At 41.8% G+C, this 144,179-nt stretch overlaps 1 protein-coding gene across 1 annotated transcript; it reads left to right on the top strand.

The window, feature by feature from the left end:
- The first annotated feature begins 45,628 nt into the window (after positions 1 to 45,628).
- On the top strand, positions 45,629 to 102,737 carry LOC126088414 (uncharacterized). The gene is made up of 3 exons (XM_049906554.1): positions 45,629 to 45,841; positions 45,886 to 45,940; positions 101,176 to 102,737. The coding sequence occupies exons 1-3, from the start codon at positions 45,629 to 45,631 to the stop codon at positions 101,490 to 101,492; spliced, it is 585 nt and encodes a 194-aa protein (XP_049762511.1). The 3' UTR covers positions 101,493 to 102,737.
- The last annotated feature ends 41,442 nt before the right edge of the window (positions 102,738 to 144,179 follow it).

Genomic DNA, 144,179 nt, shown 5'->3' with positions numbered 1-144,179 from the left:
TGCACTCATGGCGTGGCCTCCTCGCTCTCCTATTTTGAATTCCATACGTAACGTCAGCATCCACTAACCAGTCTCCAAGACTTGAGCGCAACACTTCAGGAAGAGTGGGCGTTATTGCCTCAACATGCGACCCGTGATACCGTCTAGGCGAGAGCTGAAAACGTTAACCAGTTGCCGGAATGTGCGTGTAAATCCTTTAAGTTGGAAAAAACCAAGAACATTTTTGTCTACCGTTAGGCGTGTCGCAGCTGTTTACGTTCTGTATTCTTTACATTGTTTCTTCTTCACTGTCACCTGTTCATACTGTTTTGTCGCAAAATTTCCGTTAGTTGTTTTAATTTTAGACACCCCCCGCTACCCCCCCACCCCCCACCCCCACCCCCGCGCGCACACACACACAATTTGGACGTTTCCGACAGGAACCTGAGAAAACTGCGACCGGGTTTGAGACTTTCACACATTACAAATGACGGAAGTTACTGTTCATTAAGAAAAGGAAAAAACTATGATTTATTTTACACATGTGAAGATTGCTAAGCACAGTTCTTCGAAAAACAATTTGTCATAACGTCCGATTTATGTCCGATTTACTAACTCTAATATAATTTCTTAACAATTTATACGCTAGCAATTTAAGTTCTTGCAAGTGATTCTTCGTATAAGATAGAATCTTTATATTCATTTAATCAAGGCAAGAGTTCTTCAGTTCACTTGTTTATATATATAATGCAGCGTCACCGCACTGACAGTAGTGGAATGTTTACATTTTCTCTCTTTTTCTAACAATAAGCGTTAAGGTTCATGAAACGGCGAACTGTATGAATGGCTGGATGTTTTTGTGGTCGATGGACGCTAAGAAGAGATGCAAGCGACAATGTCAGCTGCGTTAGGACCCACCTAAGTGACCAGTTTCCTAACAGAAATGTCGTCGACCGAAACGGAAGGGGGAAAGTGTCTGGTTATTTCTCCTGCAACTTAGCGTAGCCTTCGGTAGTTTAGCAATATCAAAGAACATTCTTTCTTATGATGCAAGTATTCACCTTTACACAAATAGACGTAACAAAGTATAAATTAGATGTGTCCGATGGATTCGTGTTTGGAATGGTGGGGGGGTGGGGGGTGGGGGAGGGGATCTTTTCGTCTTTCATCTGCAAAGCATCACGGATTGTCGAATACATGGTGATGTAACTACTAAACCTTGTAATAAACGAGTTCACAGATTGTAAATCACTTTTGTAATTGATGTCCACAGCATACACTGTGCGAGTGTCTCTGCCTGACATGTTTTATATTGTATCAGATCTGCAGTTCGAATAAAAAAAATGACGGCATGCTCAGTAGTTACAGTGATTATTAGGTCGGCCGGTTTGTCCCTGTTGCGCACAGAGCATATGAGTTCATAGTCTGTGTGTGTGTGTGTGTGTGTGTGTGTGTGAAAGTGTGCGAAAAGGCATCCTATCCCAAACATGCAAAACTTCATCGTCTTGCGGAAGTATAACAGATTGCTGACACCATCGCAGGTAAGTGCAAATTTTTTCGTTGAGCTTGTGTCGGCGCTTGGTGCATATCAACTCGCCATGACACAGTGCTGGTTTAATTGTGCGACAACTGTCCATGAGATCTGTCCATTGTTGTCCTATGTCTTCATTGTGTACTTGCTACCAAAGAAACTTTTCAGAATCCAAGTATCACAGTTCACCGGCATATATTATTTACATTTCGTGCCTTGAGTCATCCCCATGGATCTCAAGTGTTTTTCATAAATCAGAGGTAGGTGACATTTTTATAAAACAAATGTGTATGTCCATTTTGTTGGAAACGTGTCCATACTTCATTACAGAAATAAGTTCATAATCATCAAAACGCTTTTCTTTCTAAGACTCTGGCCTGACTTCATATAATCCCGCGTTGTGAAAGAACCACATTTTGTGCAAACCACTACCATGTTGTCAATTTATAGGACAAAAATCAATCTTTGCGTAGAGTCTTCAACCAAACCCACTTGCGGTACTCGGCAAAACAAAGAGTAAGAATAAAAAAAAAAAAAATGCTCAAATCTGAGCAGAACGCGTATTTAGAGTTCGCGAGGAGCTACGATCAATGTACTCAAACTTAATTAAATGTTTAATGTTAATCTTTTTATGGCTTCGAACGCAGTGAAAATTTAACCCATCCAAATATGTAAATATCTTCCTTTCCCTCACTAAAACATAAGCAAACTAATCTTCCTTGACACAGTGTTATTTCACTTACATCAGATAACTGAATTGGTAGAATTTCTCGCCTAGTTCATGAGTCAATGTATCTACGTTGCTGATCACCACGACATGTAGATTCTGTTTTTTTATAGGGGACACTGTATTCATGCTGAAACCAATGTGCTCTTTGGGCTTAAATTTATGGTAACGTATGTCAGTAAGTGTTAGAATGACATAGGCAGTGCGGTACCCAGCAGTTTATTCGACATATATGCCTAGAAAGTGAGAATAAACTTCCCCTAGAATTACTGGTATAGACTTTTCCCTGTTATATATGTTCAAGTACTAATAGTAATAATCTCATAGTATTCTCTCAGGCCATACAGGTACTTCGCTTTTTATGTCTGGAAAAGTTTCTACTGATCAGTTCAGGTACACACCTCTCATAACATAGATAAGACTAACCTTTCAAGTAAATAGCTTTTAATATCTTAGTTTTGATGGCTTTAGGATACGCCAGGAGGTAACTCCCTTCACACAGAATCTTGACTATTTTGTAACACCGCATTTACAATAGCTACTATTTACAATTTGTTTTGCAAAGAAGCGACGACTTCAGGCGTCTTAAAAGAATACTTTCTCCTATCCTTCTAAAAGCCATACTCCATCATAGCACGTCTTTCTCACGTCTCTTTGCTCGATGAATGTGGTTAAGTCACTGCTTACTTTTTCTTCCCAGGAATGTTCGTCCCTCTGAAGATGATGAAGCGGATCTATCAATTCATTCTTTTCTTTCGTCCTGTGTATTAGTGCCGCTGGAGTGGATTTTATGGTGTACAGTGCCAAATTATATACAATCTGTTCAAATAAATCTAAATCTTCCATTCATCGTCTCTGAAGAATGAGGATATGTTCATATAAAACTGTTAAATTCATGGAAAATTCATGTTTTAGGATTGCTCTCTGGGTGAAAACGTGATAGTACCATTTATTTAATTTCAAATTCATGTAGAAATCTTTTCCATGCTCAACAAGTGAACTTCTATGCGTTTTCTGACAATAAGGCGGCAAGCTTGTCAACTTTAGGCACGTAACCGTTTACAGTTCTTTTAATAATTGGGTCTGATGCACTAGACTTTGTAGCATATAAATAAATGTACACTCTAAGAAAAAAATGCGACGCACCACGAAGAAATTATCCGAATGAGGCAGAAGTCGGTAGGTGTGATCGGCATGTACGGACAGACAGACGTCTACAGTTTCAGAATAACTGGAAGATTTATTTAAGAGAAAGAGCTTCGTTAATTGAGCGAATCAATAACATGTTGGTCCACTTTTTGTCCTTATGTAAGCAATTATTTGGCTTAGTATTGACTGACAGATTTGAAGGATGTCCTCCTGAAGTATATCGCGTCAATTTCTGTAAAACTGATGATTCAGATCGTCAAACTCCCAATCTGATTGGAAGGCCCCAACCATAATTCTCCAGGCGTTCTCAATTGGACATAGATCTAGCGACCTCACTGGGCAAGCTTGAGTTTTGCAACCCCGAAGATGAACTGTAGAAATCCTCGTCATGTGTCGACAAGAATTATGTTGCTCACATTTAAACCCAGGATGGCTTGTCGCGAAGGGCATCTGAACGCGACGCAGTAAATCGTCGATGTATTACTGCAAAGGAATCAGGAGTGACCACCAAATGAAATACAATGGCACCCCAGACCTTCATTGCTAGTTGTCAGACCATATGGAGGGTGACAGACTGATATCCTACTGCTGGCCAGGGCGTCCACCGATACATTATCGGCTGCAATCATGAGTCTGTTAGAAGTGGATCCATCACTGAAGACAATTCTATTCCAGTAAGTGAGATTTCAGGCTGAGTGGGTACAATACCACTGCAAAAAGACTTGAGGTACAAAAGTCAATGGTAGTCGCCACAAGCTCAACTCCCTTTCATTGAGCGGCCTAGTAATGGTCCTTGTGATCTCTGAAGAACATAAGATCTATGATATTAAATGGAGACAAAATGTCCTTTGGTATCAACTGAAATTGTTTGTAGCAGTTTTGTTGCAACATACGAAATAATTCTGTATGGCAGAATTTGTGTGTGGGTTTTGCTTACCGACGTATGAGACTTGTTTTAAGAAGCTGATGCATACGTCTTCTCATGCTGGAAAGCTAACAGTACATAGTGCTTTATCTTCCACATTTAACCGCAGCCTAGTGCCCCCACATATGGTGAACGTACCAAATAGAGCGATTCTCATATCTGGCTGAAATACGAACACACAATGTGTCAGAACATACATCAAATCTACAGAATAGAAATGCATTATGGACTTTGTGATGTTTTTTAGCTTTTCTATACAATCTTGTGAAATTTGTATTTTAATTTTACACCAGTGCTGATGAGCATTTTGTACATCGACCATGTTTATTCACATATGTAAATTATCAGTAATTTCTGTCCTTCTTTAGTAACACGTGGTAGCTCTATATGTTCTGTGTACTGTGATAAACAATGTGATAGGCGGGACAGAGCGTCTGATTCTATATTTTCTTTCCCTGAAATGTGTAAGATCTGAAAGCGCTACTCTTGTATAAACAGTGACCAATGCGCTAAGTGTGCGTGGAATAGTTTACGTGACGTAAGATACTTTAACATCTGATTATCACAGAAGACCTTGATTGTTTCCATAAATACAGTAGTATATTTTCAACATTCACAATACCAAGGTAGGAGGGTACTTTGTGCCTATCTTTCCAAAATATTGTAATCTAGTCACTTATCTATTTTAAAATTTTGAAAAGACTCTAATGTATTCCTCTACCAGATTCCATAATTTTTTTCTAATTTTTCAGTTAAACTTAACCCAAAAATTTAAGCCTAATTACTAGACATAACTTTCCACAATGAATGTTTATCCAGTATTTTCAGGTGCAGAACCTTACTTACACAACATTGTCTCTTTAAAAAGTTTGTTGTGAGTAAAGGTGAACAGCAATTAATGGATTTTGCATTTTTTTTAAATTTTATATTAGGTTGGGCATAAAGTACTCTCCCAATTGATGTTACACATTACTGAAAATGTGCTGATGTTGCTAAAAGTATCCTAAAAGATATTGTCTTGTTCTGGACTCCACTAATACATTAGTACCTCTTTAAAATGTATGTGCTTAATATTAGTCAACACTGAATTTAGTTTTTTTAACTTTTTTGGGGTAGGCACAAAGAATTCCCCCACTTGGTAATGAGCATTGGTATTGCACATTACTGCTAGTGTTTCCAACTCGGTGGCACACTAGGATCGATTACAGTCTGACAATGTGCAGCTCGCAAAGCCTGTAACACAAATATCTTGCTTACCATCTTCGACATGAATTGAAATAGACATGCTCTCAAACCAGAGATTAAGGTGTCAATCATGATACAAAAATCTTCAGTCATATCTAGATGATGCAAAATAACAAAGCCACTTGTCCATACCCCTGCTGCATTTTATTTGATAAGTTCAAGTTGGTGCTACTCAAAATCTGATTAAGGATGAAACGCTTGAAAAATAAGCCCTGCGCAATAAATGCCTTGAACTGTTTCTTATTTCTAAAATAACAAAATTCTTTATAGCAGTGATTTTACCTGAGTGGTGTTCTCCACATGGAACAAATCATGCCACCCAAAAATTTAACCTTGTACCTTTTGTAGATTTGCTGTGACTTCTGCTTCTGAAAATATGATTAAAGTTCTATCCTCTTTCCTTTTGCTCAGGCCCTAAGACTGTAATCCATGGCAGTAATAAATACACATCAACTGACGTTTAACCTGTATGGTAATATAGGAAACTAATAACTTCTTTTTCCAAAGATAAAAGCTTTGTTTTCTGGATTTCTTGGAAAGCGGAAAAACCTGATGATGCAGGACTGTGACAATTAATCTGCCATGTAACAAACGATTTGCATAATCATATTAATGATAATCTTACTCCGTAACAAGACAATTAGACTTCAGGCATGACTGGCGAGTATGTAAATGACATTCGGCTGTGCACTGATGCCACGCGATTGTCACATCACGAAACCGACCACTTCTAACGGCTTAACGTTCTTGAAAACAGATGATTCGCCGATTTTATCATACACAATATTAGTATATTGTCTGGAGTATGTTTATGTCTTTCACTTCATCTCGTAAACGAAATCCTCCGCGATATTTGTCCTATCAACTATAATCCTTCCACAGCAATACCATTCCACATCAGGGCTGCCCTTTTCGTCTTTTCTCTCCATCTTTCGATGCCCAACAAGTGAAATTCAATACGTTGTCTGACAGTAAGGCGGCAGGCTTGTCAACTGTAGCCATTTAATTGTTTACAATACTTATAATAATTGGATATTATGCAGTAGACTTTGTAGTATATAATTTAATATACACTCTAAGAAAAAAAGGCGACGCACCAGGAAGAAATTATCCGAATGGGACGAAAATCGATAGATGTGGTGTACATGTATAGACAAATAACTGATTGCAGTATCAGAGAATTAAATGATTGATCTTGGAAGCACAATAAGCGAAGACTTGAGATGTAACCAGGAGGTGAAAACTGGAATTGACATAGTGAAGGAGGTATTCAACAGAAAGAGGAGACTGTTTTGTGGCGAATTAGATAACGGTCTAAGGAAAAGGCTTGGCAAATGTTTTGTCTGTGGTGTGGCACTATATGCGGCAGGAACACGGACGCTGAGACGAGAGGATGAAAAGAAGTTAGAAGCATTTGAGATGTGGATGTGGAGGAGAATGGAGAGAATAATCTGGATGGAAAGAGTGGGTAATAAGAGTATTGCATAGGGTTAGTGAGAGAAGATGTCTGCTGAAGGTTATAAGAGAAAGGAAAAAGAACTTGTTGGGACATTAATTGAGGAGGGAGTGCTTGCTAGCAGGTGCTTTGGAAGGATTAGTTTGTGGGAGAAGACTGAGAGGAAGAAGGATATACAAGATGACAGACGACATAAAGGAAAGGGAAAATTATGCGGACCTGAAGACAATGTCAGAAGACAGCACAGCCTCGAGGACTACCATCTGAAAATCTGCCTTTTGGCAGAATACTGATGTTGAATGATCTATTCAAGTGGAAGAGCTTCACAAATTAAGCAAGTCAATAACTCATTGGTTCACCATTGGTTCTTATGCAAGCAGTTGATCAGCTTGGCATTGACTGGTAGATTTGTTGGATGTTCTCTTGATGGATGTCGTGCCAAATTCTGTCCAATTGGAGCGTTAGATCGTCAAAATCCCGAAGCGGTTGGAGGGTCCTTCTCATAATGCTCCAAACGTTCTCAATTGAGGAGAGATCCGGCGACCTTGGCAAAATTAAGACAAGCAGTAGAAACTCCAATCGCGTGCGGCCCATCATTACGTTGCCGAAATGTAAGCCTAGGATGGCTTGCCATGAAGGGCAACAAAACGGTGCGTAGAAAATCGTAGACGTATCGCTGCGCTTTAAGGGTGCTGCGGGTAACAGCCAAAGGGGTCCTGCTACCAAAAGAAATAGCATCCCACACCATCATTCCAGACTGTCAGGTATTATGGCAGGAGACAGTCTGGTTCGTAACCCATCTCTGCGTCCCCGGACACGTCTTCGCTGGTCAGCAGGTCTCAGTTCGAAACGAGACACATCATTGCTTAAGTGAGATTCCTGACCGAATGAGCCCAAAACCACTGCAAAGTGGCCTGTTGGTGTAGAGAGGTGAATGGTTGAAGGCGCAAGGGGCGACGCCCGCTTATTAACCTTTCTGTGAGTCGCTGTTAATGGTCCTTCCGGTTGCTGAGGCACCAGTTGCACGTCGGATGGATGATAATGATGAATCCGGGGCTCTGAGTGCCTCTCTGACGATTTCTTGATCCTCACATTCTGTCGTCTGTCTAGGCCGACTGCTTCCCTCTTGATGCTGTGTTCGGCCATAGTTCTAACATTCCTGTCGTCATCGTCTAAAATAATAGCATCGCTCCTTTCAAAATGTCGAGTGATTCGCCAATCACTCCAACTTCCTTCTTTGAGCCCAACTACAAGTGTTCTTTCAAATGCTGACATCTGCATATATTGTTCACATGAGTGTCTGCGTGGCATAGTTACTGTCCAGCTGAGTATATGGAATGACATTCGCTAAGGTTGTATGCCCTGGTATCGGTATGTCCCCTGTTTACTGTCCTCGTTAGCTGCACAGTGATATTGCGCTGTGGCGTTACACATTCATCCATTTTAGTTTATTACCGTTAATATGGGTATAATGGAGAGCATCAAGTCGACTATCTATTCTGTGAAGTATTCCAAGACCAAGACAAGATTTCCAGCTCGGGAGTGCCACACAGTCATGGCCACTGCGTGGACGTATTTTGGGTCGAAATGGGTAACTTGCGGCCTGTATACTCTTACTGGACTGACATTCGCTAAGGACAATACCGACTGGTCGGAAAGTATCATGTTCCATGAGCCAGGATTGACATTGTCCCCAGAGAAAGGTAATTGAGTGTCGATGATCAACATGGGGCTTCTCCTTGATGAACGCAAGTTTGTTAAGTAGTCCTGCCTCTCTAAGCTGACGAGGGCCATATCCACCAACCCAGCAAACGCCGTAGTACGTTTCAGTTCACCGTGTTTAAAAACGAAATTTGGTATGACATGTTGAGAGGTAAATTGTTCCGGACAGGTATTGTTACACGTCAATTTCCACTTCCCACACGCTTAAGGCATTCTCTACCGTCTTGAAAACGTTTAGTCCGCCGACGAGCAGTTAGCTCTGGAACGCCATACTGTGTCCTTCAGCGACGTTGACGATAAGGCGTGGCGCATGAATAACATGACTCGACAGACTCGACTGAAAGCGCTGTGGCGCATGTCTATGATCTTGCTCATTTACTGTCATTGGCTATTATAGAACTAAAGGTGCATTTGCGGACGTAATTCACTGCGACTGACTGCCAGGCCCCTGTCTATCAATGAAACTGTGTGAATAATTCTCATGTATTATGTCAAAGAGAGGTAGTAAATTAAAGATATTAGCTCGAGTGAGATCATTCTCCCTCAGAAGTGAGTCTCACTGATTTATAGACAAAGCTCCACAGTAGAATGTCCCTTATGGCACAAAAAAAGTTGGCATGGATTCGAACACGAAACTGTTTACATATGAAGTCTGCACCTTGTTTATTTTTTATTTATATATTTTAACAACAGTTAATTCTGGAGAACCAGTGGAAAACTATCATACTATCATACTACCTGACAAACATGAAACTGGCGGTATTGATTATGTCATCTATACAGGTCTTATATTATTACTGCATTACTTACGTTACAATTACATATTAATTCTACTTCTTAGATGCATTAAATGCATAGATTATTTCACTCTTATCTTAAATGAAACTTTCTCTACGTTTAACTTTTATTCATTGACTAGCAATTACAAAATATAGATAACTAAGGAAATAATTTTTTTAAGTATACAGTATAATAGAATAACCCAAAACACATTTAATTTATAAAGGGAGAAGGAGAAACATTCTAAAATGTTCCTTATGTGCAAAAACAAATCGGCCTCCGCTCGTTTAGAAGATGCTAGTTGACGATGACGGAAAAAATCGCAACACCAAAAAGTAGTTAATGCAGATTAATGAATATGTCTGTGTAGGTAAATTATTGTAGTGATTAACATTACAAGAGAAAAGTCATTGCAAGTTTGAAAGACTGGCACATTAGTAATCGGTGTAGCCGTCAGTATGTTGACAGCAAGCACGCAGTCATGCATGCACTGTATTGGACAAGTGCCGGATTTCAGTTCATCGAATGGAGTTCCACGCCTGTTGTCCTTGATCAGTCAATACAGGGAGAGCTAATGATGTTTGTGGAAACATTGTAGCTGTCATCCGATTTAGTCCCATATGTGCTCGATTGGAGACAAAGCTTTTGATTGAACAGGCCAAGGCAATAAGTCAGCACTCTGGACAGCATGTTTCGTTACAACAGAGGGACGTGGACGAGCGTTATCCTGTTGGAAAGCACCCCATGAAGTGCTGTTCATGAATAGCAGCAACACAAGTCGCATAACTAGACTGACACACAAATTTGCAATCGGGGTGAGTGGGATAACGACTAGAGTTCTCCTGCTCTCATACGAAATCACTTCTGAGGTGTAAGTCCAATGTCTGTAGCACACAGTCAGGTTGGTTGAAGGCCCTCAACTGGCCTGCTTCCAATCAACATATGTCCATCACTGGCCCCGAGACAGAATCAGCGTCCGTCAGAAAATACAACAGACCTCCACCTTGCCCTCCAATGAACTCCTGATTGCAACCACTCGGGTCGCAAATGGTGGTGGTTTGGGGTTAGTGGAATGCACGTTACTGGGCGTCTGGCTCGGAACTGTCCTTGAAGTAATCGATTCGTAACCGTTCATTGTGTCACTGTGGTGCAAACTGCTGCTCAAATTTCTACTACAGATGCAGCACAATGCGCCAGAACAGCACGCCGAGCACGAAGGTCTTCTCTCACGGTAGTATCACGTGGCCGGGCGTGTCGATCGTTGCCAGCAGTCACGTACAGTGGTTACATTTCTGCAGTATCACAGAAGGAACATCCAGTTTCCCGTAGCCCATTACACAACCTCTTTCAAACTAAGAGAGGTGTTGATAATGGCCTCTTTGTCGCCTTAAAGGCATTCTCCTCTAACACCAACTCACCACTTCCAACCTCAAAGGTAACTAACGCAAACAACCGTTAAAACGATTATTTACAGCAAGCGTAATCTACCGAGTGATCGAAAAGTCAGTATAAATTTGAAAACTGAATAAATCACGGAATAATGTAGATAGAGGTACAAATTGACACACATGCTTGCAATGCCATGGGGTTTTATTAGAACCAAAGAAATACAAAAGTTCAACAAATGTCCGACAGACGGCGCTTCATCTGATCAGAATAGCAATAATTAGCATAACAAAGTAAGACAAAGCAAAGATGATGTTCTCTACAGGAAATGCTCAATATGTCCACCATAATTCCTCTACAATAGCTGTAGTCGAGGAATAAGGTTGTGAACAGCACTGTAAAGCGTGTCCGGTGTTATGGTAGGCATTGGCGTCGGATGTTGTCTTTCAGCATCCCTAGAGATGTCGGTCGATCACCATACACTTGCGACTTCAGGTGACCCCAAAGCCAATAATCGCACGGACTGAGGTCTGGGGGCCTGGGAGGCCAAGCATAACGAAAGTGGCGGCTGAGCACACGATCATCACCAAACGACGCGCGCAAGAGATCTTTCACGCGTCTAGCAATATGGGGTGGAGCGCCATCCTGCATAAACATCGTACGTTGCGGCAGATGTTTATCAGCCAGGCTGTGGATGATGCGATTCTGTAACATATCGGCGTACCTCTCACCCGTCACAGTAGCAGTTACAAAACCAGAACCACGCATTTCCTCGAAGAAAAAAGGCCCGATAACGGTAGATGTTGTAAATCCAACACATACCGTGACTTTCTCGTCGTGCAATGGAGTTTCCACGACAGTTCTAGGATTTTCGGTAGCCCAAATTCTGCAGTTGTGGGCGTTGACAGACCCTCGGAGCGTGAAATGAGCTTCGTCGGTCCACAACACGTTACTCAACCAATCGTCATCTTCCGCCATCTTTTGAAACGCCCACACCGCAAATGCCCTCCGCTTCACTAAATCGCCAGGTAACAGTTCACGATGCCGATGGCTTTTGTACGGATAGAATCGGAGGGTACGCCTGAGTGCCAGCCAAACAGCAGTGTATGGAATGCCGGTGCGACGTGCGACTGCACGAGCGCTGACTTCCCGAGCATAGACGAACCCGCTACAGTCTCCATTTCTTGCTGAACTGTCTCAGCAGCATTACGCCTTGTGCTCGGTCGGCCACCACGGGGTCTATCGTCTAAACAACCCGTGGCTTCGAACTTCGAAATCATTCTCGCCACAGCTGCATTTGTCAACGGACCTTCACCCGTTCGAATCGCCTTCCTATGGCGATAGGATCGTAACGCTGAACTAGCACATTCCCCATTCTGATAATACAGCTTCACTAAAAGCGCCTTTTCAGGTAACGTCAACATGATGCGACTACTGGCGCATCTGATTCTCTCTTTTTTTTTTCCTTTATTGAGTTTCGATTCCCCCTAAAGGGGGCGGGCTGGCAGCAGCTTAGTACGCCACTCATCAGCCTACAGAATTTGTTTTAAAAAGAGGAAAATAATAAAATTACTTTTGAATGCATTACGGGAACAGCAGTGATCAATGTCTTGTAAATAATTACTATTAAAAACAGTCTTGATCACGATTTATTTAACAAGGTGACCGGTTTCGACCACTACTGTGGTCATCTTCAGACCATTGAGTAGGAACCCCTTTCTGTGATTCTCCAACAGAAAGGGGTTCCTACTCAATGGTCTGAAGATGACCACAGTAGTGGTCGAAACCGGTCACCTTGTTAAATAAATCGTGATCAAGACTGTTTTTAATAGTAATTATTTAAAATAATAAAAAATAAGTTGGCGATAAAATCGGTGACTTAAAGGTAAAATTGCAGAACATACTGGAGCTCAAAACATAAAAACACAGGGTGGATGATGCTAATAAAATACACAGGAAGCAGAAAAAATAAGAGACAAACAATTAAAAAATACGGCGACAGTCTGGTTTCTGTTCGCAAGAGATATAAAATGCACACCCAGCGACAGCATGATTTCTGTTCGCAACACTGTGGAAAGACGCACAACGCTGAACACTCAATTAAACACTGCACTAAAAAAATGGCACAAATATGATATACCACACCCGAGAGCAGGTGGGGGGAAACTGGTCAGATGACGGGAAAAAGGGGGGGGGGAACGAGAGGAAAAGTGAAGGGGGAGGGGGGAAAGGAGCCAATTGAAGATGAGGATACATAAAAGGGGGGGGGGTGCTGAGCAGACGGGCCAGGGATTGGGGAAGGCAGAGGAGGGGAGTCTAAAAGGACGCGGGGGTGGGGGGAGAAAGGAGATAGGGAGAGGGTAGGTAGGGAGAAAACACAGGATGGAAGGGGGGAGGAAGAGGGAGCCCAGGGAAAGGACGGAGGAAAGGAGGGGGTGAGGATCAGAGTTGATAGGAAGGATAAATGGAGGGAGAGAGGGCAATATCCGGGAGGGGGAGTTGATGGAATCCGCCTTGGGCAAGGAGATGTAGGGTGTAGAGATGGAGAGTGGGGGGGACACAACGGTGAAGACGTGGCAGGGGGCGGGGATCAGAGAGGAGAGGAGCAACCAGGGGGTGAGGGGGTTCAAGACGGCGGGAGGTGTAGAGGATGCGGATATGTTCGAGGAATAGGAGTATATGGGGGAAAGGAATGAGATCATAGAGGATCCGCGTGGGGGATGATTCTCTCTCTCATTACAGCTCCTTTTATACTCGATTGTCATGCGCAGTCACTGATTATTAAGTTTTCAAATTTATACTGACTTTTTGATCGCCCGGTACAGCCTCACAGTGGTGCTATTAGCGCCACTTTTAAGCGACTGACGCAAAATTTGATCAGACATCATCTTTCAGGTGTAGAAACACACCTACCAGCTTTATGTCACACAACCCCCTCTTTGTTTTGCGAATTTTTTTTTTTGCTATCAGCGTATTTAGAGATTCAATACAGTTGGTTCTGAAGTCTGAATTTTCAGTAACTATGCACATTGTAAAACAGTCACTGCAACATTCCAAATACACAATTCGGATGGTATGTTTTAAGCAAATTTAGAGCAGCCCCGCCTGAGTTCCACGAATTCAGACCCATAAAAGTGCTCCCGGCAAACTACGCGTCCCTCCTGCTGCCCAAATAAAATTTCACGGTGACGGGCGGCGAGGAGGGGGAGTTCAGTCGGAGGGAAGCCGTGCGAGGAATGCAGTCGGATGGGTTTTATACAAAAAGAGCAACTGGCCGTGAGAGGCGGCAGAGCGTAATCGCGCATCGCACGCTGCTCTGCGCTGAGTGCTGGCCGCGCCGACAGCTGCGGCTGGGGCTGATGGCGCGGAGGGAAGGGCAGAGCCGGCCGCGAGTGTCCGCAGCGGTGGGCGGCTGTGAAGGGCTGCAGCCGGCCGCCAGGAGCGGCTCCCGCGCCGGAACACACTTAACGCAGCACCTGCGCGCTCCTCATTAAGACACACTCGAGTGCTGCGCTTTGTCACAGCTCTCTTTACTGGAGACAGCTACGTTTAGAAAGTATTCGACCTACCACAGAGGTTGCACGTGCGTGGCAGAAACGCCATGCTGTTTGATAGGTTTGCCGAAAAGTAAATGGAGCGCTGCGATCTTTTAGGATGTACATAGTGATTATAATTAAACTTTCAAAACGCTGTACAAATAACACCACTGCTCAGAATGACGTCAAATTGCAACGGAATATTATCGGAGAAGAGAAAAACAGATGGCAGAAGTAAAAAGAATAATGTGAAAATTGATCAATAATAGTGCTGTATGTGTCAGAATACGTAAATGAAAACATCTGGCCGGCCGCGGTGGCCGTGCGGTTCTAGGCGCTACAGTCCGGAACCGCGGAACTGCTACGGTCGCAGTTTCGAATCCTGCCTCGGGCATGGATGTGTGTGATGTCCTTAGGTTAGTTAGGTTCAAGTAGTTCTAAGTTCTAGGGTACTTATGACCTAAGATGTTGCGTCCCATAGTGCTCAAAGACATTTGAACCAATTTGAACCATTTTTGAAAACACCTGTCATGTGCACTACCCACTGTAGTCGGTATAAACACGCCGGGTGCACGGCTTTTACTCCTTTCGCGTCTGCGATGTTCGCCATGACTCTCAATGGAGGATCGCGCTTTGCTAGTAAAGCTGTTTTACAAGAGTGATGATTGTGCACACGTCGCTCTGCAGAAGTTCCGGACACTGAAGGGTTTGAAAACAGGCGATGGTCTGATTACTACTGTGGGTATAGAGAAAATGATTCCGAAATTCGAAAAGACGGGTTCTTTTGGTGAGCAACCTGGTAGAAGGAGAAAACGAATTGATTCGACGTCAGTGGTAGCAGTGGCCACAGCAGTGTAGGAGGAGACGGGTGGTGGTGTACAAACGTGTCGTGCACGGAGAATTGCCCGAACATTGAACATCCCCTTGGGCACAGTGCGTAAAATCCTGCGGAAGATCCTTCTTTGCTATCCATTAAAAATTACCCATGTGCACGAATTGCTTCCTGTTGACCGCTTATAAAACACTAATACGACCTATTCTTGAGTACGGCTCGAGCGTTTGGGATCCTTATCAGGTCGGATTGAGGGAGGACATAGAATAAATTCAGAGGTGGGCTGCTAGATTTGTTACTGGTAGGTTTGATCATCACGCGAGAATTACGGAAATGCTTCAGGAACTCGGGTGGGAGTCTCTGGAGGAAAGGAGGCGTTCTTTTCGTGAATCGCTACTGAGGAAATTTAGAGAACCAGCATTTGAGGCTGACTGCAATACAATTTTACTGCCGCCAACTTATATTTCGCGGAAAGACTACAAAGATAAGATAAGAGAGTTTAGGGCTCGTACAGAGGCATATATGCAGTCGTTTTACCCTCGTTCTGTTTGGGAGTGGAACAGGGAGAGATGATGCTAGTTGTGGTACGAGGTACCCTCCGCCACGCACGGTATGGTGGATTGCGGAGTATGTATGTAGATGTAGATGTAAATGTAGACCTGCCAGTAAGAGAGACCTTTGCTTTAGAATTTCTTGCTCGTGTGGAAGTGGACAATGACTGGTCGTGGAAGATTTTGTGGACAGACGAAGCCCACTTCCATCTGATAGGATATGTCAGTACACAGAAAATCCACACGCAGATCAACCAGTACCACTTCATCCTGAAAAGATCTCTGTGTGGTGCGGGTTTACGACGTCATTTATCATGGGGCCATACTTTTTCGAAGATACAGGTGCTTCCGGTTCTGTTACTTGTACAGCCACTGGTAAGCGCTTTGAGTGTCTTTTGCGTAACCACTTCATTCCAGGTCTCCAACAACGTGGATGTGTGGATGGGGTCATATTTACGTAAGATGGCGCACCTCCGCCCTTTGCAAATCCAGCTAAGCAGCTACTGAAGCGCCACTTCGGAAATGCTACAATTATCAGCCACCATTCCCTACAGCCTGGCCGTCCCGATCACCTGACCTTCCGTGTGACTTCTTGCTGTGGGACTATCTGAAAGGTGTTGTGTTCAGTGTGCCGATGTCCGCCCCCGGTAGCTGAGTAGCCAGTGCGACACCTGTCAATCCTAAGAGCCAGGTTCGATTCCCGGCTAGGTCGGAGATTTTCTCTGTTCAAGGACTGGTTGTTGTTGGGTTGGGGTTTTTGTGGGGGAGGAGACCAGACAGCGAGGTCATCGGTCTCGTCGGATTAGGGGAGGACGGGGAAGGAAGTTGGCCGTGCCCGTTCAAAGGAACCGTCCCGGCATTTGCCTGGAGCGATTTACGGAAATCACGGAAAACCTAAATCAGAATGGCCGGACGTGGGATTGAACCGTCGTCCTCCCGAATGCGAGTCCAGTGTTCTAACCACTGCGCCACGTGCTCGGTACTGGTTGTTGTGTTGTCTTAATCATCATCATTTTATCCCCATCGACGCGCAAGTCGCCGAAGTGGCGTCAAATCGAAAAACTAGCACCTGGCAAAAGGTCGACCGACGGGAGGCACTAGTCACACGACACTTACTTACTTAGTATTCCGATTACAAACTTAGCTACACTGAAAACACACATTGCGCAACAGATTCAGTGCGTCACTCGGGAAACACTTCGGTTAGTTGTGGAATTTGCTGTTTCCCGATTTCAACTTGTTGTGGACAGCTTATTGAACATGTTTTGTGCCAATCACACGGAAATTAATAATCCGATTTGATTTTTATTGATAATTTTATGCGGTTTTCGGCCGCAGGACAATTAAAAACCGGTTTTTCGCATACCATGTGATATGACCTTGTCGTGGTGGATGGGCTTACTTAACCAACAGTATCACGCCTGTACACCAATGCACACTGAGTAGTACAGTTTGTTTAAGGTCAAACGTACACCTTAGGCATTTCTGTGTGATTCATTTGTCATTCGTAGTCGACCACTATTAAATTATGATGCTTACAGCGCCATCTATTCCTACATTTTGTAACTATTTGTTTTTCTTCTGCCATGCGTTTTCCCCCTTCTCCGATAATATTCTGTTGCAATTTGACGTCATTCTAACCAGTGGTGTTATTTCTACAGCGGCTTGAATGTTTAACTTCAATCATAATAACCCTGTATGTTTACTACATTTGTGTGCAACACTTAAAGGTCGAAAGTAATCTTCGCATTGTGTGTCACTGACAACCAACATAGCTCGATGAGACTTGGACCACACAATGAAAGAACGGCTGCAGTGTAATACAGAAGGTAACTGAAAGAAATAAACAATGAGACCTACAGAAGTCACACTGTTACTCAAAGACAATACTTACACTAATGTCATCACGATTCATGATGGTTCCTGGACATTAGAAATCGCGCGAAATGTTTTTTAATACGATCTGTGATCACCGCAGACGTCCGTATATCCTCGATAACTCTCTCCCATAGAGGCCAAAAAGTTGATTAGGAGGTATTGTGGTTGGACATTCCATTCCCACGGCAGTGCGTCTGAAATCTGCTGGATGGTCTTTAGTGCATGTGCACTTACTGCAGCACACCTGTCCACTGCGATTCAATTCGGGCTAAAGGGCAGACCAGTTCACTTGCCGAAAATGCTCTCGTTCTAAGTGCTCCACCACCTGCACTGTCCGACGCGGTCGCGCACTGTCATCCATTAAAACGAAGCCAGTGTCGAATGCACCGCTGAAATTGGAAGTTTGTGGTAAGTTCCTGTGGGACCAAACTGGTGAAGTCGGTCCCTAGGCTTACACACTACTTAACCTACCTTAAATTTACCCGAGAGAAGACTCGAACCACCGACGGGGGAAACCGCGTGAGCTGTGGCAGGGTGCCTCTGACAGCGCTGCTACCCCGCGCGGCGCACCGCTGAAGAAACCCACATGGGGAAGGAGCACACTGTAACAATAACTTTGACTGGAGAGTGTACCATGTTCAGAGATTTGAGGCCATTACACCCACGCAACAGCATGCTTCCGCACATGATAACACAGGGAGCTACCAAATCAGTTCTGTACAATTTTGGACGTTCCTTCATTTGTCGAGACACAGGAACACGTAATGCACCCAGAGGAATCACCCTATTAAGAACCATGCACCGCTTTTGTAACGTCCAGGGAACGATGATGAATCTCGCAGAATGCAGTGTCATTATTTAATTTCGTTCGTCTTATTAGATATTCCGGGAAAGCCTGCAACTGTCTCATTCATGTTTTCAATATACAGCAGGCAGGCAGGAATATACAGCAGCTGCTCATAAAGCATACTACACTCCTGGAAATTGAAATACGAACACCGTGAATTCATTGTCCCAGGAAGGGGAAACTTTATTGACACATTCCTGGGGTCAGATACATCACATGATCACACTGACAGAACCACAGGCACATAGACACAGGCAACAGAGCATGCACAATGTCGGCACTAGTACAGTGTATATCCACCTTTCGCAGCAATGCAGGCTGCTATACCCCCATGGAGACGATCGTAGAGATGCTGGATGTAGTCCTGTGGAAAGGCTTGTCATGCCATTTCCACCTGGCGCCTCAGTTGGACCAGCGTTCGTGCTGGACGTGCAGACCGCGTGAGACGACGCTTCATCCAGTCCCAAACATGCTCAATGGGGAACAGATCCGGAGATCTTGCTGGCCAGGGTAGTTGACTTACACCTTCTAGAGCACGTTGGGTGGCACGGGACACATGCGGACGTGCATTGTCCTGTTGGAACAGCAAGTTTCCTTGCCGGTCTAGGAATGGTAGAACGATGGGTTCGATGACGGTTTGGATGTACCGTGCACTATTCAGTGTCCCCTCGACGATCACCAGTGGTGTACGGCCAGTGTAGGAGATCGCTCCCCACACCATGACGCCGGGTGTTGGCCCTGTGTGCCTCGGTCGTATGCAGTCCTGATTGTGGCGCTCACCTGCCGGCGCCAAACACGCATACGACCATCATTGGCACCAAGGCAGAAGCGACTCTCATCGCTGAAGACGACACGTCTCCATTCGTCCCTCCATTCACGCCTGTCGCGACACCACTGGAGGCGGGCTGCACGATGTTGGGGCGTGAGCGGAAGACGGCCTAACGGTGTGCGGGACCGTAGCCCAGCTTCATGGAGACGGTTGCGAATGGTCCTCGCCGATACCCCAGGAGCAACAGTGTCCCTAATTTGCTGGGAAGTGGCGGTGCGGTCCCCTACGGCACTGCGTAGGATCCTACGGTCTTGGCGTGCATCCGTGCGTCGCTGCGGTCCGGTCCCAGGTCGACGGGCACGTGCACCTTCCGCCGACCACTGGCGACAACATCGATGTACTGTGGAGACCTCACGCCCCACGTGTTGAGCAATTCGGCGGTACGTTCACCCGGCCTCCCGCAAGCCCACTATACGCCCTCGCTCAAAGTCCGTCAACTGCACATACGGTTCACGTCCACGCTGTCGCGGCATGCTACCAGTGTTAAAGACTGCGATGGAGCTCCGTATGCCACGGCAAACTGGCTGACACTGACGGCGGCGGTGCACAAATGCTGCGCAGCTAGCGCCATTCGACGGCCAACACCGCGGTTCCTGGTGTGTCCGCTGTGCCGTGCGTGTGATCATTGCTTGTACAGCCCTCTCGCAGTGTCCGGAGCAAGTATGGTGGGTCTGACACACCGGTGTCACTGTGTTCTTTTTTCCATTTCCAGGAGTGTATACTACAAAACATATGCAGATGATACCTCAATTTTTCTCGAAGATGACACCGAAGACACCAATAACATAATAAATTTGTTTAATAAGCTGCACAAGAAAATAAATGTCGCAGCTGAAGACCAAAAAGCAATAGCGTTAATTTTCTAGACTTGTGCCGACAAAACACAACAGGCACAGTTTCAAGATACACAGGAAGGAGACAACATAGTCCCTGCCACATCATGTCACACACACGTACACAACAAAAGCTGCATACAAAACGCAGATACACAGAACAAAATCCCAATGAACAAAGAGGACAGGGAGAAAGAATTAGACATTATTATGCAAATTGCATCGACCAATGACTTCCCCAGTTCAGTGATACACAGTATGCAGAGACAAATGACAATAAACAAAGAAATTCCTTGTTCTTTGTAAGGAACCAATATTGCAATCAAATGTATGGCTAGCATACCTTACATACCCTTTTCCCAAAAAATACCAAACCTACTTAGGTCACGTAAAGTGGAAAGTAGCTTTCTCCATAAAAATGGGAAGTGCAACAGCAACTAGTCCACACCTTAATCAATAAAAAAAAGGATAAGTTCTCAGACTCAGGAACATGCAAAGTAAGGGCAGGAATTTTCAAACTGGATACTTTGTGTACCATAATATCTTTGTAACATGCTTTGCAAACAAGCAGTGTAAATGAACATTTGCGAGTGTGTGATATTCTGTATTATGGAGGAGGCACAATACCTATAAGTAAAAAAAATATAGTTTCTAACATTAGATTTTGGAAACCTAAAAAATTCATTTTATCCTAGTTTCCGACTGCAGCTGAACTTCGAAAAGACGCAAGAGAGGCAGAAAATTACACATGCAGACATCATACATATTGATCTAAGAACATGCACAAATGCACTTGAAAACGAGAATAAATTCTCGAGCCACGTTGGGATAGCCAGCAAAAAGTAAGTGATGATGATGATGATGATGAAGATGTTTGGTTTGTGGGGCGCTCAACAGCGTGGTTATCAGCGCCCGTACAATTTCCCAACCTTTGCTCAGTCAAAAAAAAAAAAAAAAAAAAAAAAAAAAAAAGTAACTGGTGCATTTCTTATTATTTAAATCACGAAGTGTAATTATTCTCTTTGACTAAAAGTGTCATATGTATTCGTCTCTTTGCGTGTATCTTTCACTTAAGTCCTGCACTATATTGTAGAATTTCTTTCTATGTATGATCCAAGTTCCATCGAGATATGTTGCTCGGCAATGGCACATCAAGCGGAAGTTCCTGTCATCTTTAATTTTTGCACACTTCTGTAACTTGTTTATGGTGAACGTAAAATGTGTTAACACATGGGTAGTATAATTTAGTTCACTCAGGTGACAAAAGTCATGGGATAGTAATATACACGTATATAGACGGCGATGGTACATAACGTGTAAAAGGGCAGCGCATTGGTGGAAGTGTCATTTGCACTCAGGTGATTCATGTGGAAACGATTCCGAAATGATTATGGCCGTACGACGGAAATTAGCAGGCTTTGAACGCGAAATGGTAGTTGAAGGCAGTCGCACTGGACATTCCATTCCGGAAATTGTTAGGGAATTCAGTACTTCGAGATCCACTGCATCAAGAGAGTGCCGAGAATATCAAATTTCAGGAATTACCTCCCATCACGGGCAACGCAGTGGCCAACGGCTTTTGCGTGGAGGCCCCAGTGCTGTTACAAGCACCACTGCGTGAAATAACCGTAGGAATCAATGTGCGACCTACGACAAATGTATCCGTTACGACAGTGCAGCGAAATATGGCGTTAGTGGGCTATGGAAGCAGAAGATCGATGCGAGTGCCTTTGCTAAAAACATGATATCGCCTGCAGCGACTCGCCTGTAACCATGTCAGTTGGACCCTAGATGACTGGAAAACAGTGATCTGGTCAGATGAGTCCCGATGTCGGAAGGCAGGGCCCATAAGGCACTGTGCATGCTGGTGGTGGCTCCATAGCGTGGTCTTCTAGAACAACTTTACCGATCATTGACTCGAAATGGTTATGTTCGGTTGCCTGGAGACAATTTTAATCCATCCATGGGTTTCATGTCCGCAAACAACGACGGAATATTTGTGGATGACAGTCCTCCGTGTCAACGTGCCACACTTGTTCTCGATTGGTTTGAAGAACATTCTAGACAGTTCGAGAGATTCATTTGGCCACCCAGGTCGTGCGACATGAATCCTATTGAATATTTATAGGACATAAGCAAGAGGTCAGTTAGTACACAAAATCCTGTACCGGCAACGCTTTTGCACTTATGAAAAGCTATAAAGGCAGCATTTCAGAGGACTTGCAACTACTTGTTGAGTCCACACCACTTGGATCTGCAGCACTACACAGGGCAAAAGGAGGTCCGACACGATATTAGAAGTATCTCTCGAATTTAGTCACCTCAGTGTATAATTATTTGCACGTTCCAAGGATCATAGCTCCAAGCTCCCACTACGATGTGAAACACATCATTTATATCATTTTTTCCAATGTGAAGCACTGCTCAATAAAAGATATGACAACGAACTTACCATCTGTAATGACAATGAAACAGTCAAATAATCCTAATAAACCTACGACGTGCAACGTATGCACAAGTGCAGTCATGTCAGTGTTCACAGCACTGTTAGTGCGTAAGCCTAGGTTCGAGTTTATCATCATTCGTAATGTCTATGTACGGATCCCAATACAGTCGCCTTTCAGGTGCCCCAGTTTGAACACGTGGAATTTCTGTGTGCGGTTATATTGAAAAGCTTTGAGGCGTTCAAGCCCTGGTCATAGTGTCGATGAAGTTGGGGAATTCAATGTGAATGATTACCCATGCATTCGCTACACACCTGGGATTATTTAGTATGTGCGGCTATCGAGACGTCCTGAAGGCTCTCTTCGCATGAACGTGGGCAAGCGGAACCCGTGTTGTGTTTGTCCTCAACTGTAGATCAGCAATTTGGACCCTCTGCACTCTGCTATAAATTTTTCACGTATTCATTCATAATAAGTCGGACTATAGAAACCACTGGTTTCCGAAAGTTTATTTATTAGGATTATTTTTTGTTTCATCCCTAGTATCAACGGAAATATTGAAGCAAGCACGTTTTTCTATCCAGAAATCTCTGTGGTTTTTGGTTCAAAGGATACGGGGATCTTCGAATCTTTTACCCTTTCTTGCTCTAGCTCGAGTGAATATTCTGGTTCTTGTCCAATCACAGGAACACAGATTTCCATTGATTTTACTACAATTATGCATCTTCGACACCCGATTGGTTGTGGTCAGCCTGATGAAGAATGGCATAATTTGCAGCAGAAATCAAAGTGCTTCACATATCACGTCTTTGTAAATCTAAAGAACCCACGAAGCAAGTCTAATGGAAAAAGTATTTCATTTTTCTTACTTTTTACCTTCCCATCATTGAGGATATGGCCTATCGTTATCTCGTTGGTCAGAGATGAAGTCAGTCGCACAAGAACGGATGCAGAAATTAATGGACGTTCCATTGTAGACAAATTATTGTTTCCCTTTTTCACGGTAATTAGATCGAACAATTTTGTCACGCAGTTGTCAATTAATTTTTCATTAGATTTTCCATTATGTGTTGGATAATCTGTACCATAAGCTCGAACAATACTGAAGATCATGTACAGCTGAGCATAGTATTTAGATGAATCTCTGTGTTCTTGTTGGGAAGATTTTGGTTAATTAGTCTTCTCAGTCACTGGGAAAGAGTAAAACTTGTAGCTCTTGATCTTATTCATTTAATAAGGATAAAGTACAATAAAGCCATTTCTAAAGGTCGTGTCACGCTAACTCCAATGAAGTCAATCAAATTATCATTGTCATTAGTGATAGTTTTTTCTGATTCATAAATTTTTTTGAGAACTGGTATACATAAAAGATAATGTGGTTCATAAGTTAGTGGTCCGCCAAATTCAGCATTAGGCATGAATGAAGTAATTATATATATATATATATATATATTTATATATATATATATATACTCCTGGAAATTGAAATAAGAACACCGTCAATTCATTGTCCCAGGAAGGGGAAACTTTATTGACACATTCCTGGGGTCAGATACATCACATTATCACACTGACAGAACCACAGGGACATAGACACAGGCAACAGAGCATGCACAATGTCAGCACTAGTACAGTGTATATCCACCTTTCGCAGCAATGCAGGCTGCTATTCTCCCATGGAGACGATCGTAGAGATGATGGATGTAGTCCTGTGGAACGGCTTGTCATGCCATTTCCACCTGGCGCCTCAGTTGGACCAGCATTCGTGCTGGACGTGCAGACCGCGTGAGACGACGCTTCATCCAGTCCCAAACATGCTCAATGGGGGACAGATCCGGAGATCTTGCTGGCCAGGGTAGTTGACTTACACCTTCTAGAGCACGTTGGGTGGCACGGGATACATGCGGACGTGCATTGTCCTGTTGGAACAGCAAGTTCCCTTGCCGGTCTAGGAATGGTAGAACGACGGGTTCGATGACGGTTTGGATGTACCGTGCACTATTCAGTGTCCCCTCGACGATCACCAGTGGTGTACGGCCAGTGTAGGAGATCGCTCCCCACACCATGAGGCCGGGTGTTGGCCCTGTGTGCCTCGGTCGTATGCAGTCCTGATTGTGGCGCTCACCTGCACGGCGCCAAACACGCATACGACCATCATTGGCACCAAGGCAGAAGCGACTCTCATCGCTGAAGACGACACGTCTCCATTCGTCCCTCCATTCACGCCTGTCACGACACCACTGGAGGCGGGCTGCACGATGTTGGGGCGTGAGCGGAAGACGGCCTAACGGTGTGCGGGACCGTAGCCCAGCTTCATGGAGACGGTTCCGAATGGTCCTCGCCGATACCCCAGGAGCAACAGTGTCCCTAATTTGCTGGGAAGTGGCGGTGCGGTCCCCTACGGCACTGCGTAGGATCCTACGGTCTTGGCGTGCATCCGTGCGTCGCTGCGGTCCGATCCCAGGTCGACGGACCCGTGCACCTTTCGCCGACCACTGGCGACAACATCGATGTACTGTGGAGACCTCACGCCCCACGTGTTGAGCAATTCGGCGGTACGTCCACCCGGCCTCCCGCATGCCCACTATACGCCCTCGCTCAAAGTCCGTCAACTGCACATACGGTTCACGTCCACGCTGTCGCGGCATGCTACCAGTGTTAAAGACTGCGATGGAGCTCCGTATGCCACGGAAACTGGCTGACACTGACGGCGGCGGTGCACAAATGCTGCGCAGCTAGCGCCATTCGACGGCCAACACCGCGGTTCCTGGTGTGTCCGCTGTGCCGTGCGTGTGATCATTGCTTGTACAGCCCTCTCGCAGTGTCCGGAGCAAGTATGGTGGATCTGACACACCGGTGTCAATGTGTTCTTTTTTCCATTTCCAGGAGTGTATATATATATATATATATATATATATATATATATATATATATTATCATCAGGTAAATTAAAACTTACATTAATTACCTCGAATAGAATAATTTTAGGAACGTCATTAGCAACAGTTTTTCAATAAAATCTCTGTTTCAAATTCCCACTGCTTTAATGTAAATATTTTGCTTTTCTAAATGAATATATTTTCTCAACCTTTCCAAACTATATTGACCAATAGGAATTTGCATCGTTTCTCCTTCCTAATACAATTTATTTCTTTTGCAAAAATGGTTCAGTTGGCTCTAAGCACTATGGGACTTAACATCTGAGGTCATCAGTCCCCTAGACTTAGAACTACTTAAACCTAACCAATCTGAGGACATCACACACATCCATGCCCGAGGCAGGATTCGAACATGCGACCGTAGAAGCAGCGCGATTCCGGACTGAAGCGCCTAGAAACGCTCGACCACAGTTGCCGGCTATTTCTTTTTAATGTAATACTTGGAGTAAGAAATGTTGTATAAAAACCAACTAGTCCATTACTATACCTGTCGCGTATAGGTACGGTCAATCATTTCTTTTTTGTTTTTTTGTTTTTGAGGTTAATGCTTCTAGCGCTGGTATCAACGGAGATATTGAAGCAAGTACGTTTTTGGAACAGTATCCTTTTTATAACTGCATTCCATAACTCTTGAGAAAACAGAGTGATACTGCGTTTGTTACTATTGGCGTTCAAACCTGTCGTTAAAAAATTCAAGAAATGTCCTAGAATTTGAGAGCACGCTGGCCGAAACCGGCATTAGCGGTGCAAACACCGTCAAGCAGAGCTTTCGTGCTACTCTGTGTCAAAATGTCTACACATTTGCCTATTTACTTGTCTGCACTGCAGGCCGCTTTCATCAATAGGCGTTGTGTGCAAACATACACAGCAACGAGGAGAACTTCGATACACTATTTTTATATGATGAATGTAAAATCAACGCCTTAAAAACGAGAAGATGGTGTTGGGCTGTCTATCCGTATCGCTGAAGTCCGAAGTGCCAGACAACTGCACGAAATGTTAAGACGCTAGTGCGGACAGGCTGCTTGAACGTCAAAAAGAGGGCAAGAAAGTAGACTGTAGCTGACAGAGAACACGAAGAAGCTGTTCTGGCTACGACGCTAATGAATCTGCACAGTGGTGCGAGACATGTTTCCAAGGAACGTGGAATCAGCCCGACGAGTGTCACTCGCGTCCTGCATCGACAGAATTTCCACCGCTTTCATCTGTCACAACGTCACGTACTCGACGACCTAGATTTCGAACGTCGCGCAGAATTTTGGCGGTTTTTCATTCAGGAACTGAGAGACCACCCTACGTTTTCTCATCGTGTGCTCTTTACCGATGAAGCAGTGTTTACTAACCACGATAATGTAAATTTGCGTAGCATGCACTAGTGGGCAGCCGAAAATCCGCACTGTCTTTGTCGGGTATAGCATCAACGGCCGCGGAGTCCAAACATATGGTGTGGCATCATAGGAAATTACATTGTGGGACCTATCTTTATTTCAGACTTACTACATGGAGATTCACACGCACTCTTTGTGACGAACACGCTGCCGGTTCTTTTAGAAGATGTACCACTTGATATTCGACAGTATCCGTGGCTGCAACACGATGTTTGTCCAGCTCACTCGTCCCTTGCTGCAAGGCAAATATTGAATGAGAACTTTCCTGGACATTGAAGAGAACGAGATTCTATCGTTAATAGCTTGTGAGATCACCCTATTTGACACCTCTTGATTTCTTTCTTTGCGGAGTAGTCGAAGATGCAGTCTACGACGATGCCCAAAATACGCCATACGATATGTGTCGTCCAAACGCCAGTGAGTCCTCTATCATACCACCCAACGTAATTACATCTGTTCATCCTTCTTTAGAACGGCGATTGAAAATGTGCCTTTCAGTCCACGGTACACAGTTTGAAAACATTCTTAAATAATGGATACAGTTACTTTTCTAGAGGAGAACATAATGTTATGTGATTTAGATGGTTTCCAAATCATTTTTTGTTCCATTTACATGTTTACGAAATTACATTGCAATGTCAAATAAATCGACAGCAAGTGTTGCACGTAGCTGGTAACACTGTCATTACGCGCTAACGTTCGGCATGAAACGACGTTTCGTTAAGAAGAATATTTATTTTGAGGTGTACAGGTGGTTACCAAAGTATGCTAAGGAAATGTTTAGTTCAGCAAACGTATACCATATTATATAATTTAGAGCAATGTAGATAGACAGTTGTCCGGCAGCATGTATTTTACCTCTAAGAAGCACACAGCCTCGTATAGAAAGGATACGTCAAATCTTCCTTCTAACATTAAGATATTTAATATTGTAGTTGCTTTTTGCAATGCATAAGGCCTCTTCCTTTGTTGATTTCTCTTTATCAGCTCACATAAACCTGGGAGGATAATGCACGTCGGTCGTAAGTTGGTTCAAGGGAAAATAAAGCCTTATTCTCGTAGCGCAGGCCTACCTTACGGTTTACAACTACGCAGCCTGGTCCGAGAAGCCTGCTTGGCAGTGTTTGCACCGCAAGTGCCGTTTCCTGCTATCGTGCTCACACCTAGTACGACTTTTCTGGAATTTTTAAGACATATTTCAACGGCAACTTTAACAAACGCTATATCACTGTAAATGTCTTCTCAAGTGTTGTCGAATGAAGTTATAAAAGTATACGGCTCCATTTTTAAAGAAAACGTACTTCCTTCAATAACTCAGTTGATAGCAGCGCTAAAAACATTAACCAAACAAAAAAAGTACGTACCCCTCGACGTTCTAACATTTTTCTAACACGGCGTTTCGATACGCGTAATCATTCACGAAATAAAAGGGTTGTTACGTCTTACGTGAGTCACTGAGGTTAGAAACAGTCTGAGAAGCTTGCAAGGGTGCTGCAGGGGAGGGTGTGATGATAAATAATTGTTAGTAAGAAAATTCTATACGTTGTGCCGTTTTCGAGTTATTTGGCACTGAAGTTACTCAGTCAGTTCGTCGCGGGTGCAAATTCATGCACTTGCACCCACTAAAATGCGGCAATGCAGGGATATCTCTGGGTCTATGAGTTACCAGTGGTTCAAATGCTCATAAGCAGATAAAATTTGCCTTTTTCGGAAGTGATAAAGATGAGGTAGGTGAGGAAAAACTAGGGTTCAGTCTATTTAACTTCATATCATTCTAATTCTTTATTTTTATTTATCGTTTTGATTTTATAATGAATATGTTATATTGTTCTGTTGCTAGATTAAATCTGCTTTCTTTCTTTCTCTCTCTCTCTCTCTCTCTCTCTCTCTCTCTCTCTTTCTCTCTTTCTCTCTTGGTTTTTCTTTAATTTTTTGGGAGAGTATACTAAAATTGTATTTATGAGTATGTTATTATCTTTAATTTTTTGGTGGTGATTTTTATGTTTGTTCAGTTGAGGAAACCAAAAGAAGAACAAATTTTACGATACTGGCTCTCGGGCAGACTACTTGAATATGATTATATATCTTACGATTATTTGATGTAAGGCACTCACGGTCTCAGTATCCAGCGCCTCCTTACGCAGTGATAATGTAATAAAAGTGCAATCGTTTTCCTTTTTTACTTTAATTACTTTTTTTCTGTGAAAATATCTTTATAAAAATGAAACGCCTTATAATATGCAATTCCTAAAACGAACAACACCAAACAGGGAATGACACAACCACTCTCAGGCTCAAATACACTGTGACGTGTTTGCCGTCGCTGCATGATATCGCATAATCTTTTCAAAAAGTGAATGAAGTAAAATACCGTGTTAAATTTGGAATGAAACGTTTTGTTAAAATATCTCTTTTATGTTCGTTAAAAGCCACCGCTAAATTTTCTCAGGGTACTATCGCCAGAAATTTCATACATATTCCAACGGAAAGACATCCGCCTTACTCACAATGGGTAAAAAAATCTTTCTTTAATGTTACGCGATAAACAAATTAAATATAATACTAAATTAGTTATTTATTTTTCTCTGTGAGGCTTGATGCTCCAGAATAGCTGCCTATGTGCAATGGCAGAGTATACAACTGAAATAATTGTTTTTAATAAAACTGTACCTCTGGCCTACGAAAAGAAATGAAAAATATTGCAAGACACCGTTCTGCATTTACTTAGATTATTGTCTTTAATACTTTTTACAATTAAATGATTATTAAAATAGTTTTATCATTTTTAACACCAATGGCGTCACTGCAACAATGGACATACACAAAATGGCCAGGGCAACATTTAATTATTACGTAAATGGTAATTATGAGTCAGAGAAGGTACTTTTTGCTACTAAAAACAAACACATACTACCAAGCTATTTGCATATATATTTAACAAAAATTATCGTGATACTACATATAAGTAAAATAATCATTTACAGACCGTGGTCTATATGCGAGCGTCAGATACGACATCAGAACCAACCAGACACAGGAGACGAAGAAGAAGACAAGAGCGTGAAACAAAGACATCTTTTTCTTATATACTACGATACAGAGGTAATAGTAATTACAATTCTATGAGCACATATAGCGGCTCCATTGTAGTTATATATCGAAAAGTTGATTTACATTACTTTTTTAAAGAAGCGACGTTATAGAAGGTTTAGAGAACCTACTAAATGCAATGAACAGTCTAATGAGTACAGAATGTGGATTGAGGCTAAATCGAAAGATGAAATAATGAGAGGTAGCAGAAATAAGAACACTGAGAAACTTAACTTTATGATAAGGAAGAAGACGAAGTTAGCAAATTCTGTTGTCTAGGGAGACAAATAACCCATGACGGACGGTGCAAGTAAGACATAAAAAGCAGTTAGCACTGTAAAACAGGGCGTTCCTTTGCAAGAGAAGTCGGTTAGTATTAAACATTGGCCTCAGTATGAGGAAGAAATTTCTGAGGCTGTACATCTGGAGCACAGCATTGTACCGTAGTGAAACATGCACTACGAGAAAACAGGAAAAACAGATAATCGAAGCATTAGAGATTTGTTGTTACGGAAGGCCTGTTATTCCCACTCCAGTACAGTTTTCCTCCTCCTCTCAAATTCTTCTCACCTTTTCCCTTCCACGCAAGGAATGACGAGCTTCTTCGCAAACCAGTGAGGAAAAGAATGCATGGAACACTGAAAAGAAGAAGCGAGAAGATGGAAGGACATACTTTAAGACATCAGGGAATAACTTGCATGGTACCAGAGGAAGTTGTAGAGAGCAAAAACTATGGAGGAAGAAAGAGATTGGAATACATCATTAAGCAAATAAATGAAGATATCTGTTGCAAGAGCTGCGCTGACATAATGAGATTGGCACAAGAGCTCAGAGTTCGAACGAGGATGAAATTCGACTTGACGGTAATGTAGGTGTCCTTCCAGACGTGAGCAAGTATTGCTGTAGAATTCCTCCCAATCGCATTGCACCTACAGATCTTAATCTCGTAGTTTCCTAAATACTCGAGGCTACTGACGACCTAGTAGCCAGCAGTTTAACTCGAAAGTTTGCCACACTTACAATTTCGAATATTGTGTCACTTTCGAAATCTATTTTATTTTGGCTAGTTTAGGTGTAGGGAATACGTGTGATGGTGTCCACCCAACCCTAAGTCACATAACGAACAGCTATTAGTCAGGGTCGTTTATTTGCTCAACCTTCTAAAGCAGTAATCAATTCCTTTCTCGATTGAGGTGTTCTGTTTGAGTGAACTGAGCGTGCGATTCCTTAGTATCTCAGAAAACAGATAAGAGGCACACATGGGAAAATTTGAATTCACACCGATAGGAAAGCGACTTTTCATAGTAAACGCAGCATACTCGAATATTCTATATCCGAATCCCGCTACAGCTACTGCCGGGTCTTGGTGCTGACGAGTCCTCTCCATTTGGCTCGGTCCTCCCACCACTTTTCTTCCTCCACTTGCTGCCAGGTCACACCTCTCCTTTCTACAGATACTCTCACTCCCATTTTCCACCCTGTTCTTGGGCACCCTCTAGGTCTTTTCCCATCCATCTTTAGTTCTTCCATAATTTTGGGGAGTCTCTGCCCATGCAACCTCTTAATATCTTTCTTTCAATTTCTTCTCTCATACTTTCTTGTTTGAGGTCCTTTCTAATCTCTACATGCCTTACTCTGTCCATTCTTGTTTTTCCCTTAACTGCTCTGAGAAATTTCATTTCACCTGCTTGTAGTCTGTTCCAGACCCTTTCTGTCATTGTCCATGTTTCTCCACCATAGGTGACAATAGGGATGTAATAATTCTTATACATAAGGAGTTTTGCTCTTTCTGAAACTTCATTATTCCAAATCAGGTGTTTTATTGTTTGGTAGAAATTGCCTCCCTTCTGTAACCTCCTATTAATTTCGTTAGTTATTCTTCCATTGTTAGATATTTCACTCCCTAGATAAGTGAAACTTTCTACCACTTTGAGGGGTTCTCCATTCAAGGTAATATTTCCGTTGATTCCTTTCTATCTTCCAAATACCATTACTTCACTCTTATCTTTATTTTTAATCTATACCTTTTCATTATTTACTTCCACGCATCAATCTGCAACTGTACATCTACCTCTTTATCACCCCATATTACCATATCATCTGCAAAAATCATATTTTTGTCTTTTTCTTTTACTATATCTTTAACTGCCCTATTCATTCCCTCCATCACAACATTAAAAAGTGCAGGAGATAGAATATTTCCTTGCTTAAGTCCTTGTCTTATTTCGAAGTATTCAGATGTCCCCAATGGTGTTCTAATTCTACAATTGTGTCCTCTGTACATTGTCTTTATAACATTAATGTATCCATCTTCATCTTCTATATCTATCTTCTTCATTTATTCCCAGAGTCTTTCCCTGTCAACTGAGTCATATGCCTTTTTAATGTCTATAAAAACCATTATCACTCTTTTGTTATACTCCCAACTTTTTTCCATCAGTTGACGGATAGAAAATATCAGGTCGATCATGCTTCTTCCTTTCCTAAGCCCATCCTGTTCTTCACTCAGCTCCTTTTCTATCTTTTCACTTCTTCGATTTAGTACAATTCTTTCAAAAATATTGGCTGTATGACTCATAAGGGTTATTCCTCTGTAGTTTTTACAAAGTCTTTTATTGCCTTTCTTGAAGATGGTAACAATGTTTCCTGTTCTCCAGTCGTGAGGTATTGTACTATTTCTCCACACACTTGATAGTACTCTATACAGCCACTGCATCCCACTGGACCTGTTGCTCTTATCATGTCCACTGACACTTCATCAGATCCTGGGGCTTCCCCCGATTCACCTTCTTCACAGCTTTTTCCATTTCTCCACGTATAATTTGTCCTAACTCTGCTTCCCAACTTCTCTCAATTTCTCCATTATTTGTTGTTTCCTCATGTACCTACTCCTCAGCGTTTAACGGCTTCTTAAAATGTTCTTTCCAGAGATCTTTTATATTCCCTGGAACTTCAATAATGGTACCGTCCTCTGTTTCAATCTTTACTGGTACTTCAGAAGCCTTCCTTTTATTTTTCATCATTTTATAGAACATTTTCTTATTGCTCTTCACATCTTCTTCAAGTTTTTTTGTAAACTCTTCCCATGCCTTTTTCTTTGCTGTTTCCACTATTTCTTTGCACTTCTTCTTTTCCTCTATATATCTTTTATGGTCTTCGTCATTTTTAGTTTTCCACCATTTTCTCCATGCTCCATTTTTTCTTCTAACTGCTTGGATTGTGGTATCATCCCACCAATTTGTCTGTCTTATTTTTTCCTTTCCAGATGTTCTGCCACATACGTTTTGTGCTGCTTCGACTAAAGTGTCTTTGAATAAACTCCATTCTTTTTCTACATCACAGAAAACTTCTTTTGGAAATTTTTGTGTGATTAATCCTCTGTACTTCTTAGCACATTCACTCTCCTTCAGTTTCCAATCCCGTATCCTCATCACTTTCTTATGTTTTCTATTTTTCACACACTGATTCAATTTCCATTGTCCCACCAGTAATATATGGTCTCCACCTGCACTCACACTTGGAATTACCTTCACATTTGTTACTTTCTCTCCCCATCCCCTATCTACTAGAATATAATCAATTACACTCTCGGTTCATCCATCCCAACTGTATCTGGTGATAACATGACTTTCTCTCTTCATAAACCAGCTGTTTGCTATTTTCATTTCATTCCTATGGCACAAATCCAGGAGTCTTTCCCCTTCTTCATTTCTGCCTCCATATCCAAAACATCCCAATACTTGCTCAAATCCCTTTCTGTCTTTGTCTACCTGTGCATTAAAATCTCCCATCACTATATTAGCACTCTCTATATGGTTTTCTAACACATTTTCAAAGTCCATCTTCTCTTCTTCGCTACATCCCACTTGAAGTGCATAAATCTGGATTACTTTTAGTGTTCCTTTTTGGAATCTCAGGTTTAAGATTATGATCCTGTCTGATATATATCTCAAATTTTCAATACAGCTTTGTACATTCTTATTCACCATCACTGCCACACTATTTCTTCCAGGCCTGTTATTCCCACTCCAGTACAGTTTTCCTCCTCCTCTGAAATTCTTCTCACCTTTTCCCTTCCACTTTGTTTCGCTTAATCCCAATATATCTAACTTCCTCTCTGTTAGTATATCTATCATTTCTTCAATTTTTCCATTGAGGGTTAATATATTAAGGGTGCCAATATTTAGGTTATTTTTTTAGTCCAGTTGGTTTCATCTTCTTGTACTGATGAATATCATCAGGTCTCCCATCATTTGCACCAGTACTTGAAGAAGCAGTGGGGTAAAATCCTGAGTGGTTCATTCTGAGGCTCGTCTGTGTTTTAAAAGCAATATATGAAGACTTTCCTACTGGCTTACTAGGCCTAACGCAAGAAAGGATTTTCTGTTGGGGTTGTCTACCTTAGCCTTAGGAGTTTCTCCTCCACCACAAGGCAGTGGTTCTCTTCTCATTTAAACCCCAGAAAAGAGGGTTGCCTCATCAGCCAGCTACGCCGTTCCGAAGTCTTCCATCTCCGCCGTTGCTACCATTAAGGCCTTCACCCGTAACCCTGGGCATGGGTTCCGTGCTATACCCCACGGGATTGTGTCCCTGCCTGAACTCAGCCATCCTAGCACTCCGGCCTACTGAAGTGTAGGATGCCCATCCCCGCAACGTGGACGCGCCAGAGAGGAATTACCCCAGTGGAGGAATAGGGAAGGGCACCCTACCTCCCTGGAGCTGGGTTAATGATTGTGTATGGTTCCACAGTCAAAGGGCCATACTCGAATATTCCGGAGGTAAAATAGTCCCCCATTCGGATCTGCGGGCGGTGACTACTCAGGAACCGGCCGGAGTGGCCGAGGGTTCTAGGCGCTTCAGTCTGGAACCACGCCACCGCTACTGTCGCAGGTTCGAATCCTGCCTCGGGCATGGGTGTGTGTGATGTCCTTAGGTTAGTTAGGTTTAAGTAGTTCTAAGTTCTAGGGGACTGATGACCTCCGATGTTAAGTCCGATAGTGCTCATAGCCATTTGAACCATTTTGACTACTGAGGAAGACATTGTTATCAGGAGAAACAAAGCTGGTGTTCTATGGATCGGAGGGTATAATGTCAGATTCCATAATCGGGAAGGTCAGTTAGAAAATTTAAAAAAGGAAATGGATAGATATAGTAGGAATCAGTGTAGTTCGGTGGCAGGAGGAACAGGACTTCTGGTCAGGTGAATACAGGGTTGTAAATACAAAATCAAATAGGGGTAATTCAGGAGCAGGTTTAATAACAGATAAAAAGGTTTAATAACAGATAAAAAGCCGGCAAGCTACTACGAACAGCATAGTGAACGCATCATGGTAGCCATGATAGACACGAAGCCCACGCCTACCACAGTAATACAAGTTTACATACCAAGTAGCTCCGCAGATGATGAAAAGATTGAGGAAATGGAAGATGTGAAACAAGAAATTATTACGATATTGAAAGGAGATGAAAATATAATAGTCATGGGGAAAGTAGTAGGAAAAGGAAGAGATGGAGAAGTAATATGTGAATACGGACTGGGGGTAAGGAATGAAAGAGGTAGCCGCCTGGTAGAATTTTGCACAGCTCTAACATCATGAAAGAAGGATGTCTACGTGGAAGAGGCCTGGAGACACTTGAAGGTTTCAGATAGATTAGATAATGGTAAGACAGAGGTTTAGGAACCAGATTTTAAATTGTAAGACATTTCCAGTGGCAGATGTGGACTCTCACGTCAGTTTATTGGATATGAATTGTAGATTAAAACTGAAGAAACTGCAAAAAGGTGGGAATTTAAGGAGATGGGACCTGGACAAACTGAAAGAACCAGAGATCTCTCTACGAGAGATTCAGATAGGGCATAAGGAAATGATTGACAAGAACAGGGGAAAGAATTACAGTAGAAGAAGAATGGAGAGTTTTGAGAGTTGCAATAGTGAAAACAGAAGAGGATAAAGTAGGTAAAATTACGAGGACTAGTAGAAATCCTTGGTTAACACAAGAGATATTGAACAAAAAAAAACCTATAACAGTCACTGGCGTAAAGATGATGTCCTTCAAAAAGTTTTATATGACTGTGAAACCCAGCTGCAACAAGTATAAATGGAATTTAATTGATGAAAGGAGAAAATATAAAAATTCAGTAAATGGCATAGGCGAAAAGGAATATAAACTTCTCAAAAATTAGATCGACGGGAAGTGGAAATTGGCTGAGCAGGAATGGCTGGAGAACAAATGTAAGGATGTAAAGGCATATATCACCGGGGGTAACATAGATACTGCCTCCAGCGAAATCAGAGACACCTTTGGAGAAAAGTGAACCACCTGCATGAATATAAAGATGTCAGATGTAAAACAAATCTAAGCAAAGAAGGGAAATCAAAAAGGTGGAAGCGCTAAATAGAGGGTCTCCACCAGGGCGATGTACTTGACGGCAATACTATGGAAATGGAAGAGGACGTACGAGAAGAAGATTAAATGGGAGATATGATACTGCGTAAAGAATTAGACACAGCACTGAAAGACCTGAGTCGAAACAAGGTCCCGTGAGTAGACAGCATTCCATTAGAACTACTGATAACCTCGGGAGTGCCAACCATGACAAAACTCTACCACCTGGTGAGCAAGATGTATGAGACAGGCGAAACAACCACAGACTTCAGAAAGAAAATAATAATTGCAATCCCAAAGAAAGCAGGTGTTGGCAGGTGTGAAAATTACCAAACTGTCAGTTTAATAAGTCACAACTGTGAAATACTAACAGGAATTCTATACAAACAAATGGAAAAACTGGTAGATCAGTTTGAATTCTGTAGGAATGTGGGAACACGTGAGGCAATACTGACCCTCCGACTATCTTAGAAGATAGATTAAGGAAAGATAAACCTACGTTTCTAGCATTTGTGGAGACAGAGAAAGCTTTCGACAATGTTGACTGGAATATTCTGTTTCAAATTCTGAAGGTGGCAGGGGTAAATACAGGGAAAGAAAGCCTATTTACAATTTGTACATGTTGTGGATTGGCAAGACAGCCAACCCACTATGACAGGAAGCCGAAAGGCACGCGTTTTAGCTCACGCAGGCTGGCGTGAGGTCTGGAACAGTTAAAGGAATTGAGACTAGTAAAAAAAGTACGTAGCTGCTGGAATACTTAACTTTAATCCATAATTCGTGAACATCGCTCTTGACGGTACATGTTTTACAGCATCAATAGTAACTGGTAATGGCGCCTTGCTAGGTCGTAGCAAATGACGTAGCTGAAGGCTATGCTAACTATCGTCTCGGCAAATGAGAGCGTAATTTGTCAGTGAACCATCGCTAGCAGAGTCGGCTGTACAACTGGGGCGAGTGCTAGGAAGTCTCTCTAGACCTCCGTGTGGCGGCGCTCGGTCTGCAATCACTGGTAGTGGCGACACGCGGGTCCGACGTATATTAACGGACCGCGGCCGATTTAAAGGCTACCACCTAGCAAGTGTGGTGTCTGGCGGTGACACCACAGTAGAGAAACCTTATATAAGTCGAAGGGCATGGAAGGGAAACAGTGGTTGGGAAGGGAGCGAGACAGCCTATCCCCGATGTCATTCAATCTGTATATTGGGCAATCAGTAAAGGAAACAGAACAAAAATTAGATTAGGGATTAAAATCCATAGACAAGAAAGTAGAACAAGAAATTTGAGGTTAGACGATGACATTGTAATTCTGTCAGACAGCAAAGAACCTGGGAAAGCGGTTGAAAAGTGTCTCGAAAGGAGGATATAAGATGAACATCAACAAAAACAAAACGCGGATAATGGAATGTAGTCGACTTAAATCAGACGATGCAGAGAGAATTAGATTAGAAAATTGGACACTTAATGTAGTAGATGAATTTTGCTATTTGCGGAGCAAAATAACTAAACGTAGACTGGCAATGGCAAGGAAAGCGTTCCTGAAGAAGAGAAATTTGTTAACATCGAGTATAGATTTAAGTATCAGGAAGTCTTTTCTGAAAGTAGTTGTATGGAGTGTAGCCATGTATGGAAGTGAAACACAGACGATAAATAGTTTGGACAAGAAGAGATTAGAGGCTTTCGAAATGTGGTGCTACAGAAGAATGCTGAAGATTGGATGGACAGATCACGTAGCTAATGAGGAGATACTGAATAGAATTGGGGAGAAGAGGAATTTGTGGCACAACTTGACTAGAAGAAGGGATCAGTTTGTAGGACACGTCTGAGGCAGCAAGGCATCACCAATTTAGTTCTGAAGGGAAGCGTGGGGGGGTAAAAATCGTAGAGGGAGACCAAGAGGGGAATTCACTAAGCAGATTCAGAAGGATGTATGTTGCAGTAGCTACTCGTGGATGAAGAAGCTTGTACAGGATAGAGTAGCATGGAGAGCTGCATGAAAGAAGTCCGTTAACTGAAAACCGTTACAACAACAACTCGAATAATAAATTGAAAATACATAGAAGCTACCATGTCGTAAATTTCGTCTCACACTGAAGTTTTTTGGCCTCAACCTCATATAATCTGTATTTTAAATGATTTTTCCTTTCGCCGTATGAAAATGAATACTGGTTTCGCTTAAAATCGCTGACGGGACGCAGGTGCTGGGATTGCAACCGTAATTTATTCAGCGAGTCCGAGTGCACAGGATTTACGCTGAGCACACTTGATTGGATTACAGTTAACACTGGCCGCTAGATAAAATGTATTCCTCACAGTGCGCATTTCGCATTCTCTCTGCACTTGCAGCGCGGACAGCGGGACGACTATTGTTCGTGTTTGAACATTTGGGAGGCTGTACATTCACGTCTGATTGCGCCGCACTTTTGCCGGTGCCGTAAATTGCACACAATTAGTCAATATACCGCACCGAGTCTAAACCGGTGTCACTGTAATCCGACATGTCGCCAACACGATTAAGTAGCCTGAATGAAGTGGATAAAGCTGGGTAGATACTCTGCGGCACTATTACCAAATGAGGCGATTTCTTCGAAAACAAGCGTTAAATATTTGCATTCACTAGCTTTGGACATGGGTCTGTTTACAACGAACAGGACTACACGATTCACGATTAAACTGGCGCTTACCACATACATTTTGATTACTCTTTGTGCAAGACCATGCCGGATTTAAAATAAAATACGGGGAAAGAAAGAAGGCAGTGTTTTTGTCACATGAATGTCAGTTGTGGACTCTCCTCCTCTGTTTTTAGTGTGCTGAGGACCAACTATTATCACCCGCAGTTTGATCACAGTCCACGACAAACAGTCGCGAAACTCTACAATACAAAAAGTGCAACCTTTTGACAGCTGCAGCCTAGAGCTCCAAGCGACTGGCATGCAATAACAAAAGAAATGCGCGATATCATAGGAGAAACTGCTATTTCTAGAGCTGTTACTTCCAAATTTTCCATTCACTAAATGTGGCGGATAGTTTTACAATACGAATAGAAAAATGTAATTAAACTCATACTCCATATCATTCTAATGTCAACATATAATAATCAAATTTAAGTGCAATGTAGTTTACAGAATATGCCTCGCAGTAGCCGAGTCGTAATCGTATCATGCAAAGTACCTTAAAACGAGAACTGAATTGTGACCTGACGTGTTTAATTGGAGAGGAATTGATTACGAATATATGCGCGTGCTTGGCACATATTTTCTTATCCCCTTCGCGCTTCTGCTACGCTGCTGCTATGGTCGCAGGTTCGAATCCTCCCTCGGACATGGATGTGTGTGATGTCCTTAGGTTGGTTAGGTTTAAGTAGTTCTAAGTTCTAGGGAGGTGATGAGCTCAGATATTAAGTCCCATAGTCCTCAGAACCACTTGAACCATTGTTTTGTTGTTATAAAAGACCTATGGCCTGGCCTTTGGTTCTATGCCTTGTGTGTATCTATCATCTCAATCTATTGCACTTCGTTGAATCAAAGCGTATATGTCGCTCTTAGACTTTCCGTAATGTATAACTGTCACGCTTTCTTCTTATTTATGTGCATATCTCAGCTTACAACTAGCATATATTCCATCACATTTAACACAAAACCAAATACCTATTTACTTTCGTCTATCGCTGATGTATCGTCGATGAAACGTCCTGGGCTTATTTTCTGTCCTTGACAAACAAGTCTTTTAATTCCCTCATTCCATTTTCAGTAAACAAAGAAACATCAGTGCTAACAATGATTTTATCTCACACATTTCCTGGTTTTGACTCACACATTACAACAGTATCATCTATAAGGAAATTACACGAAGTAACTAGAGAAAATTTATGTTTTTATTTTGGGTCATCAGTCGTCTGTTTGGTGTGAAGTGGCTCGCCGCTAAACCTTTCATTAGCCACTGTCTTCATCTCAGAGAAGCATGTACAATCAAAGGCACCATTCAAGTCTCTGCATCTACGGTCCCCTTTAGGACCACTGCAGTTCATCCGCGATGTCTTAACTCATGATCTGTTACCACGTCTCTTCTTCTAGATGTTAACTTCCACACTTTCCTTTCTCCGTCGGTCCTGCGGAGAACCTTGGAAAGATTCAGGCACCAAGGCCGCTACGATGAAAATTTAAAAATGCAGCAAATGAAGCAGGCGAAATGGAATACAAGATCTGAATTGAAACAAGGCCCTGAGAGGACGACATTACGTCGGAACTACTGATAGCCTTGGGGGAGCCAATCATGACAAACTCTTCCATCTGGTATGAAAGATATGTGAGACAGGCGAGATACTCTCGGACGTCAAGAAGAATGTGGTAATTCCAATTCCAAAGCAAGCATTTGCCGTCAGGTGTGAAAGTTACTGAATGATCAGTAAGTCTTGGCCGCAACATAATAACACGAATTCCTTTCAAAAGAATGGAAAAACTGGTAGAAACGGACCTCGGGGAAGACCAGTTTGGATTCTGGAGGAATGAACGAACACGCGAGGCAACACTGACCGTTAGACTCAGTTTAGAAGATACGTTAAGGAAGGAAAATCTACATTTATAGCATTAGCAGACTTAGAGAAAGGTTTTGAGAATGTTTACTGGAATTCTCCCTTTGAAATTCTGAAGGTAAAAGGGATAAAATACAGGAAGTGAAAGGCTGTTTACAACTTATACATAAACGAGACGGCAGTAGTATGAGTAGAGGGGTATGAAAGAGAAGCAATGGTTGAAAATGGAGTGAGACAGGGTTGTAGCCTTTACCCAATGTTATTCAATCTGCACACTGAGAAGGCCATAAAGGAAATGAAAAAAAAAAATTGACTACGAATTAAAGGTGAGGGTGAAGATACAAAAACTTTGAGGTTTGCCGATGACATAATAATTGTGCTAGACATAACAAAAGACTTAGAAAAGCAGTTGAACAGGATGGACAGTATTTTGAAAAGAGGATATAAGATGAACATCAACAAAAGCAAAACAAGGATAATGGCATGCAGTCGAATTGAATCAGGTGATGTAAACGGAACCACACTAGGAAATCAGACGCTTATTGCAGAAGTTTTGTTGTCTAAGTAACAAAATAAATGATGACCGCCGAAGTAGAGAGGCTATAAAATGTAGACTGGCAATGGCAAGAAGTAGAGAAATCTGTTAACATCGAATATAGATATGCGTGTTAGGAAGTCTTTTCTGAAGGTATTTGTCTGCAGTGTAGCCATATATGGAAGTGAAACATGGACGATAAACAGTTTAGATACAAAGATGATAGAAGCTTTAGCAATGTGATGCTACAGAAGAATTCTGAAGATCAGATTGATCGATCTCGTATAACGAGGAAGTAGTGAATAGAATTGGGAAGACAAGAAATGTATGACACAACTTGACAAAAAGAAGGAATCGGTTGAGAGCATACATTCCGAGACACCAAGGAATGACCAGTTTAATACTGGAGGGCAGTGGAGGGGTAAAAATTATAGAGGGAGACCAAGAGATGAACTTTCAGTAGTCATTCAGAGATGAAAAGGTTCGCACAGGATAGAGTAGCATAAGACAGCTGCATCAAACCAGTCTTTGGACTGAAGACCACAGCAGCAGCAACGATCCATCTATCTCTGCTGGACCCAAGTTCACAGGTGATATGGGCTTGCCCCCTCGGCTAAGCAGTGGAAGTGAAGTTTTGCTTTAGGAAAGTAAAATGTACTGAAGATTCACCTAACAATGCGGTTGAAGCAACAGACATATATATTTAAAAAAACAATTGCAATGTTAAATGACATCGCCGAAGTATATAACATTTTATAGTGACCCACGTTTTTGCCGAGACGCATTAACTACAAGTACCCTAGGGTCTGTACTATAGCTCCGTCGATTACTGTAGGTGCTCAGTTGTGGAATGGCCAAGTGGAACACAAAAAGGAATAAGAAGAACTACTAAAGGGTGCCCATAGGGGTCGATTTGTGGGCCAATATTTTGAGATTCACTTTTCGAATTTCTCGTCTGCAAACTAGAAGGAGACGATCGAATCATTGAGGTGGAGGCCTCTGCTGATGACGTCTTGAATGTGGTGTCGGCGACTCTACAGCTGAATTAAAGGAACTGGTGACTGGGGCACTCCCCAGATGTGGTGATGGTATGTAGACAACAAATTAACCATAGCTTCACACCAACCACTAACACACTCCTTAAATTTCAACTTTCAGTAAGTAAAAATCCTACACATAAATCATAAAACATCTCCATCACCAAGGAAATAGTCACACGATACCTTGGAGTTGATGTGGAAGAAAAGCGTAACATCACACAACACATTCAGACAATCAAACCCATAGCAACCAACAGTATGCAAAAAATTGCCTGCATCTCCATAGACAACTACAAGCTCTGCTGTATGCGATGAGGTCCTCTCACGACGCGATTTTCAGCAAGTGCTTAGCTGCACAGACTTCGTTGTGCACGAAAGAGACAAATCCTGTTACGTGCATACAGGGCACTACGCCAACCAGTACTACTGATCTTAGAAATCCACATAATAGATATTACGGTAATCTGCCGTGCAGCCAGTTACTGGTTACGCCAAGGCGATTTGACAAAAATTCAAAAAATCATTAGCCGAAGCGTAACAACTAAGGTCAGCTCCTTAACAGGAACAATACTGAAATTGTCCGAAGAGCCCACCATCTTTTTCCAGGCACACTGTTTTTAACTGTGACATCTATAATGAAATTGGGAAACCAACAGACACTAACCAACAACTATGCAAACTTTTGAGACTCTACAGATGAAGACAGTAATTGACAATATTGCTAGCACTGTTTACTAGCATGAATAAGATAAACTACAAAATCCCTGCCATCCTACACAGTGTCACGATATAAGCGTGAATATGATTAACAAGATGCTAGCGAGTGCAGCTATTGTTCTGAATGCGAGTGTTGCGTTACAGAATGTGCATGTGTTACCAAAACAATTCTGATGTCTTTCTTAGACCGCTTCGACACACTTTGAACCGCCTAAGAAACTGGTATAAGCATGTGTATTTAAATACAGAGAGATGTAAAGAGGCAGAAACGGCGCTGCGGTCAGCAACGCCTATATAAGACAAGTATCTGACGCGGTACTTAAATCGCTTACTGCTGTTACAAGGGCAGATTATCAATATTTAACTGAGTTTGAAGGTGGTGTTACAGTCGGCGCACGAGCAATGGGACATAGCATCTCCGAGGTAGCGATGATGTGGGATTTTCCCACAGGATCATTCCACGAGCGTACCGTGAATATTAAGAATCCGGTAAAACATCGGATCTCCGACGTCGCTGCGTGTCTAACTAGTATTCATTCTTCTTTTTAAGTTGCATTATCTCTACTTTTAGTTAGTACTGATGCACATAGTCTCTCAACTACACTACTGGCCATTAAAATTACTACAGACGCGAAATTTAACCGACAGGAAGAAAATGCTGTGATATGCAAATGATTAGCTTTCCAGAGCATTCACACAAAATTGGCGTCGGTGGCGATACCTACAACGTGCTGGCATGAGGAAAGTTTCCTACCGATTTATCATACACAAACAGCAACTGACCGGCGTTGCCTGGTGAAACGTTGTTGTGATGCCTCGTGTAAGGAGGAGAAGCGAGTTCCATCACGATTCCAACTTTGATAAAGGTCGGATTGAAGCCTATCGCGATTACGGTTTATTGTATCACGACATTGCTGCTCGCGTTGGTCGAGATCCAATGACTGTTAGCAGAATATGCAATCGGTGAGTTCATGAGGGTAATACGGAACGCCGTGCTGGATCCCAATAGCCTCGTATCACTAGAAGTCGAGATGACAGGCATCTTATCAGCATGGCTGTAACGGATTGTGCAGTCACGTCTCGAACCCTGAGTCAACAGATAGGGACGTTTGCAAGACAACAACCATCTGCACGAACAGTTCGACGAAGTTTCCAGCAGCATGGACTATCAGCTCGGAGACCATGGCTGCGGTTACCCTTGACACTGCATCACAGACAGGAGCGCCTGCGTCATTTTTTCGGATGAATCCAGGTTCCGTTTACAGCATCATGATGGTCGCATCCGTGTTTGGCGACATCGTGGTGAACGCACATTGGAAGCGTGTATTCGTCATCGCCATACTGGCGTATCACCCGGCGTGACGGTATGGGGTGCCATTGGTTACACGTCTCGGTCACCTCTTGTTCGCATTGACGACACTTTGAACAGTGGACGTTACATTTCAGATGTGTTACGACCTGTGGCTCTACCCTTCATTCGATCGCTGTGAAACCCTACATTTCAGTAGGATAATGCACGACCGCATGTTGCAGGTCTTCTACGGGCCTTTCTGGATACAGAAAATGTTCGACTGATGCCCTGTCCAGCACATTTTACAGATCTCTCACCAATTGAAAACGTGTGGTCAGTGGTAGCCGAGCAACCGGCTCGTCACAATACGCCAGTCACTACTCTTGATGAAGTGTGGTGTCGTGTTGAAGGTGCGTGGGCAGCTGTGCCTGTACAGCTCTGTTTGACTCAATGCCCAGGCGTATCGAGGCCGTTATTACGGCCAGAGGTGGTTGTTCTGGGTACTGAATTCTCAGGATCTATGCACCCAAATTGCGTGAAAATATAATCACATGTCAGTTCCAGTATATTTGTCCAATTAATACCCGTTTATCATCTGCATTTCTTCTTGGTGTAGCAGTTTTAATGGCCAGTAGTGTACATTACAAATACACATAATTTTTTCTTTTTGCTTTTAATTAATCATTATTAACATAATTAAGATCATCATTACTACTGTTGTTATTATTCCATGTCGAATGACATGGTTATTTCCCCTGGTGCCATTGGCTTGTGTAGCATTGGTGCGGCTGGAGGGCACTGCAGGCTGGTTTCTAAAGATTCGTCGGTAGAATGATCCTTTTACGCAAGCCGAGGAGAAGTTGGCTAAACTTGACGCCCACCGTTCAGCACCTGGCGGTACGCAGCAAATTCGTGCCGTAGTCCCCAACCCCGCATTCGGTTGCCGGCGTGGTGCGCATGCGCGGGTGGCAGTCTGCGACGACAGATGCCGCTCGCGTCGCGGCCGCCTCGCCCGACGCCCAGGGCGCCGGCAGCCTGCAGAGCCGCGAGGGTCGCCATGGAGTGCGGAGGAGGCGGCGGCGGCGGCGGCGGCGGCGGGCGGCAGCAGCTGGTGGAGGGCGCGGCGCAGCGCCTGGAGCACATCGTGCGCGCCGCGGAGGCGTCGGTGGGCGCGGGCGACGTGGCGCGGCTGGCCGGCACCGCGCAGCTGGTCGGCGGCCGGGTGGGCGCCGGCGTCGCGGCGCTGCTGCTGCCGCTGGCCACGCTGCTCGTGCTGGTCGTGTCGGCGCTCTACTGCGCCCTCTGCTACACCAGCGGCGAGGTCGTGGCGCGCATACAGGCCGTGGCCGAGGGCCACTGCGGAGACGTCGTAAGTAGCGCGCCTCCCAATCAAAGCCTCCTAACTTCTGGTCGTTAAATTTTAGACTAGCAGAAACACTTTCTTAAAAAAGGTATGAAGTGACACAGAAAATGTGTATCTACGTAGTAGAAGCCTAATTACCGAGAGACATTAATCCACACACTTTCAAATCTTTGACGATGAAGTTGCTGGTTACTGTAGTCACGTGGTTTCCACAGACAGACGGAGTTACATAGTTTTCATTGCCTACCAACGACTTATTTGGCTTCTATTTGTGGCATTTTATTCATACAATATACTGCAAGCAGTAACACCATGCATGATAAACGGTTATTTTTCGAAAGCTGGCAATTTGCGAGCAATATTAAAATACTACATCATTCATTTTCATACCTGGTAAACCACGTTTTAGTAACGTATTCCCGGAAGGTTACATCAGTATTAGATGTGATGTTCTCGTCTATTTTTTTCTGTCTGTCTTTCCCGCTGTCGCATTTATTGTGCCTCATTCATCACATAAAAATTCACACATACACGGTGCATCATCCACAGTGTTTATTTTCATCTTTGTGTTATGTTATGACTTAACATTAATAAACACAGTGAATAATGCACTGTGTAGATATCAATCTCTGCCTGATAAAAGAAAGCCGGCTGGAGTGGCCGAGCGGTTCTAGGCGCTACAGTCTGGAACCGCGCGACCGCCGCGGTTGCAGGTTCGAATGCCTCGGGCATGGATGTGTGTGATGTCATTAGGTTAGTTAGGTTTAAGTAGTTCTAAGTTCTAAGGGACTGATGACCTCACAAGTTAAGTCCCATAGTGCCCAGAGCCTAATAAAGGAGACACATCCTTCGACTACAGAATAACGCACGTCGAATACAGATGCAATCTCCCAGGGCGCTTGAAAATGGGAATGCATCCTTAAACTCGCTGTGCTACACGTGTAATTGGTACAGTATTTTATTTTTCATATCATAATAAAAAAGAACAATTTTTTGTTACTATCCCCTGGTAATAAACAGCTGATTTTCTCTTGCCTACTTAACCCATTAGAGTAGGTGAATGCTCGGTAATAATTATGTGATTAAATATTTATTTACCCTATGTTTCATTTTTTGCGTGCTGAACTGCATACTGCAATTTAAGGTATAAATATTTTACACATTTAATTAATATATTCTTACACTGCTTTCTTCAAGTCGAATCATTAGTGTCACCTCCGTCAGACGGGTCTGTGGTCAGACACTCCATGAACCCATTTCCTGGAAAGATATATGTCATTTATCTGCATCTAAATCCCTTAAATATAGACACACATATGAACGTAAACGCTATTCTTTGTGATAAGTGTGGCTGTATTTCAAAGAACAATGTATCGTGACTTTCAATATGCAATCTTATTTTCTGGATACAGCTGTCTAGATCGTTAAATATGTTTTTCTTTCTAAAATCGTTTCGCCTGCTGACATCATCAGATGAAAACTTAGAACTTGTAAAACTAGTTTCAGTATCAGTACTCATAAAATCTATCATACTGATACTGACACCAACTTGCTTTACAAGTTCCAAGTTTCCATCTTCTGTTGGAAGAAGTTGGAACGACGTTAAAAATAAAAATATAATATATAACTGCAGGCTCACTCAGGAAATTTATTTCTTTTAAGAATATGGAATATAAGTTGTAAACGAGAATCCTGAAGTCTGTTGGTCTCTATACTTTCAGAGTCTAAGATTGCATTATAATTTATTTCACTTGTCTTAAAACTATTTTAAGGAGATTTTAAAATTTCCTTACTGTGGTACTTTATGAGGTATTATTCCCTGTACATGTGTAATGAGATTAAATATCTCCATACAAGTAGTACAGATAAGACGCACAATGTTCTAGATATTAAAAAATATTAAGAAACTGAGTCTTCAAAGGTCACACACAACAGTAAGTACCTTTTGTAAACATGATTCAACCTGTAGTTTAATCAAACTATATTATGACTGTTTCCCAAAAACATTTGCCGATTATTTTTTAAGTTTAGGAATATTCATCTAAAGTTTACTGTTTTCAACTTATTTCAGGCTGAATTAACAAAATATGGAACATCAAGAAAAACAGATGATTTCTGTTACGAATATTTTTTGTCACTGTACTCATACCAATAAAATTGTGCGTGTGTGTGTGTGTGTGTGTGTGTGTGTGTGTGTGTGTGTGTGTGAATGGGTGGGTGGGTGGTTTGATGGGTGAGTGGGCGGATGTATTTTTGACACGCTTTGTCCGACCCATGTTGGACTCCATCAGAGATAGGTATAGTCCTATGTAAATATGAAGGCTAGGAAATAAGCCCACCAAGCCATAAGTACGTTTAAAAAATATTCCCAGTCAGTGGAAATATTTACAACCGACTACGGAATTCCGTAAGACGAGCACACAGAAATAAACAGCGCAACGTCAACATACCTCGCACCGCCGTCCTCCGATGTGCTGACCAACGACGCTACAACTGAGTAGCAACTTCGCACGATACCCCATCACACCAGCCAAGTATCTGGACGAACTTTCAACGAACGGAGTACCTTATATGCCGAGGCACTGGTCCCACCAGGTCTTCACATCCCTAGTTCATCGTAACACCACCCTTTGGATCAACTAACTTCAGCCTTCCCACCATCCACTCAGACTCACAGCTGTGATCAAAGAATGAAACTCGTCTAGCTTGAAGGGGGAAACCAGATGGCGCTAAGGTTGGCCCGCTAGATGGCGTTGCCATACGTCAAACGGATATCAACTGCGTCATTTTAAATAGGAACCCCCATTTTTTATTACATGTTCGTGTAGTACGTAAAGAAATATGAATGTTTTATTGGACCACTTTTGTCGCTTTGTGATAGATGGCGCTGTAATAGTCACAAACGTATAACTACGTGGTATCACGTAACATTCCGCCAGTGCGGGCGGTATTTGCTTTGTGATACATTATCCGTGTTAAAATGGACCGTTTACTAATTGCGGAAAAGGTCGATATCGTGTTGATGTATGGCTATTGTGATCAAAATGCCCAACGGGCGTGTGCTATGTATGCTGCTCGGTATACTGAACGACATCATCCAAGTGTCCGGTCGTTCACCGGGTAGTTAAGTTATTTAAGGAAACAGGAGGTGTTCTGCCACATGTGAAACGTCAACACGACCTGCAACAAATGATGATGCCCAAGTAGGTGATTAGCTGCTGTCGCGGCTAATCCGCTCATCAGTAGCAGACAAATTGTGCGAGAATCGGGTATCTCAAAAACATCGGTGTTGAGAATGCTACATCAACATCGATTGCACCCTTACCATATTTCTATGCACCCGGAATAGCATGGTGACGACTTTGAACGTCGTGTACAGTTCTGCCACTGGGCACAAGAGATATTACGGAACGATGACAGACTTTTTGGCCTGCCGGAGTGGCCGTGCGGTTCTAGACGCTACAGTCTGGAGCCGGGCGACCGCTGCGGTCGCAGGTTCGAATCTTGCCTCGGGCATGGATGTGTGTGATGTCCTTGGGTTAGTTAAGTTTAATTAGTTCTAACTTCTAGGCGACTGATGACCTCAGAAGTTAAGTCGCACAGTGCTCAGAGGCATTTGAACCATTTGAACAGACTTTTTGCTCGAGTTCTATTTAGCGACGAAGCGTCATTCACCAACAGAGGTAACGTAAACCAGCATAATATGCACTATTGGGCAACGGAAAATCCACGATGGCTCCGACAAGTGGAACTTTAGCAAACTTTACGGGTTAATGTATGGTGTGGCATTATGGGAGGAAGGATAATTGGCCCCCATTTTATCGATGGCAATCTGAATGGTGTAATGTATGCTGATTTCCTACGTAATTTTCTACCGATGTTACTACAAGATGTTTCACTGCATGACAGAATGGCCGTGTACTTCCAACATGATGGATGTCCAGCACATAACTCGCGTGCGGTTGAAGCTGTATTGAATAGCATATTTCATGGCAGGTGGATTGGTCGACGAAGCACCATACCATGGGCCGCACGTTTACCGGATCTGAGGTCCCCGGATTTCTTTCTGTGGGAAAAGTTGAAGGATATTTGCTATCGTGATCCACCGACAACCCCTGACAACATACGTCAGCGCATTGTTAATGCATGTGCGAACTACTCGCTGTGTGAGGAATGTCATTACACGTATTGCCAAATGCATTGAGGTTGACGGACGTCATTTTGAGCATTTATTGCATTAACGTGGTATTTGCAGGTAATCACGCTGTAACAGCATGCGTTCTCAGAAATGATAAGTTCACAAAGGTACATGTATCACATTGGAACAACCGAAATAAAATGTTCAAACGTACCTATGTTCTGTATTTTAATTTAAAAAACCTACCTGTTACCAACTGTTCGTCTAAATTTGGGAGCCATATGTTTGTGGCTATTACAGCGCCATCTATCACAAAGCGAAAAAAGTGGTCCAACTAAAACATTCATATTTCTTTACGTACTACACGAATATTTAATAAAAAATGGGGGTTCCTATTTAAAGAAACGCAGTTGATATCCGTTTGACCTATGGCAGCGCCATCTAGCGGGCCAACCATAGCACCATCTGGTTTCCCCCTTGAAGCTAGACAAGTTTCGTTCTTTATAGATTTTTCGTTTGACGCTAATTTCGTGAGATATGTTGCCATGTCACGATCAATGGACCACCCTGTAGATATATGTGTGTAATAAATCATAGCCCCATATTCCTCGTCTGAAATTTTATTTAATACACTGTAACCACATGTTCGGTATCTACCGCTATTACCACGTTTCAGTTGTGCTGTGCAGTAGGTGCAGTGGATAGTTTTCGGTTAGCATGCGTGAGGTCGAGCTGATTTCGTTCAGACATTGCGTACTGTAATATGCACCGTTTCTTAGGTTCATGTATCCAAAATGTACAACATTTTGTAATTCTGAACATAACAGATACGTAGTTAGACAAATGAGAAATAGACAGTTGAAACAAATGACCTGTCACAGGACAGAATAACTACAAAAACAATATCAATTTCGAGATGCTAAAGATGAATACACAGTACTTGTCATTTATACTACGTGTAATATGAGCACTACGATGTCGCACTTCGGCAACGAGTGACAGTAAAAATGTCCATACTAATGACCGCATGACCTTCACAACAGAATACCTTGTAATCAAAACAACAAATGCTCAAAGCGACATCCCTGTACATCGAAACATTGCGCAACCCCCCAGATCATACAGTACTGGACCCTTCACAGCAAAGCTGCATCCACAGTAACAAGAGTAGCATGAACACGTGCTACCAATTCCGTCGCATTCGTAGGGGAATAGAGTACAAGTACTCTTTCAGGTGTCCCCACAGGAAGAAATTCGGGGATTTACTTCCGGTGAATGCGGTGGCCATACAACAAGACCTCCACATCCAAGCCATTTCCATGGAAATGTTTTGTCCAAATACTGTCGCACATTAAATCCTGAGTGTGGAGGTGCACCATCATGTTGGAACCACATCCTCTGCCGAACATAGTGGAACATCTTCCAGCACATCAGGCAGATAGTTTGAGAGGAATGCATGATACCTACATGCAGGGGTCCAATCACCTCTTGCCCAATATTCTGGCCCATATGTTGATACAAAAGTGAATTTGATATCCACAGTCACGTGTGACGTGCGGGTTAACCCTACACCAATGGTGGGCATTGTGCATATTGAAGTCACCCTCGCCGCGTGGGATTAGCCGTGCGGTCTGAGGCGCTGCAGTCATGGACTGTGCGGCTGGTCACGGCGGAGGTTCGAGTCCTCCCTCGGGCACGGGTGTGTGTGTTTGTCCTTAGGATAATTTAGGTTAAGTAGTGTGTAAGCTTAGGGACTGATAACCTTAGCAGTTAAGTCCCATAAGATTTCACACACATTTCAACATTTGAAGACACCCTCACGAGTGAATGCTGCTTCATCTGACCATATTATGGTGTTCACGAAGTCATTGTTGGCTTCCTGTTGTTGTTGGAACTATTTACAGAATTGCATCCGCTGATGGCGATCTGCAGGATGCAGATGTTGCGTGCAGGCATAATGATACGGGTGCAGCCCATGGTCGTGCAGCACGTTAATGACCATGCCTTGCGAGACACGCAGCTGCCTTGCTACACTACATGTACTTCGCTGAGGTTCTTGGGGTATGACCTCCAGAATAGCTTCCTCAGTAGCTGAAGTACGGCGAGTCCGTGGACAACCACCGTCACACGATAGTGGGAGGAGAGAACCTGACTCTCGAAGGCGCAGCTCCAGACAACGAAAAACATTTTTATCCGGATGGGGTCGACAAGGATATCTAGCAGCATATTCACGAGCGCCAACACCAACCCTGTTATCAGGCGCACCAAGGACCAAAAGCATATCCACATATACCTCGTTTGTCAATGTCATACGTCTGCCACACCGGTATGGAGGTTTACAATGAGAAAATTCGATACGTGTACGTATGTACATTGGAGTCTGACACGGGTGCGTTACTCCACTTGCAACTTGTCCGTGTCTGGTGGACAGCGCATACGGTAAAAACACGCCGCCAGTCCTGCGCACTGTTCCACCTAAAGCGCATTACCCCTCTGACAGATATTGCTCTGCATGATTCATCCCAACACCGCTAATTGTGAAATGTTCGGTTTCGAATTACACGTTTCCCTAATGGTAATAGACGTGATTTTTCCACAATCCCATCGACAGATTAATAATAATGCTTCGAGATACTACTAAACAGCATGCGGTTACCAGATTCAATGCTGAAAGGCATAATTAGTGTGACCTTGGTGATAACATATACAAATAGTAACCGAGTTTGGACATTATTCACAAAGCACATTGTTAGTCCTACTGGTAACGTAAGGCCCTGACGAAATGTAATGGACCTGAACGAAAAAAATGGTTCAAATGGCTCTGAGAACTATGGGACTTAACTTCTGCGGTCATCAGTCCCCTAGAACTTAGAACTACTTAAACCTAACTAACCTAATGACATCACACACAACCATGCCCGAGGCAGGATTCGAACCTGCGACCGTAGCGGTCGTGCGGTTCCAAACTGTAGTGCCTAGAACCGCTCGGCCGGCGAGACCTGAACGAGGAACGATTAATAGTTGGTACTAATCCATGGGATCATTGGAGGAATATACAAAGGTAACAGGTTTAACATCTGGTAGATGTAGTGGTGCGAATAAATTCACGCCTCCGAAGTGGAAAGGGCTTATTTCAAAGCTGACCAATCCTCCATTTCTACGATTGTAGTATGTAAGTGAAAATGTTTTCTAGAAGACCCACTGCAATCGCTGTTGACGATTAAGATGCCAAATGCACAACCACCTGGACTACATTTACCAAATAAAAAACATGTACCTCAACCCAGGATCGAACCATCGACCTCCTACATGCTAATTCAAAACTCTATCCACTGCACCAACTGTATACCACAAGTATTATTTACTGACTGAGCTAGTTACCACGCATGTGGTTACAGTGTTGCCAGATTGCCACTATTCAACGTCATTTTTCTGCCGGATGTACTCGCCGGACGCAATTTTGTGAGAGACATTTTTTTTACCGCTAGCATGTGGGGAGTCTCGCTGCGAAGGCCGAGTGCGCGAATTTCGCTTCACCATATATACATCACCTCATTCCCTGAGACTTGCTCACCTGTACAGTCACATCTTTTCCACCCACATTATTACGGCTGACCTAAACATCCCTAATCAATCCTCCTGCTAAACACCAGATGTGGCGTCTGTTTACTGAGTCCCTACGAGGTCCCGAATTCCCATCCAAAAATACACCTGTTCTGACAGTAATTACAGCCCTCATGCTATTTTACGAGTTCCTAATTTCCTTGGGTGCGAAGAGACCTGTTTTATCAGGTGCAATCGATCACCTGACAGTCCTTCTCACTATTCCATTCACAAAAATGTCCCTACAGCTACGTACAGCATCCCCTAGTTACTCCCTAACTTCTACAGCAGGAATGTGTACTAGGAATCCGCTAACATCTAGGTCTGAAGTCAGTTCTTAATCTTCCAATATTCCAACGATATCCTCCTTGACCTTAGTCTCTGTATGTGACATTGCGGACACCACATCCGAACAGGCCCCAACCAAATAAATCCATCCAACCCGCCCCACAATCAATCTTGAGGATTTCATTCTCTGTGAATCCTGTCGCTTATACCACTTCTTTCTGAAAACTCGGCAAATATCACCCTCAATACCATACTACCCATAAACTGATCTAGGTATTGAAAAGTTTTCCACCACCTCGCTGCCGGCCTTCTACCTGTCCCCCCACTCCTAGACAACACCTACATCAGCCTCTACATATCACACTTGAGTGCCTAGCGGAGGGTTCATTGAAAGACTTTCAGACTATTCCTGTGCCGATCCAGTCTCGAAAAGAGCGCGGGAAGAACGAAGCCATTAGCCTTTCCGTGCGAGTTATAATTTCTCTTACTTTAGTGCGTGGATCATTTCTTCCTAAGAACGATGCCGTCAACAAAATATTTTCGGATTCAGAGGAGAAAGTTGGTGCTTGGAATTTCGCGAAAAGGTCTCGCCATAACGAAAAACGGCTTTGTTTTAATGATTGCCACCTCAACTCATGTATCATATCTGTCTACTATTTCGCGATAGTACAAAAGGAGGTGCGCTTCTTTGAAGTTCTCTGGTGGCCTCCGTTAATTCGATTCCAGAAAAGGACGGGGACATAAGCGTTATTTCATAAAAAAGCCTACACAGTTCTCAGTCACAAGTGTATCATAAACAACTAAGAAAATGTTCTCATTCCTGTTTATACATGCTTGTCATCTTCTATACTGTCATCCTGTTTACAGGTTACTATCGCGAGCTTAGGAAAACATCCCAGCAAATCCGCCAATGAGACCTTCACCTACCGATCAATCGTCCTCATCTCGTTGGTTACCAAGGTGTTCCTCTCCCGAAGTACTTACATACACCTAACCGAGAAGCTACCTCATTCCAGTGTGAATTTCACCGTAACATCTCCTCTCACACTTCTGCACCTCATCCATCACTACTCTCATCAGCTCAGTAGGCTGAGATCAAGAAACCTTCTACCACTTACTCCGGAGAAAACTTACGACCATGTGTCTTCAAGTTCCAGTGACTAATGTGTTCCTTATTGCAGACATTCTATCATAGCGTTCACATATCATCACCATAAACAACAAAATATTTACAATGAAGCGCCAGGGAAACTGATACAGGCATGAGTATTAAAATACAGAGATATATAAACAGGCTGAATACGGCGCTGCGGTCGGCAACGCCTATATAAAACAACTGTTTGGCACAGTTGTCAGATCGGTTACTGCTGCTGCAATGGCAGGTTTCCAAGAGTCAAGTGAGTTTTGACGTGATATTATAGTCAACGCACGAGCGACGGGGCACGCCATCTCCGAGGCGGCGATGAAGTGGGATTTTCCTGTACGATCGTTTCACGAGTGTACCGTGAATATCAAGAACCCGGTAAAACATCAAATCTCCGACATAGCGTCGGCCGGAAAAAGACCCCGCAACAACGGGACCAACAACGACTGGAGAGAATAGTACAACGTGACAGAAGTGCAACCATTCCGCAAATTGCTGCAGATTTCAATGCTGGGCCATTAAGAAGTGTCAGCCTGCGAACATTCAGCGAAACTTCATCGACATGAGCTTTCGGAGCCGAAGGCCCACTCGTGTACCGTTGATGACTGCACGACACAAAGCTTCACGAATCGCCTGCGCCCGTCAACACCGATGTTGGACTGTTCATGACTGGAAATATGTTGCCTTGTCGGAAGAATCTCGTTTCAAATTTTATCGAGCGTTTGGACGTGTATGGGTATGGAGACAACATCATGAATCCATGGACCCTTCATGTCAGCAGGGGACTGTTCAAGCTGGTGGAGGCTCTGTAATGGTGTGGCTCGTGTGCAGTTGGAGTGATATCGGACCCCTGTTACCTCTAGATACGACTCTGACAGGTGACACGTACGTAAGCATCCTGTCTGATCACCTGCATACATTTATGTCCATTGTGCCTTCCGACGGACCTGAGCAATTCCAGCAGGACAATGCCAAACCCCACACGTCCACAATTTCTACAGAATGGCTCCAAGGACACTCTTCTGATTTTAAACTGCTGGTCACCAAACTCCCCAGACATGATTATTATTGAGTATATCTGGGAGGCCTTGCAACATGCTGTTCAGAAGAGATCTCGACCCCCTCGTACTCTTATGGGTTTATGGTGTCAGTTCCCTACAGCACTACTTCAGACATAATTCGAGTCCATACCAGGTCGTGTTTCGCCACTTCTGCGTGCTCGCGGGAGCCCTTTACGATATAGGCAGGTATACAAATTTCTTTCGCTCTTCCGTGTACGTATCTTCCAGCCTACTGCTGAAGTTCCCCAAGCGTATTTCTTAGCTACACATTCACTATACTGCTGACGTGTCCAAGCAACTACCATTTTATTTCCTGAAGTATGCCAATAACAACGCCTTCATAGCTGTCTAACCTACCCTTCGGAAATTCCGACGGTCCCGTTACCACAACATAAACTAGTCCTTGTGCAGGCTCTATATAAACCAGTCTAAAGCACCGGAAACAAATATACTTCGTACAACCCGCAGATTTTCTTTCGATTACCTTTTTCTTAAGAGTTTTTACGGTCTTATGCAATTAACTAAGACACCATAATACCTTACACTAACACCTGACTGTAAATTACCATGCAAACCCCAACGAATAATTGTCCGAAATAGACCAAATTACTAAATTATTAACTGGCCTATCACTGCATTCCTCCACCATGCTTCACGTCTGGAAAGCCTTCATAGATTCCATCCTATACTACGCACCAAGGATACCCTTGTATATACATATAGCTAACTCGACTTTCATCAACCTCAAGAATTCCCTTGTAGTTTCCAATTTTAAACTTACACGCTTCCCATACACTTACAATTAGCTCATGCCGTCTACGGACCACAAGTGGTCCATCGGTACTATCCGGCCGCCGTGTCACTGTCAGCTGAGGATACGGATAGGAGGGGTGTTTGGTCAGAACACAATCCGGCTGTTATGATGGTTTTCGTTGACCGGAGCCGCTACTGTTCGGTCGAGTGGCTCCTCAATTGGCATCACGAGGCTGAGTGCACCCCGAAAAATGGCATCAGCACATGGCGGCCCGGATGATCATCCACCCACGTACCGGCCACGCCCGACGGCGCTTAACTTCGGTGATATGATGAGAACCTTTGTATCCACTGCCAGGGCCAATTAGTACCTTGCAAAACGATTGTATTTTAGGATCCCAACTATGTGGCCACTGTCCACCGCCAGACTGAATACCTCATGGTGGCGCTGCAGGCAAGTACACTGAAAGAAACGTATACAGGGTGATTTTGTAATTTTTCTAAATGAACACACAATGGAAGTGGGGAGACTCTGGCTGTACTAGTGTTTTAGCAACACGCTCAACAGAGCAGTAATGCTGTCCACGACGGCAGCGCACTCGCACGTCGCTACTGCGGAGCCGATCCACTCTGGTGCGGATGCGAGTCGTGTAGCGCGGCGCTGGGAGATGATGGGCTGCTACACCACCCAACAGGATGTTTACTGTTAATAAAAAGGTAGTTAAAAGAAAATCTGCGCGTTGTACGAAGTATATATGTTTCCAGTGCTTTAGACTGGTTTATATAGAGGCTGGACAAGGACAAGTTTATGTTGTTGTCACGGGACCGTCGGGATTTCCAGAGGGTAGGTCAGACAGCTATGAAGGCGTTGTTATTGGTATACTTCAGGAAATAAAATGGTTGGAAACGTCATGAGTATAATGAATGTGTAGCTATGGCAACGGATGGGCGGCCTCACGCCCATTATACCAGTAGACTTCACTTGGATGAAACTGCTCTTTCTACCTGTGGTAGTGTCCGCCCCCGATAGCTGAGTGGTCAGCGCGACACAATGTCAATCCTAAGGGCCCGGGTTCGATTACCGGCTGGGTCGGAGATTAAATCTCCGCTCAGGGAGATGAGCAAGTCACCGAAGTGGCGTCAAATCGAAAGACTTGCACCCGGCAGACCGTTCTACCCGACGGGAGGCCCTACTCAAACGACATTTTTATTACCTGTGCTGCAGTTATTTTCATGTTCTCCTTGTTTCATTCGTCATGGGCTATCTTATTGTTTCATCTCTGTTCTTGTACACTATAATTTTTATATTGAAGAGTCTTTCCCTATAGTTTACTCCAACTTTAGACAGCATTTCAAACATTTTGCACCATTTTACATTGTCGAACGCTTTTTCCAGTTCGACAAGTTCTGTGACTGTGTCCTCCTTCCATTATCGAAAGGAATGTCTGGTCTGCTCCTCATGTGGTTTTACATTTATTAAGGCCCAACTGATCGTCAACCAACAGACCTTCAGAAAATGGTTCAAATGGCTCTGAGCACTATGGGACTTAACATCTGAAGTCATCAGTCACCCAGAACTTAGAACTACTTAAACCTAACTAACCTAAGGACATCACACACATCCATGCCCGAGGCAGGATTCGAACCTGTGACCGTTGCGGTCGTGCAGTTCCAGACTGAAGCGCCTAGAGCCGTTCGGCCACACCGGCCGGCAACAGTCCTTCAATTTCACTTTCTATTCTTCTGCATATTATTCTTGTCAATAACGCGAGTCCATGAGCTGATAAGCTGATTGTGCGGTAGTTCGCATACTGATCATTCTGGATGTCTTCGGCGCTGAGTGGATAATATTTTTCCGAAAGGCTGATGGTGTAGCGCCAGGTTCATAGACTCTACAATCCAACTTGAATAGAGGTTCGGTTGCTACTTCCACCAAATATTTTAGAAACTCCGATGGAATGTTATCTTTCCCTCCAGCATGAATGATTTTAAGGCTGCCAAGTGTTTTTTAATTCTGAGTCTAATACTGAACCTCCTTTACCTTCCACACGGACTCAAATTTCTTCTTCTGTCACGTCGTCACACAATTTCTTCCTCTCATAGAGCCCTTCCATGTACTCTTACTACTATCCGCTCTCTCGTCTGCATTTAACATTAAAATTCCCACTGTAATTCTAATGGTGCTTTTAATTTCACCGAAGATTGTTTGTCAATTTAAGTGCTCTGGCTATCATTTCTTTTTCTATTTCTTCACATTTTTCCTGCAGCCATTTCGCCTTTGCTTCCCTTAATATCCCATTTATTTCGTTCCTAAGTGATTTTATTGTTGTATTCTTATCTTCCCCTGTACATTTTTGTGCTTACCTCTTTCGTCAATCAACTCAAGTATTTCTTCTGTAACCCAAGATTTCCTTGCATTTACCTTCGTAATACCCATGTTTTCCTTTTCAACATCTGTGATAGCTCTTTTTAGGGCTGTCCATTGCTCTTTAAGTGAACTGTCTACTGCTCATTCATTATCGCAATATGTACATCAGATGCATCGTATACTTTCTGAGTATTTCAGTATCGCACTTACTTCCTCGCTGATTCTTCCTACCGACTGTCTTCAGTCTACTCTTTACCAGTACTAAATTGGGATTTGAGTCTATATATGCTCCTGGTTACGTCTTACAATCCAATACCTGATTTCGAAATCTCTGACCAGTTGATATCCAGCTGAAATCTTCCTGCATCTCTAGCACTTTTCCACGTATTCCTCCTCCCCCTGTGATTCTTGAACAGCGTATTCGCTGTTACTAGCTGAAGTTTATTGCAGAACTCAGTTGTAAAGGTATTTCGGCCAATGTTACAGATAACCAGGCCCTACACTCGCTATCCTTAAAGACATGTAGATTAGTTTGATTGCCGTCAAATATTTGGCTAAAGGTGTCAGCAACCTTATTGTCCGATCCCCCTACAGGTTACACTCAAAGGCGAAAGGAAGGAAAGCTGACAGCTCAATGCACTATCGCTCCAGTTTTGTGTGGTCTGGGAAGCACTCTGCTTATGGCATGGTTGTCAGTTTCCCGGAAAAATTACTGATGTTCTGGATAAAGTTTGAATTTTTCCATGGCAACAAGGACAGCCAACGATTCTGATTTATAGACTGCACTGCTCATGATGAATAACAGCCGCAATTCCAGAATTGGAGTCATCGGGTTAAGCAACAAACGCCGCCTGGTGACTGACAGTCCATTGAAAGACGTACACCTTATGGTAATTTGATTTAAGGGGGCCGCTAATTGGGGGAATTCGGGCGTGAATTTTCTAACGAAACTTATCACACCGATAAATCGAGTTAAAATTGTCCTAAAAAGGAAATTTCCTGACGGGTGGTATTGACTTTAGATGGATCAACCAACAAGTCCGGTTCACGTAAATCAACTGAAACTTACCTAAAATGTTCCAAATGTTCCTAAAATGCCTGATATGCATATATATCACTACAACATCCAAATAGCTATAAATGCATTTAAACTTAAGATCGCCAAAAACCGAGTACAATTAACGTGAAAGAACTGCTGCACCAGTAGATGGCACGAATGGTACATGATTGATTTCAAATAACTTCCATTCGGTATAAAAACTGTAAAGTGTTGAGACTGTTCTGATTAGGGTATCTGATGGTAGACTTGGTTAGGGTCTGGCACTGTAAAACAACAGGCACCAGTAAACCACGTGAAACAATTACATAAATCAGGCCGCGAAATTAATTGCAAAATCAGCTTCGGCACTAAGGGCACGATAATTCGCAACCAGGCTATAGCCTGAGTCATTTCCCTGGAGTCATTTCCCTAGAGGCTGATAGCCTAATAACACCACTAGAAGGTAGCTTGTGAACAACATGGCACACCTCCATCTTTGGATGGAATAGTCGATATGACGCTTGGCAACTAATGTGTTGTCATTCAACTGTATTTGATACTGAATCTTATCGTAACGCCCAGCATGTCTGTCAGTCCATGGATACTACTTAAGCATCTTCAAATGTTATTCGCCCTCACCCTCCTCAAAAGCAGCAACATCAAATTCAAGAGAATTATTAGAGGTGCTATTAACTCGTTGTGTACAACTATGACCGCATAATCAAGAAATGTTCAAATGTGTGTGAATTCTTATGGGACCAAACTGCTGAGGTCATCGGTCCCTAAGCCTCCACACCACTTATTTTAACTTAAAGTAACTTACGCCAAGGACAACACACACACCCATGCCCGAGGGAGGACTCGAGCCTCCGACGGGGGGAGCCTCCCGGACCGCGACGAGACGCCCCTGACCGCTCGGCTACCCCGCGCGGCGAACATATAATCGGTAAGTCTTACCTGGCTCAAATTTAGAAGAGGCTACCTCTTGGAATATACAAGAACCGAAATAGTCTTCTCAATAAAGTCACAACTTTACTTTAGTAGACAAGCCTCTGGGAATCACCATTACAGGCCATGACAACCCCTGAATTCTCACCCTATTGTACCCAATAAGGGCGGTACCAGTATGTTGATGGCGCGGCACTGTTCACTGACCGGTTACATTAGAGAAAACGTACAGATGTTGTCGTATTCGAGATACCAATTACAATCGAGGATTAAAGCACTGCTGCACGAATATAAAATTAATATCTGTTTAGCAGTAACCCGCCCCTGCGGTGGCTTGAATCTCTTTGACTTCAGCTGCTCCGAAATCTCTCTCGTCGAGTGGACAATCTAGATCAAAGCACCCAGTATTCACGCAGTGATAGCGACTTGCATTGGGTAGGGTCATTCCCTCTTATTGTTTGCGAACCCACGAGCCTGAAATAAAGACTCGTCAACCTGATTCCTAGCGTCAAGTTTTTCATTATCAAAGCAAATGTCCTCTAAACTTGTGTCGACTTTACTGAAGTCAGCAAGAGTACAGGTTTCTTCTATAAACAATACAAGTGAACAATCTTCAGGTAGCAATCCCTCCAAAATGGATTCGGAGCTTTTGCTTCAGTAAGCTTTAAGCTTATCGCCGAAACGTCAGTTCGAATCTTCTCGATGTACTGCACAAGAATTTTATCACTAGTCTGTATCTGAAAAGTAATATTGATTAGCTAGGTCGTCCCTGAATCGAATTAGTAAATTTTCTAGGACAACAACTTTCTGTAAATTGTTCAGCGTATCCCAATTACGTAGAACTGCGGCAATCGCACTACTCAAGCCATCTCAGATATGTTGTTGTTGTTGTGGTTTTCAGTCCTGAGACTGGTTTGATGCAGCTCTCCATGCTACTCTATCCTGTGCAAGCTTCTTCATCTCCCAGTATCTACTGCAACCTACATCCTTCTGAATCTGCTTAGTGTATTCATCTCTTGGTCTCCCTCTACGATTTTTACCCTCCACACCGCCCTCCAATGCTAAATTTGGTATCCCTTGATGCCTCAAAACATGTCCTACCAACCGATCCCTTCTTCTAGTCAAGTTGTGCCACAAACTTCTCTTCTCCCCAATCCTATTCAATACCTCCTCATTAGTTACGTGATCTACCCACCTTATCTTCAGCATTCTTCTGTAGCACCACATTTCGAAAGCTTCTATTCTCTTCTTGTCCAAACTAGTTATCGTCCATGTTTCACTTCCATACATGGCTACACTCCATACAAATACCTTCAGAAACGACTTCCTGACACTTAAATCTATACTCGATGTTAACAAATTCCTCTTCTTGAGAAACACTTTCCTTGCCATTGCCAGTCTACATTTTATATCCTCTCTACTTCGACCATCATCGGTTATTTTACTCCCTAAATAGCAAAACTCCTTTACTACTTTAAGTGTCTCATTTCCTAATCTAATGCCCTCAGCATCACCTGACTTAATTTGACTACATTCCATTATCCTCGTTTTACTTTTGTTGATGTTCATCTTATATCCTCCTTTCAAGACACTGTCCATTCCGTTCAACTGCTCTTCCAAGTCCTTTGCTGTCTCTGACAGAATTACAATGTCATCGGCGAACCTCAAAGTTTTTACTTCTTCTCCATGAATTTTAATACCTACTCCGAATTTTTCTTTTGTTTCCTTTACTGCTTGCTCAATATACAGATTGAATAACATCGGGAAGAGGCTACAACCCTGTCTTACTCCTTTCCCAACCACTGCTTCCCTTTCATGCCCCTCGACTCTTATAACTGCCATCTGGTTTCTGTACAAACTGTAAATAGCCTTTCGCTCCCTGTATTTTACCCCTGCCACCTTCAGAATTTGAAAGAGAGTATTCCAGTTAATATTGTCAAAAGCTTTCTCTAAGTCTACAAATGCTAGAAACGTAGGTTTGCCTTTTCTTAATCTTTCTTCTAAGATAAGTCGTAAGGTCAGTATTGCCTCACGTGTTCCAACATTTCTACGGAATGCAAACTGATCTTCCCCGAGGTCGGCTTCTACCAGTTTTTCCATTCGTCTATAAAGAATTCGCGTTAATATTTTGCAGCTGTGACTTATTAAACTGATAGTTCGGTAATTTTCACATCTGTCAACACCTGCTTTCTTTGGGATTGGAATTATTATATTCTTCTTGAAGTCTGAGGGTATTTCGCCTGTCTCATACATCGTGCTCACCAGATGGTAGAATTTTGTTATGACTGGCTCTCCCGAGGCCATCAGTAGTTCAAATGGAATGTTGTCTACTCCCGGGGCCTTGTTTCGACTCAGGTCTTTCAGTGCTCTGTCAAACTCTTCACGCAGTATCTTATCTCCCATTTCGTCTTCATCTACATCCTCTTCCATTTCCATAATATTGTCCTCAAGTACATCGCCCTTGTATAAACCCTCTATATACTCCTTCCACCTTTCTGCCTTCCCTTCTTTGCTTAGAACTGGGTTGCCATCTGAGCTCTTAATATTCATACAAGTGGTTCTCTTCTCTCCAAAGGTCTCTTTAATTTTCCTGTAGGCAGTATCTATCTTACCCCTAGTGAGACAAGCCTCTACATCCTTACATTTGTCCTCTAGCCATCCCTGCTTAGCCATTTTGCACTTCCTGTCGATATCATTTTTGAGACGTTTGTATTCCTTTTTGCCTGCTTCATTTACTGCATTTTTATATTTTCTCCTTTCATCAATTAAATTCAATATTTCTTCTGTTACCCAAGGATTTCTATTAGCCCTCGTCTTTTTACCTACTTGATCATCTGCTGCCTTCACTACTTCATCCCTCAGAGCTACCCATTCTTCTTCTACTGTATTTCTTTTCCCCAGATATATCATCTGAATAACTACTGAACAGGCAATCATAAGAATTTTAGCGAGATGTTCTAATTGAACGTAGAACAACAAGAACTTAAAAGTTTCTTGACAATTCTCAACAGTCAAACTGCAAATGCTCTAAAGCATGAGCAGAATGGGGTTAGGTAACATCTAATTGTTGAGATATTTCACCACCACTATTCCTCGAAGTCCTGTCTACCACCTTCTGATTTCCTAATTCACTCATAGAGGAAGATTTCTGCTTATTAACAAACAATATGCCGTTCCATTCTAATACATGGGGTCTAATTAGCAACTGCATGACTCTATTGTGTAATTTTTCAATTACAGGGTTCTACTCCTTATTCACATTCACCGACGTTAAGCCCTGGACTGTTACATACATGATAAACCTCAAACTGCACTTTGAAAGTCTGAGCCTGGGATGAATTACTATATTCTAGCAAATCAACATTTTCATTTATACCATGAGTTCGACAGAACAAAACTCACCAACACTGGCGACAGTGACTTTTAGGAGATAATCATAGTTCCCGCATAGCTGCACGCACACCTTAGTGAATCTGCGTTCTCCAAGCTGGCCGTATGTTCTCTCAGCATACTGGAGTTACTGCTTTTTAAAATACTAAATTCGCAGTATGGGTGTTTGTTGCTTGCCTGATAACTGTGCACGTAAGACAGACCTAAAAGTGTAGTTGCTGCTTACAACAAATCTCAGTTCCTAAGCCACAAGATCTGATCTTATAAACAATCGTTTTTATATACGTCTCTAGCCTGCAACCAGATAAGTATACTCTGCTACCATTGAAAGGCAAGGTGAGGTATTACGAGTGGGAATTGCCAGAACAAGAAAATAATTGTCCATTATAAAATCATTTTATTTCCTCAGGCCAATGTGCACTAACAGCGTAAAATGCATTAATTTGTTGCCAAAATGATTACATTGAAAAACAACTAGACAAACTATTAGTCAAACAGACACCAAATATTTTTTTCAACAGGCTGAACCCAGGCCATACAACAGAGTGACGGCCTGAGTCGCTAGCAGTGGATGTGCGCTCCACCTGACTCCCTCATCAAGTTCACACAGTAACTGGCAATATATAACATTCAGCAAACATCTTATTACAGCCTAGCCATAATACGCTCCCACCATGGGATGTACAGGGTCAGAACCCTCATGAATGTTAAAACCCCATAAGTGCCTGAAGTCAGAAAATTTTAAAATTTTTACAAGACAATTACCCATTTCGACAAAGAACAGAAATTAAAAATGTTAATAAAACTATCAATCGTAACTAATAAAATCAGTAAAATGATTAAGCTACAGAAAACACAGCAGAAATTAAGCCATGTTATACAGCTCTGAGTGTAAACACACCTGTAGACAAGTTGGTCCACGCAGTTCCCAGAACGAATGGGCCAACTTCAGTCACGGTGTGGCCATGGGCACGTCCAAACACGGTAGGTCTATTCTGTCATCCCAACAAGTGTCCATGTCGACACACATTACTTTACTGATTCCATACACCGACTGCTGCAGCACTTCAGTGCCGTTACTTACGTCAGCGGTGTAGAGCCACACGACCTTCCAGTACCAATCACAGATACAGGCTTTCATAGCCAGCGTCTTCCTTAACCAAAACTTCCGGGCTAAGAAAAAAATGGTTCAAATGGCTCTGAGCACTATGCGACTAAACTTCTGAGGTCATCAGTCGCCTAGAACTTAGAACTAATTAAACCTAACTAACCTAAGGGCATCACACACATCCATGCCCGAGGCAGGATTCGAACCTGCGACCGTAGCGGTCTCTCGGTTCCAGACTGTAGCGCCTAGAACCGCACGACCACTCCGGCCGGCCCCGGGCTAAGAGGCCGTGGTCGAACAGTAGAAATTCTTATTCCTCCTGATGTTTCGTTGCCAACTGCGGGCAACATCTTCTGAGGTGAGTTAAAGTTACCAGTTACACACTATCCACAACGCTAAAAACCAATTAGCACCGTATTCTTGGAAAGTGACTGACCTTTTTTTTTCGGAATAATATCACGGTAGGAAAAACAGTAGCTTGTCACTGCCCGCGTACCCACGAGTAATCGTCCACGGCAGATCTTCTTTAGCTGTAGCTGTACATACTGGTTGGTAGCGGGAGGGGTGGGGGACTGAAATAGTATTGGCAGTTCCATTATCAACGATTATCACTTCACAGCGACTGTGTAATTCAACAGCTGAAACCAATGTACAAACTTATATGTCACGTAACTTGTATGCTACAGCTAGTGAGCCTGAAAACGTTATTGTTAACAGGATATGTCAGTGAGGAAAATATTTCTACAAATATAAACGTACAGACGCAATAATTTCTCACTAGAGTACCGAAAAAGTAGTTGTATGAACAAAAATCAAACGAAAGCAAAATAAGGTCGACCACGAAGTTCCAGAAGGAAGTCTCATTAAACAACAACGGGGATAAGAATGTAGTGCAGTGAACAATCTACAAGGTGACCCAAAAGCCCGTTAACATTTGAAAATTTTCTGCTTCAAGAATTAATGTAGGTACAGAGCAAACAACCGACACACGTTCCTGAAATGACATGGGGTTTTATTGAAAGCGAAAAGGAGTGCAGAAACTTTTCAAGGGATAGCGCAGGACAGTAACACTGCAGTATGCCACATGTGAAACGTGCACAAAATGAGCTGTAGTTAGGGCCTGGCTGATAGATAACCTGCTGGAAGGTACGACTTTTATGCAGGATTTCGCTCCACCCCATATTGCCACACGTCTGAATGAGCTCTTCTTCACATCGTTTTATGTGGATCGCGTGCTGTGTCGTCACGTCCGTCATCCTAGGGCTCCAAAGTCTCCAGACCTCAGTCCGTGCGACTGTTGGTTGTGTGGTTATGTGAAGTCGCAAGTCTACTGTGATCGTCCGACTTTTATTAGGGATGCTAAAGGATAATATCCGGTGGCAATTTCTCAGCATTACTACTGACGTTCTGTACACCGATATTCACAACATTCTCCCTCGAAGGCAGGCACCGTTGATGAATGACGGCCGACATGTTCAGCATTTGTTATAAATAACGCGGTCTTTGCTAAAAATCAATTGTTGTGCTAATTATTGCTTTTGTACCGTAAAAAGCTTCATCTGTTGGTTGTTTTGTGCAGCTTTTGGTTTCAGTAAAAACTCGTGTCATTTCAAGCATGTGTGTCTATTTTTACTTCTCTACCAACAATATTCCGTGAAGTATTATAACACTAACGTGCCGTGAAACACGCTAATGTTGCACTCTGAGAGGATTTCAACGCTAGACTGTGCGTGTGTCTAATGGAAAAGGGTATCGGGCTATAATTTACAATTTTGTGACGTTAACAGTAAAACCAAACGGGCCATAACATTGAGAGTTAACAGCAGTGGTAAAATTATAAATGAATTAAAAAAATGAACGGTCGCCAGCCTAATTAGGCACATTAATTTCGAAATACATATTTGAGAAAATTGGATATTAGTCATTGAAGTAACTTTTGTTGAGATTTCCTTTCGAATAGCAAACAGAATACAAACTGACACAGTGCACTCCGTAGTGTGTGTAGCAGCAGTTACCAATAATACACACATCAGTAATTTACAAGGATCAAAAGGGCACTGAGCTCATACTAATACGGCCACAATCAATAGCATTACTTAAACAAAATACTGAAGCATCACTGCATGAAATGCACAACTAATTTTGGACATGAGGGGCTTCTGTCTTCACTGACATGAATAACACAAACAAAGATGAATAACAACTGAAATACACTGTTTAAGCTCCTCTGCATATAGCAGTTTTCCTTGGTAACAGTAACAGTTCATTTTTTTCTTAATAGGAGGAAAATATGATGGGAACCCATAAACTAGTATAGTTTCACTAGCCAAGGTTCTTTGATTATTGCAGAAGTAAAAACTATCTCTAAAAGCTACTCATTCACTTTGCAAGATAATAAAATGCAACACTGGGCTTAATTAACTTCGAAAGGAACCAGTCATGATAGGTACCAAAACTACACTACGTTTGAAAATGAACATAATTTTTCTTCTAATAGTACTACCGCAAATCGGTTCATTCAAGATTTATATGTACTTGCACTTTTAACCACTTGTGAAGCAGGCATTCTTGGTAATAATATCTACACAATCTTTCACTGTAAGCCTACAAAACCATATTTTATAATAAACTAAGAATATTATAGCAGCCGGACGGTGTGGCCGAGCGGTTCTAGGGGCTTCAGTCTGGAATCGCGTGATCGCTACGGTCGCAGGTTCGAATCCTGCCTCAGGCATGAATGTGTGTGATGTCAGGTTTAAGTAGTTCTAAGTTCTAGGGGACTGATGGCCTCAGATGTTCCATCGTGCGCAGAGCCATTTGAACCATATTTTTTCAATTCAAAAGCCTATCCATCTTCACTTTTATAGTTTAAGCTTTTAAATAATTAAGGTTTTCACTTCCCCATTGATTGATCTTTAAATTTTTGTACTTAAACTTCCTATCTTAACAATCTCACTTGGAGTAATCCATAAACAAAGCATCCAAATTTTACTCTTACTTTAACTTTTGCTGCTCCTTTTACTTTAGACAAAAAATCACTTTTAAACACATTAATGCCAGAATTGTTCATTTAAATCATGATACTCGGTTTCAGTAGCAATTACGTAAGGACCCTGCGAAAGTTCGTGATCAGGATTGAAGTTTTGGTTTCGAACACGAATTGACGTTTTATGTGCTTACTATTGAAACAACACACAAATTAACTGATCCATGCCAATATACATTACGTAACTTAATGTAAGAAGTCTGTGAAGCAGTGGGAAAGATTAGTGGCAGGCGAAATGCGGATAACTCTACTCACGACTCTTGATGTGCGAATGCTCTATAAAATCTCTTCTTGGTGTCGGATTTTCAACATATTGGAGTCATTCCATTATTCCATTCCGTGAATATGAAATAATAGCCAGATATCCGAGGCAACTCCCTTCTAATGCAGCTTCCAATTGCCTCTCTCAGCACAGTCGAGGTGTATCGTACTAAGGCTACCCACACACTGCGTACCGTTCACACAAAGGGGCCACTCAATTCGACCGCCAAACCCACCTTTTACATCACACCATGCCCCTTTCGTTGCGGAGGGACTTCCCTACAACGTTCACATGTTACAGTTACAAGTTGCCTAAGAATTAACCAGCTTTTAACAGACATACTTCTTCCATAACCATATTCATATTATAACAATTTAAAATTTCAACAAATTCTTTTATTTTTTTCTTCTATACATTACAAAACTCTAATTTCTTGCCATCCATAAAGGAGTTCAAACAACGCAGAATGCACTCTTCTTAAACGGCAAATACACAGTTACTTAAAATAAACTTACTCTTAATCGATATAAGTGTTAACAGTATTAAATGCTCATGTTCACGGACTTTAAGCTCACCCTATACATCTACATTGATACGACTACTCTATAACCCACACTTTTTTTCTATCGCTCCACCCTCGAAAACGATGTGGGAAACATGAACATCTAAATCTTTCAGTACGAGCTCTGCTTTCTCTTACTTTATTGTGATGATCATTTCTTCTTTGCAGGATGACAACAATAAAATATGTTTGTACTCAGAGGAGGAAGTTGGAGCTGAAACATCTAGAAAAGATCTCGCCGCAACAAAAAAACACCCTTGCTTAAGTTTTGCCTCTCACTTATCACATCCGTGACACTCTTATCTTTCTTTCTCAGTATTACTAAACGAGCTGCCCTTATCTGGACTTTTCCGACACCTCACGTTAATCCTATCTGGTAAGTATCCCACGCCGCAGTGCATTACTCTAGCAGAGGACGGACAAGCGTAGTGTAGGCAGTCTCATTAGTAGATACGTTGCATCTTCTAACTGTTCTGCCAATAAAACGAAGTCTTTGGTTTGCTTTCCTCACAGCACTATCTACGCCGGCTTTCCAATATATTTGTATGATTGCTCGTGTAACCTAAATTGTACGGATTCCTTATAGTAATTATGTCGATGATCTCATACTGTATTTCTCCTTTATTGTGCACTGTCCACTCTGCTATTCCATATTCATGTAATTGGAAGTGTCTTATGAGGAACGGTGTCAAAAGCGTTCAGGAAATTTAAAAGTACCAGATCAATCTGGGTTCCCTGTCGATACCATTCATGACCTCGTGATAATAAAGAGCTAATTGTGTTTCACAAGGACGATATTTATTGAATCCGCGCTAACTATGTGTAAATAGACAGTTTTTTTCGACGTAATCCATAAAGTTCGAACACAGTATATGTTCCAAACTACCACTGCAACTCGTTGTCAGTGATCTGCGCCTGTAATTCATCGGTTTACGTCTGCTTCTTTTATTTGAGTATTGGTGTTACCTGTGCAACTTTCCAGTCTTTTGGTAAGAATTTTTGGTCGAGTAAGTGGTTGTATATGATCGATAAGTGTGGGGCTATTGTAGAAGCATCCCCAGAAAAGAATCTAAGTAGTATACTATCTGGGGCGGAAGCCTCGCAGTTATTAATTGATCTAAGCGGCCTCGCTCTCGTCGAGGATATCTGTTAAGTTACTTTTCTTACCAGCTGTTCTTGATCTGTATTCTTGAAAATTTACTTCGTCCACTTTGGTGAATGGATTTCTGAAAACCGCACTTAGTATCTCCGTTTTAGTGGCACTGTCATCAGTAGTCCGAATTTACCATTAGTACCGCGAGGTGAAGGTATAGATTGTGTCTTTCCGTGATGTACATTGCATTGCTTCCGATATTCTGCCAGATTTCGGTGCAGAGTTCGCTGAGGAAGCTACCAAAAGCATCTCGCGTTGAAATCGAGCTAAGTTTCGATTTTCAGTAAAACGTCGCTAAGCTTAGAGATTTTGATTTTATTAATTTATTTGGTGTAAATCTCACATCCCCCGCTCATATTTCTTTGAATTTAAGCCACATCTGGGCTACACTTTCATAGTTAGTTTGGAAGGAGGGTAGACTACTGCAATTTTCAACACTACTGTCAGCTTTAATTTCATTGTCAAAAGATAGACATGCCGAAAGAAGGGCTGACTGTGTCTTAGGAAGGCAACAAAGAAATTTTTATCTGTTTTTGTAGATAGATATATGTTGGATATATTAAGTTGAATTTGGATGTTGAGGTATTCTGTTTCACTACAACGACTTTGTGGTCACTAATCCCTGTATCCGTAAGAATACTTCCTATTTGCTCGCACTTATATGTTGCTAAGATGTTAAGTATGTTTTCGCAATCATTCACGCTTCGAGTGAACTTCCGGAATAACTTTTTGGAGAACGAGTTCACTACGATTTCGGAAGATGTTTTATGCCTATCATGAACTTGTATTTGCACCAACATATCGAGGGTATGACTTTATAAGAGGTGTACTATTTGAAATAAGACATCAAATTTCAGATCAATTATTGATTTATTTCGCTTGTCAAGTGTCAGCTCTACCCATGTCAACACACAGGAACTATCTACTTCAGTTTCAATATAAGATAAACTACTTCTATAACCAACGAACACTCCAACGATATTTAACCATCCTTCCTGAAAACCTTAGGTCCTTTATAAAAGTTTCGGCTACGCTGACCTCCGGCTTTATCCAGCTTTCGGTACCTATAACGATTTCAGCTTATGTGATTTCTATTAGTGCTTGGGGGTTCAGGTTCGATCCTAACAGAACAACAACAATTAACAACTACTGTATTGATTGTTGCTGTGCCTGTCTTAATCCTGTTTCAGCCCTTCACCTTTGAGACTGTAGCCCTTACTGTACTTCCCGAGATCCTCTAACCTAAAAAGAAATAGTCCATTCCAAATCGCCCCTGTATCTATAAGGATACTACTTATTTTTTCATGATGATGTGTTGCTAAGACGTTGCCACCTTCTGCGTGTAGTGGACCCCCTGACTTGTTAAGTGGAACCCAAAACCACACCATTCATTGGTGCAAGTCAAGAAATGTGCAGCGTACACGGTCGCAGAACCGTCTGAGCCTCTGATTCAGACACTCCACTCGCCTTTGTACCGAAAGTCCGCAAGTCGATTCTGTCGAAGATTCTACATACCTCATAATCAGGACTGGCAGTCTTTACCAGATGTAAAATCAAGAACAGAGTTTGTCAGTCGCCTGACAAACTGTTCGGCAATGTTACATAAAAGTTAAATTTTCTTCTTCCATGTCTTCCCGAACGAGTGAAGCGTTGGGGAGACTTTCCATAGTGAGCGTTGCAGCTACTTCAAGCACAATTTTAATTAGACTCTTGCTACCGTATTAGCGTCTTCCACCAAAAATTTGATAGCTTTGCATATAATCACACTTGCCTGATTATGTAGAATTTTCCTTGTACTTATGGTGCCTGAAGACTGTGGTGCCTTGCTATGTAATAGAGATATAGCAACGAGAGCGCTAGAAGGGTGAAAGTCAGGAAACGACAGTCAGCTGAAAGACTACACCTTCAGAACTATGGGATACGATCTCTCGGTCCTGAGAACGACGATTCGTTTCCGCAAATATGTCACGTAATTTTGTGCGTGCTCCACAAGCCACATTTGTCATTTAAGATCTGACAATGTTCTCGCTTCTTTCCAGGGCTAGCAAAGTGAATGTCACTGTGCTGCCGATTTACTAGCACCATTCCAACGGTTGACAGATATCCCGTGGTCTACAGACAAGTGGGAGATCGGAACTACACTCCTGGAAATGGAAAAAAGAACACATTGACACCGGTGTGTCAGACCCACCATACTTGCTCCGGACACTGCGAGAGGGCTGTACAAGCAATGATCACACGCACGGCACAGCGGACACACCAGGAATCGCGGTGTTGGCCGTCGAATGGCGCTAGCTGCGCAGCATTTGTGCACCGCCGCCGTCAGTGTCAGCCAGTTTGCCGTGGCATACGGAGCTCCATCGCAGTCTTTAACACTGGTAGCATACCGCGACAGCGTGGACGTGAACCGTATGTGCAGTTGACGGACTTTGAGCGAGGGCGTATAGTGGGCATGCGGGAGGCCGGGTGGACGTACCGCCGAATTGCTCAACACGTGGGGCGTGAGGACTCCACAGTACATCGATGTTGTCGCCAGTGGTCGGCGGAAGGTGCACGTGCCCGTCGACCTGGGACCGGACCGCAGCGACGCACGGATGCACGCCAAGACCGTAGGATCCTACGCAGTGCCGTAGGGGACCGCACCACCACTTCCCAGCAAATTAGGGACACTGTTGCTCCTGGGGTATCGGCGAGGACCATTCGCAACCGTCTCCATGACGCTGGGCTACGGCCCCGCACAACGTTAGGCCGTCTTCCACTCACGCCCCAACATCGTGCAGCCCGCCTCCAGTGGTGTCGCGACAGGCGTGAATGGAGGGACGAATGGAGACGTGTCGTCTTCAGCGATGAGAGTCGCTTCTGCCTTGGTGCCAATGATGGTCGTATGCGTGTTTGGCGCCGTGCAGGTGAGCGCCACAATCAGGACTGCATACGACCGAGGCACACAGGGCCAACACCCGGCATCATGGTGTGGGGAGCGATCTCCTACACTGGCCGTACACCACCGGTGATCGTCGAGGGGACACTGAATAGTGCACGGTACATCCAAACCGTCATCGAATCCATCGTTCTACCATTCCTAGACCGGCAAGGGAACTTGCTGTGCCAACAGGACAATGCACGTCCGCATGTATCCCGTGCCACCCAACGTGCTCTAGAAGGTGTAAGTCAACTACCCTGGCAGCAAGATCTCCGGATCTGTCCCCCATTGAGCATGTTTGGGACTGGATGAAGCGTCGTCTCACGCGGTCTGCACGTCCAGCACGAACGCTGGTCCAACTGAGGCGCCAGGTGGAAATGGCATGGCAAGCCGTTCCACAGGACTACATCCAGCATCTCTACGATCGTCTCCATGGGAGAATAGCAGCCTGCATTGCTGCGAAAGGTGGATATACACTGTACTAGTGCCGACATTGTGCATGCTCTGTTGCCTGTGTCTATGTGCCTGTGGTTCTGTCAGTGTGATCATGTGACGTATCTGACCCCAGGAATGTGTCAATAAAGTTTCCCCTTCCTGGGACAATGAATTCACGGTGTCCTTATTTCAATTTCCAGGAGTGTAGATGCTTCATGGCTTTGATGACAAGTCTCGCGATGGATTCCTCGACCTATTCTCATTGATACAGACCAAGGAAAGGTCATGTGAGCTCTATAACTAAACAATGGCCATTCTAAATTAAAAGAGAAAATCCTACATCTATACCAGACGTTAATCCTTGAAGCAATCGCAGTAAGTTCCTTAATACACCTCTCCTCAAGAATCACTCGGCTGTTATATCTACCACTGTAGCTGGTTAAAACTAGAAGTAAAACGTAGGAAATTTCGTCAATAAGTCGAAGATAAAGATAGTTGGCGTAATGCGTGTAGAAACAAGTAGAAATATGTAGTCTAACGATATCCAAAATGGTTTTCTACTGCAGACTTGTATGGACAAGAATAATCGGCTGTGACTGACACAGATTAATAGCCGAATGTTTGAACTGGCCACAAGATTCAGATACTGGCTAAAGTTCCTACTGATTCTTCTTAACTTGTGTAATGATCCAAGTAAAATCGGAGACTAGTGGGTTATCGTTTGAAATGTGTGTGTAACTATCAATCAAATGTGGGAGGCAGTTACATCATATTCCGAGTGTGGTAGCATTATTAGTGAAGCAAATTGTGGCAGAGATGGAATTTTATGTGCTTTATTCTAGAAGTCTGTGACTATTCAGAGGTCTAGAATCGTAATTTTCGTACATAAAAATCATTAAAACCCCATGTATTTTTGCTGGTTTTGCAGTTCTCACACTAGTTTTTATTTTATTTCTTACAGTTTTCGCACAAAAACCGCATAAAATCTTCCTAGCACGGCATCATTCGTAAGTATCCGAACAACCGCGCTACTTTTTAATCGTCTCATTCTATAACTCAACCGACAGACGATTTTTCTGACTTTTCATGTCATGCAGTCAGAGTGACGCATGAACGGATTTTCGTTTGACGTTGCTTACATATGTAGAGTCAACTGACGATATGTAACCAAGGTACTTAATATTCCCGCACAAATTTTGGGTGGACTTCATGTCCCCGTTGTGCCGTCCGTTCCGCATGGTTTCTCTGAATGGAACGATTCCTCCCACAGATGTCTTCAAGTGAGGTACCACGTTATTTCCAGAGACGTCCTTTCGATGGGCTGTTAATCGATAGAGTTAAGGAAACGAAGAAAATCATTTTTTTTCCAATTTATTGACTGGCCCAGAAATAACGGGACAAAGATGTAACAAAGAAGAACGGTAATTCCTCAATGGAAATCAGCATGTATTTGAGAAACACATCGATCATACGAAACCCAACTCGGCTTATCTAACAGGCATCGCGAGAGTCGTGAATGAAGACAGGTACATGCAGTATTTCTTCACTACCGAAAATCATTTGGCTCAGCAACACCACATCACCTACTAACGAAAGTGCAATGATATGGGGTATCATAGAAAGGATTTCTTGGTAGAGAGGATGAAGCATGTTATCTTGGATGGTGATTTATCAACAGATGTAGATGTAAATTCAGGTGGATCCCAGGTATGTTCGGACTATTGCAGTTCGTGCTCTCTATTAATGATCCGGCACACAACAGCAATAATAGCCTTGGATTTCTTGCAGATAACTAAAGTGTGTATAAGGAAATATTAGCTGAAAAATGCCACACAAATTTTCACGTTGATGCCTATAAGATTTGAAAATTGTGTCCAGATTCACAGCTTGCTATAAATGTTCAAAACTGAAAAATTCATTACTTCAAAGAACCCCAAAATAGTTCCAATGGCTGTAGTATCGATGAGTCACAACTGGTATCAGTCAACTCCTGCAAATAGCTGAGGGTAGCAGTGTGAGGATATGAAATGGAATGCGCACATACATTCAGCCGTAGGAGAGACCGGTGGCAGACTCCGTTTCATTGCCAGGATACTTGAGGTTGGGTTGATTTGGGGGAGGAGACCAAACTGCGAGGTCATCGGTTTCATCGGATTAAGGAAGGATGGGGAAGGAAGTGGGCCGACCCCTTTCAAAGGGACCATCCCGACATTTGCCTGAAGCGATTTAGGGAAATCACGGAAAACCTAAATCAGGATGGCCGGACGCGGGATTGAACCATCGTCCTCACGAATGCGAGTCCAGTGTGATAACCACTGCGCCACCTCGCTCGGTCAGGATACTAGAAAAATGCAGTCAGTCTACGTACGAGGCTGCTTACATGTGCTTACTCGTTCCATCCTATAGTACTATTCATGTGTGTGGGACCCATACTGAACAGGACAACCTAGGGGTACTGAGCCGATACAAGGAGAGTTTACAGACTTGTTGAACTCGTGGGAGAGGTCCACATTTATCCTGAAAAAACGTATAAGAAGACTGATAGGAGGCATAAAACATAAAACACTTATTCCGGAAAAGCCTACTTACAAAATTTCAAGGACTTTTAGTAGGTTTCTGCCTAGTATGTATCGCTGCTGTGTAGAAGGCAAAGAGTGATTAGACTAACTTTAGTGCGTGCACAGGGATTGGAGCAGTGCTCCATAAGCGAATCGAACGGAAAGAATCCCTGATACGTGTTACAGTGGGAAGTATTCTCTGCCCGCATCTCGTGGTCGTGCGGTAGCGTTCGCGCTTCTCACGCCCGGGTTCCCGGGTTCGATTCCCGGCGGGGTCAGGGATTTTCTCTGCCTCGTGATGGCTGAGTGTTGTGTGCTGTCCTTAGGTTAGTTAGGTTTAAGTAGTTCTAAGTTCTAGGGGACTTATGACCACAGCAGTTGAGTCCCATAGTGCTCAGAGCCATTTGAACCATTTGAAGTATTCTCTACCACGTACATCACAGTGGCCTGCAGAGTAAGACTGTAGTTGTTGATGTGGGAGGAAGCTACGTCAAGCAGCTTCATACCATACTTTGTCAATCGTGGGCCAGTCACAGGACACTGTAAGCCAATGTGTAATGACATTCATAAGTTGTGCGTGCCTCCTCCTTCAGTCCGTATAGCTATAATTTTCTTTTATTTAGTAATATAAAATGTACGGAGATATTCTTAATGCCCTTGATTTTCATGGAGGGAATTATTTTTCCTTAAACAAATAAAATCTGCAGTAGAAAATTATCTGTATTACTACTACCACTGCTGCTACTACTACTAATACTGCTACTACAAGGCTATTTCAAAAGGTAAGTCACACATCGTTATGATAGACCAAGTAACTCTTATTGAATGTTGCATTACATATCAAAGTAACACAGCTTTATGACACTATTTTTCAACATACTCACTAAGTCTCTGTAAATAACCAACGGAATATTCTACCAATCACTGAATCCGTCTACGATGATATCCGCTCCTTGGTCACGCAGCCTTTGGAAGTCCGCTGTGTGAATATCCTCATCGTTGGAAACTCTATTTCCCCCCATATATCCTTTAAGCTAGCCAAAAAAACCGAAATCTCGAGGCTGAAGATCTTGACTTCCCGATCAGCATCATCCACGGCTGTGCACCCTTTGTCAAACGTTTTGCACCATTTCACTGCTGCTGGATGCGACAGTGCAGTTGGTCCATATATCGCACGTATTTCACGATGAGACAGTGTGTAATTTACACGCTTTGCTCACGAGAATCGTACTGTCTCTACTGTCCCACTTATTCCAACTTTGCAGTACCTTTCCAGAAGCTGTGCCATTTTATTCGCGCAATGTGATGCAGCAGACACCCGCACCCCAGCAGAACCGTATCTGCAGGAAACCTGGAAATTATACTATCTTCTGAGCCGGCCGTAGTGGCCGAGCGGTTCTAGGCGCTACAGTCTGGAACCGCGCGACCGCTACGGTCGCAGGTTCGAATCCTGCCTCGGGCATGGATGTGTGTGATGTCCTTAGGTTAGTTAGGTTTAAGTAATTCTAAGTTCTAGGGGACTGATGACCTCAGATGTTAAGCCCATAGTGCTCAGAGCCATTTGAACCAATTTGGATAAATGGTCATTCTGGCCAAGCCGCAGTGAATCGGTAGCTGCATCAGTAAATGAAAATATTCTCTACCACAGTGCATCCAGGATCCCCATCTCGATTTGCTGTTTGAAGCAAGATGAGCTCCCCATCTGTTTTCGTTAACTATGGAATGCCTCGCAATGTAAGCGTGGAAGGCATAATGCTACCATTGACTCCAAAACACTCTCTGGTGAAGTCATACAAAACATAATGAAGGCATTGCATTGCCTTCATAAAGGTGAGGTCACACATAATATGAAGCATATTTGCATGGAATTAAAGTATTCGTATAGCCCAGCAGCTAAATTATATGGAAAAAGAAACAAGGTCACATAATCTTCGGATGAAAACTGATTCATCATTTAACAAATACTCTATATATGGACGTCATTCAGTCTGGCATTGAGGATACCTTGATGCACAAAGCCCATATAGGATTGTACGAGTACTACCACATAAACGAAAGATTAAGGTATTTTCATCTGACTGAAACTAATCACATCTCAAATTTGGCTTTCAGACGATCATTTCTAGAAAACGTGTCTCTTGGGAAATGATGAAATTTTTGTTTGGGGTACTTTTCATGGAAGCGGTATGTGATTTTAGTGTTTTCATGTTGCTGTTGAAAATCCTTGAATAAACAAAAAATAGTCAGGTATTTATCTAAGTATTCTTTGTCAGCCGGTTTTTCCCGGGAGTAATAGCTTTCTTGCTTTGATATGGCGTTAATATGAGGGCTATTCGGAAAGTGAAGAACGATCAGTTGCGAAATGGAAACCACCGTGAAAAGCCGAGGAGACTTTTCACAGACGTTTTGGGCAGTGTCTCTTGTGTGCCCGTCGATCGCATCAAGATGCTGTTTTCAGTTGTGAGCGCACTGTGAGCGAGTAAAAGTGCCCAGAACAGCAATGTCTCCCGCCAAGTAGGAGGGTCCGCTGAGAGGCTTCGCCGTAATGAATGCGACCCAACTAACACAATTGTCACGCACTTCCTTCTTCATGGCAATTCTCAGCCGCACTCTGCAGGGGCAGTGAAGAAGCTCCTGCAGCCTTTTCGATGGGAAGTGTTCGATCGCCCACAACACAGCCCTGATCGGCTCGTCCTGTTCACATGAAACGTTGGATACGAAGACAGCACTTGGGCGCAGGCTACGCGCTATAGGCCAGCGTAGGGAATTATCGAAAAGCACGGGCGGCTGCCTTCTATGACGATGGTATTGGAAATTTGGTATAACGCTCCAACAAATGTCTAAGTCGGAGCGGCGACTATGTGGAGAAGTACATGGAAGGTGCAGTTACACGTGCAAAGAAAACAGTTTTGATTTTCACTGTGGTTTCAATTTCGCGACCGATCGTACCTGACTTTCCGAACAACCCTCGTATATACAACAACCAGTTTTTCTTCTTCTTATGTACAGTTCCTGTGTTTTGTCTTATTTCCTCACCTTTCTTCATAGACACACGAATTTTCTTCAACTATCTTGATGTCTAAAATCTTCTGTTTATCAAACCGACAACATCACAAAATGTTCCACTGCATTGGTGGGGGGGGGGGGGCTACCTCTCATATATCTCCTACACCTCCCTACCTATCAGGCAATGTATACCACATATTTACTTCTTTCATCTTTGGTGTTATCAGTTGTTCAGCACCCCTTCAGTAGACAACTGAGATCTTTCGTTTCCATTATTATTTGCGTTTGGTCTTCCTCTTCTGAATTTGAAAACATGTATGTGACCCAGAGCATAAGAATATTGCTGCATTGTATGTTATATCGAGCAGCAATCATTAAACAACTTAAGTTTTCTGCTCCTAGGAAAACTGTCAGCATTTAAATGACATTACTAGAAACATAATAGAGGGAAAGGTACACGAGGTGCGACAATAAAGTAAAGAGACTGATTTGAAAAAAATGTTGCTTACCATTTTAGTCAAGTTTAGTGTTGTCTCCTTCAAAGTAGTTCCCTTCTGATTGCACACACTCACACTTTTTTCAGCGCTTCTACCATTGATGGTACCATTTCTGGAACTCATATTCTGAAATATCCTCCAAGACCCTCGTCACAGGTTTTTTGACATCTTGTGTTGTTTGAAAATGGTGTCCTTTGACCACCGTTTTGACTCTTGGAAATAGAAAAAAGTCACACGGAACGATATCTGGTGAATAAGGTGGCGTGGTAGTACTGAAATTTGTTTTGAGGTTAAAAGTTGCTGAACTGACAGAGCAATTTGGGATGGCGCATTATCGTGATGCAGAATACAATTATCAGCAATGTTGGCACGGATACGAAGATCTCTTTTACGAAGTCTTTCTAAAATATCTTTGTAGTAATATTTGTTAACTGTCTGTCCAGGAGGCACCCACTCTTTATGAACAATTCCCTTGGAATCAAAGAAGCACACAAGCATGCATTTCACTTTTGACTTTGACATGCGAGCTTTTTTTGGTCTGGATGATCCTTTTGAGCACCATTGCGAACTTTGGCGTTTTGTCTCTGGATCGTACTGAAAAAAAAAAACTTTTCCCAGTGATAACACTGCTCAACAATTCTGGATTGATTTCCGTTTGCTCTAACAGATTGGCTGCAACTTTTTCCGTGTTTCTTGCTGTTGTGCTGTGAGACTTTTGGGGACTGTTTTTGCACAAATCTTTCTCATACCAAGATCTTCAGTTATTATTAGGCGAACCGTTTCTCGATTGATATTCAGTTCTTCTGCAATCATTTTCACGGATGATCTTCGATCAGATCGTACGAGTTCACGCACACTGGCCAAGTTGACATCCATCCGTGAGGTTGATGGGCGTCCTCTGCGGTCTTCATCTTCAACATTCGTTCTGCCTTCACTAAATGTTTTATGCTAACCAAAAACTTGAGCTCTTGACGTAACATCCTCTCCAAAAGCCTTCTGAAACTTACCGTACGTTGTCGTCGCGTTGTCGCCCAATTTAACGCAGAAAGAAATGGCATATCGTTGCCCAATATTATGCGGTTCCATATCCGTGACGAGAGACACAAACACGTGTTAACTTATTACAGCATAACCAAGGCCAAAGATATTGTGCCTACGCAAGAATACAGGTTTTCCACATCTTTCAAAGAAAATCAGTCTCATTAGTTTATTGTCGCACCTCGTATATACAGGGTGAGTCACCTAACGTTACCGCTGGATATATTTCGTAAGCCACATCAAATACTGACGAACCGATTCCACAGACCGAACGTGAGGAGAGGGGCTAGTGTAATTGTTTAATACAAACCATACAAAAATGCACGGAAGTATGTTTTTTAACACAAACCTACGTTTTTTAAAAATGGAAACACGTTAGTTTTGTTAGCACATCTGAACATATAAACAAATACGTAATCAGTGCCGTTAGTTGCATTGTAAAATGTTAATTACATCCGGAGATATTGTAACCTAAAGTTGACGCTTGAAACATTGTCCTCACTTCATTGCAGGGGCCCAAACAGCTGCAACATACATCGCGTTTCTACAGAATGATCTGCCAACGTTGCTCGAAAATGTCCCACTGGAAACGCGTCGACGTATGTGGTATCAGCATGATGGTGCACCTGCACATTTCGCAATTAACTCTAGGCTGACCCTTGACAGGATGTTCGACGGGCGTTTCATAGGACGTGGAGGACGCATAAATTGGCCAGCCCGTTCTCCTGATCTTACACCTCTGGACTTCTTTCTGTGGGGTACGTTAAAGGAGAATGTGTACCGTGATGTGCCTACAACCCCAGAGGATATGAAACAACGTATTGTGGCAGCTTGCGCCGACATTACACCAGATGTACTGCGGCGTGTACGACATTCATTACGCCAGAGATTGCAATTGTGTGGAGCAAATGATGGCCTCTCCGATACACACGATCGAACAGCGGAGGAGTGGTACTCAAGTGTCAACTTTAGGTTACAATATCTCCGGATGTTATTAACATTTTACAGTGCAACAAACAGCACTGATTACGTATTTGTTTTATGTTCAGATGTGCTAACAAAACTAAAGGTGTTCCATTTTAAAAAAAAAACGTAGGTTTGTGTTAAAAAAACATACTTCCGTGCATTTTTTTATGGTTTGTAGTAACCAATTACACTAGCCCCTCTCCTCACGTTCGGTCTGTGGAATCGATTCGTCAGTATTTGATGTGGTTTACGAAATATATCCAGCGGTAATGTTAGGTGACTCACCGGAGGTAAGTAAATCATTCCATACAAGTAGTTAACCATAACGTCATATTCAGAACGATGATGTTTGTCGGTACGATATTCTTTCCAGTAATTAAATGCATTAACAAAGTTTAACATCATAAATTATCTATAACAAATGTTAAAAAGACAGTCAAGTCCTGCAGGGTGCTTGTCAGCCTTTCCAGCTGGAATCACAATATATCTACATTTACAGCTACATTTAAGCACCTGGGAGAGGGTTTGTCGAACCATATACACAATTCTCTATTATTCAAATCTCTTATAGCACGGGAAAACCGAACACCTATATCGTTCCGTGTGAGCTCTGATTTCCCTTATTGTATTATGGGGATCGTTTCTCCCTACGTACTTCGGCGTCAACAAAATATTTTCGCATTCGGGTGGGATAGTCGGTGATTTAAATTACGTGAGAAGTTTCTGCTGCAATGAAAAACGCCTTTGTTTTAATGATGTCCACCCAAAATCCTGAATCATTTCAGTGACACTCTACCCATTTCGCGATAGTAGGAAACGTGCTGCCCTTTTCGATGTAATCCGTCAATCCTATTGAGTAAGGATCTCATAACGTGCAACAGTATTCTAAAAAAGATTAGACAAGCGTAGTGTAGGCAGCGTCATTAGTAGCTCTATTACATTTTCTAAGCGCCTTGCCAATAAAACTCAGTCTTTGGTTTGCCTTCCCCACAACATTTTTATGTGTTCTTTCCAACGTAAGTTGTTCGTTATTGTTATTCCTAGGTATTTGCTCGATTTTACGGCCTATAGATTTTACTGATTTACCGTGTGACCGAAGTGTAACGGATTCCTTTTAGCAGAGATGTCGATGACCTCACACATCTCAATATTTACGGTCAATTGCCAGTTTTTGCACCATACAGATATATTTTCTAAATCGTTTTGTAATTTGTTTTCATTTCTTTAAACGTCAACTGCAAACAATCCAAAACGGCTGCGCAGATTGTCTTCTAAATCATTTATATAGACAAGGAACAGTAAAAGGTCTATAGCACTACCTTGGGAACTCCAGAAATGACTACAGTTTTACGTGATGACTTTTCGTCAATAACTACGAACTGTGACCTCTCTGATAGGAAATTACCAATCAAGTCGTTTAACTGATATGATATTCTATGAGCACACAATTTCATGACAAGTCGCTTGTGTCGTACAGTGTCAAAAGCCTACCGGGTATCCATAAATACGGAATCGATCTGTTAATAGCACTCAACGCTTCGTATGTGTAAGGAGCTAGTTTTGTTTCACAAGAACGATGTTTTCTAAATCCATGTTGACTGTGTGTCATTAGCCCGTTTTCCTTGAGGTAATTCATAATGTTCGAGCACAATATATGTACCGAAATCCTGCTGCATATCGAAGTTAATGATATGGGCCTATAGTATATCTTATGTTATGTATATAAAATATATAGCCTATGTCCATATGAACGTTTATCAGTCTATTTTGTAAAAATTGGACGTAAATCGGCCAAGCAATTTTCGAGATTTTTGGTAACTACGTTACACTACAACCTGTCTTGCTTTACAAGTATAGATTTTTGTATAGTTATTTGAGTGCCGTATATATTAAAAATACGTAGTTTATATGTCGGTCTGAACCTTTGTTAGAGTATGGCGTAAAAATCTGAAGTCAATCTGTCAAGAAATTTCCAAGATTTTTGCTAAAATTTCTTCCCCTTTATACGGAAGTACGAATTATATGAAAAGAAATGTGAAGCCTATGTCCGCCCGAAAGTTTATTACAGTATCGTGTTAAAACATGAAATAAATCGGTTCAGAACTCTTCGAGATTTTTGGTAAGACCGTAAACTACTGTTTCATATAGCTGAATATATAATGAAGTTGAAGTACACGATTTTCAGTTAAATTTTCTACAGTCGTAATTATGATTTATGAGTTATATTTAGTACTTAACAGAGAGATACCAGATATTGCGATACCTAACTATAGAGGTGGCCCTTTCGAACAGTGTCAGAGGTTGCAGTGCTACATGTGGACAGGTAAAAGAGCAGTCAGACAACAGCAGAGAAGAAACGACGAGTATCGGTGTGAGCAAGCAGCTGCTTCGGAGTCCAGCCCTCGCACGATGTGGCTGGAGGCACTAAATCTTTAACAGGTTTTAGCTGTTAATATTTCATCGCAACCGCCAGCTGTGTTTGTTCCACAAATGGACAACTCGCGCTAGCCACAGCGTGCGGGGCTGGGTAGGATGCCTAGTGGTCACGGTTGTGTGATTCTACAAGCAAAAGCTTTCGCAAGCGTCACACGCGGGCCGACGTCGGTATAACTTTATAACCACACTGGGAAGAAGTGGGAACCTTAGCTCCTCGACGACTTATGAAAGAAGATGAGAGCTGTTTCACTAACACTTTGGGTATCTTCTTCAAATGGAAATTCACATATAATGTTTTAAACATAAAATAAATGTCTAAAACACTTAATACATTACAAAATTGAAATCGAGCACATGGTATAAAACTTGTACTCACACAAATTAGATAAAGTTAAAATTGTAGACGTACATTATGAGCAGCATTGGCTTTATCGACAGCTAAGTAAAGAAAGAAATTAATTTAATTAAAACAGTAGTAATAACAACGGTTACGAACCCTCATTCGCGGAAAAAATTTCAAAGCGAAAACTAATGAAAGAATCACTATCTACGTTAGTATCTGAATGGGGATACTGATAAAAGTTATTGTATTTCATTTACTTACTCAAGTAACGTGACATACAGTATTCAGTGTCTGTATATGCAGTGTCTATATATGCAAAGTTTCTTTCTTCATGAATAACTAAACTATAATTTAAAAACTTCAAATGAACGTCTACGTAGCTTAAATGTTTACAACATTACTTGCGGTATGTGCCCGATATTTTATATCGGACAAGACGTTAGCGATTTTAACATAAGAAAAAAGGGACACTCACTAGGGAAGAAACGTACCAACGTTCGTAAATCAACTTTAGCAGAGCATTTTTTAATATCGGAACTCAGTTCAATAGGAGCATATGGAATGACGGTTCTACATAGAAGAAAAGTGAAAACACGATGTATGGGAACAACGTTTGATATTTAGACATTTGGTTAGTAAAGGTGGCCTCATTTTAAACGAACAACCACAGCTGAGAAATAAAGATTCTTTGACGCCTTTAAGCCAATTCTCGCAACTGCATGATGTTTTGGTTCCTGTTTTCGTTCACTTATATTTCGGAATCGTTGTTTCACTCTTTCTTTAATGGACTCTGTACTTCCTTACTGACAGCACACCAGGCGGCAATGTGTACCCCATTCTGTTCTGCAGACATGTAAGATACACTCCCCCCCCCCCCCTTCAACATTTTGCGTATTGTCACATCTTGATAAACTCCTTCTACATTTGGTTTTTTATTCACAGCACGAAATTGTAATTAACTATTTTATGCCACGTATTATTGTCATTTTCCTAAAAATTACTTTATTCTTTTTGTGTCCTTTACACATCCTTTCTTTTATACTACATACAATTTAGTATGTTTAGAACACCTACATATGTATCGTACTGATGTATTACTGTAACAGTTGCGTATTTCATACGGGCAGGCGTGTATTACACTACCAGCGCCCAGTAAGTGGTGCTCTCTCCGCCACCCTTGCAGCTAGTTTGCCACAAGTCCTGTCCAATGTCTGCTTCTTTAACAAGCTGTGCCTGTGTTACAATTTTTATTGTTTCCATAGTGGATTTTATTCCATATTTTCCGCTGGTTGAATTGAGTTCCTCAGTTCATCAATTACCTTTATAAATGTAACGCCATATTATTCATATACGCACAAATTTCAATGTCTGTACTCCATTTTAGTGTTGTAAACATTAACTATTTTAGACGTTTATTTAATAACATGTTTAAAACATTACAGGTAACATCCCTTCTGAAGAAGACATCCCTAGTGATCTTGAACATCGTCAAGGTTTTTACAGTAAACTTATGCAAAGGCTTGACTGTATACTTCAATCTTCGAAAAAAGAAATTGCTGTCCTGAGTAGAAAGCTATCACTTGTTATTCAGCCGTCAAATAAGTAACAACGAACAGATTCCAAGATTCATTTGGAAATTCACCGTCGTTCAGTAAAAGAGCCAGTATATGACATAACGATCAGTCAATTAATATTTTTGTAATGCCAGTTCAAGATACTAAAATTGTGACAATAAATTCCACAGGAAGCTTTTGTTAAATTTCAATTTCTTACGCATCACTTACTAAATGTAAATAGCCTTTATAGTTGCATCAAGATAGTTGCAGTCAGCATTTCCAAAAGCTTCCTCTAAATTTACAGCTGCTGTAAATGTACCTTTTCCTGTCTTCTAAGAAAATTCACAGGGTGAACTTTGCCTCCGGTGTTCCTGCATCCCACCACCAGAAATCAAACTGGTCATTTTCGAGGTCGGTTTGTACCAGTTTTTACAACCATTGGAAGTAAATATTGCGTTTCGTCAGTATTCACGCCTTTTTTGTGGCCACACGATAACGTTCACCAACAGCACATTTCACAATTGACAGCCAGGCAAACGTGTGGTTCCTGAAGAGGGCCAGCAGCCTTTTCAGTAGTTGCAGGGGCAACAGTCTGGATGAGTGACTGATCTGGCCTCGTAACATTAACCAAAACGGCCTTGCTATGCTGGTACTGCGAACGGTTGAAAGCAAAGGGAAATTATATTCGTAATTTTTCACGAGGGCATGCTGTTTTACTGTACTACTGAGTAGTACGTCGTTATCAGGAGAAACAAAGCCGTCAGCTGTGGCCGAGCGGTTCTAGGCGCTTCAGTCCGAAACCGTGCGACTGCTACGGTCGCAGGTTCGAATCCTGCCTTGGGCATGGATGTGTGTGATGTCTTTAGGTTAGTTAGGTTTATGTACACTCCTGGAAATGGAAAAAAGAACACATTGACACCGGTGTGTCAGATCCACCATACTTGCTCCGGACACTGCGAGAGGGCTGTACAAGCAATGATCACACGCACGGCACAGCGGACACACCAGGAACCGCGATGTTGGCCGTCGAATGGCGCTAGCTGCGCAGCATTTGTGCACCGCCGCCGTCAGTGTCAGCCAGTTTGCCGTGGCATACGGAGCTCCATCGCAGTCTTTAACACTGGTAGCATGCCGCGACAGCGTGGGCGTGAACCGTATGTGCAGTTGACGGACTTTGAGCGAGGGCGTATAGTGGGCATGCGGGAGGCCGGGTGGACGTACCGCCGAATTGCTCAACACGTGGGGTGTGAGGTCTCCACAGTACATCGATGTTGTCGCCAGTGGTCGGCGGAAGGGGCACGTGCCCGTCGACCTGGGACCGGACCGCAGCGACGCACGGATGCACGCTAAGACCGTAGGATCCTACGCAGTGCCGTAGGGGACCGCACCGCCACTTCCCAGCAAATCAGGGACACTGTTGCTCCTGGGGTATCGGCGAGGACCATTCGCAACCGTCTCCATGAAGCTGGGCTACGGTCCCGCACACCGTTAGGCCGTCTTCCGCTCATGCCCCAACATCGTGCAGCCCGCCTCCAGTGGTGTCGCGACAGGCGTTAATGGAGGGACGAATGGAGACGTGTCGTCTTCAGCGATGAGAGTCGCTTCTGCCTTGGTGCCAATGATGGTCGTATGCGTGTTTGGCGCCGTGCAGGTGAGCGCCACAATCAGGACTGCATACGACCGAGGCACACAGGGCCAACACCCGGCATCATGGTGTGGGGAGCGATCTCCTACACTGGCCGTACACCACTGGTGATCGTCGAGGGGACACTGAATAGTGCACGGTACATCCAAACCGTCATCGAACCCATCGTTCTACCATTCCTAGACCGGCAAGGGAACTTGCTGTTCCAACAGGACAATGCACGTCCGCATGTATCCCGTGCCATCCAACGTGCTCTAGAAGGTGTAAGTCAACTACCCTGGCCAGCAAGATCTCCGGATCTGTCCACCATTGAGCATGTTTGGGACTGGATGAAGCGTGGTCTCACGCGGTCTGCACGTCCAGCACGAACGCTGGTCCAACTGAGGCGCCAGGTGGAAATGGCATGGCAAGCCGTTCCACAGGACTACATCCAGCATCTCTACGATCGTCTCCATGGGAGAATAGCAGCCTGCATTGCTGCGAAAGGTAGATATACACTGTATTAGTGCCGACATTGTGCATGCTCTGTTGCCTGTGTCTATGTGCCTGTGGTTCTGTCAGTGTGATCATGTGATGTATCTGACCCCAGGAATGTGTCAATAAAGTTTCCCCTTCCTGGGACAATGAATTCACGGTGTTCTTATTTCAATTTCCAGGAGTGTAGTTCTGAGTTCTAGGGGACTGATAACCTCAGATGTTAAGTCCCTTAGTTCTCAGTGCCATTTGAACCATTGTTTGAGAAACAAAACTGGCGTTCTGCGGATCGGAACGTGAAATGTCAGATCCCTTAATCGGGAAGGTAGGTTAGAAAATTTAAAAAGATAAATTGATAGACTGAAGTGAGATATACTTGGAATTAGTGAAGTTCGGTGGTAGGAGGAACAGACTTCTGGTCAGGTGAATACAGGGTTATAAATACAAAATCAAATAGTGGTGATGCAGGAGTAGGTTTAATAATGAATAAAAAAATAAGCTACTACGAACAGCATAGTGAACGCATTATTGTAGCCAAGACAGACACGTAACCCACGCTTACCACAGTAGCACAAGTTTGTATGCGAACTAGTTCTGGAGATGAAGATATTGAAGAAATGTATGATGCGATAAAATAAATTAAGGCCTGGAGACACTGGAAGGTTTCAGATAGATTATATAATCGTAAGACTGACTTTTAGGAACCATCTTTTAAATTGTAAGACATTTCCAGGGGCAGATGTGAACTCTGACCAAAATTTATGGGTTATGAACTGTAGATTAAAACTGAAGAAACTGCAAAAAGAAAGACTTTAAGGAGATAGCACCTGGATAAACTGAAAGAAAGGCAAGGGCTGATAAAAATCCTTGGGTAGCAGAAGAAATATTTAAGTGATGAAAGGAGAAAATGTAAAACTGCAGTAATTGAAGAGGGCGAAAAAGAATACAAATGTCTCAAACATGAGATCGGCAGGAAGTGCAAAATGGCTAAGCAGGGGTGGCTAGAAGACAAATGTAAGTATTTAGAGCATATAGCACTAGGGGTAAGATAGATATTGCCTACAGGAAAATTAAAGATACCTTGGGAGATAAGAGAACCACCTGTACGAATATCAGGAGGTCAGAGAAAACCAGTCCTAAGCAATGAAGGGAAAGTAGAAAGGTGGAAGGAGTATATAGACATCTATACGAGGGCGACATACTTGACGCGAATATTATGGAAATTGCAGAGGATGTAGATGAAAATGAGGTGGGAGATATGTTACTGCGTGAAGAATTTGAAAGAGCACTGAAAGACCTAAGTCGAAACAAGGCCCAGGGAGTAGACAGCATTCCATTAGAACTACTGATAGCCTCGGGAGAGCCAGTCATGACAAAACGCTACCACTTGGTGAGTAAGATGTATAAAACAGGCGACATACCCTGAGACTTCAAGAAGAATACAATAATTCCAATCACAGAGAAAGCAGGTGTTGACAGATGTGAAAAACATAAATCAAACATTGCGAATAGGGAATTAAACATACGAAAACTGCCTCCAGTCCCAAATGAGCTACAGTGTTACGTCACGCGAGTCATTTTGTGACCTACTGATTAATTTCGTTAAGTTTAATAAGTCTCAGTTACAAAATACTAACATGAATTCTTTACAAAGAATGGAAAAACTGATAGAATCCGACCTCGGGGATGATCAGTTTGGATTCCGTAGGATAGTTGAAACATGCGATTCAATACTGACCCTAAGACTTATCTTAGAAGATAGTTTTAGGAAAGGTAAATCTGCGTTTATAGAACTTGTAGACTTAGAGAAAGCTTTTGACAATGTTGAGTGGAATAATCTCCTTCAAATTCAGAAGATGGCAGCGGAAAAATACAGGAAGCGAAAGGCTATTTACAATTTGAACAGAAACCAGATGGCAGTTATAAGAGTCGAGGAGCACGATAGTGAAGCAGTGGTTGAGAAGAGAGTGAGACAGGGTTGTAGCCTATCCCCGATGTTATTCAATCTGTATATTGAGTAAGCAGTAAAGGAAACAAAAGAAAAATTTGGACTAGGAATTAAAATCCATGGAGAGGAAGTAAAAAGTTTGAGATTTGTCGACGACATTGTAATTCTGTCAGAGACAGCAAAGGACCTGGAAGAGCATTTGAACGGTATGGACACTGCCTTGAAAGGAGAATATAAGATGAACGTCAACAAAAGCAAAACGAGGATACTGGAATGTAGTCCAGTAAATGAGGTGACGCATTTAGATTAATAAATGATACACTTAAGGTAGTATACGAGTTTTGCTATTTTGGGAGAAAAATATCTGATTATGGTCGAAGTAGGGAGAACATAAAATGTTGACCGGCAATGACAATGAAAGCGTTTCTGAAGAAGAGAAATTTGTTAACATCGATTACAGATTTAAGTGTCAGGAAGTCTTTTCTGAAAGTGTTTTTATGGAGCGTAGCCATATATAGAAGTGAAACTCGGAAGATAAATAGTCTAGACAAGAAGAGAATAGAAGCTTTCGAAATTCGGTGCTATAGAAGGAGCTGAAGATTAGATTGGCAGATCACGTAACTAATGAGGAGGTATTGAATAGAATTGGGGAGAAGAGGAATGTGTGGTACAACTTGACTAGAACAAGGAAACGGTTGGTAGGACCCGTTCCGAGGCTCCAGTGGATCACCAATTTAGCACTGGGGGAAGCTTGGAGGGTTAAAAGTCGTAGAGGGAGACCAAGAGAAGAATACCCTGAACTGATTCAGAAAGATATAGGTCGCAGTAGCTATTCGGAGATGAAGAGGCTTGCACAGGCTAGAACAGCATGGAGAGCTGCATCAAACCAGACTGAAGTCCTCAACAACAGCAACAGATACCACCCCTTTCTGACTGCCGTTATGGTATAGTCATTGTTCAGTCACAAGATACTCATTTACTTAAGATCCATCTTTATAGAGAGGGGACGGAGGACTCCCAGTTATTACTGATCCTCCCTTATTAGTACAGAACTGTACAGGGTTTTTCTGAAGTACCTCCAGGATTTCACAAGAGGGCTGTTCGAAAATGACAAGACATGAATCTTTCCAAGATTCAGTTTGTAATAGTCACAGTGGTGTAGTAACACTTTTTTTTCATAGTTTCTAAATTAATACACCCTTTCGTCTGCAACTTAAGCATGTTAGACCAACGTTTCAACTGACTCTTCGTTTATAATGCAACCAGTGAGGGTTATATATTACGGCAAAATAGAGGCATATACCACCTTATTAAGGCTTATCACTGCTGTATTTGACTTGCCCAGAGCTGTAACTTTTTATTACTTGCCTGCCAAAGACTTTTGGCTGTAGTTTTTATAATTAACATGACCGGTAGACATCGGTAAGATGGTTGCGAGGTTTCTGTATACAGATCTATTTCGTGCGGGTTTCCTTTGAAGATTGTGATGCCTAATTTCACTTCGTTTACGTACCTGTTCTCCTTCTCATTGTTGAATAGTCTGGGTCCTTGGGTGTTGCTGTGGCTTAGACATATTTCACTTTACAATTTACGTTTCTGATGGCCTCTTGATAGTCGTTTGCTTACTGTTTTGTTTTCGATTGTTGGCCACCTAATCTGAATTTATTCCGATGTGTGTTCCAGTAATGTTCCTTTATTTTATTGACGTCCATCTCGTAATCTGTTCAAATGTTTCTCAGAGTCATTTGCCATTTGTCATAAAATTACATTGTTATTGGCAAACATCAAACTTTTAATTTTTATTCTTCTTGTACTTCCACCTTCTTCGCGATTTCCCTCACTGCTTATTTTATCTATTGATTTAGGGTCTTGACTGATTCACTTCGCAACTACTTCTTCTTCCATTTCATGTATTTGGACTTTTATTCGTTTCTGTACAAGCTGAAGATATCCTTTCGCTCCTGTATTTTATCCCTGCTATTTTCAGAATTTATAAAGTGTATTGGTGTGGACCATGACATATTTAACTGATGGTTCGATAATATTCACATCTTCTTTGCAAGTGTGCTTATTTCTCAGGGGCACACGATAATATACAGCAAAAGCACATTTCGAAACCCACAGTCTCAGAGTTGCATTCACACCAGCGACTTCTGCATTTAGAGTCATACATGCTACAACACGACCATCGCAGCCGTATAATTGCATTTTTATTCCGTCCTTTCTTTCAATAAGTTTTTGATTTCTATTTTTGTGTGTTTCCTGACAGAATAATACACATTCAAGAAAGCTCAAATTTCTGCGAGTTCTACAAACATACGAGAACTAACTAAATTAATGCGTAGGTCAGAAAATGTCTCGCGTGACGTAATACTGTAGCTCATTTGGGACTGGAGGCAGTTTTCGTATGTTTAATTCCCTATTCGCAATTTTTTATTTATGGTTTTAATAACGCACCAAATTAAATTAGTTGCTACAATATCGTTATTAAATTGGTGTTACGTAAAATATTTGAAGAGAGAGTGTAATGCAGAAAAGCGAGGTATAGAGGATGTAACCCACACTATATGAGATACGATAATTGAAGACGTCTAAAGCATCTAACTGTCATTTACCTAATTAAAGGGAAACGCCTAACACAGTACAAAATAGAATCGGATATGACAACTGACATGCTTGATACGCAAATGGAGTAACATCTTATTACTTTGCAAGAATGTTCACTCTGACCGGAACACCATAACAGCTAACATTATTTGTACCATTTACAGTCTTTATATCGAATGACTGTTAAAGCAACAGAGTGGCGAATAGTTTAACGAAATATGCCTGACCCATTTTCAACGTACGCGCATCTTTAGATGAATATGAAGTACGGTCCTTTTCAGTTTGAGTCATCATTACACAGGTGAAGTCAGTTTTTACCTGACGAATTGTCTCTGGACTACAGAATTTTCTGAGCGTATTTGTCGCTGGCACAACATATGGGACCCTCACATACTTTGTTTTTCGGTTTGCGTATACCAGGTGTCCCCCCTAGGAGTCGCCGAGCATATTTTCTCTCATGTTTTGATAGATATATGTAATTCACTTTCTGCAACGTTTATGTGGAATCATTACAAATATTAATGCTCATCACGCCCTAAATGTCACGCTCATCGTCGGCAAGAAGCATCGGTTTGTGCTCCATTACGAACACACGTGACCAATAGGCGCTAGTTCAGCGACTTACAACCACTCATCTGAGGTGTATCGAAATGGTTGCCTGTCACATTCAGTGAATGGTTATATCGGTACAGGAAAATCTTTAAAGTGCCCAACAAGGAATGCGTGGGTGACACCACGGGGTTTGCCAAGCTAGAGCATCTTAGAGAAGGAGGGCTGACGAAGCGTGAACACCCTCTGCTGATTCGGATCATGGGGGAGGCCGGAATGCCAGCAGCGTCAAAGGTTGACATGAATGTCGTCTTGTTGCGGACTGTCGTTGTCAACGGCGAAATTTGTGGGAATCAACGCCTCAAGCAAGGGGTGCTTTCATTTGACGCCCTTTAAGCCATCCCCGGAAACGTTTCCGGGTAGATTCTGAGTGTCGGTGTGTCTGAAGTGTTTGTCTAGGCCACCCATAAGAAACCCGCTTGAATACATTGCTGAGCGCCACAGTTCTGACCTCGTTTACAGGTCGTCAAGGGAATGAGTGAAATGTTGGTATTAGGAGGTGTGTGAACTTCTCGTCGTGTGACGCGACCACGGAGGTGTTGGACAAAATTATGGTGGAATTTAGTGCTACTGTGACACCTTATACCTCATATGAACTTCTGAGCTCAGGCCATTTCTCGCATGTGTCGACATATGGGTGTTCGAATAGTCGCCGAATCGAGGGTAAAATCACAAGGATCCACTCTTCTGCATCTTTACAAGTGGAGGTTGTAGCCATCTTTCAGTCAAATTCCAAACTTCTGCGTTGCAGTGGAAGATGATTACGGGGTTCCCAAATTGTGACCTTTTATTTGTGTGGGCGGTGTCGTAGCACCAAATTACTTCAGTAGTGTCCGAGGCTCGTGATCTTGCGGTAGCGTTATCGCTTCCCACGCGCGGGGTCCCGGGTTCGATTCCCGCCGGGGTCAGAGATTTTCTCTGCCTCGAGATGACTGGGTGTTGTGTGTCTTTCATCATAATTTCATCCTCATTCACTCGCAAGTCGCCGTAGTGGCGTTAAAGAACTTGTGGGGCGGCGGCCAAACCGTCCCGCGAGGGGTCTCCCGGCCACCAATGCCATACGCTCATTATTATCATTACTTGAGTAGTACGAACTATGTTAGAAGCATGAACAGTTGTATGTTTTGACGGATATAGTATATATTTGAAGTCATAAATTTATCCCTGAGCTAACCCTAGAGGGTGTTACGGGACTATACCATTCACAGAAAGTGTAAATTACCAAGCCGATAACGTCCGGAAGTCCTTGAAATTGTTGTATAAAGAGAAGTTGCAGCGCGAGAAAATTGTAGCGAAATGCAGGAAAACCTGCAGAAGGTTGGTGCTTGGTTGTGGGCGTGACTATATTAATGTACGTAAAGAGGTAGAGTGACCACTGGTGTTCGATTTCACTGTAACTGGAAAAAGTAACAAAGCACACTTATAAGTAACCATCCGTCGTGAACGGAAGTGGAACGTCTACATCGAACTAAATGTTGGAAAATCAGATTCATCCTACAAAGAATTGGCTTACAAAATACTCGTTCGGCGGATACGTGGGTTTTGAAGTCTGTGTCCCTTGCCAGACAGGATGGATAGGTAGAACAGAAAACATCAAATGGAATGCAATGCATTTCGTCGTGTTTCATTCAGTAAGCGGGAAAACGCCACGGATAGGCTCTTCCAACTCTAGTTACAAACAAGAGATAAGTTGTGGGTCACGGAATGGCTTCTGTTAAAATTACGAGAGAGTACGTTCCCAGGAGAGTCAGCAAACACATTGCTTCTTCCGGCACATTTCTCACGAAAACAGCATAGCAATAAATCAGAGAGCCTGGAGGTCTTCAAGTGGCCGTCCGAGACCAGAAAAAGAAAGGAGGAGGAGACAGTGCCACAGAAATTATGTCGATACAAACTGTGAGGACGCTTACAAACTGTACAGAGTGAATCAGGAACCGAGAAAAAATTTCTGAGGTATTTCACGTGTATTTTCTAAGTATTTTGGTGGAAGGGATGCATGATGTCTGGCGGTTTGTTGCAGAGTAATAATTTAACTATGATCAATTCGTTCATTATACCAGTTAGATTTTCAAGTGGCACGTAGCATGGAGCTGGGCGTTGTAAGGTGCTGAACTCAATGCACTCAAAAATAATAAAGAATTTATTCGTTTCATCGGCATTCAAACAATACTGATAATGAACTATTGAATTCTAGGTAAAGATAAGATTTCAATTAACACAGAAATTTTGCCTTCCTCCAAAACAGCCATTATTAAAGCCAGCATAAAATTATTAGTGAATGGCACGATCAGAAAGACAATAAAAGTTAGTTCTTTCAACATTGAAAGAAAAAATTTTAAATTTTGCACGTATAAATTTTAAGTCCCACAAATAGTGATAGAATCAACATTAACAGAATTCACAATTCTCAGCACAATTTTCCGTCATTCAGTAGATGAGTTGATAAAAAAGCACAGTTCACACACAAACAGTAAATGTATTAAGAGTTTTATATCACAATTCAAGGAGCAGAAAACAGACATACACTGATAAGCGAAAACATTACGACCACTTCCCACCGCTACGTTGGATGCCACTTGTTGGAGTTGCGGGCACGTGACACGGTAACAAAAGCATGTAAGAGGAGCGTACACTGACGGGGGATCACTCTAGCGAAGATATGGCTGCAAATGGGGGAGTACATTGAAATAAGACACACTGACAAAGCGCTGGTTATTATTAAGCAGAGCATGTGTACAAGGTCTCGAAACCTTGCTACTGTCGTGAACATCTATGGAAAATGATAGGACAGTAAAACCACCACTAGGTGCTAAATGGCTCGATGTCCACGATTGTTCACAGAACGTGGGCTTGAAGGGATTTTCTGTTCTATAAAGTACGATAATTGGTGATCTACCGAGTGAGGTGGCGCAGTGGTTACCACACTGGACTCGCCTTCGGGAGGACGACGGTTCAATCCCGCGTCCGGCCATCCTGATTTAGGTTTTCCGTGATTTCCCTAAATCGCTCCAGGCAAATGCCGGGACGGTTCCTGTGAAAGGGCACGGCCGACTTCCTTCCCCATCCTTCCTTAATCCGATGAGACCGATGACCTCGCTGTCTGGTCTCCTTCCCCAAACAACCAACCAATTGGTGATTTGTGGCATCCCTGCCAATGCTGGTGTACGCACAGATGTTTCGGAGAAAACCGTTTAAACAAGGAGCTCCGCAGACCACACCTACCTGTTCAAATATTGACCCAATGACGTTGTTAACTACGATTGCTGTGGGTACCATCTGGAGTCGAGCGTCGATCAATAGAAATATATCAGCCTTCCGGATGCATTACATATTTGCTACAGTAGGTCGTTTGTCGTCTCCATAAACGCCGTCATCGAGGTGAACGTAGGCTGCTGGGAGCAGAGTTATGCTATGGGAGATGTTCTCCTGCGCTTGCATGGGACCTGTGTTAGTAATCGAACCACCTGCATCCCTTTATCCTCGCTGCCTTCCCTGACGGCGACGTCATGTCTCAGCGTAATCTTCCGTCCCTTGGAGACAGAACCTCGCTGCAATGATTTGAGGAGCATTACAGTGAACTCGCGCTGATGTTTCGGCAACCCAATACGCCTGATAGGTATCTTATGGAACTGTTCTGGGTAGCTAGCGTACGCAAATCAACGGCCCGTTATTTGCGCGAATTACAAGACCCGTGCATAGACATCTGATGCAACATACCTTCACAAACCTACCAATAAACTATCGGATTCTTGATATGCAGAATCAGAGAAGTGATTTGCTCCATTCGTTCCAAAGAAGGACAAAAAAGATATTAAGCAGGTGATCATAATGTTTTGGATCATCATGTGTCTGGTTACTAAGCAGCCGATGACGTAACGTGACCAGCTTGAGCTTAGCCCACACACATCCCCGCGATTCAGCTCAGATTAGGTACTCTCAAACATACAAATGGTAAAACTGAAAATCACATAGCCACAATGTGATAACACAAATGAATTACAGATTGCACGCCGAAACATCTTATAAGGCCCTAAGAGCAACGTAAGTTTTTATATTTCCTGTCTGTAATCTTAATTTTTTTAAAAAAAGAGTGCCAGCTTAATACATGCGTATTTAAAACGAAACAACAATCCGAAAGGATTAATCTTTCATGATAGTTTTAACATACGAACCTTTGAAAGAAAAAGTACAATTTAATTTTTTTAGATTTTTTATACTTTTCCATGATTGCCCCACATAGTAAAAAAGTTTCTGTTTGCCATGGTACTTATGAAGATGACCATAGTAGAGTTAATAATCAACGGATGATGTTGCTTAAAATCTGTCCATATGTTTTTTGACACGGAAGAGAGCAGAATTACACGCAGAATACAAAACACTGTCACCTCTATTTATAGTGTTACTTGGTAGTTTAATTCAAACAGCTTTCTCTTCTACACTATCCATGTAGCTGGAAGTGAATGCCAGGATCCCGGTGTTGTTATATTCAACAGTATGCCCGTTGCTAGGACAGTGTTCTGCAAAAGCGGATTTGCTCGGTTGTTGTAACCGTATGTGCCGCTTATGCTCAGTACACCTGTCCTCCATAGTCCTAGTAAATATATGACCTGCCGTAGCTGCAACGAATAGGGAATACATCCACCTTAGGCAAACCAAGATCAACCTTTACTGAACCTAAAGGTACCTGATCATAGATAGTAATGGCAAAATACGACCAATCCTGATCGAAATGAACCCTGCATAAGGCAAAATGGTCGTAGACGTTAGTGCCACCTCGGTATTATCATCACTCACCCGATGCACAGTTGGTAGACAGCAAAACGCACGTCTCATCCGTCTTTCACTGTAGCCATTCTGACGAAAGGTGATCTCGAGAGGGGCTAACTCAGTTAGCAAACATTCAGGGCCCGAGATGACACGGGCCTTGTGAAGGGGTACTTCGTACGTTGGTGTGTCATTCGACTACCATCTAAGATCAGGATCGTTTTAGGTTCCGTAAAGGACACTTCTGGTTTGCGTAATGCGTGTGTCTACCGTACTCCTTGCTGTTCTGGCGTGCGTGTCATATATTGGTCAGAATAACAGGACTGTTGAGAACCGGTATACTGAGCATAAGCGACACACACGCTTACAACAGCCGAGCAAATCCGCCATTGCAGAACATTGTCTTGGCACCGGTTATCCACCGAATATAAAACCACGGAGATTCTATAATACACTTCCAGCTATAGGGATTGTGTTATACAGGAAGCTATTGAAATGAAATTAGTAAGTAACACTATAAATAGTGACGTTTCTATTTCTTTTTTCAGATTCAGTGTGGAATACTGCTCTCTGCTTTGTCCAAAAACGGAGGGACAGCGCTAGTTTTTATAGGGTGCGTGAATGTTATCTTTCCGGAGTTCCTCTGAAACCCGAGGTTTAATTCACTTGCACAGCACTTGTTACAATTTGTCTAAGAGAATGGCAGGGTGTACTCTCGAAATATCAGCAGTTTTCGCCGCCGTCACCTGGCTGCATGCCCATAAGATATTGGAAGACAGAGATTTTAATTTAGTTTTCTTTAAGAAGTTTACAAAATTTACAATTATTTACTACAACGATAGATTTAATTTCCATGCAATATTTCCCATAAATATTTTTGCTTTAAGTAATTCTTTTTCAATAATGCTACGTTTTAATAATAAAGTCCTAAAATTATAAAATTTGCAAGACGTTGTTGTTGTTGTGGTCTTAAGTCCTGAGACTGGTTTGATGCAGCTCTCCATGCTACTCTACTCTGAGCAAGCTTCTTCATCTCCCAGTACATACTGCAGCCTACATCCTTCTGAATCTGCTTAGTGTATTCATCCCTTGGTCTCCCTCTACGATTTTTACCCTCCACGCTGCCCTCCAGTACTAAATTGGTGATCCTTCGATGTCTCAGAACATGTCCTACCAACCGATCTCTTCTTCTAGTCAAGTTGTGCCACAAGCTCCTCTTCTCCCCAGTTCTATTCAATACCTGCTCATTAGTTATGTGATCTACCCATCTAGTCTTCAGCATTCTTCTGTAGCACCACTTTTCGAAAGCTTCTATTCTCTTCGTGTCCAAACTATTTATCTTCCATGTTTCACTTCCATACATGGCTACAATCCATACAAATACTTTCAGAAACGACTTCCTGACATTTAAATCTTTACTCGATGTTAACAAATTTCTCTTCTTCAGAAACGCTTTCCTTGCCATTGTCATTCTACATTTTATATCCTCTCTACTTCGACCATCATCAGTTATTTTGCTCCCAAATAGCAAAACTCATTTACTACTTTAAGTGTCTCATTTCCTAATCTAATTCCCTCAGCATCACCCGACTTAATTCGACTACATTCCATTATCCTCGTTTTGCTTTTGTTGATGTTCATCTTATACCCTCCTTTCAAGACACTGTCCATTCCGTTCAGCTGCTCTTCCAAGTCCTTTGCTGTCTCTCACAGAATTACAATGTCATCGGCGAACGTCAAAGGTTTTATTTCTTCTCCATAGATTTTAATACCTACTCCGAACTTTTCTTTTGTTTCCTTCAATGCTTGCTCAATATACAGATTGAATAACATCGGGGATAGACTACAACCCTGTCTCATTCCCTTCCCAACCACTGCTTCCCTTTCATGTCTCTCGACTCTTATAACTGCCATCTGCTTTCTGTACAAATTGTAAATAGCCTTTCGCCTCCTGTATTTTACCCCTGCCACCTTCAGGATTTGAAAGAGAGTATTCCAGTCAACATTGTCAAAAGCTTTCTCTAAGTCTACAAATGCTAGAAACGTAGATTTGCCTTTCCTTAATCTTTCTTCTAAGGTAAGTCGTAGGGTCAGGATTACCTCTTGTGTTCCAACATTTCTACGGAATCCAAACTGATCTTCCCCGAGGTCAGATTCTATCAGTTTTTCCATTCGTCTGTAAAGAATTCGCGTTAGTATTTTGCAGCTGTGACTTATTAAACTGATAGTTCGGTAATTTTCACATCTGTCAACACCTGCTTTCTTTGGGATTGGAATTATTATATTCTTCTTATTTGCAAGACACGCGAAGAAAAAATCGCGGAAGAACTGCTCTAAGAGGGAGAAAGGAGGGGCGATGGAGTACAGCTTTAGAATTTCTGCTAGGTATGACCTTGGTGACTCGTAGTATAGTAAATGAAACCAAAGGTAATTAATCTCTAACAAGCCAATAGAGAGAAAAAGTCTCTTATCCTAAAATACTAATAAAATACCCCCGAACAACGGGTTGTGGGTGTAGCCTTGCTCGGTTGGTACCCTTGTGTGCGCGTGCTGAGGCTGGCTGGTGGGTGTTGCAGACGAAGCTGGCGTCCTGAGCGGCCGGCACCTCACCCCGGCCCACAGCTCAGCCGTCGCCGCCCTAAGGACGCGCGCCGCGGGCTGCCGACTCGTCAGGGGCGCCGCCTATCGACCCGCCGCTCAGCGCAACGCAGCACTGCGCGGCATGGCCGGTAACTCCATTTGGCGCGGCGAGCCGGGCCGGACACTGCTGCGGAACGACAGGACGACGTGTCTCCAGGCGTCCGCGTTCCGGCACCTCACCTCCGGCTCCTCCTCAGCTCTACCCGACCACATCAGCACTTCAGCCGAAGTCCTCCTCTCCCACTACCGCTGATATTCACCTTGTATCGTTAGTGATTTCACACACAGGGTGCTCAAAAACTGTTTTAAATCCTTGTAAGGGTATTGTAATGTAGATTCTGAAATGATTGTAAGGGTAGATGGTGCTGAGAAATAATTAAACAGATAATAATTTCGACACGTTACGCCGAGTTAATTAGAATTGAAATTAACCAATCGTGCCTGTGCGAGCACAAATTCAAGCGACATCCAGAGACGGTGTCGTCCAACATGGGCTCCGATTCGTTCCCTAAAACCGAAGAATAGAACGTTACAAAAATTGGACATGGGATGGTAGTAGGGATCGAACCCAAGCCAAAGGCTGAGCAGTCTCGTATGCTATCACCTTATGATACGAGAACAACTGATCACGAATAGTATCTGGCAGAAGCTTCAATGTATATACGCGCAATGGCCGGATTGGATAACTTCAAAACTAGTTGGGTCGAAAACGGTGCAACGTATCGAAATTTTTCTTAATTATTTCTCGGTACAATCGACCTGGCAACGCCCTTGCAAATTTTTCACACTGTTTCTGACCATCCTGTATTAATCCTGATTTCCCAACTTCCGAAACATATGCTGTTTCACCACTACCCAAACATTGGGAAAGAAAAATAAGCCTTTTAATTGCATTTTAGTCAATAAACGTAAATGGGAACTATGTCGAGGGGAATATGTACAATGGATGTGAAGTTTTGTAAATACTGTGATTGAAATGTAAGCGAGTGTGTTTCATATATACATACCAATTTGTGACCATCCTGTATTAATCCTGATTTCCCAGCTTCCGAAACCTATGCTGTTTCACCACTACCCAAACATTGAGAAAGAAAAATAAGTCTTTTAACTGCATTTTTAGTCAATAAACGTAAATGGAAACTATGTCGAGGGGAATATGTACAATGGATGTGAACTTTTGTAAATACTGTGATGAAAATGTAAGCGAGTGTGTTTCATATATACATACCAATTTGTGACCATCCTGTATTAATCCTGATTTCCAAACTTCCGAAAACTATGCTGTTTCACCACTACCCAAACATTGGGAAAGAAAAATATGTCTTTTAATTGCATTTTAGTCGATAAACGTAAATCGGAACTATGTCGAGGGGAATATGTACAATGAATGTGAACTTATGTAAATACTGTAATGAAAATGTAAGCGAGTGTGTTTCATATATACATACCAATTTGTGAAAGAAAGTGTATTTTCTTGTACATTTGACATTCAGTTAGATTGCTCATAATAAAATACTTAAAAAAAACTGTACATGTCCCGTTCAGACCTTTTCTCAGTGTGATAAAAGTTATTCACTTTCTCGGGTGTATTGTCCTACAGCATCACTAAATATTAGCAGTATGCATATCATTTTCAGTAGAAAATGTTGACTGAGAGTGGAAAGAAGGAGAGTTCTATTTTGTTTATTTACTTTTTTTATTTCAGTTGCGGTGACTATCTTGACACGCGTCTAGAGCGACCCATATTCACACCTAGCGCCACCTATCCACAGACCCCTCCATGTCCTCCATGCTCACTACTTTCGGATTCCGCATGAAGTCAAACGTAATTGTGCTTCCACACTGGAACTGGTGGATTAATTGCCCATAGAGGCGAACCAAATTATATGAAAGCGTAGTGTCTGCTTTTTCGAACCTGTCCGAAAGAACAGACACCACACTTTCATAAAACACGAGACTGGCTGCCGTTTCCTTATGCTCATCGCAGACTGCGGTGTTAAAGACATAAATTCGCCAATACAACTATGTGACCCACTTAGAGTGATGAGTGTGATGCATGACGATGAGCGCTACTCTCAAATTCCTGTTAACTCTCTCAGCAAATGTTGGGTTTTGGTAGGAAGGAGTAGCAGAAGTAGCAAAAGCGGTTGTAGTCGTGTGAGCTATTCCCAACTCGAAACAAAATGCGCTGATGTCACAGAGGTAAGGATAGTCACGTTACCAGATGCAATAGTCCTACACAGACCAAAAGTCCCGAGAACACTCCTCGAACATTTTATTTTCAATGAGGCATTAACGTTCCCGTTGTTAGTAACCACCAGAAAAGCATACGTTCGCCTACGCACACCAGTGCGAACCGGTTCCCCTTCTTGGATCCGATGTGAGTGAACGGTGGAGAGACATTAACAAATTTTTTTAAATGTCGAAAACTTTGGTGCCTAGCAAAAATGTTTCCCAGCATAAAAGTAAATTGTATTAAATTCCCTACACATAAGGACCCATTCGTGTTTTGTCTAGGACTAATAGTTTTCCCATCGCAGGGGATGGAAAAATCGCATTTTATTAAAAATATTGTTTTCTCAAGATATAAAACTGATGTTTATTGTTAAATAACGTTTTGTAAGAACAAATATCAAATGTGATTACCACATCTAAGTGCTCAAGAACCAATTGAGGGGTACATTGTGTTCTGGGGGTTTAACATGGTGGAAAGCGGGGTTGAGGTTAGAAGATCAGGATAGCTAGGTAGACCGATTATAGTCATGCACTTCCCTTATTCATAGGTGTGCAAAACCAAGAGCGAGCAGAGGGTTCACCACCCCATCTACCCAATTAGTCATAATAAACAACTACATCGTGTTTCACATAATTATACCGATTCTTCCCCAAATCACCTGCGCATATTTATATTCCATAAAGTCCGTTAACAATACATGGAACACAGGTATGAATTACAAATAAGAACAACGCAAGAAATGCATAACGACAGAAGTTTCATAAAGCTCAGTTCACTATTCTACTTTGTCAGAGAGGAAATGGGTTCTTTTTCAACCAGAAATACAGCTGTCGAGTTCGTCCGCCATCAAAAGCGCTGTCCGCTTTTGAGCCTACGGACAGCCTATATCTCTCCAGCATTTCCCGTCCAGTTGTCTCATGTAAGTGGACAAAATAAGAGCTATTGTATCTACAGTTAGGTGAGTATTTATTAGCTGATGTTAAATGAGCTGTTACGTTAAGAAACTCCACAACCGGAAATGTCAGCTGCCCATCACACTGAAGAGCTTGTCTCAAGCGTAACAGGATGGCAAAATGTATTCCACAATGTTAATTTCATTGTATCTCCTATCGCTGTCTGCAATACTTTCAAAGTATGAGAGGTATGAAATGTATCACCCTCCGTAACAGAAATAGGTCACCTAGGTGTCATAGGACTTCAGATATTTTGCCAGAACTCAACCAATGCATTACAGCACATTATAGCTCTAGATCTGAAAATGAACATTCGTATTCCGTAAGACATATTAACGACCAACTTCCAACATCTACTGGGGAGGTGTGGTAAGTGACTCCGCTCAGTGCAATCCACTCTACAAGTGTGAGCAATTCGTGAACTGACAAGGTTTATGCAGTCTACCACTAACACAATTAATGATGAGAGACATGTACTAACATCCTCCTACCAACAAAACATAGGTCACTGACAACAACACACAGATAAAATACTTCTTAACCACAATTTATAGGAAAGTATTTTACACAGAAGTTCATTTTACAACTGCATATAAGTACTCGACAAGCTTAAAATTGCTATACTCTTTACACAAGCGTTCAGTAAAATTGGCTTTTCTACTTAAATAAGAAAACTGGACAGGTATAGTCTGTCTATGCACTGAAATGCGAGGAACGTACATAATGGTGTAGTTTCCTTTCCCGGAAGTATGCTGCAGCTGTCGTACAGAATGGCTAAGAATCAGTTTCCTCTCTAGCCCTGTAAAACGGTGTACAGAGATTCGTCGAGCTTCTGCCTTACGCGTTTCTTGCGTTAGCGGTAGTAGTAACTAGTATCTGCGTTCCATGTACTGTTAACGCACTTTGTTATAAAAAAGAAAACCTCGGGACAGTGCATAGCCAGTGATTTCTAAAGCGACATGCGAAAGAGTCGGTATAATTGCATTTTATGATGTAGTGGGCTAGAGACAATGGGAGAATCACTTTCTCGGTCATCAGTTTGCACATCTATGAAGAAGGGAGTTTCATGACTGCAATCCGGCAACCTGTCTACTCTCGCGCTACTGCTCCACTCCCCCCTTTCCAGCTTGTCACCCCCCCCCCTCACTCTCCACCCCCCCCCCCATCCCTCCATCCGAACAGAATTTAACTCTTTAATACGCTTTTTCTGCAATTAGCTGTGGCACACTCATTTAACATTTGTTCTTAACGCTCTGATTCGAAAATAAATAACGATTTTTTTAGTTAGTTACGTGTTTCGTTTTTATACCATTAAAACACCATGTATAATAATCTGCGATATGTCCATCCCGTGCCACGCAGAAACTGTTAGTACCAGAGCCAAAAAAAAAGGAATAGCACCTGTTTTGTAATGTAGTGTAATGTAGTATAACTTTGTGCTGGGAATGATTTTGGTTGGAAGCCACAGTTTTCGAAATATTCTAGAAAACTTAAAAAGTGACATTCAAATACCTCCTCACCCCCCACGCTTGTACACCACCACTCAGAAGTTTTAGAACGTTGTTCATAACACACACACCTACGACTGTGCAAAGTGTAGACGATACATGATGCGGCCTAGCAATCTGAAGATTTTATCTTCAAATATCAATTCCTGAACTTCTGCAGTCATTACCGTTACACAGATAACAGTAAGGCTGTCACACAAATGTAATATTTTCGTTAACGAAGTATGATTCTTCTCGGACCAAAACACCCTTCAAAACAGATAAATACATTTCATAGCTACTCATTGTCATCGTAACTAGCACGTTGTTCTTGTACCTTTTTATAGTTAATATTTACAACCAAACAATAGTGCCCCAGCAAAAGTTGTTAATTCTCCGTTTAGAACTTATATGTTAACTTGTATGATGTGTATGAAAATATTAAGCGTATGTTAAATGCAGAATTTTGTGGGTAATGTACGTGTATTTAAATGGCAGTAAGGAGATTAAGTCATGCATCTGAAGTAAAGCTTTCACTAGAGACATTAAGATGCCTGCCAGTGCTAAATTTTAAGTGTTTCGGAGGTTTCGCCATCGATCACCTCTTACAAAGTCACTTAATAAGAAACGACATTATTCTGCAACGTTACACAAGACATCGGTGTACAGTCTGTTGAGTGGAAAGGGTAACGATTTTCACAAGTTCTATAGAAAATGTTCCATCTGCTACTCGAGTTTTTATCTGCTAATGGCCACAAACGGGTGATCACAAGCGTTTTTTATGATAGAAAGAGTAGCTGCAGGAACTAAACAAAAATATGGAAAGACAGCGAGAAATGCATGTCTGAAAAAAAAATGCAGGTACGAGCCAAGCCTGCAGGCCGCGCCGTTCTGTTTGACCAGTAACGGCACCTCCGCAGAGCCACCAATCCGTTGCAAGTGTTAGTCATGGTCAGATCAGTGTTCTGTGCAGTGGTGAGTGCATTATGTCGGAGCCAAATGAATTCGAACGTGGGCAAACTGTTGGGCTGAAAAGATGGGTGTTTCCGTAAACAAGCTAGTCGAAGTGTTTCGTGTTCCAGGAGACGACGTTTCGAAGATTCATTCCACATTCAGAGACAGCAGAAAAACATCATTCACCAAGTCACTACACGGACTAAGGTGTGTGTTGAATGATCGTGACAGACGCTCATTGAAGAGAATTGTGGCGAAAAACAGGAGGGCGACAGCAGCAATAGTCACTGCAGAACTGAATGTCGCAGTCGTGAACCCTGTCAGCGCCAAAACAACATGAAGGAAGCTCCACAAGCGGAGAATTGCAGGGCGAGCAGGAATTACAAAACACTCATCAGTGACACAAATGCGCGTAACAGGAAAATGTGGTGCGGAGGCCACAATATCTGTATTGTGGATCAATGGGAAAAAGTCATTTGGTCAGATGAGTCTAGTTTCAAACATTTGTCAACTTCTAGTCGAGCTTCCGTCTAGTACACGCTGTTCCAAGACTACGGTGCACATTGCTCCTGCCATGAATGAAACGTGGATGGGTTTCGGTGATATTTGGGCAGCCACGTCGTGCTTTTCCTTGGGTCTATGCGAAGTCTCATTTTGGCCGATAGCACACATTCCATGCTACAATGTTTTTCCCCAACGGCAATGCTATATTCCAAGATGACAGGACTCCTTTTCACAAAGCTCGCATATTCCAGGACTGTTTTTGTGATCACAAGAGAATGAATTGTCGCATTTCCTCTGGTCACCTTAGCCTCCAGATCTCAATATTATTGAGCCTTTGGATATACTTTGGAGAGAACTGTGCATGCCGCAGTCTATCTGCATCAGCGTTAATTCACCTTGCCACTATTTTGCAGGAAAAATGTATACGATTTCGCTGAAAACCATACAGTAGTTATTCATTCTGAGCTGACTGGAAGCTGTTCTGAATACCCTTTCCTACACCATATTTTGCATGCTAATAAGTTGTGGTTTTAGTGTTACTATATTTTTATCCATCCCCTGTGTTTGTAGCTGGAAAAATGCACTGACGAGCTTTTTACAATGTTTAAACTAACATGACCTTTCCCACTCTATTTACTACTCTCTTTGTTTACCAAGCTCCATAACATAGCAACTGATATCAAGCGTCGATATTAGTGTATCAATGTATTAATCTCTTCAACGTCATGTTTGAAAGAGAAGGAAAATCTAGTATGAAATAAAGAACACTGCTTACTGCGTCAAAGCGAAAAAACCAACTAAATAGACTAAAATGTTATGAGATGACGAATTCACCAGACAACATTTTAGTCGCCGACCGGTGTGCCTGTGCGGTTCTAGGCGCTTCAGTCTGGAACCGCGTAACCGCTACGGTCGCAGGTTCGAATCCTGCCTCGGGCATGGATGTGTGTGATGTCCTTAGGTTAGTTAGATTTAAGTAGTTCTAAGTTCTAGGGGACTAATGACCACAGATGTTAAGTCCTATAGTGCTCAGAGCCATTTGAACCAACATTTTAGTCACTGACCAAAACGAGCACACTGGTCGCTTTGAAGAGCTTTCTATGCTGAGAACGGGTGACAGGCTGTCACTGTCGTTAATCATAATCGTGAAGTGGTATGCGTGTGTGAATCGGTTGTATGGAATCAGCGCACTAAGATATGTTGGCGTAGGAACATGAAACATTAAGAAAAGGGCTGCCGTGGTTGGACGTACCCATGACCACATTGTGAATCAAGTTGTCCAGTTAGTTTGTGTACCAATGTAGCATTTTCAAAACGTCTACAAAGAATGATCGCAGCGTGAGAACAGTGGTCTTAAAAAGATGCTAACCAACAGCGATGGGTCACACCGGGTCAACGGAAGTTTGTTTCAAATTCGACAGGAATTCCTGTTGTCAGTGAATTTAGCTTTACCTCACTCAGTTTCCGTGCAAACATTGCGAATGGAATTGTGCGCAAAAGACGTTTACTGTCAGGTTCGTTACAAAACGATATTTCTCAAATCCGCACTGAGTTGTAGGGTGACATTCAATAAGTAGAGGAACAGAATTTTTCCTGAAAGCAGGATGGCCTTATTCACATTCGAAAACACCAAATTACTCCCCACTATTCGGGTTGTAAAATCGTATCTTTGAACACAATCTTCCTTAAAGGCGACGGCCTTATGCCACCTAACTGGGAGGGCCTGTATGTCGGCTTGGTATCACTTTACTGGTCGACGTCGGAGGCAACGTCTTGCTGCAAGCAATAACTTTTCCATTATCCACGTACCCCTTCCAGCAGAGTGCATCCTTTATTACCCCGAACAGATGCAATCCAGAAGATCCGAGATGCGGGCTGTATGGTGGAGGACGAAGAAGTGTCCAGTGAAGTTTTGTAAGCTTCTCTCGGGCTCGCAGACATGTGTGAGGCCTTGCGCTGTCATGGAGAAGAAGAAAATAATTTGCATTTTTGTAGCAACGAACACATTGAAGTACACTACTCGCCATTAAAATTCCTACACCACGAAGATGACGTGCTACAGACGCGAAATTTAACCGAGAAGAAGAAAATGCTGTGATATGCAAATGATGACCTTTTCAGAGCATTCACACAAGGTTGGCGACAGTGGCGACACCTACAACGTGCTGACACGAGGAAGTTTCCAACCGATTTCTCATACACAAACAGCAGTTGACCGGCGTTGCCTGGTGAAACGTTGTTGTGATGGCTCGTGTAAGGAGGAGAAATGCGTACCATCACGTTTCCGACTTTGATAAAGGTCGGATTGTAGCCTATCGCGATTGCGGTTTATCGTATCGCGACAGTGCTGCTCTCGCTGGTCGAGATCCTATGACTGTTAGCAGAATATGCAATCGGTGGGTTCATGAGGGTAATACGGAACACCGTGCTGGATCCCAACGGCCTCGTATCCCTAGCAGTCGAGATGACAGGCATCTTATCCGCATGGCTGTAACGGATCGTACAGCCACGTCTCGATCCCTGAGCCAACAGATGGGGACGTTTGCAAGACAACAACCATCTGCACAAACAGTTCGACGACGTTTGCAGCAGCATGGACTATCAGCTCGGATCCCGTGGCTGCATCACGGACAGGAGCGCCTGCGATGGCGTACTCAACGACGAACCTGGGTGCACGAATGGCAAAACGTCAGTTTTTCGGATGAATCCATGTTATGTTTACAGCATCATGATGGTCGCATCCGTGCTTGGCGACATCGCGGTAAACGCACGTTGGAAGCGTGTATTCGTCATCCATAGCCTACTCTCCTTTATGAAATACACCAACTATTTCCTCCACTGACTGTCCACAGTTTCCTTTCCTTTACCACATCGCACCCTTCTCACCACTGTTGATGCCACATCACTTTATGCTAAAATCTTTAATGCCACTGGCGTTTCCACTTATGATTGCTATCGTTCTCAATGCCCAATAGATTCCAAACCTACAACCTACTTCCTGGTTACTATCACCTACAATATCCTCAACCACAAATAATTCACCTTCTAAGGCATCACCTACAAACAAATGTGTGTTATGGCAATGGGCACCTGCATAGCCCCAATTTATGCCAAACTATTCCTGGGCCATCTAGAGGGAATCCTTCCTAACCACCCAGAATCTCAAACCCCTGACCTGTTTCATTTTCATTGATGATCTCTTCATGATCTGGATTGAAGATGTGGCCACCCTATTCACAGTCCTCCAGAACCTCAACACTTACTCTCCCATTCACTTCACCTGGTCCTCAATGTAACAGGCCACCGTCCTTAATGTTGACCTCCACTTCTGTCCATGTCAAACATATCGACCACCAGCAATACTTCTACCTGAATAGATGCCACCCATTCCATACCAAGAAGTCACTTCTGTATAGCCTAGCCACCCTTGGTTGTTGCATATATAATCACAAGCAGTCCCTCTCAAAATATACCAAGGGTCTCACCGAAGCCTCCACAGACCAAAATTACTCTCCCAACCTTGTACAGAACCCTAGATGCAAGACCTGTCTCTTACGACCGCCCACCACCGCCTACTACAGTCCAGTCACAAAATCACCTGTCCCGCCAAAGGCAGGGATACCTGTGAAATCTGTCAGGTGATCTAAAAGCTACACTGCAGCCACTGTGCTGCATTCTACATGGGCATGACGACCAACAAGCTGTCTGTCCGCATGAATGATCACCGACAAACTATGACCAGGACCACCCAGTTGCTGAGCATGCTGCCACACAACATTCTTCACTTCAGTTCTGTTTCACAGCCTGCACCATCTGGATTCTTCCTGCCAACACCAGCTTTTCTGACTTGCACCGGTGGGAACACTCCCTGCAATATATCATACATTCCCATAACCCTCTTGGTCTCATCCTTCATTAGTCACTGTCCTTCACCCACCTGTTCCCTTCCCTGTTTCCAATCCAGCACTACACAACCTTCTTTCTCAGCAATAAACTCACAGTGTTTGTACTTCTCTTGCCCCTCTCCCCCACCACTCTCTGTCTAACCTCCGATCTTCAACTAGCTGCTCTATGCTCTCCCCACTATGTCCCTGTATGCTCCCACAGGCAACACTTCATCATCCCCCAACACAATTCATCATCCCTCACCCCTACCTTGCTGGCTCTCCCCCTCCCTGCCACAGTCTCTTCCTGACCCCCACCACCCAGATTGCCTCTCCCATCATATACTGTTGTTTGCAGTCTGGCCATAGTGGCCAGAGACAGTGGTCATGTGTGTGTGAATTGTATTTGTGTGAAAGTGGGTGTGTTTTCAGTATTTCAGAAGAAGGACTTTCGGCTGAAAGCTTACTTGTTTAGCAGCCTTTTTGTTGTGCCTGTCTGCAAACTAACATCTCCACTATATGGTGAGCAGTAATCTATCCTTTTCATAATATCATCATTATTCTATCCTGGATTATCCATTGTTTGATTTCGTTATTGCTTGAATATGTTCTACATAATTTTTATGTAAAAAGAATTTAATATTTACTATTTATATGCAAGCCATAGTTACCAGTCATTTTACCATCAGCTCTCGCTCATTGCAAAGAGACTTGAATGAGAATTATTTCGGTGCTCATAGAACATGTTTCACTATGACTGTCCATAATACAGCACATTATTCTATTGCCTGCAATATTATTTTTCTCCACTATGGAAAAAAAATCTGTTTGGTGGCCTTGGGCCAATGGAAACTCTAGAACCATGACCTAGAATAAATAGTCATATCTGGAAGTGCATACAATAATTCCTTTGATAATGAAGTCATTGATGCTTCCAAGTGAATGCCAGTGAATAAGAATAAAATTATGTCTACAACTATGAATTGTTTGTATTAATCTGCACTTCCGCACTGCTTCCATATAGCACACAAAAAGAATGAAAAAAAAGAAAAGAAATAAAGAAAAAAAAGGTGGTGTAAGGTCATTACAGTAAGCAGGACCACAGTGTGTGACATCAGAACAATATTGTCCTAATATATTTTACTGTTTAGATAGTATACTTCTGCTCCTCTCTTCCATTAAACTGGGAACAGTACAAATAAAATATTGTAACAATCAGATTTCCTTGTTTGTTTTATGTGAGTATGTGTAAAAAAAGAGATAAACTTTTGTCATTATTGTTGTCATGGTGTTGATGAGGGCAAGAATGTTAATAATAATTTTAGTGTTTTAGGAGATGTAAGAACAAGATTGTAAATTTATGCAAAAAGAATGATAAATTAAGCAATGCAGGAAGTACCATACTGTGGAGAAGAGGGAAATGAAGGTAGCAACAAGAGAGAAAGTGGGAAAGTTGAAATGTTGTAATTATCTTGGAGTTAGACCAGAGTTGTATTAGGGAGTCAACCAGAAGGATTCTTCTAAATGTAAAGAATGTGGAAGTTTTCTGTTATTGCATTGGACATTGTATGACTGTAACTGTGAGCGACTATTTCACACACACACATACACATACACACTCCACTTTCTTAGGCTCTGTAATGAATATTATTTTTTGTCCGAAAATGCACACGATATTATCGACTACGTAAAAAATTCACTTCACTCCTTAGTTAATTCCACTCTTTTTTTTACCTTTTTTATTGTTTGAGGTGAAGGACAGTAAGCTTGTGGCATGCTGAAAATCATTTAATTTGGGTTTCTATAATCTCAGGGAAATTACTAACTGTCTTCTCACCTCATAAGAAAATTCAGAATAGTTAATTTAATTTCATGGGTATCGCGTTGGCAACTTAGAAAATTGGCAACGTAAGGGGAAAAAGTGTAGTAAAGAAAAATCTGTAACATTTATAAATTTGGGATTGATGATTGTTACTATGAAATGAAAGCAGAAATGCCAAATTAAACAATTATTATTTAACAATAGAAGCTTTTTATACAGACGTCTGGCATCTCGTTCATTAATCTCACAGTTTTGGACAATAACTTATATGTCACAATGTTTAACTACATGTAACAACAAACTGTATAAATATATGAATGTACACAAACTGACAACATCCATACATTATAAAATGTCCACGGATGACTAAATAAATAAATAAATAAAATAAATAAATAAAGTCATAGCCATGCTGGCGTATCACCCGGCGTGATGGTATGGGGTGCCATTGGTTACACGTCTCTGTCACCTCTTGTTCGCATTGACGGCGATTTGAACAGTGGACATTAGATTTCAGATGTGATACGATCTGTGGCTCTACCCTTCATTCGATCCCTGCCAAACCCTACTATTCAGCAGGATAATGCACGACCGCATGTTGCAGGTTCTGTATGGGTCTTTCTGGATACAGAAAATGTTCGACTGCTGCCCTGGCCAGCACATTCTCCAGATCTCTCACCAATTGAAAATGTCTGGTCAATAGTGGCCTAGCAACTGATGAACTGTGGTATCGTGTTGAAGCTGCATGGGCAGCTGTACCTGTACACGCCATCCAAGCTCTGTTTGACTCAATGCCCAGGCGTATCAAGGCCGTTATTACGGCCAGAGATGCTTGTTCTGGGTTCTGATTTGTCTGGATCTATACACCCAAATTGCGTGAAAATGTAATCACATGTCAGTTCTAGTATAATATATTTGTCCAATGAATACCCGTTAATTATCTGCATCTCTTCCTGGTGTAGCAATTTTAATGGCCAGTAGTGTAGTTTCTTCATTTTCCTGAGGGTAGGAGGCGCAACTGCGTGCAGCCGACCGGCACGTGGTAGACCGAACCGGCTTGCGCGCCCTTGTAGTGGTGATTGCAAGCGCCTCGGCTCTCACCGCGAGATCGCCATGGACATTCTACAAGCATCTATGAATATCTGCGACATTCTTGTTTTTCCCCAAAGGATACTAGATGACAGCACTCTGCCAAGAACGCACCTCCGTTACAGGCGCCATTTGAAGGCCAAGTCTAGCGGAAATACCTACCGGAATCCCATGAATCTATTGGGGCTGAAGCGGAAATATTCCACCACGTACCGCATCATATTCCGCTGTTTTTCAACCGAAATTGGTCAAGGAAAAGAAGGTGTTACATTACTACTGAACGCCGTTCGTATATCATGTAATTAGGCTGTTTATTTTTTCTTTATGTAAGTAGGCTGTTTATGTTTTCTTATTGGCAACGTTACGTAGCGCTCTATATGAAAATCAATGGCTGTGCTGTGTGCAGTCTGCGGCTAGTTTGCATTGTTGTCTGCCATTGTAGTGTTGGGCAGCGGCAGCTGGATGTGAACAGCGCGTAGCGTTGCGCAGTTAGAGGTGAGCCGCCAGCAATGGTGGATGTGAGGAGAGAGATGGCGGAGTTTTGAAATTACATATATTATGACTTGTGATGATATTAAGGTAAATACATTGTTTGTTCTCCATTAAAATCTTTCATTTGCTAACCATCCCTATCAGTAGTTAGTGCCTTCCGTAGTTTGAATCTTTTATTTAGCTGGCAGTAGTGGCGCTCGCTGTATTGCAGTAGTTCGAGTAACGGAGAGTTTTGGTGATGTAAGTGATTTGTGAAAGGTATAGATTAATGTTAGTCAGGGCCATTCTTTTGCAGGGATTTTTGAAAGTCAGATTGCGTTGCGCTAAAAATATTGTGTCAGTTTAAGCACAGTCTCGTATACAATTCTTCTAAGGGGACGTTACATATGTCGACCCTTAGCCGAGGATACCTCACTGGAATCTTCTGATTTTTTCTTGTAGTTTGTGTAATTAGTGTAGATTTTGTTTATTGTTAGTGCGTAATTGTATTGAGAATCTCCTTTGTAGTTGCAGTCTTTCATTTTTGTACAGTAAAACAGTTGTGACATGCATGTAGATTTGCACCAAGTAGTTCGCAGCTGCACTTGCAATTAACTAGATATTATTTTCAGTGCTATGTTAATGTATTCCCCTATTTTTGCTCTTCAAGTTGTGTTTTTCTGTATTGTTGTGTGAAATATTGTGACAATAATGGCGTGTGAAAAACGTAATACAAGGCTCCAAAGTAAACTGAGAAATGACAGTGAAGACGAAAGTAGTGTGTTAGCGCCACCATGTAATGAATTAACTAATGTTCAACATAGTAATTTGGTAACTGTGCATAGGGAAATGGAGAGGGCGGCAAACAATGGCGTAGGCAGTGAAACAATTAGTAAACAGGGAAGCATTATCGATCGATCGCTCGGCAACAGCTCGCCTCAGGAATCCGAAATGATAGGACACAATTTTGCAAATACTGTAGATTCAGGTTTTGCGTCCTCACCGTTTTCTCAAATGAGTCAAGACACATTTTCTGCTTGTCAAAATGTGAATGTTGCCGGTGAAAATGCACTACCAAAAAGCATAGAGAAACAGATTCCAGACACTAATACATTATTACTGCAATTAATGCAACAAATGGAACAAAATCAGAGACAAATGGGACAAAGGCTTCAAAAGTTAGACACAATGGAACAACACCAGAGACAAACACAGCAACAGTTAGACACAATGGAACAACACCAGAGACAAACACAGCAACAGTTAGACGCAATGGAACAAAATCTTCACATCACACTTGAACGAACACGTGAAGATTTAAATACTGAGTTACATAACATTGAATCGAAATGTCAAAAAGTCTGTAATGACGTAAAAACACAAATTTGTGAGCATTTTCAACCTATTTTTTCGCGGCATGAAAATGCATTACAGAATCACGAAGCAGCCATAAAAGAACTGCAAACAACTGTTCCTGAAAATCATGAGACCTTGTGGGCTAAAATTGACTCAGTTGCATCTACCAATTCGGTTACGCAACTTGCAAAAACTCAGGAAAACTTAAAGGACAGTAGATACGATTTCAACACAAATGGACACTCTGAAACTTGGTTCAGAAAAACACACTGAGGAAATGTGTTCACTATTGGAGAAAGTAGCCGAACTTTCGGATCAGGTCACTAACTTATCTACAAAGGTAGATGATGATCTGAATGACACAAGACCTGTAGCCTTCACTGACACAGAAGAGTATGAACAAATTAGAAAATTCAAACATAACCAAAATCAAATCAATACACAGTACAAAAGAGAAATCCGGGAAGTACAAGATCAGTTGACGCAGGTAATACAAGAATTACATATTTCAGAGGACACTCTCGCGCTCCAGTACGGGAAGAGGGACATAGAAATACGGAACAACCACAAAATAATAACACAGGACACTTCGGAAATTATGAAAGAAATTGGCAAAGCGCATTGGATTTTGAGATGGAACCGCCGAAACGAAGTAACAATGAGCGATGTGCGACTCGCCGACACGATGATTTCGACCATAAGCTGTTCATTACTACACGTAAATTCAAAACATTTAAGAATTCTGACAACGACATTCATCCACAAGCATGGCTTCATCAATTTTCTCATTGTTTTCCTCCCAACTGGTCATAGGAGCACAGGTTAGAATTTATGTGTGGCTACTTGGAGAATGAACCAGCTGTAAGAATGCGATCGGTCATTCACGATTGTCACAGTGAAGGAGAATTTTACCATGCATTCCTCTCAGCATATTGGTCTCAAGCTACACAAGACCGAGTAAAGCATAGCATCATAATGATGAAACATTTCGAACAATCTGAATTTTCCAGTCTTGTGAAATATTGTGAAGACATGTTGCACAAGAATCAGTACCTGTCAAACCCATACAGCCCCTCAGAACTCATCCGCATTTGCTTAATCAAACTGCCTGAACATTTGAGACATATTATTTTAGCAGGAGGTTGCAAAGACGACATTGAAGCTTTTCAGGGACTGTTACAAGAACTGGAAATTGACACTGACGATTGCGGAACGCGAAAACAGGAATACAACAATTACAGGTCACATCTGTCACAATTCCGCGATGACAGAAATAATACACGACAAGGCTATTCTTATAACGTAAATCATGACCAAAACAGACACCACCCGTATGACAACCATTGGCAGAGTAGTAATAATTACAGGGAAAGATCACCTCTCCGCGGTAATGACTATCACAGAGACAATCAGAGAAACAGACAATATGGGAACCAAAATAATCATTATCAAGGGAGACAGAATAACTTTAGATGCAACGGTCCAGCGCGCAGTTACGACTCAGGGAGAAATTCTCCACCACGTGACCGACAAGAAAGAAACTATGGAATCTACCGACATGACGACAGACGATATGATCGTAACGACAGACCTGAACTGCATCAGAACAGGCGGGATTTAAACAGAGCAGGGCCCTCTCGTCACAGTGAATTTGTAGAAGTTAGGTCTCCAAATCCCAATAACGACGCGCGCCAACAGAGAGACAATAGGCAATGACTCATACCGCTGGCAGCCACAAAACGTACTTATGAAACTGACGATGCAGCTGCCGTAGCTAGTAATTACATAAAAATTGAAGACATTAGGGACATCTTACTCCAGGAACACGACGTAAAACATAACAACATTGCGTATCCTGTGATTCACATTACTGTAAATGACGTAAAATTTACGGCAGTACTTGACTCTGGCAGTCCCATTTCAGTAATTAGTGAAACAGCTTTTAGCAAATGCAACAAATCGAACGATTGCCCCACACTTCCGTTACGTAAGATTAAATTACAAGGTGCAATCTTTGGAAAAAGTGTAGATGTACGCCAACAAACCAACTTAGAATTCTTTTGTCAAAGCCACAGCTTCTTTATGAACTTTCTTATTGTTCCATTATTGTCGACGGAAATTATACTGGGAGTAGACTTTTTGAATGAATACAAAGGAATCTTAAGCTTTCACGATGATGAAATAAGTTTAGAGAAAGAAGGTAAGTCAATAGCTTTGAAATTTGAAGACTGGCTCTCAAACCATGACGAGGAAATTAATCGTCTTTACCTTCTGTTAGACAACAGGTCGGAATTTTCTACGGAACTAGACACTAACAATCACTCTGCAAGTACTGACAGGGATGATATCGACGGCATATTTGAAATTAATGAGTTAATTCAGAATAATACTCAAACAATTGAGAATTGTAATGACACTGATAGGCAGGACCTTTTTGAGATTTTACAAGCGCATTCCACAGTTTTTACTCACAAAACAGGAACAATCAAGGGATTTCAATACCAATTTCGTGTTCGTGAGCATACTAAATTTTGTGTTAGACCACACGTAATTCCAGCACATTATAGGGACCGTGTTACAACAGAAATACAATCTATGCTTGACGAGGGTATTATTGAGCCTGCAGTAAGCTCATACAACAATCCGTTACATGTTGTTGAGAAGAAAAATGGATCGATCAGGCTTGTCTTAGATTCGAGACAAATCAATACTATCATTATTCCTGAAACAGACAGGCCGCAGACGATGGAAGAACTTCTTCAAAATTTTAATGGTGTAAAAGTGTTGTCTTCCATTGATCTCAGATCCAGCTTTTATCAGATCGAACTTCATCCAGAATGTAGAAAATACACAGCTGTTCTTTGTTTCGGCGTTTGTTATCAGTTTCGAAAACTTCCTTTTGGTTTGAACATTTCTTCGGCAGCATTCATTCTCGGGCTAAATTCTATATTACCTGAGTTCTTAAAACGTCACATCACCTTATATGTGGACGATATTCTGTTAGCAGAAGCCTCATGGGAACAACACAATCGCATCCTCAACAGCGTGTTACGTATTTTTGCAGAATCTGGAATTACAGTTAACTTGGAAAAGTCTGAATTCGGTAGGTCAAAGGTGAAGTCTTTGGGACATATTATTTCTTCTGAAGGCATTCAGCCGGACCCTGAAAAGTTAGAAGCAATCAGAGCCATTCCAGTTCCATCCACAAAAAAAACAAGTCCGCAGTTTTCTAGGTCTCGTAAATTTTTACCGTCGTTTTCTGAATATGCAAATTCTTGTTACACCAAAACTTTGTTCTCTCACTGGAAAAAATACTATTTGGAACTGGGACGAACAAGCACAGTTGGAATTCAATTCTTTGAAAGAAGCGTTACTTCACGCGCCAATACTAGCTCATCCAGATCTGTCACAAGATTTCTGCCTTAGCACGGATTCTTCTAAAGTCGGTCATGGTGCTCATTTATTTCAAGAAGCCACAGAAAGTGACACTACTGTTCAGAAAAACATTGCTTTTGCTAGCCGAGTGCTAACAAAATCTGAAAAAAATTATTCCGTTACTGAATTAGAAGCTTTAGCTATCGTTTGGGCATTTAACAAATTCCGTTTCTTTCTTTCTGGTAAGCACGTAAAAGTATGCAGTGATCATCGTGCATTACAATTTCTTATGTCTTCAAAATTAAATCATGACAGGTTAAAACGTTGGGCATTGTTTCTGCAAGAATTCCGCTTCACAATAGTCTACATTCCCGGCAAGGAGAACATTGTTGCGGACGCGCTGTCACGCGCACCAGCTGGGCTTGAGAAAAGTAACACAGAAGGCAACCTCGAAAAAAATTTCAGTATTCTTTACATTCAGAAAGTCGCCTTTGAAAACTTCATCACCACATCTTTAAAGGACATTGCTCATGAACAGGATAAAGATCCGATTTGGAAAGACATCAAGAGCAAATGGCATGAAAAGACACACACACAGATTCGGCATTATTATCTGATGAGAAACAACATACTGTTCAAACGCTGCACTGTTGATGACAAGCTATGGGTACTTTGCATTCCAGACGATTTTGTTAATAAGCTTATTTGGTACATTCATTTCAGCTACGCACATTTTGGTCCACGAAAATGTTATCATATTCTTCGGACGACTTGTTATTTTAACAATATGGAAAAGAGAATTCGAAGAGTCTTGTCTATTTGTAAACTTTGTCAAAAGGCGAAACCATCTACTATCTCCCATCGTGCTCCGCTGTTTCCTATCATTCCTTCCAAATTAAAAGAATTTGCTGCTGTTGATCTCTTGGGACCGCTTGTCAGAACATCTAATGGATTTTCGTATGTTCTAGTCGCTGTTGAACTTACTTCAAAATTTGTTTCTTTCACTCCGTTACGTAAAGCCACTGGACGGTCTGTATCCAACGCCTTTGTTAAAAATTTCTTACGTGAAGTAGGCCACGTTGCTAAAGTCATTTCAAATAACGGACCGCAATTCAGATCTGCTGTTTGGTCACGCATGCTTCGGAATCATAAAATCAAACCTGTTTTTATTTCATTGTACTCACCACATTGTAACCCGTCTGAACGGATTATGAAAGAAATCAATAAGCTTTGCAGACTTTATTGTCACAGAAAGCATCAGCATTGGGACAGATATTTACACTTATTTCAAAACGTGCTGAATGAAATGCCTCATGATTCCACTGCTTTACCACCTACTCTTGTACTAAAGAATGAAGAACCACCGAACAGAATCAGAGAGCTTGTACCTTTCCCAAATACACGTAAACTTCGACACAAAGACATAATTGATTTGGCTCTTAAAAATATAAAATCTGCAGCAGACAATAGGAGAAAACCACACGGTAAAGCAAATGCAAAGAAATTATATATTGGTCAGAAAGTTCTCATTAAAGCTCATTGTCACATAAGAAGAAACACTTGAGTCACAAATTCTTTCTAGTTTACAATGGACCTTACAGAATCCGACGTATACCACATGATAATTGCGTTGAAGTTGAAACTCTGTGTACTAGGAAGAGTAAAGGTTTACACCACATTTCACATGTAAAACCGTTTATTGAAAGATAATCTGCCTTTTAACTTTGTCTTTGCCATATAACTTTTCACTTTACATTGCTAGTATGCTTTGTCAGACTTAGAATCTGTTTGCGGTGTATCTGTTTTATATCTGCACAGTTTTTCTGAATTCTTCTGGAATGTAAAACATGTTTAATAGTAACTTTTGTGGTATAGCTACAATGAGACAGCCTTTTCCGTAGCACAACAATACGTTACAGCACAGTAATTTCTTCATCAGAACAATAAGCGTAATAACTAAGATATCTATACGCAAAGCATTTCAATTTGTTTATCATGAGGTAAGTACATTGACTTCTGCAGAACTTAGCTTTCGGAGGAAGATAACTACGACACTTCCACAGAGATTATCTTACAGCAAGACGCACATTTAGCGCTACAGGACACGCATTTGAGTGATTAATTTTGTACTTAAGTCATTTATTTTTAAAGATATTTGAAGTACAATGATACAAAGGTTTTCCATAATACATTTCATTCCATTCTTGTAATCTGTAACACCTGAGGTTATAATTACATTAATCCTCAGGGGGGTACACGCTTACTTTGTGTACCATGTGTTTGGCAAGCACAAGGAGCCCTAGCTAATATGGTATTTGCTTATACAACTTTACACATCGGTACCATATTCCTCTAATACATAAATTACACAGCTATCTGATCATTTAACTGAGAGATAAACATTTTTTTTACTACATCAGTGACAGATGTTTACGTACTTACACCATTGTATAACTTCACACTTATTAAATTGTATTTTTTCTGTACTGTGTCAACCCTTCATATTTTTCGGAACCATTGTGATACTATGAGAGCTTTGAATGATATATTTGGTATGGGATCATGATTTTTAAAGTACGTTTGAGGTAGATGAAACTTTTGACATGAGCAGAGAATTTTTTTTAGGTTTTGAAATTATTGGAGGAAGCTACGACGATTTTGAGATTTGACTGAGGTGTTATGATATTATTACGATGACTATGTGTATTATGCTGTTGCGGTATGTTTATGATTAATAAGCTGATGCTATATGAGAAATTTGATTATGCTACATATTTATAATGATGAAATATTGAAGAATGTCGACGAATATGTATATGTGTAACAAGGTAAGGAATAAGGAGTAGTGGTTAGGCACTCTGATTTGTGAAAAAGGTTGTTGGAAACCAAGAATCGTACTTGTAAGAGTTATGAAATGTGTGTAAATGCGTAAATGTATCACAATGCTGGCAAAAATTTTTTGGACACTGTTATATTCATAAGATTTTGTTTCTACACATTTGCAACGCAAATTCTCGACCCGTGAAATTTTGTATATGAGACTGTCACTGTAGCGGAAACTGCTGTCATAAATATTTCCGTAAGAAAGTTAAGTGACCACCTGCACGTAATGCGTCGTGGGCACCCAGTTGTGTCAGACGCCGGGAGAACAAGTCATTAGTGAGTGCCTCGTCAGAGGCACAGGTAGAAAAAAAGAAAGGGGAGGCCATTGTCCTCGCTATTGACATTTCCTAGTTGAAAGCATACTGTGGAGCTAGTAATTTATGATATTTACTAAAATGCCTAATGAAATGATTAGAAACATTTTACATCAATTGTCTTTGTAGTTGAGAGATTGCTCATTTTGTTTAATATCTGGTTTCCAGCTGTGTTGCAGCATTAGTTTTATAAAACAAAATAAAATGCATTTGCTAATGTGAACACTTCTGTCAACAGATCTATTAAATAATTATTTTATGATCCACATTCTTCGAAAAAGGAGCTCTTGGAATGGAAAGAACAATAAGAAGGGACTAATAACAGTAACTGCATATATAATTTTCTTTTCGAGTACTTGGTAATTTTTTGTAGAATTAGTTTTTGTGGGGCACCACTTTAATTACATAGACATTAAGATGTGAATAGACATTTCCCTTTTCTGCATTGTTGTTTTTACTGTAATATATTTTCTGCTTGAGCTATGTCATGTTTAGGTATAAGTTACTGCTGTTTACCAGGCATAGTGTTACTGAATTTGACTTTGTGTTACTCTTCTAAGCTAGTTTTACTACTGTTTTATTTTTCTTGTTTGCTGCAAAGTGCCTTACATTAGTTGTAGTACCGCAATTGCTTTGCCTATTTAAAATTTTTGTCCTTGATGTTTGTGTTAATTGTTTTATGCTGCTGCATTGCCTCGTCCCTTAGTTTAGCATCTCAGCTCAGTAGATTTAAGTTAGCTTAAGAGGGGGTAGACTATAAGAGAATGAGTTGCGATGAATTGGGAGAAATGCATTGAGAAGTTATACGAAAAAAGTACAGAAAGCAGGTATAGGTAGGATTTTCTTGGAAATAAATGATGAGGTAAGATAATGGAAAATAAATAATGAGGTAAGAAATATGTGAACATATAATTACAGAAAGCATGCTTGGATAGGATTTGTTTGGTGGAAGCAAAGGTTGAAATAAGACGAACGATCTATGGAATGAAGTTTTGGGTTGGACTGCAGTACCAAATGTTACACTGAAAACGAACCCTGTCCTTTCCTTTTGTGTTATCCCACTTTGTGTTTGTGTACCCTTGTGTATTTGTTTTCTTCCTGTCTCTGTGTAGTTTCATAGAATTTTTCTTCTTCTAATACTTAGCTACATTCACTATGATGAGGAATACTGTTATCCTCAAATATAATTGGCATTAATAATATGTTATTTACCTTGTAAATATGCTTAGACATTATTTATTCTGTTTTTTTTAATGCTCATGTGTAAAGTTGATGTTTCAAAAGTTATTCTGATCTTTTATGTATGAACTTACGTTATAATTCCTGTAACACTGATGTATATGTTATTTCGATTCTTTTGTAAAGCTTGTACTACAAATGTTATCTGTATTGTTATGTTCTTTAATGATGTATTTTGTACCTTTGTAATTGTATTCTCATGTTATAATATTGTAATTGACACCAGTTCATCAAATTAAGTAACTTGTAAGCATTCATTTCACTGCACACATTTCTGTTGGTCATAGTAATGCACAATATGTGAGAAGTTGGGACTGTTAGTGTTTGCACGTGTGTTGATAATTCAGCAAGGGACTGGATAACAGCATTGCTGGTTCTAAGGACAATTCCAAAAAGTTTCTTGAGTGGACGAGTGGTGGTTTATGGACTTGCTATATTGTCTGCAAGACTTCTAAGGACAATTCCAAAAACTTTGTGAGTGCACAAGTGGTGGTTATGGACTTGTTATATTAACTGCAAGACTCTTCAATGGTGATTGTGCACCCGCACAGTCACAACAGATGGCTGCTGGCCATCTCTACAAGGACTACAGTGGGTCTGCATCTCTGATGACCCACCAATACCATTATTTCTACAAGGACTACAGTGGGTCTGCAACTCTGGTGGCCCACCAAAACCATACTCTCTACCAGGACTCCAGTGGGTCTGCTCTATGATGACCTACCTACCAATCGTCTTCAAAACGTCGAATGACTCTGCTGTGGGTTTGCTCTGTTGTGGCCCATTACCTGTCAGCATGTCAAGAGTCAGCACTGTCTTTCACTTGGAAGGACAACACTACTTCTTCAAGACTGCATGGAAATCCACTACTTCCATGTGCATTGTCTTTTACTGCTCAGACTTTGAAAAAAAAAAACACTGAAATTTTACTGTGATGAACAATCTGGACTGTCTTTATGAACTGTGAGAAAATTTTAGCTTTTGACCAACATTGTATAAATAAGTGTGTGCATTTGATATCTTTGTTATTGTAATTATGAAAAAATTTTTCAAATCATTATTGGCCACTGCCAAAAACAATTCGTAAAATTTTTTTTGGGGAGCATGGGGGCTATGTAAGTAGGCTGTTTATGTTCTCTTTATGTAAGTAGGCTGTTTATGTTTTCTTATTGGCAACGTTACGTAGCGCTCTATATGAAAATCACTGGCTGTGCTGTGTGCAGTCTGTGGCTAGTTTGCATTGTTGTCTGCCATTGTAGTGTTGGGCAGCGGCAGCTGGATGTGAACAGCGCGTAGCGTTGCGCAGTTAGAGGTGAGCCGCCAGCAGTGGTGGATGTGAGGAGAGAGATGGCGGAGTTTTGAAATTACATATATTATGACTTGTGATGATATTAAGGTAAATACATTGTTTGTTCTCCATTAAAATCTTTCATTTGCTAACTATCCCTATCAATAGTTAGTGCCTTCCGTTGTTTGAATCTTTTATTTAGCTGGCAGTAGTGGCGCTCGCTGTATTGCAGTAGTTCGAGTAACGGAGATTTTTGGTGAGGTAAGTGATTTGTGAAAGGTATAGATTAATGTTGGTCAGGGCCATTCTTTTGCAGGGATTTTTGAAAGTCAGATTGCGTTGCGCTAAAAATATTGTGTCAGTTTAAGCACAGTCTCGTATACAATTCTTCTAAGGGGACGTTACAATCATAAATGGTCAAACATATAATCTGGACAGTAGCTGCCTCGGGACGTGTTACATGGTATTGGCATAATATTTACTGGGGTTAACTAACTTCTTGTCCGATATGATTATGTTGATTAACGCCCAAGGTCAGTCTGCACTGTCTATGGTAGAAACGACCTGATAAACTTGAAGAACGTGGTGTGTCCATAAATGTAAAGAAGAAATCGTAAGTTCACCTTCGCTCGGTGACAATCCCAAGGGTTCACAATGTCATTATCACATGTGCATGCCCGAACACATATCTATACTCAATGTAGGTAGAACAGATAGTATACACATGAAGCATATTTGTATTCGTGATTGTTGAATTGTATGTGAAGTTGCATTTAACGTATGAAGGGTCGTAGGAAACCAACACTACCACAACTAGCCTTTGAAAGAAGTATTAATTTCAAGGAGACAAGCTCTATTAGATTGAAATGATACTGAGAAGGTTACAACAGGAGAACAGTATTCTAGCGAAAATAACTTTGTTTGGACTTAAATGAACGTATTTCTATCCAAGTAATTTCTCTCATGTGTGTCATTTTTTACGGTAATCAACTAAAAATGAAAAATGATAAGCCAATGCACTAACCGAGAGCTTCTATACACTACCAGTGATCTGCCTAACGTTTATTATTAGCAAGTCTTCCGAGCCCCCAGCAGTGTAAATAAATAGATCGAAAATTTCGTGGGTACGAGTTCCTCTTTCCCGGATTCTCCTTATTTAAAGTCGGGAGACGTTTGTCCACGGTTTCGCTTGATGTTTTGCGGTTTGTTTCTTTGCGTTGTTAGCACCGAATAAAATAATTGATTAGTTTTTGAGATATGCTTATTTATCACTCGAAGAAGATAAATGCTAAGTCTGACAATTGACAAAACTTTTACATTATCGAAATCAAAACTGCCAACGGAAAAACCATGAAGCGAACACACCGAAATCTACACAAAAAAGGGGTTGTACATATGTTCCTCTGTATCCACCCCACACACACTGTTTTCCTTCGAAACCGTCTGCTTCTATTAACCCGGCGCTCGTGGCATCATTGTTCAATCGTCAAGCAAGCTGCACGTACGTCACGTAATGACTCTCTAATCACTATGTACAACACTAAATTCAAGTGAGTGCCTGTGTAACACAATGATTTGTGAAGTGAAGAGAGTACCTCAGAGAGGGTCGGTTCTTAATTCTTGGAAATCTTGTTTGTACAGTTTTGATTCATTAAGAATGATACAAAGATGGTAATTCTAGAAACACAACAGAGAGTACAAAATTTACCACAATATTACCGAAGCAAAATCCGAATATCAGACGATGGCATTTTATATAACGAGTGTGAAACTGCTATCAGATTTTATCTACGCAACGTGAACTAAATCTAACAAGTGTATTTCTGTCGACGTTTTATTATCACTTCCTGGCAAACTGAAATTGTGTACAAATCTGGGATTCGAACCTGGAACCTTTACCTTCACGAGTGAGTGCTCTACCAACTTCGTTACCCATATACGACTCAAGGGGTGTCCTCGCAGCTCTGCTACCGCCATTACCTCGTATCCTCCTTTCCACATCTACGTCTACGTGACAGACCCTATTACTTACAATTAGGTCCTGGCAGAGGGTTCATGAAACCATCTTCATGGTATTTCTCTACCATTCCACTCTCCAACAATGTGTGAAGAAAACGAACACCTAAATCTTTCCGCTCGATCTCTGTTTTCTCTCATTTTATTACAATATCATTTTTGCCTTTGTAGGTGGGCGCCACAAGAAACGCCTTTATTTGCCACCCTGACACACTTATCTTGTCAGTGACACTCTCTAACCTATTTCGCGTTAATACAAAACGAGTTGCCCTCGTTTGAACATTTTCGATGTTCTGAGTCAAGTCTGTCTGATGGTTGAACCACATGCCACCCACCAACACTCCAGAAGAGGACGGACAAGCGTAGTCTAGGCAGTCTCTTTAGTAGACCTGTTGCATCTGTTAAGTGTTCTGCCAATAAATCGCAGTCTTTGGTTCGCTTTCCCACAACATTATCTATGTAATTGTTCCAATTAAAATTATTCTTAATTTTAATTTCTAAGTGTGTAGCTGCATTCGCAGTCTTTAGGTTTGTGTGATTTATCATGGGACCAGAATTTAGCGGATTACATTTGGTACTCATGTGGAAGACTTCACACTTTATCATTCAGTCAATTGCCACCTTTCGCACCATACAGACATCGTGTCTAAATCGTACAGCAATTGCTTTTGATCATCTGATGACTTCACGAAAGGGGAAATGACAGAATTATCTGCAGACAATCTAAGAGATTGTCTCTTAAATCATCTCCACAGATGAGGAATAACACAGTGCCTATAACACTTCCTTGGTGAATGCGAGATATCACTTCTCTTTACGCGATGATTTTTAGTCAATTACTACAAGCTTCGACCTTTGTGACATGAAATCATGGGTCCAGTCGCACAACTGAGACGACACTCCACAGCCACTCTGTTTAATTAGAAGTTGCTTTTGAAGAACGGCGTCAGAAACGTTATAGAAATGTAAAAATATGTATGAACTTCAGGTCCTCAGTTGATATCACTCACTGCTTTGAATAAAGAGCTACATATGTTTCACAAGAACAATATTTTCTGAATCGTGTTGACTGTCTGTCAATAAATCGTTTTCCGCAAGGTAATTAATAATGCCCCAACACAGCAGATGTTCTATGATTCTACTGAAATCTGACGATAGTGGTATGAGTCTGTAATTCAGCGGATTATTTCTATTTTCTTTCTTGAATACTGGTTTGTCCTTCGCAACTTTGCAGTCTTTAGGTACCAATCTTTCATCGAGAGATAGGTTGTATGACTTTTAAGTATGGAGTAATCGTGTCAGCGTACTCTGGAAGGAACCTAATTGGTATACAGTCTGGACCAGGGAACTTGCCCTTATTGATTAAGCAGTTTCGCTACATCTAGGATATTTACTGACTTACTCTTGTTGGCAACAGTTCTTGATTCGCATTCTGGAATATTTTCTTCGTCTTTCTTGGCGCAGGTATTTCGGAAAACCGTGTTTACTAACGCCGCTTAAGTGGCACTGCAACCATTAATATTACCACTGTTATTGCGCAGTTGCTGCTGCTCTACTTCACATACTGAAGGTATTTACAAACATCACAGTTCTCCTGCGAAACTTTGCAGCAATAAAACTCATAGAAGAAAGGACATTGCTGAGATACGGCTTGCCCACAGCCCAGGGGATTGTTTCCTGAGCGAATTTCTTACTTTACAACGAAACTTCCTGGCAGACTAAAACTCTGTGTCGAACCGGTACTAACCCGGGACCTTTGAAATTCGTGTCCTGGTCTGGCACAGAGTTTTAAGCTGCCAGAATGTTCTACACCGCGCACACTCCACTGCGAGGAGAAAAATTCATTCCGTATGTTTTCATTACTTTTTATTACTTAAAAGTTAGGCTTGCATGGAAAATCAGAGACGGAATTTCGATCTCCTACTTCCACTGAGATAGCTCAATTTCAAGATGTATATTTGAAAAGTGTGTAAAACCAAGTATTCCAAAGTACTCGTACCTCAAATTAACCTGGGAACGATGTCCGCAATGATGCATTTTACTATCACACTACAAATAAAAGGTGCCTCTCACTGTTCCTAAATGATAGCAAAATGGGTCATAGTTTCTAAAAGAGAAAAGGGAAACGACAATATCAGGTATTTGTGCTCTGCTGGATAATTAAATATATTGTAAATGTAGGCATAGACTTACGCTGCAATTGTCACAATCAATAAAATTCCTCTGGGTACGTGACTGCACTGCCAAAAAGGAAGGTTTTCCGACATTTCGGCACTGTTGCAAATGGCCTTCCTCAAAGTGTTATTGCCGACTGACTGTAACGTTAGCAAAAACACAATAAGGAAGGCCATTTGCAAAAGTGACCGAAATGTCGGAGACTTTTATGCATTGAAAATGCAGTCACCTACCCAGAAGCATTTTATTTACAAAAATTTATAGTAATCTTCTGTCACAGACTTCAGTTTGATTTATGACAAAGGGATAAACTTCCAATGCGCAAAAATTTAGGTTAGAACAACTACGAGTTTTTATTCAGAAATAGTCGATCGGCTATCGAATAACCGTTTGCTATAAATCATTGTACGTTGAGAGCTCTAGATTCACGAGAATTCTGTCAGTCGTTAAAAAAAGAGAAGTATGTATAATGTATTCACGAAAAAGTTTCAGTGTAACACTATCCATTTCAAGACGGAATCACTGAAAATTTTACATACTGTTGCAACAAAAATCGATTAGCTAGAAGAAAGGTTTTAGGCCAAGACATTCTGACAAAAGTGGAGAACTGGAGACAATCTCTACAAAGAATAAAATAACAAATGTTCTCAGTAAAAGTAGTAATTTTTACTAGAAAACTCTCAACGATTACTGAAGCGAGAATACTGGTATTGCTGACTGTATTCAATAGTGATAGCGTCCTTAGTTCTGGGGAAAAAGAAACATATTCAGTAATTGAATGAATCCTCGACAGTTTAAGAGAATGTACATTTGTTCTCTGCTTGACGTAATTTTCAATAACGATGCTGAACAGGAATACAAATGAGCTGATAAAAATTCAGTCCTTTTTGTAATATGTTTACGTTTCCAAATATCTCTGCTCGTCAGTCTTGGGGTACTTTACTGCATCTTCTACCATAGGAGAAATTCGGTTACTTTTCAGATGTAAAATTTATACTTGCAAAAAGTTTTAACCGCCATTTGACTGTGTGATTTGCATTATTACACGATCGACATTTCAGCATTAGGACATTTTCAATTGCTACAAATGTCAAAACGATGTCTTGTGTGGAACACAAGTCATTGTTAAAATATACGTCTTCTGAAGTTTTGTAAGTAAATGTCGGAACTTTTTCATGATATGTTACCTGGCTGCGACTTGCATGACATACTAACAGGATAAGGCTGTGATATAAAACGAATGACTGTATCACAGCTTTACACTTTTCTTTAGTGTAAAACTTTACTGCACGTTATGCTGGAGGAAAACTTTGCTATCAGTTTAGTTATAATAGTCGAACACATTTTGTGCCCTCACAGACATCAAATTTCACATTTGCTCAATAGTATATATGACGTGTGAATGACCTAAGTTTCAAACTATATAGAATCTGAATTACCACTGTTTACGAGAAATGTGCGATAATGAGGTAGCTCGTCACGAAAAAACAATAATTGCATGTATTGTGATTCGTGATAGATCTGTGAGTATCCTACTTTCACAAAATACTAAAGGAGAATCCTCCCGTTCATACACACTCACTGTGCTTTTCAAGCTATGCACCCTCATCCTTGGGAACTTTGTACTACTACTTCACCTTTCGAGCACTGACATGTTCACTAGACATATTGCACACACAAATGAAAATTAGAAAATGCCGTAATAGAGACTAAAATAAATGTTTTTAACTAGAGTTATTTTCTATTTCCAGTATCATTTATACCGATTGAGTTTCGTGTAATTTACATTGTATAACAGTTTTGATATGAGTTACAATGTTTAAGTTGCAAACGACAACATTTTGAAAACCCGACCCTTTTTCAGAAATACAAACCCGTCGATGAATTATTTTGAAAAGGCAATGTTTTTTAGGTTCTACAAATTATTCTAAAATAATGATTTTCCTACTGCTGTATTGTCACTTAATGAAACAATAAGTTTCGGTCAGAAATGGACCGTCCTTGTATATCTTCACTACACTAAAAATGACAAATGTATCACCCACAGTTAGTAATTACGAAAACAATCATAATATTCTAATAATGGTATAAACCAACAAGTTATATCAAAATACAACATGGAGTATGTACAGCACACACTACGTAATGTGGCGAAACACATGACAAGACTGAATTGACGTGTGATTTTCAATCGTAAACATCAGCAAAAGTGGTAAAATCGCAACAAAAACTACGAAACAGGAAAACGAAGACTCTTAGAAATTATATCCCAGGTATTAATATATGATAACCTATCTGTCATAGACACACTCATAAGATTTACAGGATTAAGTGAAACAATGAATATATTATTATACCAAACAGAAGAATGAATACATCATTTTGTCAAACGAAAGAAATTTGCGTAAAGCTTATGGAAATATTAAAATTACATCAGTATGTAAAATAAAATGTTCAGGAGACTGAACATAACATCTCTTCAAACCGCACAAACTTTTGTAAAAAGATTATAAACATTTTACATTACAACATTTTTGTAAACTACGTGCTGGCGTGAGAATTGAAGAAGATGACTGTTTATGGGTGTACATAATCACAGATACTTCAAGCTCTTGTATTCCTACTGTGAATATGTTGTACAGCTATTTTATGTAAAGTTAGTGTAATTGTTATCTCAGAGAGGGAAATAATATAAAACGGACAGCTAGAGTGTCATCGTGGCACCTCCAGCTAAGAAGCAACATAAAATCTAATCATCAAGTTGACAAGGTCACTACCAAAATTACAACCTCCCAGCAAGAAAATATCACATACGAGTATGTATTACAAAAATACAAGCTCTTTCGTATGAGTGTATTGCATATCCCTTGTTTAAATGCAAGGAAAATTGTATCATAACAAGGAAAGTACTGCAACACTGCCTACTACCATGTCATCAAGGAATATAACACATAGTCTGCAGGTTGATAAGTCTACTACAACTTCTGGCCCAGAAAGTTCAAGGTACATCATTACAAAAGTTTCAACCTCTTCTATACTTACTATGTACATACTTCATATCTGTCTTATTTATTAGTAAAATAATTGCTGTCATAGTAAGGGAAGGGTTGTTTCTCTTAAAGCGAGAAACCTACAGAGAAAATAACACAAATTTCGAGCAGAGTAATATTTAGACTATTTTGTAGACAAACAATGAGACTACTAGTACACTTATATACACTGTTGACAAGATTTTCACTTATTTGAAATCAGGTGTATACCAGTTAACGTTTGGTTGACGTAATTTATAGTATAGAGAGATGTGAAAATTACCGAACTATCAGTTTAATAAGCCACGGCTGCAAAATACTAACGCGAATTCTTTACAGACGAATGGGAAAACTGATAGAAGCCGACCTCGGGAAAGATCAGTGTGGATTCCGTAGAAATGTTGGAACACGTTAGGCAATAATGACCTAACGACTTATCTTAGAAGAAAGATTAAGGAAAGGCAAACCTACGTTTCTAGCATTTATAGACTTAGAGAAAGCTTTTGACAATGTTGACTGGAATAGTCTCTTTCAAATTCCGAAGGTGGCAGGGGTAAAATACAGGAAGCGAAGGGCTATTTACAATTTTTATAGAAACCAGATGGCAGTTATAAGAGTCGAGGGACATGAAAGGGAAGCAGTGGGTGGGATTGGAGTGAGACAGGGTTGTAGCCCCTCCCCGATGTTACTCAATCTGTATATTGTGCAAGCAGTGAAGGAAACAAAAGAAAAATTCGGAGTAGGTATTAAAATCCATGGAGAAGAAGTAAAAACTTTGAGGTTCGCCGATGACATTGTAATTCTGTCAGAGACAGCAAAGGACTTGGAAGAGCAGTTGAACCGAATGGACAGTGTCTTGAAAGGAGGATATAAGATGAAGATCAACAAAAGCAAAACGAGGATAATGGAATGTAGTCGAATTAAGTCGGGTGTTGCTGAGGGAATTAGATTAGGAAATGAGACACTTAAAGTAATAAAGGAGTTTTGCTATTTGGGGAGCAAAATAACTGATGATGGTCGAAGTAGGGAGTATATAAAGTGTAGACTGGCAATGGCAAGGAAAGCGTTTCTGAAGAAGAGGAATTTGTTAACATCGAGTATAGATTTAAGTGTCAGGAAGTCGTTTCTGAAAGTATTTGTATGGAGTGTAGCCATGCATGGAAATGAAACATGGAAGATAACTAGTTTGGACAAGAAGAGAATAGAAGCTTTCGAAATGTGGTGCTACAGAAGAATGCTGAAGATTAGATGGGGAGATCATATAACAATGAGGTGATATTGAATAGGATTGGGGAGAAGAGAAGTTTGTGGCACAACTTGACTAGAAGAAGGGATCGGTTGATTGGACATGTTCTGAGGCATCAAGGGATCACCAATTTAGTGCTGGAGAGCAGCGTGGAGGGTAAAAGTCGTAGAGGGAGACCAAGAGATGAATACACTAAACAGATACAGAAGGATGTAGTTTGCAGTAGGTACTGGGAGATGAAGAAGCTTGCACAGGATAGAGTAGCATAGGGAACTGCATCAAACCAGTCTCAGGACTGAAGACCACAACAACAACAACAACAACACCCTAAGAGAAAAGGCTGATAAATTCGATAACTACCACACTAAAGTTAATTCATCGTAACGGATGACAAGAGTAATACACAGAAGATGGAAAAGAAAATTGAGATTATGTTAGATGACGATTGGTTGGGCTTTAGGAAAGGTAAAGGCACTAGAGAAGCAGCTCTGACTCTGCTCTTGATAACAGAGGTACAGTTATATGATTTATCGACCTGGAAGTAGTTTTCAACAACATGAAAGAGTTAAGATTGCAATTCTCAAAAAATATCTATCAGCTTTAGGTACAGACAGGGAACATAGAACGTGTACAAGAATCAAGAGACATCAATAATAATGCAAGACCACGGGAGAAGTGCTGCGATTGGAAGGGTGTAAGGCAAGGTTGTAATCCTTCTCCCCACTTCTCGATGTGAACATCGAAGAAGCAATGACGGGAATGAAAGAAAGGTTAATGAATGGGATAAAAATTCAGAGTGAGTGAATTTCAGTGATTCCCTGATAACATTTTGCATCCTCATTGATATTAAAGATGAATTACAGGCTGTGTTGAATGGAGTAAACAGTCTAATGAGCACACAGTTAGCAATAAAACTGTTAAGATTGGAGACCACATAGTAGCCGAAGTGAAGAAATTATGCTACCTTGGATCCCAAATAGGATAAGGCAAGGCAGATGTAAGATGCAGACTAATCCAGGCAACAAAGAAATCCCTCACTAATATTAAACCTAAGTCTAAATCAAGGAAGAAATTTCCGAGAATGTAGTTTCTAGGGAGGTGATCACGGAAGTCCTGACAATCATAGTAGTAAAGAATCGAAGGGTTTGCAATGTATTCATAGATAAAAATGCTGAAGATCAAGTGGATTGACAAAAAATAGGAGATTCCTCCTTGGAATCGGAGAGGAATGGAGTGTGTGAGAAACAAGAGGTACTAAAACTATAGGAATCAGGGTGAGACATTAGGGAATAGCGTAATACTTGAGGGAGTAGTAGAGGGCAAAGCCAACAGGGGAAGGCACAGGCTAGAACTAATTCAGCACATTGAGTACACGTGCTACTCTGAGATGAAAACGCTAGTACAAGAGACAAAATCGTGACGGATCACATAGAACCAGGCAGAGCCAGATTTTATGTCACGACTATGCACAGACCACCAGAGCATACGTTACGGAGAGTCACAGTAATGGAGTCGAAACAAAGGGACATTATAATCAATTTCGTGACACCTAGTTTGGGAGAATTATTTTGTAATGGTGTTCAAAATAAAATATGCGCTCCGGTTTCAACTGGACTCTTTATTCAAAGGTAATCACCGGCGGCCTGAGCACAACTATTTCACAGTTTCTCGAACAGAACGATTCACTTCTCCCAGAATTCCTGTGGGTGTGACGGGAATCAGTCCTCCACTCTGGCCTTCGGCTCGCGTCCGAGCTGAAACGCTTCGCTTTGAGATGTTGTTTTAGCGGATCCAACACTGGGGACGCACGTTATCGCGGAGCTCAGTCGCTGCCTTTGTGATCAATAAACGCAGTTTGCTCTGTATGGACTTACGTAGGCTACCGAGTGTCTCACAGTTCACGTCATCGAGGAAATCGATGAGTATCGAACCTCGGACCTCGAAGAAGACGGTGAGCATGCTTACGGCACAGTTTTGAATCTCTCTGGGGGAGGTGACGACACTACATTCGCGTTCCTAGAAGTCTCACCATGTAACACCAAAGTGACGTATGCAAATTTCAACCTTTATGGTTGTTACGATGTGTCTTACCTTTTCACTTGAACACTCCTTATATACCTGCGACTAATGTCTGAAACGACAGCGAAGTGAATGGCAAATGATACTTTGCGCTGTACCGTTTGTTTTGGCTTCTATCCGTTGACTGAATACTCCTATGAAACTGATCTTGTCTTCACGGTCCATATGGAAGCGATAGAAAGTGAACTGTATACAGTATGTACCTAGATTCATCCCTCAATCCTGGTTCTCTGCACTTTCTAAGTTCGCTTTCTCTGAATAGCTGGCGTCTGTCATTACGCTTCTACCACTTGAGGTTTTTCAGAATCTTCGTAAAACTCATCCATGCAGGCGGGTGTGGCCGAGTAGTTCTAGGCGATTGAGTCTGTAACTGCGCAACCGCTACGGTCGCAGGTTCGAATCCTGCCTCGAGCATGGATGTGTGTGATGTCCTTAGGATAGTTAGGTTTAAGTAGTTCTAAGTTTTAGGGGACTTTTGACTTCAGATGTTAAGTCCTATGGTGCTCAGAGCCATTTGAAGTCGGCCACCCACTATTGAGCCGACAGGAGCGTTCCATTTCATATCCATACAAACTTTACAGCCTCCTATTTGTATTAGTTCACTGATTCCAGTTGTGACTCAACGATTTTATAGTCATAGGTTACCAAGTTTTTTTCTATCTTGTGTGACGTGCATAATTTTTTATTTCTGAATATCTACAGTGAGCTGTGTTGTTACTGGATTCTGGCGCCAATAAGAGATACTTGATAACATTCCCAGGTGTGTGTTTCCCTGGTCTCCGTGTGGACACCGGAGGGTGTGGCAGTAGGTGTGTACGATCCAACCATGTTATTATTGCCCTTGGACGCCCTCCTCCGTTGTCGAAATCACACGCTGACATTACAGTGAACAAAAACAGTATCAATTTTTTCGTCTCTCATATTCACTGTGGAGGCACAATTAGCTTCACTAGCATTTTGTCGGGTAGTTAGAACTGTTGTATGGTAACTGTTATCATAAAAAAGCTGGACAGGAACAGAAACAATTAGCGAACAAGTTAACATAGTGAACAGAAAAGTTATTTAACTTGTATTTCTCCAAGCCTAAGAAGATTCAATACATGTATTACGAATAAACGATTAAGTGGCGTCTACATAACCTCACGTAGCGAATTGGCTCCAAGTGTGAGTGGGCCTGTGCCTGCATCTGGTAGCCCGTTCTTTAATGTGCGATCATAGGGCGCTACTGGAGATGTGGCTCATCAGGTGCACACCATTGGGTCCGCTAGATACTGCGCGACCGCCATCAGCGTCAGACGGAAATTCTGTTGCCAACTGTGACACCGGTGGGGTGGTATCAATACCTAATATCATAAGATACGCGGAGAATATTCCGCTAGACTTAATGTGCACAAGTAAACACACAAGCTGACTAAAGCGCCCTCACTTCCCGCTACAAGAATATTGTGGTCGACTAATACTTAGTGCAGAGCATCCTCTGCTAGACTTCGTGTACACAAGTAAACACACTAGCCGACTAAAGCGCCCTGAATCTCAGGTGCAAGCTCATGCCCTGCACTAAGTATTAGACGACCACAATATTCTTCCAACTGGGAATTAGGGCGCTTCAGTCGGTTATTGTGTTTACTTGTACACGCGCTCCCCGTTTAGCGTACCAGGAAATTGGAAATTTGTGGTAAGGTCTTATACAGCGCCACGTCCTTGATGTGGTACGAACTGTTGCTTGGACGATTAAATGGAACTTCTCGGCCCAAGTCGCTCCTGGGTGTGCTGTACGTTACGCCAGTGCTCATCCCTGGTCGCTGCAAAGCGTATGCCACCGTAATTGAAACTGATGAGCATCTGTCTCTGGAAAATTCTTGTAGCGGTTTTCAGATTTAATTCTTCCATGCTAGTCTGCTTACCCAGTGAAAGAGTGTATTCATTTGAAGGCTGGCAATTAGCTAGTTGTTAGCTTTACTTTCTGTGTTATGGCAGTACCTCTAGCAGTCATTTTCTGAATTCGTGGTCTGCATCAGCTCCATTGTAATGTCAGTTTTACAGAATAATGGTAAAACTTTTTGTTATTTCTTTCGCTTCCGCAATTTCGCGGTATCTATTGTGAGTTGTGATCGCCATTCTAGTAATTTGGTTTCTTCTATGTTTACGTAAGCGGAGTGTAGCGTGATTCCTAGTCTGTATTAAGCTGACTTCCATTAACTGTTGGACGAGCGAGTAAGGTACCAAACAACTTGGGGCCATTTTGCTCCTTTGTATCCAAACCTGTTGATTCATCAATTTTGTTCATGTGTTTCTTATTGTAAAATTTTCACTGTGAACAGATGTATTTCCTGATAAGTATAGCAGAAGCTTCAGAACCTTTTTAAAGTCAGTTGGAAGTAGTAATCTCGATGTTTTGTCTGCTCAATTAAGATTTACGTAAATTCATGTTGATATTGAAAGAACCACTAAAGCCCTAAAGGACTATGGTGTGAAGATTAGCATCTCCAAAACGAAAGTAATGTCAGTGGGAAAGAGATATAAACGGATTGGGTGCCAAATAGGAGGAACGAAGTTAGAACAGGTGGACGGCTTCAAGTACTTAGGATGCATATTCTCACAGGATGCCAACATAGTGAAAGAACTGGAAGCGAGGCGTAGCAAAGCTAATGCAGTGAGCGCTCAGTTACGATCTACTCTCTTCTGCAAGAAGGAAGTCAGTACCAAGACAAGTTTATCTGTGCACCGTTCAATCTTTCGACCAACTTTGTTGTATGGGAGCGAAAGCTGGGTGGATTCAGGTTACCTTATCAATAAGGTTGAGGTTACGGATATGAAAGTAGCTAGGAATGATTGAAGGTACTAGTAAATGGGAACAATGGCAGGAGGGTGTCTACAATGAGGAAATCAAAGAAAAACTGAGAATTAACTCTATATATGTAGCAGTCAAGGCGAACAGGCTTAGATGGTGGGGCATGTTACACGTATGAGAGAAGCAAGGTTACCCAAGAGACTCATTGGTTCAGCAGTAGAGGGTAGGAGCAGTCGGGGTAGACCACAGAGAAGGTACCTGGATTCGGTTAAGAATGATTTTGAAGTAACAGGCTTAACATCAGAAGAGGCACCAATGTTAGCACTGAATAGGGGATCATGGAGGAATTTTATAAGGGGGACTATGCTCGAGACTGAACGCTGAAAGGCATAATCAGTCTTAAATGATGATGATGGTGATGATGATGAACATGGTTTAAAAGACAGCACACTAGCGCCCAACGTGGAGAGCGATATAAAACACATACAGATAAGAATATCTAGCATCGCCATATTTAATTAATGTATGTATTAAATGTTTTTAATTATATCATACCATTGTATTTTATTAATGTATTCTCTTATTTTCTTTCATGTATACTGATTGGAGTGCAAATGCTAAAAGCAATTATCTGGAAGAGAGACCACAAACAGGAATGTGTTGAGTGCTTCTGTGTTACAATAGTGAAGTGATATTCAAGTGTGAACTAAGTTTGTATGATAGTAATCAACGAACCTAATTGAATAATTTTAAACAGATACACTTCATTACAGACAACATTTGAAAAAGGCTATGTGTTTCAATTTATTTCACATTTATGGTCATTTCAAATTCTAGCTGGGTAATGTAGTAATTGAATGACGATTTAGAACTGTAGACATATTTAAATATTCACGTTAGACGCTGCTAAATTTACACATTCAAAACATGGTTTAAAAGACAGCACAATGGTGCCCAATGTGGGGCGCGATATAAAATATATATGTATAAAGAATATGTAACATCGCCATATTTAATTAATGTGTGTATTAAATGTTTTTGCTATATCATACCATTGCATTTCATTAATGAATTGTCTTATTTTCTTTCATGTATACTGATTGGAGTGCAAATGATAAAAGCAATTATCTGGAAGAGAGACCACAAACAGGAAGGTAAAAATAAATTTTAACAGACATTGAATCATTATGAGCATGAGCACATATGGCACACACAAATTGTGATCAACGTGTGTAGTTTTTTGTTTTCAAAAGTTCATTCAGTGTGTGCTGCAGCCTTATGAGTAGCTACCATTACATGATGGCTGCAAGATAAAATGGTAATTAAACCAGAACTCTCAATATCATAAAGTAGAGTTTATACCACAGAGTATATGGTCTCGATATTAGCTACCTATGTGTGTTAGTAGTTAGTGTCCTCAATTCCACAAAGTATTTCTGGTCACACAGCGTCTATACTTGATATTATTTATGTATGTATAGGTTATAAGTTTTTATCAGTGTTTGTTCTCATTACCAGTTTGAGTAAATAAATTTTGTTGACATGGTTACGCCAAAGATTAAGCCCAATTAATTTATTGATGTTAATGTAGATACTGATGCAGTATCAGAGATTCAAAGCGAAGAAATAGAGCACACTTCACTGCATTTATTAAGACATACGCGAGGACTTAATGACGAAATTTTAACAGGATTACCAAACGAAAATGAAGTCGAGGATCAGTTTGAAATAACAGACAATCCTCAGACAAAGGGTGCCAACACTACTGAGAGTAATGTAACAGATCCGGGGGCAGACTTTGTTATTTTGTCAACTCCAACTCCGTCTGATGGTAACTTAATAAAACTTTTGTTCCAAAGGCTAAGATTATGGAAAAAGAACGTAGGGAAGCAAAAGCGAAAGGAGGAACAGACATTAAAGGAACAACATCGTGAGCTCAAAGAGCAAGAACGAGAAAGAAAATTTCTAAATTTAATTAATAAAACATTTGTTGAGAGGGATAAAGATCGAGGAGACAGATTCAATCAAATCTTCGTGGAACAGGACAAGGCTATTGTCGAACAGTTCAACAAATAAATTGATATTGTCAGTAGCATTATTACACCTCTGGAAGATGTTCCAGTTTGGATTGATACTATGCAACAGGAAGTTAATAACTTAGATAAGCAGTTTAAGAGCTTGGCCATTTCTGTGGATTCTATACAGGGTGATATACAAAAAGATATCGAATCCCAAGTTCCTTAGGAAGTGGCTCAAGCGTTATATTTAGAAAACTAGAATATCAAAAGGCCAGCTATGCGGTGTAATGAAGCAACACGCATTGAGAACCCACGTAATGTGTCAAATTCACCAGCGAGATAGTTAGAGATTCCTAGGGAACGGAGTTATGGCAACCAACGTATTGTACTGCAACAGGCTACGCCACAACATAGGCCGGATTCGGAAACCGACTGTACGTGTTATCATGAGGGTGCAGCGTAGGTTAACAATAACAGTACAGTACAGGTAAACGTGTTGATGCATGACGAAAGCTTTATCAAGCACCGGCCATATCATGTATTCAACGAAGACAATAAACGGAATATCCACCGAGTAGTTTTCATTCGAAACTGAATTTTATTATTTGTGCTGGATTAGGAAAAACAATGCACCTTGTTTGTTTTCTACTCCTCGTACGTAATATAAATATTCATGTATTATCCAGTGTCATTAAATGAATAATTCAATGGATAGATAACTTGTGAATACATACACGTGTTGAGCGTAAGTTGCGAGTGAGTCCACATATTTTCTAAATTATTGACTCTGGCTCAGCTTGAGTAAGGTTTTGTGTACCATTTTGATACAGGTTGACTTAAGAGAGTTTCTTACTAAAGTATTCCTAACTCACTAATGATTGAAATGCCGAACATGGGCATTTGTCCTATACTTTCAGTAAGTAATGTTTCCTGTATCAATGAAGATGAATGTAATAACAATTTATATAGAAGGAACTGTGTACTATGATCAACACAGGTCCGATTTCATCCGATGACGATTAATGTAGAGGATCATCCTAACTAATGGCAATGTTTTTGTGATTCTTACCAATATGTCTTGGCATGAGCCATAAAATGAAATCAAATAACAAGGTTACTAATTACACTACTGGCCATTGAAATTCCTGCACCAAGAAGAAATGCAGATGATAAATGGGTATTCTTTGGACAAATATATTATACTAGAACTGACATGTGATTACATTTTCACGCAATTTGGATGCATTGATCTTGAGAAATCAGTACCCAAAACAACCACCTCTGGCCATAATAACGGCCTTGATACGCCTGGGCATTGAGTCAAACAGAGCTTGGATGACCTGTACAGGTACAGCTGCCCATGCAGCTTCACCACGATACCACAGTTCATCAAGAGTAATGACTGGTGAATTGTGACGAGCCAGTTGCTCGGCCACCATTCACCAGACGTTTTCAAATGGTGAGAGATCTGGAGAATGTGCTGGCCAGGGCAGCAGTCGAACATTTCCTGTATCCAGAAAGGCCCGTACAGACCTGCAACATGTGGTCGTGAATTATACTGATGAAATAAAGGGTTTCGCAGGAATTGAATGAAGGGTAGAGCCACGGGTCGTAACACATCTGAAATGTAACGTCCACTGTCCAAAGTGCCGTCAGTGCGAACAAGAAGTGACCAAGACGTGTAACCAATGGCACCCCATACCATCACGCCGGGTGATACGCCAGTATAGCGTTGACGAATACACGCTTCCAATGTGCCTTCACCGCGATGACGCCAAACACGGATGCGACCAACATGATGCTGTAAACATAACCTGGATTCATCCGAAAAACTGACGTTTTACCTTTCGTGCACCCAGGTTCGTCGTTGAGTACACCATCGCAGGCGTTCCTGTCTGTGATGCAGCGTCAAGGGTAAACGCAGCCATGGTCTCCGAGCTGATAGTCTATGCTGCTGCAAACGTCGACGAGCTGTTTGTGCAGATGGTTGTCGTCTTGCAAACGTCCCCATCTGTTGACTCAGGAATCGAGACGTGGCCGCACGATCTGTTACAGCCTTGCGGATAAGATACCCGTCATCTCGACTGCTAGTGATACGAGGCCGTTGGGATCCAGCACGGCGTTCCGTATTACCCTCCTGAACCCACCGATTGCATATTCTGCTAACAGTCATTGGATCTCGGCCAATGCGAGCAACAATGTCGCGATACGATAAGCCGCAATTGCGATAGGCTACAATCTCTTTATCAGAGTCGGAAACGTGATGGTACGGATTTCTCCTCCTTACACGAGGCACCACAACAACGTTTCTCCAGGCAACGCCGGTCAACTGCTGTTTGTGTATGAGAAATCGGGTGGAAACTTTCCTCATGTCAGCACGTTATAGGTGTCACCACAGCGCCAACCTTGTGTGAATGCTCTGAAAGGCTAATCATTTGCATATCACAGCGTCTTCTTCCTGTCGGTTAAATTTCGCGTCTGTAGCACGTCATCTTCGTGGTGTAGCAATTTTAACGGCCAGTAGTGTATGTTATAACGAAACGAAATGATATAGCTGTTGTGTGAAATGTAAAACCATCGGCAGTCAATTAGACAATGAAACATGTCTAACTAAAAACTGTGTAAAGAAGGTGAGATAGACATGCGACAAACTAAGGATTTTTTAAATAGACAATATCATAACTTACAAAATGATTTTGTGAACGCTCATAGATTGAAATGATATTAGTTGCGACGATAAAAGACGTTGATTTCAGTTAACAACTTAAAACTGTATAAAATGTCAGACCTTTAGTAGTGCAGTCGCATCTGTGCTATGTAAGTAAGATATTTTTGAACTAGAGTATACCTGCTGTGACGCACCAACAACCTACGTCGCTGGCTCCATTGCGTCAAGCAGGATTGTTTATAAACAGCGCTGATGGAAACAAAGTATTACGACGGACACAACAAAAATCAACCAGTGCTGTGTCGTTTACAAATAATTATAAATAAATAGTGGATCACTAAGATGTAATGAGAGGACAGTGTTATGATTCCAGGACATATACTGAGTTGTATATCGAGTGAATCTGTGCGTGTGAGAGCTAACCCAAATCTAACCGTTCTTTTGCAGAGCACCACCGATATGTGACATGTATACTAACACTACTTTTCGACTTTTATGAACCCTTCGTGAACTAGCGGGAAATGGGAGGCGACAGTCCTGACCTGTTACACTGCAGCATCTGGTCCAGCAGCAGATCCAGACCTCGATGCAGCCGACGTTCTCGAGACTCGACGTGGTGGAAGACCTTGTCGTCATCGACACGACGAGCGACGATTTTAAAGACTTATGTCAATCAAAAACCTTTAAAATTAAACAATATTGTTGTAGTAATGAGTTCCTATGAACCAGTCACAGAAATTTTCATATTAAATACCCATATAATCGTAATATGAACTTATTGTCAACAAAATTATATACTAGACTCAGAAAGTAAGTAGTTGTTGGTCTCTTGAATGCCCTTGGACGGTTTCATTCCGAGTTTTCCGTATCCAGCGCACCAGTATGTGGTGGGGAGGGGAGAAGTAATCTGGGAAGTCTCCGCCGCCATTTCCGAGCCATCTTTAACTGCCGAAGTAAACCTGACTATTACAAAAATATTTATTGTTATATGTATAGATCCATCTAATATCTTTATTAATAACAATATCGAAACTATTATGAGACTACTTACAATGAGACTATC

Source organism: Schistocerca cancellata, chromosome 6, assembly GCF_023864275.1.
Source record: "Schistocerca cancellata isolate TAMUIC-IGC-003103 chromosome 6, iqSchCanc2.1, whole genome shotgun sequence".
NCBI lineage: Eukaryota > Metazoa > Arthropoda > Insecta > Orthoptera > Acrididae > Schistocerca > Schistocerca cancellata.
The sequence above is the reverse complement of the archived record's forward strand: the minus strand, read 5'-3'. Positions and strand labels throughout refer to the sequence as shown.

Excerpts from the sequence above, each read along its gene's own strand:
- LOC126088414 (XM_049906554.1), top strand. The coding sequence starts at position 45,629 with ATGGAGTGCGGAGGAGGCGGCGGCGGCGGCGGCGGCGGCGGGCGGCAG. Across the intron at positions 45,842-45,885 it reads TGCCGCTGGCCACGCTGCTC|CGGCGAGGTCGTGGCGCGCA; the intron begins GTGCTGGTCGTG and ends CTGCTACACCAG. Across the intron at positions 45,941-101,175 it reads AGGGCCACTGCGGAGACGTC|ACGAAGCTGGCGTCCTGAGC; the intron begins GTAAGTAGCGCG and ends TGGGTGTTGCAG.